The sequence below is a fragment of the Oncorhynchus mykiss genome, chromosome 7, assembly GCF_013265735.2.
Source record: "Oncorhynchus mykiss isolate Arlee chromosome 7, USDA_OmykA_1.1, whole genome shotgun sequence".
Lineage (NCBI taxonomy): Eukaryota > Metazoa > Chordata > Actinopteri > Salmoniformes > Salmonidae > Oncorhynchus > Oncorhynchus mykiss.
Window position 1 is genome coordinate 55,313,242 of NC_048571.1, and position 105,606 is coordinate 55,418,847.

Sequence of the window (105,606 nt, forward strand, 5' to 3'; positions counted from 1 at the left end):
TATCATGATTGCTGTGTGCTTGTTATGGCACTTGTTATGAGGTGCGCCCTCTCATGTTTGCAGGGTTCCATCTACTGGGGGAAAGGAGACCATGTCCATAAAGCACATATATTTTGCATTGTTAATCCAGATGATTAAATCATGTATTTATATTATCAAAGTCAATATTTTATTTCAAGTCAATTATGTAGCAGAAAATGAGCTCGGGAAACGCAACAATTCATTTTTTTTGTAGGCATATTTTGGACCGCTATATTCAACAGACAGAAACACGTGGGGTCCTTTTCCTCCATAGGTCTACACAACGTGAGGACCATGCCGAAGTCAAAGAGAGACAAGAAAGGTATGTTTTTATGTCATTTGTCCAGTAGATTAAGCGTATATATAGTCTAGTGTATTGCTTCATGTAATAGTTCACGAATATAGCATTTCCAGGGTATGTCTTGCATCAAGAGGTGAAAGAGGAGCCAGCTAGCTACGACGCTAACGTTAGCTAACTAGCTAATTATGTTTATTAAGATGGCTAATGCTGAACATACTTTGTTGTCCTGTATGCATCAAACCTGTTTGTTTGTCTTTTTCACCTCTTCAGTTTCACTAACAAAAACAGCCAAGAAGGGTCTGGAAACTAAACAGAACTTAATAGAAGAGGTAACTACGTATACTGATACCCATCAATCCTTCCTAGCTAAGTTGTTTTCTGTCTGACATCGGTACCCAGCTAATAAACGCTTGACTAATGGTCTGTATCTGTATGTCCATGTCTTTATAGTTGCGGAAATGTGTGGACATTTACAAGCATCTGTTCATCTTCTCTGTGGCAAACATGAGGAACAACAAACTGAAAGACATCAGGACAGCCTGGAAACACAGTCGGTAAGAACACACACAACACAGGTCTAAGCAGCCTGGTTCTCATTACTGTGTGTTAATGTGTTATGCGTATAGGTAGGTGCAGCTGGTTTGACAATGAGGTGACGTTTTTCTTCTTCAGATTCTTTTTTGGCAAAAACAAAGTCATGATGATCGCTATAGGTAAAGGATCAACAAGCGAGTACAAAGACAATTTGCACAAGGTATGCTATATTTGTTGTGATGAAGTTATGTAGACTCATGAGTTAAGGTCTTGTACATTTGGTGTGCACAAAGACAATTTTCAAGGAGTTGAATTAATGTTGGTCTCTGCTTATTTTGTAGGTCAGCCGGTTTCTGAGGGGAGAAGTGGGTGTGCTATTCACAAATAAAACCAAGGAAGAGGTACAAGAGTAAGTAAACCTATGTCTTGCATTTCCATTAAAGATGTACCTTCATTAAATGTAGTCTTTTTTTTTTTTGTTCATCTGGTGCTTCGGCTGATTCCTTGCCCTCAATGGTAGTTTCATATAAGTTGTTTTTCTCTTGATAAATGTTTTTCAGGTATTTCAGCCAGTTTAAAGAGATGGATTTTGCACGAGCAGGAAACAAGGCAGGGATGGCCATAACACTTGATGAAGGACCCCTGGAACAGTTCCCTCACTCCATGGAGCCACAGTTGAGACAGTTGGGACTCCCCACAGCACTCAAGAAAGGTGAGACCTGTCTCTGATGTTCAGAGAAACCTTTCATAAGTCTGCAATGAAAGGATGGCTGTAACCTCTCTAGTGACCCACTTTGTTTAGTTTAAATTAACTTTTTCTGCTTCTGCTACAGACTTCTGATCTAACAACCGAAGCTCATCGATAACTAGTCAAGTTTACGTAGGATTACTTCCAAAGGGGAACGATTAAATGTTGCAATTGTTGGCTTATACCCCATTGTTTTGTTGTAGGAGTGGTGACACTACTGAAAGACCATGACGTGTGCAAAGAGGGAGACACACTAACCCCTGAACAGGCCCGTATTCTGGTGAGTTCTAAACCTTTCCCCCAGTCTACACCTGATTGGCCTATGAGACATTCTGCAAGTCCACAGTTGCTAGATGGTTCCATTATTTTTCCCATATAGAAACTCTTTGGGATTGAGATGGCAGAATTCAGAGTGCAGATCAAGTGCATGTGGAACTCTGAAACGAGCGACTTTGAGAAGCTGGCTGAGGAAGAAGAGGAAGAGGCCATGCAGGATAATGACACAGAGGAGGAAGAAGGGGGTGGGAAATGAATCTGGATAGACTAATGGACTTCTCAGACCTTAGGATTTTAATACTGTGTGACCTGTATGTTTTAATGTCTCAACCTTCAAGTGTTTCCTTTTGCCTATGAAATACTAGATTTCTGGTATGTTACCCATTGAATCTTGTGAACATACATTTTGTGCTTTATACATCTTTTGTGGTCCACTCAAATACAACAGTACAAACTAAACCGGTTTGCTTGGTTGTGTCTTATAAAACATCCCACAAAAAAAATGTTTAGTGGGAATTGTTTATGCACAGTATAGCTTTAAAATTGCCAGCTATGTAAAATTGTTAGCCACATTTTGATCCTTACAAACGCACTGGTCATGGCAGATCAGTGAAGATAAAATAATCCCATTGTTCTCCAGTTGATTAGACACAGCCTCCAGAAAATGTTTTTCCCTAATTCATTGAATTTAAATGAATTGCTCACCATTAGAATATACAAAATCAAAATAATCTGTGCCTTTCGTAGTTTGTTTTAATGAATACTTGCATCAATCTGATAACACAAAATCTCACTGTACAATTAGCCAATTGTTTTATGGTTTGTGGATAATGTCGATATAGTCAATCAGATGACCATGGGTTTTTGAAACATCTAGCAGAGGTAATTGGGGCTACCAGGTCCCAGACCTGTTGGAAGGCCTCCACCACCCGCTCATCTAGAGGGCCCTCCGAGGCAAACGGGTTCTGCTGCAGCTGATCGATGCAGGACATTCCAGTGATGACACTGTATCCCAAATACTTCTGGAACAGTGGCGACAAAACCCAGGTGCAAGAGGACCCAACCATTTGCACTACATACGTCACACTAGCTAAACATTTATGGTAATAATTGTAGCTAGTACTGCTGACATTGAGTGGCAATTGTCATGTTCAACCTATTGTTAAATTTATTTAATTTTCTTTCATATAAAGGTGGAATATGTAGAAATCCTTCCGCCATTTCCTGTGTGCTGAAATTCTAATAGTTCACCTAATTTCAGTTTGTGACAAAATAAGCAGTCATTGTGTAGAGAATCATTTTACCATCTAAACGGCTGTGTAATATATTTTCCGTAACCAAACATATTGTATTTTCAGCTGTTTGAAGCTGGTGTACAAAACCGAAAGCAAAACACGCAAAAACTAAACTTAACGGGAAGCATAGAAATGGTGCACATGAAACAGATTTACTGCTTAGACTTCCTTTCAATGGGACTGACAGATCTATAGCTTACATTTCTATGTGAATTTTGTTGGTTTGCCCAAAAAGGTACATATTGTACCTTTAAAATCAAAGTGACTAGCTGATAGTGGGTTGTCCCTGTTGTTGCATGTGGCTTGTTACCTTGAGGTGGGAGTGGTGGTACATCCAGTGTAAAGCAGCATATGTCATAGTCTGCTTGTCTGAGCCATACACTGTCTCCAGGGTCTTCTGAACAAGCTCAATATCCTGGGAGTGACATTCCTTCCAGTACCTGACATAGAACACATGAATCATCCAAAGGTAATGTTTTATTGTATCTAGTGTAAAGGTAATCTTGACAAATAATGTTTTCATTGTGAATAACAATTTTTATCCTATTATTACTGTTTAATTTATTGTAATAGTTTAAAAACATAACATTGCCTTCATTCAAATTACAGAACAATGTGGTGAGTGACAGATGCAGGCTTTCTGTGTGTGTTACCTGATACACAGTGGGAAGTATCCAGTTGTTTGCAGATAGTAGCGATTTCAGCAACTTCTGATGCTATATAGTTTGGTAAGCCAAGCTCCTTGTATTTCCCCTGAAAACCAACATAGAAATAAAGACCATGCCCAAAGAGCATTATCAATCGTTATTTGTTGCATGCGCCGAATACAACAGTTGTAGATCTTAGATTGAAGTGCTTACTTACAAGCCCCTAACCAACAATGTAGTTAAGAAAAATACACAAAAAAAATAGAAATAAAGTCACAAATAATTAAAGCTGTAAAATAACAATAGCGAGGCTATGTACAGGGGGTACCGGTACAGAGTCAGTGTGCTGGGGAACCCGTTAGTCGAGGTAATATACATGTGGGTAGAGTTATTAAAGTGATTTATGCATAGATAGAGTAGCAGCAGTGTAAAAGAGGGGGGTGGCGGCAATGCAAGTAGTCTGGGTAGCCATTTGATTAGATGTTCAGGGGGGGGCTGGGGTTGAACTGGTTCAGAACTTTATTTCGCTGGTCGGAATAATGGTTCTGTTCAGAGCAAAACAATTGGAAAATAATCGAGACGTAGCCTGTGTTGCAACTTTGGAGGTTTTGTGTTGCACTGGCATTTTAGTTAATATGGCTGACCAGGCCTGTTGGTTTGAGATTTTCCTGTAGTTGGTGTTAGGAGGGTAACCCCCAGTGAGATCAGTACATCGTGGAGCTCATGGCAAGCCTGCAGTGTGTCCTGGATGGTGTTCTGATGGTCTGGAGCATGGAGGTAGAAGAGTTCCACAGACTAAGTATGCAGTCTCTTCAGCCAGGTCCAGCTGGGAACTCACACTGTCTGGTTTCAGGGTCTTTCAGGGTCTTTCCGTCTCAGGGATTGGTCTTGGTGGCAATGCTCACTGGAGATACAGGCAAAAAAACAAATGGCTGATAAGGTCCAATAATTTCAGAGAGCGTGTGTAAGAAGCTATAGTGGTAGGCCCTAATGTAGCAGAGGTTTGAAAAATTGTAGCTAGTTTGTGCTTTGTGAACTAGGATTCTATTTCTGGACACATTTTAGGCACTGCATGTGGGTTAACTTTTCTTACACTCATACATGTTTGTTTAACTTGTCTCTTCTTCTCTTATGTTATTAGGCCTACATGCCTATTTTCCAATGCGATCTGGGGATCCCTGCACAACTGAAATGAAACGCCCCACACTCTAGTAGTGGACATATTGCAGAAACATAGCAGTGAAATATGCAATATAGGGTTTTCTTCCATGCGCTGCGCTCTCCTTATGCCAAATAATCAACACTTTATAATATGAATTCAATGGATTGTAGTCAGTAAACCCATGGAATATGGTGTTGATATTATTTATAAAAAATCTATTAGCAAGTACAAATCACAAGTGCATAACTAAACTCAGCAAAAAAATAAATGTCCCTTTTTCCTGTCTATATATTAAGATATTTTGTAAAAATCCAAGTAACTTCACAGATCTTCATTGTAAAGGGTTTAATAAACACTGTTTCCCATGCGTGTTCAATGAACCATTAACAATTAATGAACATGCACCTGTGGAACGGTCATTAAGACACTAACAGCTTACAGGCGTAGGCAATTAAGGTCACAGTTATGAAAACTTAGGACACTAAAGAGGCCTTTCTACTGATTCTGAAAAACACAAAAAGAAAGATGCCCAGGGTCCCTGCTCATCTGCGTGAATGTGCCTTAGGCATGCTGCAAGGAGGCATGAGGACTGCAGATGTGGCCAGGGCAATAAATTGCAATGTCCGTACTGTGAGACGCCTAAGGGAGACAAGACGATCGTCCTCGCAGTAGCAGACCATGTGTATCAACACCTGCTCAGGATCGGTACATCCGAACATCACACCGGCGGGACAGGTACAGAATGGCAATAACAGTTCCTTTTTGCTGAGTTTATATTTACCATTAACAAAAATAGTTGGAAAAAGTGTACTTGTATCATTATTTTGTTACATTGTTTTTATAAACCATGTCCAATATTTGATAGGCAATAAAAACAAGGCTCATGTTGGTCACATCAATGCTAACTAATGTGAGCTAGTCATGCTGGGTGCACTGTGCAGTTCCAAAACAATTCAAATGTGGCATCCTAGACCACAAATTAATGTTTTGCATAAAATAATGTCCCAGTTACATGCAGTATAGCAGGATTGGGATTTTAGGCTGACATTTTTAAAATTATGTTGGAACTGTGTAAACTCACTAGCAGTAGGCTTGTATTATATAACTAACTGTACCTACCAGCATACAATCCTTTCTCCAACTAAATGTTCATCTTTGCGAGTTATATTACACGGTACTAGGATATTAGTCCATCCATAAAGATTAGAAATGAAACAAAATGAAACTGTAGGTGAAAACCTGTCTGACTTCACTCGTTCCCAAGCAGGTTAGTATGTATATCTTAGTATGTATATCATGATGCAGTCTTTCTTGGGTCATTTGGCTCCTAAGCCAGGTATGTAAACATAATGCACTGAAAGATCTCTCACAGCTGCTATAACTGGGATGGTCAGCGTGGCCTGCATGATTGCCTTCAATGATGGAAACCAATTAGGGTCTAACAGTTTATACACACAGGACATGTCAGAAGAGGCGTCTTTCTTTTTTGAGAGGTAATGTTTAGCAATAACTACTTCCTCTGGCTTGAGAGGAATATGACATCTGTCTTGTGTGTGCCTGCCCTCTATGTTCTCCTGTGTTCTCTGTCTGTCTTGTCTGCTCCTCTCTCTCCCTCCCCTCTCTTCCTTGCTGTCTGAAGTCCTGCCTCCCTGGATCTCCTATCTTATTACAGAGATGTCATAGTATCAGTGCCGTAATAATATGAAGTATTCTGAACAGACAAACGGACACAGAAGCAATATGCGCACGAACACATGCAATATGAACAATAGGCCAATAATGTTTACCTGAATTGAGCGAAAAGGTAAAATCTGGGATCATTACTGTTCCTTAATGATATTAGAAGTTCACTCAATCTTAAGCCTGATTTAACGTTCAACTGTCTTACCCTTCCCTAACACAATACCTGTGTTCTCTCTCTCTGTGTTGCTTTAGCAACAAAATCAACATGCGTGCAACCATGGGGCAAAACAGATGAGGTAGGCTTCGAGATAGTTGACAACATGTAAGCTATATTTCATCTCCAATGCTTATTGCAAACAAATACATTTGCACAATGACCACTTGTTGTCTCAAATACATCGTTACAGTTGTTGATTAGCTAGTTAGCGAATTTTAGCCATATTTGCATTGACATGAAATGTCCAAACAACTCAAAACAAGACATGGTATCAATAACATGATGAAACATCCTGAAATGAGCTCATATGATTCCTCACATGACAGTTTGTCATTCTTGCTAGCAATCTGGCCATCCAGAATCACAACAGGCTATCTTCTGCCCCATGGTTAGACAGTAATTGTTTATTTTGAGATACTTGTCGGGTGGTGAATGGAGTTCCAGCAGTTGGATTCAGTGTCTTGATAGCTAATCAATTCATGTCAAATCTCTGTACCAGGTAGCTAATGCTAGCAGCACTAGGTAGTTAGACTAGTAGTCCCGGCCTGACGTTAGTTAGTTAACGTTAAACTAGCTATCTGTCAGTGCAGCTTTTGAGTCAACATGTTGAAATGTAAGTTAGCTAACAAAGTTGACCTCCGTCCTTGTCATCTTTGCACTCTCTCTCTCAGAGAATGAACAGTCGCCCGTGCTTGCCAAAATATCATTTATTTGGACGAATTAAAAATCACTTTGGAAAACTAAAAAGGCAGGGCAGGCCAGGGCTCATGATTGGAGTATTCAATGTAAAGCCCTGTAGCCTAGTTTGTTCTACAACATCCCAGCCGGGCAAAAGACTAGGGTTGAGACCAAATTAATCAAAGCCTGTATTTGGTGACGTCAACGTTCTACTCACACCTACTGTAATGGTCCGGGCCTAAACCACATAAAAACAACACTAGACACTCTGGAACTCAAAGCTTTTACAATCTCATCCTGGAATATACAAGGTCTGAGGTCATCTGCCTTTGGCCTAAAGAGGAAGAACCCAGACTTTATCCCATGTGTAACTCTGTTGTTTTTTTCGCACTGTTTTGTTTTATCTTGGCCAGGTCGCAGTTGTAAATGAGAACTTGTTCTCAACTGGCTTACCTGGTTAAATAAAGGTAAAAGAAATTGGAAATACAGACATTGTCATCCTACAAGAAACATGGTATCAACGAGACGAACCTACTGGTTGCTCTCTAGGTTACAAGGAGCTGGTAGTCCCATCCACCAAACTACCGAGTGTGAGGGTTTGCTGATTTGGTATAGAGCAGACCTGACCCACTCTATTAAATTTGTAAAAACAGGAAAATTTTACATCTGGCTAGAAATTAATAAGGAAATGATCTCAACAGAGAAAAGTGTCCTCGTGTGCTACCTATATCCCCCCCAATATAATCCCCATACTTTAACACTAACAGCTTCTCCATCCTAGAGGGGGAGATCAACAATTTCCAGGCCCAGGAACATGTACTAGTCTGTGGTGACCTAAATGCCAGAACTGGACAAGAACCTGACACCCTCAGCACACAGGGGGACAAACACCTATCTGGAGGTGACAGCATTCCCTCCCCCATATGCCCCCCTAAAGACAACTATGAGAACAAAAACGGGTCACAACTCCTGCAGCTCAGTTGGATGCTGGGTATGTACATAGTCAGTGGTAGGCTTCGAGGGGACTCCTATGGTAGGTACACCTATAGCACATCTCTTAGCAGTAGTACTGTAGACTACTTTATCACTGACCTCAACCCAGAGTCTGTTAGAGCGTTCACAGTCAGCCCACTGACACCCCTATCAGACCACAGCAAAATCACAGCCTACTTGAACAGAGCTATGCTCAATCATGAGGCATCAAAGCCAAAGGAACTGGATAATATTAAGAAATGCTATAGAAAGTATAGGGGGCTCTTCCAGGACAGCAACACAATTAGACCCAACCAAATCATGAGAACTAAAAGATAATTACATGACACATTAGAAAGAATTTACTAAAAAAACTGAGCAAACAAGAATACTATTTGGCCCTAAACAGAGAGTACACAGTGGCAGAATAACTGACCAATGTGACTGACCCAAAATTAAGGAAATATTGTACAGACTCAGTGAGCATAGCCTTGCTATTGATAAAGGCCGCCGAAGGCAGACCTGGCTCTCAAGAGAAGACAGGCTATGTGCACACTGCCCACAAAATGAGGTGGAAACTGAGCTGCACTTCCTAACCTCCTGCCAAGTGTATGACCGTATTAGAGACACATATTTCCCTCAGATTAGACAGACCCACAATGAATTCAAAAACAAATCCAATTTTGATAAACTCCCATATCTATTGGGTGAAGTGCCACAGTGTGCAATCACAGCAGCAAGATGTGACCTGTTGCCACAAGAAAAGGGCAACCAGTGAAGAACAAACACTATTGTAAATACAACCTATATTTGTTTATTTATTTTCCCTTTTGTACTTTAGCTATTTGTACATCATTACAACACTGTATATATACGTAATATGACATCTGAAATGTCTTTTTTTTTAAACTTTTGTAAGTGTAATGTTTACTGTTCATTTGTTATTGTTTATTTCACTTTTGTTTATTATCTATTTCACTTACTTTGTCAATGTAAACACATGTTTCCCATGCCAATAAAGACCCTTAAATTGAAATTGAATTGTAGACTGCAGAGTTCAATTGCTTCTGTCCGACAATGATTTACAGGTTAGGAGTCCGGTCAACAATTTGAATGTCTTCTCTTGTGTAGTTCTAATTTCAACCAGATGATGTCAGCAGACTACAACAGAGTCCGCTGAATCTTCATTCAGAAACTTCATCAATGCCTTGCATTGATCTTAATACCAATAGCCTAAATAACAGTAACACAGGCTACATGCTATGTGTATTCTGTGCAGCTTAAAGACAAGCACCAATTTCAACCAATATGTTACTGTTTAACATGTGCACCTGTGTAGCTCAGTTGGTAGAGCATGGCGCTTGCAACGCTAGGGTTGTGTGTTCCATTTCCACGGGGGACAAGTATGAAAATGTATGCATTCTCTACTGTAAATCGCTCTGCATAAGAGTGTCTGCTAAATGATGTAAATGTAGCATTTACAAACTAATAATCAATGTATATACTATTCATAAATCCTGTATTAAGGAGGTCTATAACTAAGTGTTACAGCTTCCCCTTTATTAAGGAAACACCTCTGGCTCATCAACCTGTCATCTGAATGGACTACACAGTTTAATAAATAAATTACAGTCTTCTAATATTTATGTCAATGTGGAGACTTCAGCATGCTGGCCGAGTCATAGCCTATGTTGGCCTATGTGGAATACTCTGTTCCCTTGGGTCACTTTCTTGTTAACAGAAGCCGGTACTAACCAGACAGTAACTATTAGGAGAGCATTTTCACAGCCAGTCCAAGTAAGACATGCCGTCCCTAGGAGGGGTGCGTCACTTGAGTGGGTTGAGTCACTGATGTGATCTTGTCTGGGTAGGCGTCCCCCCTTGGGTTGTGCCGTGGCGGAGATCTTTGTGGGCTATACTCGGCCTTGTCTCAGGATGGTAAGTTGGTGGTTGAAGATATCCCTATAGTGGTGTGGGGGCTGTGCTTTGGCAAAGTGGGTGGGGTTATATCCTTCCTGTTTGGCTCTGTCCGGGGGTATCATCGTATGGGGCCACAGTGTCTCCTGACCCCTCCTGTCTCAGCCTCCAGTATTTATGCTGCAGTGTCGGGAGGCTAGGGTCAGTTTGTTATATCTGGAGTACTTCTCCTGTCTTATCCGGTGTCATGTGTGAATTTAAGTATGCTCTCTCTAATTCTCTCTTCCTCTCTCTCTCTCTCTCTCTCTCTCTCTCTCTCTCTCTCTCACCTGAGCCCTACGACCATGCCTCAGGACTACCTGGCATGATGACTCCTTGCTGTCCCCAGTCCACCTGGCCGTGCTGCTGCTCCAGTTTCAACTGTTCTGCCTGTGATTATTATTATTTGACCATGCTGGTCATTTATGAACATTTGAACATCTTGGCCATGTTCTGTTATAATCTCCACCCGGCACAGCTAGAAGAGGACTGGCCACCCCTCATAGCCTGGTTCCTCTCTAGGTTTCTTCCTAGGTTTTGGCCTTTCTCAGGAGTTTTTCTTAGCCAGCGTGCTTCTACACCTGCATTGCTTGCTGTTTGGGGTTTTAGGCTGGGTTTCTGTACAGCACTTTGAGATATCAGCTGATGTACGAAGGGCTATATAAATAAATACATTTGAATAGATTTTTGATTTGACACATTGAAGGTAGTCGGCTGTACCTCCAGTCATGGTAAAGTGAATCAGATTAATGGTAAATGCAACTGTATCAAGACGAGGGATAATCCCACACATTTCTGCTATCCCATGTTGTCATTTCAAAATAAAACCACGTTCCTAATTACCACTAATATTGTGGTGTGCAGACTTTATTTAACCATGAATGTAGGAAATTGCATTATTTATTCCATTACAGAGTATGATGCCAAGTGTCATATAACACTTTTCGGTCAATCATATATCTTTTTTTTTTGTGGAAAGGGCTCAAAGAGCTTGTTTTGCCATTTTTATGAAGTTGACATGGTAGAAAAGTAACGTGCAGAACAGTTGGTTGGCGGTATAGGCACATATACCATTGCTTCACCATTGCTTCACCATTGCTTCATTTGCATATTTTTTTTTAACAATATTTCATAAAATGTGTAATGCAAATATTATCATATTTGTGTCTACATTCAACTAGTAATGGTCATTTTGGTACGACGGGAGGGCTGCGAACTACCAGGGATTATTGTTGCAATTAGACCTCTATCTGGCCACCGTCCACCCGGCCCCATCGGACCGTGAGAGGGTGTCCGCCCGAGGGTAGAGCGGGGGGTGAGCGCCTCTACCATCTGAGGCAGGAGACGAGGAGCGCCCAGGAGTTCGCCCTGGAGTTTAGGACCCTGGCTGTTACCGCTGCAGTTTGCGTGAGGATGTCCGTCGGCAGCTGGCCTGCAGAGACACCACCCTCACGTTTGACCAGTAGGTGGACCTGTCCATCAGACCGGAGGGGGTTCCCGCTCTTGCACCATCTGTGGCCGCAGAGGTCACACTGCCGGTCAGTGCCGGGTTGGTTCATCTGGGAATTGGGGCAGCAGGCAGGGCTCTCTGGCGTTACCCCAGGTGAGCCTGCACCATTCTCACCCAGAGCCCTCTGTTGCTCATATGTTTGTGTCTGTTACGTTCCCTGATTTTCCCTCGCATTCCCATCATTGATTCAGGCGCAGCTGGGAATTTTATTGATAGAGCTTTAGCCTATAGTTTAGGGATCCCCATCGTTCCCGTGGATGTGCCCTTCCCCGTTCACGCCTTAGATAGTCGACCATTAGGGTCAGGGTTGATTAGGGAGGTCACCGTGCCACTAGGCATGGTGACGCAGCGGGGTCATACGGAGAGAATTATTCTCTTCCTTATTGACTCTCCTGCGTTTCCCATGGTGCTGGGCCTACCCTGGTTAGCGTGTCATAACCCCACTGTTTCTTGGCCACAGAGGGCTCTCACGGGGTGGTTGCGAGAGTGCTCAGGTAGGTGTTTCGGAGTTTCCGTTGGTGCTACTACGGTGGAAAGTCCAGACCAGGTCTCCACCGTGTGCATTCCCCCTGAATATGCCGATTTGGCTTTCGCCTTCTCCAAAAAGAAGGCGACTCAATTACCACCTCATCGACGGGGAGATTGTGCGATAGATCTCCTGGTAGACACTGCACTTCCCAGGAGTCACGTGTATCCCCTCTCACAGGCGGAGACGGAGGCTATGGAAACATATGTCTCTGAATCCCTGCGTCAGGGGAACATTCGGTCCTCCACTTCACCCGCCTCAAGTTTATTTTTGTGAAGAACGAGGGAGGTCTACGCCCGTGTATTGACTATCGGGGTCTGAATCAGATCACTGTGAGGTATAGTTACCCGCTACCACTCATAGCCACAGCGATAGAGTCAATGCACGGGGGTGCGCTTCTTCACTAAACTAGATCTCAGGAGCGCTTACAACCTGGTGCATATTCGAGAGGGAGACGAGTGGAAGACGGCTTTCAGTACCACCTCTGGGCACTATGAGTACCTTGTCATGCCGTACAGGTTGATGAATGTGCCATCAGTCTTCCAAGCCTTTGTAGACAACATTTTCAGGGACCTGCATGGGCAGGGTGTAGTGGTGTATATTGATGACATTTTGATATACTCTGCTACACGCGCTGAGCATGTGTCCCTGGTGCGCAGAGTGCTTGGTCGCCTGTTGAAGCATGACCTGTACGTCAAGGCTGAGAAATTCCTGTTCTTCCAACAGTCCATCTCCTTTCTAGGGTATTGCATTTCCACTTCAGGGGTGGAGAGTGACCGCATTGCACGGTAAAGGGGGTGCAGCGATTTTTAGGGTTTGCCAACTACTACCAGAGGTTTATCTGGGGTTTATCTGGGTCAGGTAGCGGCACCCATTACCTCACTGCTGAAGGGGGGCCCGGTGCGCTTGCAGTGGTCAGCTTAGGTGGACAGGGCTTTTAGTCACCTGAGGGCTCTGTTTACCTTGGCTCCCGTGTTGGCCCGGTACTCTCTCAGCGCTCGGGTACGCCACAGAAGCTCCGTCCCTGTGCCTTCTTCTCGAAGAAGCTCAGCCCGGCGGAGCGAAACTATAATGTGAGGGACAGGGAGCTGTTGGCTGTCGTCAAAGCCTTGAATGCGTGGAGACATTGGCTTGAGGGGGCTAAACACCCTTTTCTCATCTGAACTGACCACCGCAATCTGGAGTGCATCCAGGAGGCAAGGAGACTGAACCCTCGCCAGGCTAGGTGGGCCATGTTTTTCACCCATTTTGTGTTTACCCTTTCCTACAGACCAGGCTCTCAGATTGTTAAGGCAGACACATTGTCCTGGCTGCATGACACAGAGGAGCGGCCCATGGATCCCACTCCCATACTCCCAGCCTATTGCCTGGTGGTGCCGGTAGCGTGGGAGCTGGATGCAGACATTGAGCAGGCGTTACGTGCAGAGCCCGCTCCCCTCCAGTGTCCAGCTGGACGTTTGTACGTTCTGTCTGCTGTCCGCGACCGGCTGATCTATTGGGCCCACACGTCACCCCCCTCTGGTCATCCTGGGATCGGTCGGACGGTGCGCTGTCTTAGTGGGATGTACTGGTGGCCCACTTTGGCTAAGGATGTGAGGGTTTATGTTTCCTCCTGCTCGGTGTGCGCTCAGTGTAAGGCTCCTAGGCACCTGCCCAGAGGTAAGTTACAACCCTTACCCTTACCTTACCTTACTGGGGTATCAGCCGGTTCTGGCTCCTTGGCATCAGAGTCAGACCGAGGCTCCTGCGGTGGACGACTGGTTCCGGCACGCAGAGGAAACATGGGATGTTGCCCATGTCCACCTTCAGCGCGTCGTTCTGTGCCAAAAAGTTGGCGCAGACCGTGCCCGCAGAGAGGCACCGGGGGACCGGGTCTGGCTCTCGACCCGAAACCTGCCCCTCCGCCTGCCCTGTCAGAAGCTGGGTCCACAGTTTGTGGGGCCATTTAAAGTCCTGAGGAGGGTGAGTGAGGTTTGTTACAGGTTACAGCTTCCCCCCCCTAAAAACGCATTAACCCCTCTTTCCATGTGTCTCTCTTCAGGCCAGTGGGGGCTGGCCTGCTCCAGGAGTCTGGGGCGTCGACAAGCCGAAGTCGGTCCCTCTCCTTGTTAGGGCATTGTTTGGCGGTCGACGTCATCCACCTTCTAGCCATCACTGATCCATTTTTCATTTTCCATTGGTTTTGTCTGGTCTTGCTTCACACCTGGTTCCAATCCCATCAATTACATGTTGTGTATTTAACCCTCTTTTTCCCCTCATGTCCTTGTCGGAGATTGTTTGATTGTATGTATGTGCGAGTTATGTTCTGGTGTGCGACGGGTTTTGTACCCACTTTAATTATTTTGTATATTTTGGTTTTCTGAGTTTTGTGAGCACTTAATAAACGACTCTGTTTATACCAAATTTGTTCTCCTGCGCCTGACTTCCCTGCCACACACCTGTTACAGTTTAGCTGGTTAAACAAAGGTTAGCCATGTGTTGGCAAAAACGTATGTCCAAGTCAAGAAAGCCTACCATCAGCCAGCAACAGTTCACACTGGCACCCTATTCCCGGGTTTTTTTCCAATGCATATGCCAGGTACTTCAGTGAGTGTAATTGGCTCCAACGAGTGTAATTTGCTCAATATTAGGAGTTGACAAATAAAGTTGGCATCATTAGTAAGAAGATATTTTCCTTTTTTCTACTGTAGGTATTTAATCCACTTTTATTTTTTATATTTCTGCGGAACCCCTGCAGTACCTCAGCGGACCCCTTGGGGACCACGGACCCCCAGTTGAATACCCCTGATGTAGTTATATATGGCTTCTGTTGACATTTTAAGAACGTTCCAAATGATAAAAAGGTGTCATTATACAATTTGATCAAACAATTATTCTGTTTCAGAATCTGTAACATCATTAACCCCTGATCTTGATCAAATTCCATAATGACACTTTTTTTATGATTTGGAACGTTTTTTAAATGTCAACAGAAGCCGACAATATCATTGATGCAGTTATGGCTTCTGTTGACATTTAAAAAATGTTCCAAATTATAAAAAGTGTCATTATAGAATTTGATCACCTGTTAAATTAACTTCAATCAGTATAGAATGGCTGAAGGGGAGAAGGTTTAAATAAGGATTTTTAAGCCTTAAGACAATTTAGACATTGATTGTGTATGTGTGCCATTTAGAGGGTGAATGGGCAAGACTAACGCCTTTGAACGGGGTATGGTAGTATAGGTGCCAGGCGCACCAGTTTGAGTGTGTCAAGAACTGCAGCACTGCTGGGTTTTTAATGCTCAAAAGTGTCCTGTGTGTATCAAGAATGGTCCACCACCCAAAGGACATCCAGCCAACTTGACACAACTGTGGGAAGCTTTGGAGTCAATATGCTTTCTACACCTTGTAGAGTCCATTTCACAACAAATTGAGGTTATTCTGGGAGCAAAAGGGGGTGCAACTCAATAGGAAGGTGTTCCTAATGTAATTTGGTAGGCTATTTAAAAAATGTTAATTGTATCAGGACAATATCTTCAAATGATGTGTAACTATTGTAGAAGAACAATCCATAGCCCCATGTAGGCTATGCTACCCATTATATCCATTGCAGTGGTAATTACAGTCACCTCCAAAATGACTGGCACCCTTGATAAATGTTTGCAAAAGTATATACAAATACTGACCTATATTGAAACAAGTATAAGATTGTATACTAATACAATTGTTCAGGTAAAGAATGTTTAACAAGTAAATACAAAATCTCAAAAAGATTGGGGTCAAAATTATTGGCACCCCTGAAGATTCTTATAAACAAAATCAAACAAAATAAAATATGCATTAACATTATACTTGATTAAGTTAATCAAAGTTAAAGGAAATGTATTGTGGTCTTCTATGGCTTCCTGTTTTACTGATATATTAAAATGTACAAATGTAAAATCAATAGATAGATGCCTGGAGTCTGCTAAACCATGTTGGCACTTGGATTGGAACCGGGTGCTATGGTCAGATTAGACGAAAATAGAAGTATTTGGCCACGCACACCAGTTGTGGGTTTGGATGCATATGCAGCAAAGAACCTCTCATACCTACTGTAAAATATTGGTGGTGGATCATTGATGTTATGGGGTGTTTTCCTTCCACTGGTCCTGGGGACCTTAATAAGGTCAATGACATCATTAACTCTACCAAGTACAGGGGCCTCATTTATAACCTTTACGTTAATTGTACACTAAATATCTTCATGCTACATTTGTGAAAAGACTTCACACTCACAAAAAAATTGAGTTTTATTAACTTGGCGCATGCCATACACATGCATGTTTCCCGTTATAAATCAGACCTGTTGTAAAATTGTGCGCGCTTGAACGAGCATTATAGCTCCTCCTGAAAAATGCCTATCATTCACCTTCTATGGTGACAATGAGCCCTTATTTGCTATATAGTTTGGAAGTATTGGAATTATGCCAAGACTGCATCTAAATATAATGGGAAACTTGATTCGCTTCTTTGGAGGTGTTTGCAGACTGTTTCATTTTGCAGTAACACTTGCTGTATCTGACCGTTTCTGAAAGACAAACACAATTGCAAATTGTTGTGGACCTGTAAACAGACTGTTTAAACTTTTTCCCAAACCTAAATATGCTGCATTCTGAAACATTATATACTCAGATTATTTATTATTTATTATTATAGAAAACTTCATTAGGCCTACTTACAGTTGTAGCCTACACTCTTCAATGCAAAATATCAACTGACTGTTCACCTGTTAAATTCGACTGTATGCTATAAACCGCACTCCGTTTCGGATGCATAGACCAAAAACGTGACATTTTAATAGCCTTTCTAATAAGCCCAAGGAAATTAGAGATGCACGTGGTAATTTGTTTTATGGCTACTTCGGGAATATGAACTCATCATGGCCAGAAAATGTGAGCAATTTATTATGCAATGGACATGATAGGTAAGCTGTATATATTATGTTTATTAATTCAATATTGTCTACGAGAATTTGACATCAGATGTAGGCTAACAAACGGCAATGGGAAAGGTGAACCAACTGTTGTACTGTTAAAATGTGGATGGATCGCATAGAGCAAAATACTTGAATTAGTTTATCTATTTACTACTATGAAATGGGTCAAATTAAATTAGCGATGGGACGAATGGTAGCCTATCCTAATTTGTTGTAGGCCTATAGGCTTTTTCGAGTATGAAACCATCACAGTCAGAAAAGGTGAGGAATGTATTATGCAATGATCATGGAAGTGAAATGAATAATAAGAAATAGAATAATAAGAAATAGAATAACTAGAAATATTTATAGTTATTTTAGAATGCAAAGATAAAATAAATCTATTTTCGCTCTTCTCACTAATGGCAAATAATTGCATCTTGTTATTACATTTAGCTTCCAGTTTTTTAAAAATATTCATGAATAAGAAATTAATTATGTATTCCCCATTTGCACAAGGCTACCAGGCAACTTGGGCCTTCTTTCAATGCAATATTTCAACCACTAGAAACTGTGCGTAGGCATGGTCTAAAGTTTGCGGGAGGAAAAGAAGATTTTATAAATGCCAACATTTGCGTGAAAACTGGCGCAGGCATGTTTTGTGGCCTATTTTGTGCGTGGGCTACACAACGTTTATAAATGAGGCCCCTGGACATTTTAGTCAAAATCCAGGTTGCCTGTTCCAGGAGGCTGAAACTTGGCCACAAATGGATCTTCCATCAATACAATGACCCCAAGCACACATACAAATCCACCAAGATATGGTTAATTGACCATAAAATCAACATTTTGCAATGGCCATCTCTGTCTGCTAACATGAACCCCATTGAAAACCTGTGGTTTGAATTGAAGAGAGCAGTCTATAATCGCAGACTGAAGGATATCAAGGATCTGATCAGATTCTGTATGGAGGAATGGTCTAAGATTCCTCCCAATCGCACGGAACAATCATAGAATGTGCCCTTATCCTCGGAAGGGGAGGGTGCTCAAAGTAGAGCTGGGTGATGTGGACAAAAATCCATGTTGCGATAAATTGCCTGAATTGATGCGATAACGATTAGAACGATAGAACATCAATGTGCACGATTTTTTAAAATGACTCTTTAAACTATGACTACTAGCTTTGTTGTTGTAGATATAAATTGTCTTAACAATCACCCATATTAGAAAACTAATATTTTGCTAATAAGTATTGAAAACAGGGGGTGGCAATACTTTTGACATATCTTTCTGTGATTTTGTTTAAATTAATAGTTAAACCAAATATTTTTCTCTGAGCAAATTATAAATGTAGATAGTTTAGACCATGTATGGCATTGACCTTCGGGACCTTGGGTCATTAAACTAGATGCATGCATAGCGGGCTTTACTTGGAGAGCAGCAGTAACTTTGCTCTGCCTCTGGCCCTATGACCACGGGCAGCATCAGCTGTGCCTGCACTGACCTGTGCAGCTTGACCAGCCTCAGTCCTCCTTCATAACGCACTGTGGCATATCTCCTCCTTTCTCTCTCTGTTCTATTACAACTATAGGTTCCTCTTTGGGTAGGTGCTACCTAATATGAAACTGGTCTGCTGAATTGAAAACTGCTCTGTTCCCACATGTAATTAAGGAAACATGTCATTAAAATAAACACTTGAGTGAATGAGAGATACAAAGTATATTGAAAGCAGGTGCTTCCACACAGGTGTGGTTCCTGAGTTAATTAAGCAATTGAAACATCCCATCATGCTTAGGGTCATGTATAAAAATTCCCAGTTGCCCATTATTTTGCCTAGCATGGCTAGAAGAAGAGATCCCTGAAGTTGAAAGAGGGGTCTTACAGGAGCATAAGGGGTTTAAAGTGTGTGGGTGTCAGTCATCAGATCTCAACCCAGTTGAACACTTATGGGAGATTCTGGATCAGCGCCTGAGACAGCGTTTTCCACCACCATCAACTAAACACCAAATGATGGAATTTCTCCTGGAAGAATGTCACATCCCCCCAATAGAGTTCAAGAAACTTGTGGAATATATGCCAAGGCACACAATGCTGCATTAAGACACTTTATGTTGGTGTTTCCTTTATTTTGTCAGTAACCTCTACCTGCTGCCATTGTCTAGAAAGTAATGGCCTAGAACTAATTGTTTTATTGTAGCCGAAGGGGCCCTCATATCCAATCACATGAGCAGGCTATATCTGAAGAAAATAACACAGTTGTAACTTGCAACCTGTTACAAAACATTTGTGGAAAAAGCTACCATTTCAGTCCAATTTTAGACATCCATTTCATTGAAACGATCCATTGGCTCTTCAAAGGAGCAATACCCCCACTCACTCGGTGGCGGTAAGCCATTGCGCACGCATGTGCGTTCAACATCTGCGTGTGGTAGGCTAAACCAGTAAGGCTCGACATCCAAGCGCCACTTTCTACGGGATGTATGGCTGCATCTCTTTTGGAAGGTGTGGGATTGACTCTGCTCCTCACTCTGTTTGAAGTGTAACGGTGATGCGTGTGTTCATTTTTTTCTCCAGTAAATTGGCTACGGGTTTTGCTTTCGCTAAAACATGCGTCAATGTCGCTACATTTCTACGGATTAATGCATACGCAAAATATTGATACGTTCAACACAACGTGAATATGGATTTTATCTTTGTTTCAATACTTTTTATATTTATCGACGCGATTTACGCAGTGTCCCGCTATGGAAATCTCCAACCATACATGTACGTTTTTATAAGCTGTCGTTGTTTTGACTTACATTGTTTTTGCATGATAATACATTTTACAGTCACAGTAACCTACATTATAAAACGTCTGGTAAAATGTCACTTGTTACTACTGCTGCTATTTATTTGAGCTTGACATAACCAAAATCCAATATCTTTTGACATATTAAACAATTTATGATTATTTTATAACTTTCCTTAGTTGAAATATTAGATTTTAATATTAATTTATCAATTCATATATATTTAAATATTTCATGTTTTACTCTAGAGGTGTTTGCAATGAAAGGAGAAACATTGTGTCTTATACCTGGGTGTGCATAGTTAAACGATACAGACAACAACCAGTCAACTCTAAGGCTGTATTTTGTACATTTCTCATAAAGGAATGTACCTTGAACTATGGCAGTGTTGTCATAAGAATACTCTAGTTTCTCTCTCAACATGCACTGTAATGGTATACCTTTACATAATTACACATGATCTCAGGGCGGATTAATGATGCAGCATTCGTGAGACGCCTCTACGTTTCCCTATAATGGAGAGCATGCCAGAGTAGCAGGTGAAATAAGTCAGAGATGAGGGGCTTCTGATAAATCTGACTTCATGAAAAGGATTATATAAATCTAAGATATTTTTAATTGTTCAGCTGTAATGACCCTGTCATTATTGCCTTATAGTGAGAAATAATGAGTATTCTTAGAGGGCCTGTAAGACCATTACTATAAGACCATTACCGTAAGACCATTACCGTAAGACCATTACTGTAAGACCATTACCATGAGACCATTACCGTAAGACCATTACTGTAAGACCATTACCATGAGACCATTACCGTAAGACCATTACTGTAAGACCATTACCGTAAGACCATTACTGTAAGACCATTACCGTAAGACCATTACTGTAAGACCATTACCGTAAGACCATTACTGTAAGACCATTACCATGAGACCATTACTGTAAGACCATTATCATGAGACCATTACCATGAGACCATTACCATGAGACCATTACCATGAGACCACTACCGTAAGACCATTACCGTAAGACCATTACCGTAAGACCATTACCATGAGACCACTACCGTAAGACCATTATCATGAGACCATTACCGTAAGCCCATTACTGTGAGACCATTACCATGAGACCACTACTGTAAGACCATTACCGTGAGACCATTACCATGAGACCATTACCATGAGACCACTACCGTAAGACCATTACCATGAGACCACTACCATAAGACCATTACCGTGAGACCATTACCATGAGACTATTACCGTAAGACCATTGCCAGTCTAGGGCTAGTAGATCCAGTATTAGCATCACCAACTGAAGGTTTTTACAGACATATCAGACATACATATTCCAGAGACGAGACACGTCTGGAAATGGAATTACAGAGCTGCTCCTAAATGATTAGACATACTGCACTTTCTGCTGCTAGAGAGGTACTGAAACACTTCTTAATGTTAGAGGGATGGTATGGCACATTGAGACGGTTTTAGATGCTTTACAATGCAGGGAATATGTTGCGGTGGGATCTATGGCACTGATGGCACCTGGTTTATAAATTAAAAAAAAATAGAAAGCCAAATCAGTTTGTATGACCATGTATTCTTCTCTTCTTTGGTCAATATTTTGACATATTGTAGTATCAGGTACTGTCTTAGTGAATGTTGAATGATTGAATTCTTGCTGCAGGCAGTGTCTTGTGCTGCCATGTTTAGCGATATAAACAGTAATGCGTGAGGAATTCCCCGTACGTATTAGCAGACAGCGTGGGCACTCTGTCATTTTTTACTTTAAGTAATCCCCACAGGGGTGTTGCACTACACGGTACAGTAGGCCCGGGACAATACCAATATTGCGATAGAGGTTTGTATCGTGGCAAGGAAACAAACATGAAGCGGGTGTAATTTCTTTAGGAAAACAGCCCTAATATTAAACACCAACATCATTATTATTTTCATCCAGAGTCACATTTGATTTATTTCCCCATGCTATAGGACACAATATTTAAAAAATAGCTTGATTTGTTCAATGTTTTTTGCCGCTGCCCTCTTTCAGGCCCAACGTGTGTGCAGAGCGGGAAGTGATGCTCGTTGCCCAAAGGCAGCCCTGTGTGCAGGCCTTCACACGCATGGTCAAGGTCTGGAAGCAAGGCTGCCTAGGACAGAACTGGTGCATGGGATACGAGAGAAGGTGAGTCCTGCTCTTAATTCAGGCATCCATCCATTCCTCTATCCATCCATTCCTCTATCCTTCCATTCCTCTATCCATCCATCCATTCCTCTATCCATCCATTCCTCTATCCATCCATCCATTCCTCTATCCATCCATCCATTCCTCTATCCATCCATCCATTCCTCTATCCATCCATTCCTCTATTAAATCAAATAGCACTTTATTCATCACATGCTTTGTAAACAACAGGTGAGGCGTAACAGTGAAATGTTACTTACGGCCATTCCCAACAATGCAGAAAGTAATAGAAAAGTAAAACACGTTATAATAACAGATAACAACCCACAATGAGTAACGATAACTTGGTTATATACAGGAGGTACCAGTACCAAGCTGATGTGCAGGGGTACGAGATAATAGAGGTAGATATGTACGTGACAGATAGTAAACTATCAGCAGCATATGTGATGAGTCAAAAAATGTTTTTGCAAAAAGTGTCAATGCAGGTAGTCTGGGTGGCTATTTGGTTAACTATTTAACTTGGTGCATTGGTACCTCTTGCCATGCGGTAGCAGAGAAAACAGTCTATGACTTGGGTGGCTGGAGTCTGTGAAAATGTTTAGGGCCTTCCTCTGACACTGCCTGGTATAGAGGTCCTGGTGTACTCGGGTGTCCACACTACCCTCTGTTGCGCCTTGTGGTCCGATGCCAAGCAGTTGGCATACCAAGCAGTGATACAGCCAGTCAAGATGCTCTCAATGGTGCAGCTGTAGAATTCTATTGAGGATCTTAGGACCCATGCAAAAACATGTCAGCCTCCTGAGGGGAATAAGCCTTGTCGTGCACTCCTCATGACTGTGTTGGTTTGTTTTAATAAAAAATGATATCAAATAGCTTAACAATGAGAAAAATGTGGTCGCCTTGAGGATAAATTCAGCCACTATTTATTGTTGAACTCAGTGAGTTTTGTCTGGCTAATGGCTTACAGAAATGGGCTGCAACATTCAAGGTACATTAAATCCATCTTGAGAGACTCCTCTGGTCTCCTGAAGAGCTCCTTGCTGCTTCTTTCTCTCTCTGTGTCTTTTTTTTGTCCCACACAATGATATCGGGGAGGGGAGTCACACATGGTATCTCAGACAGCACTGCCCTGATTTTGACCAAACTTGGGTGAATGATGCGTCTTGCCATGAAGATCCGGCATTTACAATATTACGCTGATTGGCCCAAGACGGAAGCTGTAGTAATTAACAGAAATGTGTTAGTCACACGCGATATCTCAATTGGCCCAAGAGTGTTGCGCTGCATCATTCGTGGGGGACAACATGTTTACTGTTGCCTTGTTCCCTTTATTTATTTTGTATATATTTTATTGATATTTTAACATTTTTATTAGATTTTTTATATAAAAATAAAATAAAATAAATTATCCCTTTTTAGTGATTTCCAATTGGTAGTTACAGTCTTGTCCCATCGCTGCAGCTCCCCTATGGACTCGGGAGAGGCGAAGGTTGAGAGCCATTGAGAGCTTGCTTAACCCGAAAGCCAGCTGCACCAATGTGTTGGAGAAACAACTGGTAACCAAAGTCAACTTGCAGGCGCCCGGTCCGCCACAAGGAGTCACTAGCACATGATGGGACAAGGAAATCCTGGCCGGCCAAACACTCCCCTAACCCGGACAACACTGGGCCAAACCCTCCCCTAACCCGGACAACGCTGGGCCAAACCCTCCCCTAACCCGGACAACGCTGGGCCAATTGTGCGCTGCCTCATGGGTCTCCCGGTCAAGGCCGGCTGTGACACAGCCTGGAATCGAACCCAGGGCTGTAGTGACGCCTCATGCACTGTGAGGCAGTGCCTAGGAACGCTGTACCACTCGAGAGGCCCTCAGACAGTCTTTCTTGAGACATTGTGCATTATATGTCCATTGCGCTGCAAACAATTTAAACTTAGTCTTGAATGATGCATGCCAAGTTGTACCAGAGATAAGAGACTGTTGATATTGCAACCACACAACACAAATGCTGTTTCACTAGTATGAACGAAATCACAAACGGCTTTTTTTGTTAAAGCCCTCAAGAGCTGTTGTCAACTAAATATGATCATCTGTTTGCATCTGCCAATTTATTGGCTGTCCAGGATCCAGACAACTTGTCCCTGTCGCTCCCTATACAGTTAATCTCTTTCTGTAACATGTTGAGGCTGGCAATTAAGGAGGATGAGATGCTCAATTAAAGATGTTGCTGAACTGCTGTATTTGAAGCACCACTGCCTTCTGCCCAGTTTCCCTGATGTTGCCAAGGCAATCAAGCTGTTTTTACCATCCCTGTAACTGTCGCTCCTGCAAAGAGATTGTTTTCTAAACTAAAACTCAGAAAGTACTACCTATTAAGCATTAGGCTCTCAGTCTGAAATGCGTTTTTGAACACCTGAGTAAGTTCCACTCATTGCACTGGCACCATTGTAGCCTTGACCACGGCATTTGTTCACCAATATCCCCTTACTTTCAATCAGATTTTTTATTTTTCAATGCCTGAGGCACTTTTTCAGTCACATTCCTGAAGCTCAAGAGGAAAAACACTTAACTTCCTAATTCATATGGAAATTAAAAAGGTTTATGAATGACTTAGTGGTGGGTTACTGTCAAAATAATTTATTCAATTAAAATAATTGACATCTATGACAGGTTCAAGAGCCATCAGAACTCGCATTGCGGGGGTGTCCGGTACGCCAGTGGATCTTCTTTGTAGAAAAGAACATTGATGCTGTTCTTTTTCCCCTAGTCTATTTAGTGCCGGGTCTTATCCACTCTGTTTTAAGGAGTCCTGATCAGCTTGTGGGCATTGTAGAGGGAAACAGAAGACACATTCGTGTCCTGGGAGTCTTATCTTTCAGTGATGGGGTTATAATATTTTTAGGTTTAAATCGGTTCAAAAGATAAAGCCACATTTGTAGGAAGAAAACAGAGTCGTGACCCCTAGTTTGGGAAACACTGGTCTATTGCATGTATTACCTATGGATAATTCTGTGTTGTGCAGTTTTTTTTTGTCTTAACAGTAATCATGTCTAAGCTGTTTAAACAGAGTGCTTCATCCTCATCCCCCTAAATATCTGGCAAAATCTCTCTCCTCTGGTTCCTCTCCTCTTCTCTCTTTTTTGTTCTGTAATACAGTAGCCCTCTCATATAGTGCTAAGTGGAAGATGTAGCCCAGCTCTCCAGGAGGGCTAGCTAAGCTAAGAATAGAATATGTTTCTAAACACTTGTGGATGTGGATGTGGATATGGATAGTTCTGAATGAATCAGAAAAAATAATGATGATTGAGAAAGTTACAGATGCAAAAATATCATACCCCCAAGACATGCTAACCTCTCAACTTTATAATAATAGTGGAAGTTAGTTTTTTTTGGAAGGTATGATATTTGTGTGTCTGTAACTTTCTCCCTTGTCATTATTCACAGTTAATTCAGGACTATCTGTAATCATGGTAACACATTACTGTAGACGTGTTTAGAAACATATGCTATTCTTATTTACAATAAAAGTGACTCCAAAGTGACAATACATTGTATACCATTAATTTCTATTGGACACAAAATAATCTGAAACACAACCAAAACAAACAGCAAATGCATCCAACAAGTTTGTAGATACACAAGCTTGATGTTATCATTGTGTGCTAGGAATATGGAACCAAATACTAAACCTTTGACTACTTTAATACACATATAATACACATGGAGGGGGGACTATGTACAAAAAGTACTGTAATTTCTAAACGGTTCACCCGATATGGATGTAAATACCCTCAAATTAAAGCTGACTGTCTCCACTTTATCCTCGTAGTCATTGTATCATTTAACATCCAAAGTGCTGGAGTACAGAGCCAAAACAACAACAAATGTGTCAATGTCCCAGTACTTTTGGAGCTCACTGTACCTACTGTATTTAGCAGAGACCAGGTACATACCTGTGAGGGAGAGTCCTGCGGCTAACCCCTGACTCTGTCTCTGTGACTCACGCCTCACTCTCTGGGGAGTTTTTTCAAAGTGCCGTTTAGGCTTTCTTCATATATTTACCGCGTTACAAAGACGCAGGCAGCTTTGAAGGCAGCCAAAGCTTCAATTACACACCATAAACAAAACGTTTTTCCACAACGCTTAATGACCGTGGAGCCATGAGAGGGCTTCTAAACTACAGGGTTAGACACCCTACTCTGAAGTTCAGTCTGCCAGTCTCACACTTTGAAAGGGGTTACTTAAAAGACTGGGGAAATGTTTACTGATTATTATACTCTGTGACTTTGTGACCACAAACACACACCTTGACATTGTGCCATAAATCAGAACCTCAAATGATTTTATAGGGTCAACAGACCTTGATCTAGTGTACTAGCTTTGTATTATCTGATTTGTATTAATTGATAATGTCATGTCTCCCTTGATAACAGGACAGCGTATTACACAGCATACAGACACGTCTACAGACAAGACTACCGGACGGTTTACAAGTGCTGTCCTGGATGGTCTCAACTCAACGGAGAGGCTGGCTGCTTGTATCGTATGTCTTTCCCTTTTCTTCTATTGCTTCATATTACTGAGGTTTCTAGTGTTAAAGTATCACAAATACCTAATGTTTCAAATCAGGTTATTGTTATCAGCGTACAGAATATGTTTATTAGTACAGTACAAATGTAATCTTTCTGGGGAGAATGCTCACTTACACAGGAGTCGAGGTTATACTCGATAGGCACGTTGAGAGGATAGAAGGGTGCCTCAAACTCATCTCTCACCCTGGGTCAGGAGCAGCGGTAGTTGGGAAAGCATTCAGGGAGAGGTTGTAAGGTCAAGAGGTAATTAGGCCATCTACTGACTGCACTGTGCAGCTGTTATGAGTCAATGTCAGGCCTTTCTCAGTACGACAGTGTGACATTCACAACCAACACTGGGCGAAAGCTCCAATGTGTTGAATCATGTTGAAAGCTTATAACCAACTGTTGACATTTTTGTTAAACCAGGTTTGCATTGCAATGTCTTGTTTTACATTCTACCAAAGACGACAATGAACTTACAGACATGCAAATTATTAAATCCTTCCAACAGAATTTTTTAGCAATTAAGTTACGAATTTAACTGTAATTAAATGAGTTGACTCTTCACATGGGATGATTTCACTGAACAACAAAGGAAAGGGAATATTGAATGATCCCCAATGATCCATTACATCTCCCAAAAATTGTTCAACATACATCTGTAAAATGGTAGTTTAGACACTAAAGCTTTGGTTGTCTTCCTCTCAGGCTTCCATGTCTTTTCCCTGGACCTCCTCAATGTCCACCCCTTGAACATCAGACTCTGAGGCCTCATCTTCACTGTCACTTTCCAAACTTGTTGAGGATGGCTCGTTGTCAGGCTCAAAAAGCCTCAAATTTGCCCAGAAGGCCACCAATTTTCAACCCTTGTGTTGGTCAGCTTGTTGCGTGCTTTGGTATGTGTGTTACCAAACAAGGACCAGTTGCTCTCTGAGGTGGCTGGTGTTGGTGGGATTTGGTGGATGATGGAGGCAACAGGGGAAAGAGCCTAAGATCCCCAAAGTCCCTTCCACCAGGTGGCTGATGAAATATGTTGGCATGACTGCCATATTGGTATCTCCATCCCAAAGCTCTTGCTTGGAAGTGTACTTCGCCAGACTGCCAAGAACCTTGCCCTCATCCAGGCCAAGGGGTCGAGACACGGTAGTGATGACACCATAGCCCTTGTTGATCTCTGCACCCGACAGGATGCTGTTGTACCCCAGCATACTTGGGGTCCAACATGTACACTGCGGCATGTATGGGCTTCAGGCAGAAGTTTTCACGCTTTCTGGTGTATTTCAGAACTGCAGTTTACTCTGCTTGGAGCAACAGTTAAGTGGGCAGGGCAGTACGGATTTATTCTCTTACATCTGCAAGAGTCTAAACATCAGACAGGATGGCATTTTCTCCCTCAATCCGTGCAATGGCTACTGCTATAGGTTTCAGGAGTTTCAGGCTGCTTACCACTCTCTCCCAAAATACATCATCTTGGAGGATTCTCTTGATGGGGCTGTCCATATCGGCAGACAGTGATATGGCCATTTATTGGTGAGACTCTTTCCCCTCTAGGAGACTGTCAAACATGATGACAACATGATGGGGGTGATGTGAGGGTAGGACTCCCTACTTTAGACCAAGCAGCCTTCATGTTCGCAGCATTGTCTGTCACCAGTGTAAATATCTTCTGTGGTCCATCACTGATGACTGCCTTGAGCTCATCTACAATGTAGAGACCAGTGTGTCTGTTGTCCCTGGTGTCTGTGCTCTTGTAGAATACTGGTTGAGGGGTGGAGATGATCTAGTTAATTATTCCTTGCCACGAACATTCGACCACCCATCAGACATGATTGCAATACAGTCTGCTTTCTCTATGATCTGCTTGACCTTCATTTGAACGCTGTTGAACTCTGCATCCAGCAAATAAGTAGATAAAGCATGTCTGGTTGGAGGGGTGTATGCTGGGCGAAGAACATTCAGAAATCTCTTCCAATACACATTGCCTGTGAGCATCAGAGGTGAACCAGTTGCATACACAGCTCGAGCAAGACATTCATCAGCATTTCTCTGACTACGTTCCTCCATTGAGTCAAGAAAACTTCTGATTCCAGAATGACCATGAGCTGTTGCTATCGATAAAGTTTCTGAGTCATAATTTTCACCTCGAATAGAAGTAGAGGGGCTTTTGTCAGAGGTTGCTTGTTGTGAGCGCTGAGGGAACTTTATGCCCTTGGCCAGATGATTCTGCATCTTTGTTGCATTCTTCATATATGATTTGACACAGTATTTGCAAATATACACAGTGTCATGCCCTGATCTGTTTCACCTGTCTTTGTGCTTGTCTCCACCCGCTCCAGTTGTCGCCCATCTTCCACATTATCCCCTGTGTACCTTATACCTGTGTTTTCTGTTTGTCTGTTGCCAGTTAATCTTGTTTGTCAATCTTACCAGCGTTCGTCCTGTCAGCTCTTGTCTTTTTCCCTGCCTCTCCTGCCTGTCCTGACCTTGTACCCGCCCGCCTGACCACTCTGTCTGTCCCGGACCTTGAGCCTGCCAGCCGTCCTGTACATTTGTCCCACCTATGGATTATTGACCTCTGCCTACCCTGACCCTGAGCCTACCTGCCGTCCGGTCTGCACTTGGATCTTACCTTGACTCCTGATACACAGCTTTTCTTTCTACATTAGCTGCAGTGAAATGTCTCCACACATCAGATAGTGCCCGTGGCATTCCCTGTAAAGATTGGATTTTATTTTTATTGTTAACAAATACAATTCCTTGTACAGATAAATAGTTAAGCAGTTAAATTGAACAACTCCTTTGTAAGATAAATGTTTTAAAATGAAACATGTATGGAAACAGGTGAATTAACACTCCTCAGTTAGCAGGCTCAAGTAAGCTAAAACCCACATGGTAGCAAAAACTAACTAGCATACATTTTTAACAAGTTAGAAATTATTTAAACACACTTTGCTGTAGGCTACTATTTATTAGTTAACCAAAAATCATGTATGTCATATAAAATATATTCACACTGCCCAGTATTGTAATCAAAACTTACCAGAAAACATGAAGTCCTTTGCTCAGACAGTGTAGTAGTGGGGCCTCAATAGCATCTCATTAGTGTGCAAGATCTTGAGAATCAGATGTACATGTGATTGAAGACTGCACTGTACATGTGATGGAAGAATGCAGAGGGTTGCAATTCCATTGAATGGTGGATAGTTTAACCAAAATATGCCACCAGATCTAGAATTGCCTTATGTGTATCCCACCAAAAAATGTTCACTGTTATAAGCTAACTTTTTTGATGCATTTAAGTAAAATACCCCAAATTCCCGGGCTTAACTTCCCATGGAAAATTTCCGGGAAAATTCCAGAAATGTATTAGAAAGTTTCTGACCCTTTTCAACCCTAGTCACAACCAACCAACCAACTAGTGGTGACCTGTCATTCAGTGCAGGTGAGGCAGAACCCCACCTATTTTGAACTCCAACTGTTTAGCTAATATATAGTACCAGACACAGCTACTCATTCAAGGGTTTTTCTTTAGTTGTACTATTTTCTACATTCTAGAATACTAGTGAAGACATCAAAACAACGAAATAACACATATGGAATCATGTAGTAACCAAAAAAGTGTAAAACAAATCAAAATATATTTCATATTTTAGATTCTTCAAAGTAGCCACCCTTTGCCTTGATGACAGCTTTGCACAATCTTGGCATTCCCTCAGATTCACCTGGAATGCTTTACCAACAGTCTTGAATGAGTTCCCACATATGCTGAGCATTTGTTGGCTGCTTTTCCTTCACTCTGCGGTCCGACTCATCCCACACCATCTCAATTGGGTTGAGGTCGGGTGATAGTGGAGGCCAGGTCATCTGATGCAGCGCTCATTAACTCTCCTTCTTGGTCAACTAGCCCTTACACAGCCTGGAGGTGTGTTGGGTCATTGTCCTGTTGAAAAACAAATGATAGTCCCAAACCGGATGGGTGCTGCCATTAAGTTACATTAGAAGTACTCATCCAAGATTTGCATGCTTAAATTGCTACTGCAACCAACCCTCGTCTGGGGGCAAGAAACAATGACTATCAACCCAGAGTAGAGAGCCTAACTGCAAATGAACAGAAAATAGTCAAAAAGAAAACATTACAATGAGTCTAAAGAGAATCTCCCCAAATCTAATCCTTTGATGATGGATGGGAGGGTTATGGGGATCTGCTGGGCTAGGTGCCACGGAAACAAGAGAGCACAGTTTCTCTAGGGCAGTGGCTGAGGCTGCATGAGGCGGGCAAGGGGCATAAGACTGGGACTGGGGGTGAGTCTGCTGCTGGGCCTTGTGCTGAACATCTCTGTGTGGACAGGCTTATCCCCAAGTCAGTGAGACCTGGCAGGGCCCTTTGATGGGATTTTACAGCCTATGATCGGCATTGCGTAACCTGCATACTTCAGAGAGCATCCCAGGCAAAGCCCCCGTAAACAGCGTAGGCATCACTATCCCTACCAGTCTTCATCCCCTGTGTCCAGGCCCCGGGACCACCCTGTATGCTGTATCTAACCTCCTCTCACGCCCGTGGAGCATGCTAATGTCTGGGACAGGCGCTGGTGGGAAGAGGCTGGGATGGGCCGAGGGGGCAAGAGATGATCCCCTGGATGTGCCTTTCAGCAGGGTCTCATTATGGGGTCCATGCTTTCCTCAAAGACCTCTTTGTCTCTGGTTAGAATGTTACAGTATTACATTATACAGGGAAGCATTAGGCTGTCTGCTCAACCCCTGAGATTTGGTTTGTTTTAAAACACCACACAAAGAAACATCTTAACAGGCATTCCCCAGCGCTGCCCGGTGTCTCCCTCACTAAGTCGCAGGGTTTTGTTTTTCTTCTGCGTGACAATGTCGGCTCTCTTCGACGCACGGCTGGGCTTTTATCTCCGTAACTTAAGACATGGCAGTACTTTGAGACGGGAAAAACTAATCACCCTTTTCTCTGAGCCATTGAACCAGGATAAAAGGAAGCTCACACCACAATCCACCCTCTCTCGCTCTCACACACTTAGGCCTGTGCTATCTCCAGTGTTCTTCATTCAACACAATTCAATCTATAGGACAGTGCATTTGACATCCAAGGAGACAGATCAGCTTTTTAGCAGAAACCGTAAAACATACAGCTTTTGTAAAGCCTCTGAAAACCCCAGAGATTGAAATGAGAATGTTGTGCATTAAGATAGTGATTTAGTGTCTGGCATCTGTGAGATGTGTGCGTGCACGCATGTGTGTGTGTGTGTGTGTGGTGCGGGTTCCTCTACTCTAATAAAAAGTGAATGTAAGCTAATTAGACTAATGACCAGTGGTTATTGTGAGACAATTGAGCGGAATGAAGTCACATCATGGAGAAAAACAGCCCGGCACAGTGATGAGCAGTCATGCTAACAGCCCCCTTTCCAACCCTCTGTCTATCCCCCTCTCTCTTCTCCTTTTGGCTTACTTCTATCGTCCTCCTTCTCTCCCCATCTCTCGCCCATATACAGTCCAGCTGTTCACTTTCGCTGTGGGCATTTTCCGACTTGCTGGCTCCACTTGTTGAGTTCTCCCTCGTCCTCTGCTAAGAGATACTCTTATTTTGTCATATTTAAGGATTGAGAATTGTAAAACATTAGAAATATTTTGGTTTATTGTCACGGCTCCTGCTCTGTCCCTCCCCTTCCTCCCTTTTCCTAGTCGTTCTATTCCCTGCCTTCTACTCCTGATTTCAGATAGTGTGGGACAAGCATCCTATTGACATGACATAGTTGGGATTCTTAGACTGAAGTATCAGATGGCAGATGGTAGCCATTGCATGTAATCAAAGTTAAAGTGCAGACCTAATGGATTTAGAAGACATCCTCTTTGTCCAGTACATGCGTTAAAACCCAACATTTCGGTTGCATAGGCCTGTTTTGACTGAGAATCCTGTAGTGGTGCAATCAATAGGAACCTTTCCCACAAGGAGTGGGATCTGTGCACACTGACATGTGTTCTAACTGGCTTGAATTCCACCTGCCACTGTTTTTCCAAGTCAAGTGCACATGGAAGTGCATGCAAATGCTTCATTTGGTTCATCCATTGAAATAGGTTTCTTTTTGTGGGGGAGTGGCACACAAATGGAGCAACTAGTAGTAGGGAGAGCTAAATTCAGGCCTATGGAATGGGACATCAATGCATCACTCAGCCAACGGATACCAATCAATTAATTGACGACAAACCTTGTTTTTCACAATGCCTGTACTGGTGGCGGTACTTGCTAATGGTGCTTCTTGAGACTTCCGTCCACATCTACATTCTAAGGTCCATTCAAAAAGCTAAGTGTTTATCCCCAGCGAGTGGCCGCTGGCTGGAGAGTGGACTGGGACGGTCAAGAGTGGAAGCGGGCAGTTATGTTGATTGACGGCAACAATTTGTTTTGTGACAGGGGATGAAGAGCAGGGACAATGGCGCCACCAGTTTGGGCCCTCGTTTAACTGCTGAATGGGAACTGGCCCCCTTTTGTGGCGGGAAAGACCAGGCTGGCGGATGTACACTTGAAGCAGGCCCAGTAACGGGACGAGGAGATTGGCTGTCCTTGGGTGGTCTTTGTGTCTGTGTGGAGAAACACTGCATCCTGGGAACAGCTATGTCACTGGTCAAAGACATAAACAAACGTGCATAAACAGGCCGGCTGTCCAACTAAGGCATGGCATGGTGTCTCAGTGTCACAGAGACCAAGCTCATTGTCTTGGGATGTTTTCATCTGGGTTTTACATGTCCATGGTAAACACGGTGTATGAAAAGCAGGAGTGTCAAATGTACCACAAATATTCTCCTCCACCCATGTGACACAGTTCTGTGATGTGACCGACACTCCTAGACAGTGAGACATTCTGATTCATTCAGTTTAGCCACCAGGTTTTTCCACTTCACATGCAGTCTGCATATCCTACCTTAAGAGATTTCCCTATTCAGAGAAATCCATCAAATACATACTAAGATAAGTGATTTAGGATACAGGCTTGAAATATTTTTATGGTAAATGACAAGAGATTTTATGCAAAGCATGGATAATTACACATTTTTGGAATGCCCTGGAACCATTTCTGAGTGACATTTAAAGTTGTTCTGATGACGAGGACCATCTGACAGTGCTGCCCCTGGCCTGGCTCCTGTGAGAACCCTTTGCTTTGGCACATGTATCTGCAAAGCAGAACATGTCTTGCTGCCTCAAACTACAGTGCTGCGCTACGTGCGTACCGATTACTAACCCAAACAGTTGGCGGCTGGGGCTTTTGTGCCTAACAATTACAGTAAGTCTGCTCCCCCTCTTTCTCACTCTGGGCGTTAAACAGATCGACACAGCCGAAACAAGCAGAGCCTTATCGTAGACTATAGAGAGAAACTGCCAATGATGTGATGTGTAGGCCCTGTCAGAGGCTGAGCTGGTGACACCTGCTCCTTGGACTCCAGCGTCCATCCGGTAGCGGTGCAAGTTATATATTTACAGTCTTTTATGTATTGCGTTGTCATCAACTCTGATTCTAATGTTAGACCATTGTAGCCTAGTTCGTTAAATAGCCTGCCGCATCTTTGCTAAATGTGTTGAACATGTTTGCAGTCCACATTGTTGTAATTGCTTTTCTTCAATATGGAAATACTTTGTTAAACATAGGCTATAGAAATCACACTGATATACGGCCTAGGCCTACTGTAAATTATAGTCTGGACATGGACATGCCAAATGTAGTCAATAAGCACAATTAAATTCAGTAGGCTATTGATAAGGCCTAGAAAAACTGTATAATTCAAATCAAAACTAAACAACACCTTATTTTAAACAGGATTAATACAGTTACATGCACCATCATTGCTCCCCGTGGGCAGGCAGGGTAGGCTTGGTTTTTATGCAAATTAAACAAAATGGGGGGAAACCAATAGTTGTTTGTTTGTTTCAAAATACGAGATTCACCAACACAAAATGCGCATTTCTGTACTATTGGCACTGTACGTCCTCGCTTCCGCTCTCAAAATCCATGCTACTATTAACTGTGTTACTGTTAAGACCTGCTTTCTGTGGGTCTTAAAACTTCCAATTAGCACTGCACGAAATTGTCACTTTTGCGCTTGTTTTTAGGGTCACACCTCAACTATTGGCACTGGGAGTTGGAACCCAAATTATTTTCCAACCGTTCCTTTCCGAACAGAACCCCTTCTTTTTTTGTTCCGTCCCACTGTTCTGACAAGCATAATAAAGTTCTGAACCGTGGGATCTGTTCATATTGTTCCTTTTCATACATGTTTTATGACTTGTAAAATCAAATCAAATTCAAATCAAATCAAATTTATTTATATAGCCCTTCGTACATCAGCTGATATCTCAAAGTGCTGTACATAAACCCAGCCTAAAACCCCAAACAGCAAGCAATGCAGGTGTAGAAGCACGGTGGCTAGGAAAAACTCCCTAGAAAGGCCAAAACCTAGGAAGAAACCTAGAGAGGAACCAGGCTATGTGGGGTGGCCAGTCCTCTTCTGGCTGTGCCGGTTGGAGATTATAACAGAACATGGCCAAGATGTTCAAATGTTCATAAATGACCAGCATGGTCGAATAATAATAAGGCAGAACAGTTGAAACTGGAGCAGCAGCACAGCCAGGTGGACTGGGGACAGCAAGGAGTCATCATGTCAGGTAGTCCTGGGGCATGGTCCTAGGGCTCAGGTCCTCCGAGAGAGAGAAAGAGAGAAGGAGAGAATTAGAGAACGCACACTTAGATTCACACAGGACACCGAATAGGACAGGAGAAGTACTCCAGATATAACAAACTGACCCCAGCCCCCCGACACATAAACTACTGCAGCATAAATACTGGAGGCTGAGACAGGAGGGGTCAGGAGACACTGTGGCCCCATCCGAGGACACCCCCGGACAGGGCCAAACAGGAAGGATATAATCAACATTGTTTTTACATTTAGCTCATTATTTTTTCCTAATTTACCCCAATAATTAGCACAGATAGAGCAGCTTGCTATGGAACAGGAAAACTGGTTGTTAATTGGTCAGATATGTGCAGGGTCTCAAGATTTGAAAATAACAGTTCTGTTCTGGAACAGTAGAGATCACTTTATTTCTGTTCTGGTTCTGTTCCTCTAAATGTTTTGTTATTTTCTGGTTTTCTGGTTATTTTCTGTTCCCTCAACCGGTTCCAACCCCTGATTGCCACCCCTCCCACCCCTGATTGCCACCCCTCCCACCTCAGCGCAAGCGAGCTGATGTTAGTCAGGTAAATTGCTGAACTTGGCATTAGGGCTGGAATATACCAGTGCGCCAGTTTTTACATGACGAAATTGCAAACTGACGTGAGTTTTACACTTGCGCCTCCTTAACGAAAATAGAGCCCTCTGACTCTGTGGAAGCAGATAATCCCCTCAGACAAGGTGTCTTTGTTACAGAGTGAAGGCAATCACAGAGACAGATGAGAGTGAGTCTTACGCCGTTCGCCACACTGCACGGCAAGTTAAGGAATTATTTCAAGGGAGATTAAGCAGTGTAAGGGGCAAGGAGTGGGCAACAAGGGCGGGTCAAAAATGCCCTCCCTAGTTAGCTGCCAAAAAGTCTATGTCTACCATTTATGGAGGGGGAAAAAGACAATCCCCTTGTTTGCCTTGTGGCATTTTGAAAACTTCAGGTTTGTTTGACCCCTTGTTTGCCTTGTGGCATTTTGAAAACTTCAGGTTTGTTTGACCCCTTGTTTGCCTTGTGGCATTTTGAAAACTTCAGGTTTGTTTGACCCCTTGTTTCCTTGCCAGTGGTTTTCTCAGGTCATTAAAGAAGTGTCTACTTGTTAAACATAAAATAATGTTGCTTCCTATAGTCATGTAATTTTGCTCTCAGCACCTCATAGCCTGGTCAGAACAGCAGTAATCCTACAGTACGCTGTACTATAGATACAGCAGAACAGTGTGTGGGGACATGAAAGTCACTTTACGATTAGATTACAGGGATATACAGTCATTGATTTCACAGCAGGTCTGCTGGGCCAGCCTCTTACTAACTTGCATTGCTAGTGGTTACAGTACTTCCAATGGAGATCGGTGACAGAACCATCTGTTTTCTTTAGATGAATTGTCCCATCTCTGTCTCCTCTCCTGCCGATGTCACGCACCTGTGGGATGTGAGTGAGATGAATGGCTGTTCATTATGAAGCTGTCCGGAATTGAGAGGAGCTGCTGTTTCTATGACACACGGCAGCTATAGCTAGAGAAACCACCTGTCGAGATGACGACATAAAATTACATATTGGACATCATTTGGTTTTAATCGTTTTTCCGAGGAAGGTATTTATAGACTGCCAAACCCTTTTCTCCTTTTGTTGTCGCTTAAAAAAAACTTGAATATCTTGTCAATCATTTTTATTGCTAATGTTGAACTGTGCACCACCTCGGATCTTTGGTTGGTATGTCGTTACAACTAATAACGGGCTCATATATGGCTTCAAAAAGGAGAGGGATTGTAAATTGGTCTTCCAGTTGCCAATTGGATTAGATGAGCAATGAAATGCATTTTGGTAGACACTGCATCTCTACACCTGAGGAGGGATGGGATGAGAGCGGGCATTCCTGACATGATTAGGTGACTTTACATCTCTGTCTGAGCCTAATTCCTGCCACTGCCAAAATGGGTGTGAGAAAACACAAGCGCCAATCATTCTAAGACTACACCCTGCTTAACACATGCATGCATGCACACACACACACACATACACACATACACACACACACACGCACACACACGCTTGGAGGTGAAGGAGAGATAGAATGTGAGTTATGTGACTGTATGGAATGCGATGCCTACACCTCTGTGCTGGATTCACGTGGCTTGGCTACCCATTGGTTTGAGGTGTTTTCTTATTCCCCCCTAGATTCCACAAATTTCCCACGTCTTAATGAGAGAAGGAATTTGACTCTGGGGATTTAACTAGATTTAACCATTCTCTGTCCTAGATTGATTCACCCTGTGGTTCTCTGCCTCATCTTACACTAATACTACTGGATGCATGATCTTTGTCTGTGTGGAGTTCAGTTTAAGGGCAGATCGCTATGTGACCGTACTATACCAGTTTTGATAGATGGTCATATGGTATTACATGAGAACTATCTTGCGTAAGATCCTCACACATGCCAGTGAGAGAGAGATGGGGGTGGGGGGTTGACTACTGTATGTCCTTTAGCAGAGATGTAGCCTGTTTATCTCACTCAGGGATAAATCTTCTCAGCTGATTCACTCCCCCCCCCCCCCCCCCCAGAAAAACATTCAGATTAAGGGTTTTTCACCGGGCAATGTGCCTGACATCCACCCTCCTTCTTAAAGGGAGCTAAATGGTGGAGGGAGCCCTTTTAGTGTAGTTTGTTTAACATCAGGAGCATCAAATTCCCTTTGCAATCTGGTGTTAACAGGGCGCTGACGAGGCCCTGATAGAATGAGGTCAAACTGTCCTGAACTGCAAATGTTGACATCCTGTGACAGCACCCAGGTGTTTCTGCTCCTCTCATCTCTTCTCTTTCTTTCTCTCCATCTCTCACCCTGTCCATCCCATCTCGGTGCTGTTCTCCAGCGGTGTGCAGCTACGGCGTGTGCTTCAACGGGGGCCAGTGTCGACAGGGATCCCGCTCCAGCTCCCAGCTCTGTGATTGTCCTGCTGGCTTCAATGGGCCCAGTTGCCAGTATGGTGAGTACAACACTCTCTGTTTAATGTAGTTCATACAGTATGTCCTGCTTTTCCTGTCTGTGTCTGTATGTACAGTATCTCTGGCCCCCCTCCATCTACTTCCATTATACAAGCCCTGTTGAACTGCTTCTACCTTATCACTAGCAGACAGCATTTACAGTATCACACTGTGCTATAATAACCGTGCTTCACACACAGTGGATTAATAGGCAGTAGTAAGTAGAGCAGGCATCTTATGAGCAGGGAAACTGAAAATCGATTGAAAAAGAGAGCAGTTTGTCAATTGATTAAAAACACATTTCTGTTTATTTTACCTCAGATAAGTGTTATTATATCAACCCAATCTCTTCGCATTCTCACTGAACTCAACTTGAGTGATCACATTTCCCTACGAATGAATGGGAATCTCCTTACATCAACAGTTGCCATGTTGCCATTATGTTATCAGCAGCAGTTGTGGAAGTCAAGCCGTCAAAGCAGTGCGTTTAGAGTGGAGGATGTTGTTGTTTTTCTGACCACTACGCACGACAGGAAATTCCTTCAAGAGCTTGGCTTTCACCAGTCTCCTGTCTCTCATACAGTCTAGGGCTTCTCAGACACCCTAGATTGGTAGCCAACATCGGCACTCCCCCAAGTTCAAAGGTACAGCAAGTGGAGAACAATAGGAGTCCCCTTTATGAAGTGCCCGAACAAGACCCAGCCCAGTCTGTCTGGGATCTCACAGCTCTCTCACAAGATGTTAAACACGCCAACAACAGATGACAATCACACAGGGCTTTCCTCTGATGGGGCAGGTCCAGTACTGATATACTTACTGCAAGCTGTCTACGATGGCTGATCTGATAGCTTCCATCTGTCTGTCTGCTTAAGCTGGAGACTCTGGGAACACACATTCTCAATGAGGTGTGAGCACAGCTGGAGACCATTTGGTGGGTGCTGTCACAGGGCTTAAAGGGACTGAGGTGGTCTGTGGAATATACAGGGCACGCACACACGCACACGCTGTATTCAAAGCCCATTGAGATATGCTGCCTGGTAGGAGGAGTAGCCTAGTGGTTAGAGCGTTGGACTAGTAACCGGAAGGTTGCAAGTTCAAACCCCCGAGCTGACAAGGTGACTGTCGTTCTGCCCCTGAACAGGCAGTTAACCCACTGTTCCTAGGCCGTCATTGAAAATAAGAATTTGTTCTTAACTGACTTGCCTAGTTAAATAAAGGTGAAATATGTATTTTTTAAATGAGGGCCCCTCACAGTCTACAACCTTGTTCTCAACTAGCCTACCTGGTTAAATAAAGGTGAAATATGTATTTTTTAAATGAGGGCCCCTCACAGTCTACAACCTTGTTCTCAACTAGCCTACCTGGTTAAATAAAGGTGAAATATGTATTTTTTAAATGAGGGCCCCTCACAGTCTACAACCTTGTTCTCAGAGCTGAAGAGTAAAAAAAAAACGTTTGGCCATCACATAGACAGGAGAGACACTAAGCAGTGAGTGTATTTCAGTGAGACCACAGAACATGGCTGAGTTCAGAATAGCTTGATCAAACAAAGAGACAGAGCAGGTTGAAAGATGGGATTTGGATTGTCTGCCTTTTCCAGGATAATTTTCACAAAGGGGTCAGGTCTTCAACAGCAGGCTCTCCTTTCTCTGTCAGGTAGCTGTGGAGTGAGAGCCCTGGGATAAAGGGAGCAGGGTTGGAGGAGGGCTGGGTCCTCGCCTCCACACTTCATCCCATAATACATCATGTCTGTCAGCGAGGTATGCGTTCTCACCACAGCCCTCTGGGATGCAGAGTCCAGGTCTGGCTAACGGATGAGCAGCTACAGGGAGGATCACAGGAGGCCTGTATCTCCTCTCACACTGAACAACCACATCAAAGCACATAGATGTCTATGCTGTACTGGTACTTTTCACTGTTCTTTAGATGCAATCTAGCTGTGACCACTATGTAGGATGTTAACCCTTAAAGACCTTTGAGGCATCATCTTTATTTGTATTTATTTTACCTTTATTTAACCAGGTAGGCTAGTTGAGAACAAGTTCTCATTTACAATTGCGACCTGGCCAAGATAAAGCAAAGCAGATACAAAGACACATACAACAACACAGAGTTACACATGGAGTAAAAACAAACATACAGTCAATAATACAGTGTGTGCAAATGAGGTAGGATAAGGGAGGTAAGGCAATAAATAGGCCATGGTGGCAAAGTAATGACAAAATAGCGATTAAACACGGGAATGGAACGGTAGATAAGACTGGAGAGTGTGTACTTTGTGTGTTGGATGTATGAGTAAATGGTTAGCCTGGTGTGAAGCAGCGTGTCGCTTGCCTTGCCCATGCTGATCCGTCTTTTGAAGGACAGAGGGAGTGTTAAACATCAGGAAATAATCAACTCAGGCCATTCACAGAGACTCACTGGGGATCCCCTGCTGCTCTCTCTCTGTCTGTCAGCCTCTCTGTTTAACGTCAGAGGAGACACCAGCAGCTAGCTAGCTATCCCCCCTCCAGCTCCCCTTCCCTTCCTCACACACACGTAAAGACTTGCCGCCATTGTTCAGGGTGGTGAGTGATAGCTGTCGCCAATGGGCACCCAGGGTCCTACTGTAGCTGGCGGACAGTTATGCAGAAGACCCCCTTCCTTCTATTAGGCTATTACCCCATGAATGGAGTGGCAGTTATATTGCCATGTGATTGGCACCGAATAGACCACTGGCCCGGGTGCGTGCACCACAATTGGTTCTGGCTGACCAAAAGCAACCCCTACAGTGGCAGGAGTCTACATGAAGAGTTTCTTTCCAAAATGCTATATATCCATTTTCTGAAATGTTGCTAAATTAGCTTTTATTTCTTAAAGAACTTAATCATGGCATGGGGTTGTTCAATGACATGCATATATTTTTGTAAATCTATCACTTAATTGTTTAATTTCAGAGAGAAAAATAAACATATTTTGTTGCAAACCGCTATATACAGTTGAAGTCGGAAGTTTAAATAACCTTAGGTTGGAGTCATTAAAACTAGTTTTTCAACCACTCCACAAATTTCCTGTTAGCAAACTATAGTTTTGGCAAGTCGGTTAGGACATCTACTCTGTGCACGACACAAGTACATTTTCCAACAATTGTTTACAGACAGTTTATTTCACTTATAATTCACTGTATCACAATTCCAGTGGGTCAGAAGTTTACATACACTAAGTTGACAGTACATTTAAACAGCTTAGAAAATTCTAGAAAATAATGTCATGGCTTTGGAGGCTTCTGATAGGCTAATTGACATAATTTGAGTCAATTGGAGGTGTAACTGTGGATGTATTTCAAGGCCTACCTTCAAACTCAGTGCCTCTTTGCTTGACATCATGGGAAAATCAGAAGAAATCAGCCAAGACCTCAGAAAAATAATTGTAGACCTCCACAAGTCTGGTTCATCCTTGGGAGCAATTTCCAAACACCTGAAGGTACCACGTTCATCTGTACAAACAATAGTACGAAAATATAAACACCATGGGACCATACAGCCGTCATACCGCTCAGGAAGGAGTTCTGTCGCTTTCTGTCTCCTAGAGATGAACATACTTTGGTGTAAAAAGTGTAAATCAAGGACCTTGTGAAGATGCTGGAGGAAACAAGTACAAAAGTATCTATATCCACAGTAAAATGAGTCCTATATCGACATAACCTGAAAGGCCGCTCAGCAAGGAAGAAGCCACTGCTCCTAAACCGCCATAACAAAGCCAGACTACGTTTTGCAACTGCACGTGGGGACAAAGATTGTACTTTTTAGAGAAATGTCCTCTGGTCTGATGAAACAAAAGTAGAACTGTTTGGCCATAATGACCATCATTATGTTTGGAGGAAAAAGGGGGAGGCTTGCAAGTCGAAGAACACCATCCCAACCGTGAAGCACTGGGGTGGCAGCATCATGTTGTGGGGGTGCTTTGCTGCAGGAGGGATTGGTGCACTTCACCAAATATATGGCATCATGAGGTAGGAAAATGATGTGGATATATTGAAGCAACATCTCAAGACATCAGTCAGGAAGTTAAAGCTTGGTCGCAAATGGGTCTTCCAAATGGAAAATGACCCCAAGCATACTTCCAAAGTTATGGCAAAATGGCTTAAGGACAACAAAGTCAATGTTTTGGAGTGGACATCACAAAGCCCTGACCTAAACCCTATAGAACGTTTTTGGGCAGAACTGAAAAAGCATGTGCGAGCAAGGAGGCCAACAAACCTGACTCAGTTACACCAGCTCTGTCAGGAGGAATGGGCCAAAATTCACCCAACTTATTGTGGGAAGCTTGTGGAAGGCTACCTGACACATTTGACACAAGTTAAACAATTTAAAGGCAATGCTACCAAATACTAATTGAGTGTATGTAAACTTCTGACCCACTGGGAATGTGATGAAAGAAATAACATCTGTAATAAATCATTCTCTCTATGATTATTCTGACATTTCACATTCTTAAAATAAAGTGATGACTCTAAGTGACCTAATACAGGGACTTTTTACACGGATTAAATGTCAGGAATTGTGAAAATCTGAGTTTAAATGTATTTTGCTAAGTTGTATGTACATTTCCGACTTCAACTGTATCCACCTCACTCTCAGAGAAATAAGTAGTACTGCTAGGTTATAAACAGTCAAATGTGACAAATAACTATTTTTTAAAAAAAGAACAGTACATATTATACATTTGTGACATCAATATTTAAGAAACATGTGTATTAAATTAATAAATACAGCAATATTAGATCTGTATCTGTATATTTACATTTGACATTTGTCATTTAGCAGATGCTCTTATCCAGAGCAACTTAGTGTTAGTGCATTCATCTAGGTGAGACAACCAACATTCCATTCCAGTTAAACAATTGATTTATAGTGTTTTGCATCAAAAATCTAAATCTAAAATCTATTATAAAACAACATGAGAAGAGTACTATTTTAGACACACATGAAGGTGTGTCATCATTTCTGATGAAAAAAACACAAATGTGAAAATAGATGAAACTCTTGACATGGGCACTGATAACCTCCAAGCTGGCATTTGTAGTTCACCACTGGACTTTTACAGGTCCTAATGACAGCTACAGGCCTAGCAGGCAAAGCCAGTACAGGCTGAGGTTACACAATATGGCCCATTTGAGAAGGGACCATAACATGAAGCTTCCAATAGATGTCTCTGTTCAATAATGGCTGTCTGTTTCTGTAATTCACTTACGTAGAGACCAATGGGAGTCCTCCTACAGCACCATGTCTTGTTTGCAATTCGGACACTATCCAGAATAGGCATCCACTACAAGAGAATAAATAAGAGCCATGGTGCGTGTGTGGATACCAGGGGTGCAACTTTCACTGGGGATGGGGGCATATCCCCCCCATATTCTGAAATTGCATTTTTGTCCCACCCAGTTTTATCACTGGAATGTGATACAAAATGAGGCAATGGTGTGCTTTAGGACCATGCGGACGCCTCCAAGCGGTCGGGTAAGATGTTTGGAGTGTTTATCCGACTGGATGTCCCCCCTTCTAAAAACCAAAGTTGCGCCCCTGGTGGATACTATCCTGTGTCCTGTTTGCAGGCTGTTATTATGATTCAAGTTTCTGTTGTGGTGATCATGCTTTCTCAGAACTGTCAGACTGGTGCACTTTGTGTCATCACATGTTCACACATAAGATGAGAAACGTTGTTGCGGGATACAAGTGTTGTGTTGCCTGATGCATACCAACACTGTACTGAGATTCACTCATGGTGTAATTACTGTTGTCTCTTCCTCTCAGCCTTTTGTCTGTGAATTCCTTCCTTTGGCATGCGATGGCATGCGGTGGGATGTGATTCTCTGTTTCCTGTTGCGTTGATGTGGTTCCTCTGTGTTTGTCAGTGTGGTGTGTTTCTGTATTTAGGGGACTAATTAGTGGTGTTCCACTCTCAATACAAGTCTGCCGTGGCAGATGTGTGTGTTTTGCAGTTCCAGTTCCATTGTACTACAGTTTCTATATTTAGCATTGCTTAATGTACATGTTTAGTGTTAACATTACTATGATGCCCTGTGGCAGTGGGTGATGACAGTCATCATAGTAATTTTTACACTAAACATGTGCATCAAGCACATAACTTTATTTTTACACCATTGGTGCCACATAAATGCTAACATAAACGTTACCTGTCAGAGCCATTTCTGATTGTTTACATCAGGGGTTGGAAACGGGTCAGGGAACAGAACTGACGAAAACTGAAAAATAACATACTTTTTTGAGGAAGGAAAACAGAACCGGGAACGAAAGGGATCTCTAGTGTTCCAGAATAGAACTGTTATTCTGAAATCTTGAGAACCGTTTGTTCTTTTTGTTCCAAAAATATTCCTAATGAAGTTATGATGATGGTAATACACTTTTTAAAATTTGTTTTATTTATTTCACCATTGTTTAACCAGGTAGGCTAGGTAACTAGCAAGTTAAACTTAGGTGTCAAGTTAATTAACACAAAATGTAAAAAAAATGTGTATGCAGGAAAAGATGTAAAACACATAGGAAATATCTAAAATGCTTCTGTTGCACTTCTCCACTCAGATGAGAATTCACAAACTGGCATTCTATCAGCAGACAGCGCTCTGACTGATTTGTAGCTACTTTTCTCTGGTACTTTTCTCAGTGTAGCCAACCTACTTTTCTCTGGTACTTTTCTCAGTGTAGCCAACCTACTTTTCTCTGGTACTTTTCTCAGTGTAGCCAACCTACTTTTCTCTGGTACTTTTCTCAGTGTAGCCAACCTACTTTTCCCTGGTACTTTTCTCAGTGTAGCCAACCTACTTTTCTCTGGTACTTTTCTCAGTGTAGCCAACCTACTTTTCTCTGGTACTTTTCTCAGTGTAGCCAACCTACTTTTCTCTGGTACTTTTCTCAGTGTAGCCAACCTACTTTTCTCTGGTACTTTTCTCAGTGTAGCCAACCTACTTTTCTCTGGTACTTTTCTCAGTGTAGCCAACCTACTTTTCTCTGGTACTTTTCTCAGTGTAGCCAACCTACTTTTCTCTGGTACTTTTCTCAGTGTAGCCAACCTACTTTTCTCTGGTAAAATTCAAGATGAACTTTTAGCAAAACATTAAGAAATGTAGCTGGCTACATTATTTAAATGATGAATATTATAAAAATATACCTTGCTTTTTCATTGTTAACTCATTTACTTGTCTGGCTGCCAGCCAAATAGCGTTGCTATGAAAATTAAGCTATTTTCGTCTGAATGTGTTGCACTAATGTATTTTCTGTGAAGGGAAACTATAGTTGCACGCCCCTGATCACTCTATTGAAGCAAAAAAAACACAGTTGACTTTCAATATAAAACAAGACGCTGTCAATACGCAGCTGGACTCACCTGCCTGCTCCCATTGTACTATTTATAAACAAACACATGACTGGCTCATCTGTTCTGGGGAACTATGGTAAACTTTATCATTTAAAATGAGGTTTATTTTGTGGGTAAAAAAAAAAGACAAAAAGGAACTAAATGATCCATTACTTTTGGGGTTCTAACCAGTTCAGTTTATTATGCTGGTTGTAATGGAACAACAATAAATAGGGGTTCTGCTTGGAACGGAACGTTCCAACATAATGGTTCATCACTTTTTGATTGGCCAGCTGGATTAATTAAATGAATGCATGTGAAACCACCATTTGCCAAAATAATCAGGTATTTACCTAGTTTTGTCATACAAAAACCGTTGGCCATTAACAGACATAAAAAAAATGTCAGCTGAAAATATTTTAACTAACTAATATATTAACAAACTATTCAGTCAGACCAGTTATGCTCCACCCGAAGCCCTATATCCCCTGTGGGACAGTGTCAGTTGGTGTGTGTGTGTGTGTGTGTGTGTGTGTGTGTGTGTGTGTGTGTGTGTGTGTGTGTGTGTGTGTGTGTGTGTGTGTGTGTGTATACATATACTTCACCTGTATGTATATACTATATATATATATATACAGTGGGGAGAACAAGTATTTGATACACTGCCGATTTTGTAGGTTTTCCTACTTACAAAGCATGTAGAGGTCTGTAATTTTTATCATAGGTACACTTCAACTGTGAGAGACGGAATCTAAAACAAAAATCTAGAAAATTACATTGTATGATTTTTAAGTAATATGCAAAGAGAAACGACAGTCCTTCATTACTTTAAGATATGTAGATCGAAGAACTTTGAAAGTGCAGCCGCAAAACCATCAAGCACAATGATGAAACTGGCTTTCATGAGGACCACCACTGGAAAGGAAGACCCAGAGTTACCTCTGCTGCAGAGGATAAGTTCATTCAAGTTACTATTCTCAGAAAATGCACCCCAAATAAATGCTTCACAGAGTTCAAGTAACATCAACTGTTCAGAGGAGACTGCGTGAATCAGGACTTCATGGAGACATTGCTGCAAAGAAACCACTACTAAAGGACACTAATAAGAAGACGAGACTTGCTTGGGCCAAGAAACATGAGCAATGGACATTAGACCGGTGGAAATCTGTCAAATTTGAGATTTTTGGTTTCAACCGCTGTGTCTTTGTGAGACATAGGTGAATAGGTGAATGAATGATCTCCGCTTGTGTGGTTCCTACCGTGAAGCATGGAGGAGGAGGTGTTATGGTGTGGGGGTGCTTTTCTGGTGTCACAGTCTGTAATTTATTTAGATTTCAAGGCACACTTAACCAGCATGGTTGCCATAGCATTCTGCAGCGATCCGCCATCCCATCTTGTTTTGTGCTTAGTGGGACTATCATTTGTTTTTCAAAAGGACAATGACCTTAAACACACCTCCAGTCTGTGTAAGGGCTATTTGACCAAGGAGTGTGATGGAGTGCTGCATCAGATGAACTGGCCTCCACAATCACCCAAACTCAAACCAATTGAGATGGTTTGGGATGAGAGTGGGTTGGACCACAGAGTGAAGGAAAAGCAGCCAACAAGTACTCAGCATGTGTGGGAACAGCTTCAAAACTGTTGAAAAAGCATTGCTCATGAAGCTGGTTGAGAGAATGCCAGAGTGTGCAAAGCTGTTATCAAGGCAAAGGGTGACTACTTTAAAGAATCTAAAATCTAAAATATGTTTTGATCAGTTTAACAATTATTTGGTTACTAAATTATTCCATATGTGTTATTTCATAGTTGTGATATATTCACTACTATTCTACAATGTAGAAAATAGAAGAAATAAAGAAAAACCCTTGAATGAGTAGGCATGTCCAAACTTTTGACTGGTACTGTATATACTCTGCCAAGCCTGTCAACGCCAGGCAAGTGGTGCCCTCTGAGATACATACAGAGCTTCCAGGGCTTTCAGACTCCTGGCAGACATTTTCATCAGAGCCAGCATCTGGCCTCTGAACACACAATAATGCTCTGTGTCCTATAAAAACACTATCAGACTTTAACTGCCTTTTAAGTGCTACTTAAGCTGCCATTCACTGATGTTAATGGTAACATTCAAGTCATCTAGAAAACTCAAAAGACACTGAGTATACAAAACATTAGGAACAATTTCGTAATATATATTCAGAACAGCCTCAATTCGTCAGGGCATGGACAATACAAGGTGTTGAAAGCATTCCACAGGGATGTTAACAATCCTTCTCACGGTTGTGTCAAGTTGGCCGGATGTCCTTTGGGTGGTGGACCATTCTTGATACACAAGAGAAACTGTTGAGTGTAAAAGAAAAACAGCAACATTGCAGTTCTTGACACACTCAAACCGGTGCGCCTGGCACCTACTACCATACCCCGTTCAAAGGTACGTAAATATTTTGTCTTGCCCATTCACCCTCTGAATGGCACAAGCCAAACACAATCCACAAATTCCTTCTTTAACCTGTCTCCTCTCCTTCATCTACACTGATTGAAGTGGATTTAACAGGTGACATCACTAAGGGTTCATTTCTTCACCTGGATTCACCTGGTCAGTTTTATGTCTTGGAAAGAGTTCCTAATGTTTTCTACACTCTGTTTATGTCAGTGGTTTTAATAGGAAAAGTGTATACTGTGATGATGACATGGAAAGGATACAAAGAGGGTAGACACATAGTGGTGAACAGGAGAATTGGCTCGAAGAAACAGCCAATAGGAGCCAACATACTATCTAGAGATCCAGTGAAATGTTTGTTATGTCTCTAGATCATTTCATGGCCCCTAACTGTGAAATGCCCCAGTGAAACCCTTGTTTCATGGAGCAATAATTGTGTTTTTTGCCTTTGTGTGTAAATGATTTCAGGACCAGGAGCTCATGTTTTGGCTGGGCTTGGGGTCATTGCAATGCCAAGCGGGCCAACCAGCTCCAGATACTGTTTGTGGTGGTGGTGATAATCATTATCATCATTCTGTAATGTTTTTTTTTTTAGGGCAAGTCAGGTAAGAATAAATAATTATTTGCAATGATGGCCTAGGAACAGTGGGTTAACTGCCTTGTTCAGGGGCAGAACGACAAATTTTAACCATGTCAGTTTCGGGGATTCAATCTTGCAACCTTTCTCGGTTACTAGTCCAATGCTCTAACCACTAGGCTAACTGCCACCTCGTACAGTAGCTTCGCTTCTGAGCATGCCAGGCATGCAGGGCACCCGTGGTATTGACTGGTCATAGAATTAAGGATACAGGACTGACATGAGAGGCACTTCTAAGGGCCACACCATTACACTTATAACAGGATGAACAGGACTGATTGGAGTTGCCATAACGAGAATTTTTAGAGAATGTTCAGTTTGAGAGAGTAGATACTGTAGGGTACGTCAACTCAAGACCACACGAATCAAGAATTAAGGAGTGTTCATGTTGTTCACTGTTACGCAACATTGTGCAGGTCTGTGGTGCACAAAACACTACAATGTGTGTAATTGCAGAACAAATGGTTCCGCTCAGAGCCTGAGTGCACAGAGTGTGAGGCTGAGACCTGTCCTCCACACTCCAGTGGCAGCTCACTGAGACGTTGCACACAGACAGGACACCACACTCCAGTGGCAGCTCACTGAGACGTGGCACACAGACAGGACACCACACTCCAGTGGCAGCTCACTGAGACGTGGCACACAGACAGGACACCACACTCCAGTGGCAGCTCACTGAGACGTGGCACACAGACAGGACACCACACTCCAGTGGCAGCTCACTGAGACGTGGCACACAGACAGGACACCACACTCCAGTGGCAGCTCACTGAGACGTGGCACACAGACAGGACACCACACTCCATCAGCAGCACAGAGTGGCGAGATTCAGACTCAGTGTCTGGCTGGGTTACACTGTCAGAGGAGAGAGGACACTGGGTTTCTATGTTGAGGAATAGGCCTAAAGCATGGCATTGTGGTAGTGGTGGTGGTCGAGGTGGGGGAGCTGTAGAGATAGTAGGGACCGGAAAACCATGCTGTCCTCGGCCCTGTGGTTGGTTCAGTTTTACTGCAGGTTATCTGGTTCATCACCTAGAGCATCTCAACAGGAATACTGTTACACATACCTCAGATATCAGCCAGAGACTACACACACACACACACCACACACTACTCACTCACTCACTCACTCTGAACCCCTCCCTGTGCAACTGGGTCCTAGACTTCCTAACAGGCCAACCCCAGGTTGTGAAGGTAAGCAACAACACCTCCGCCACACTGATCCTCAACACGGGGAGCTCAGTCCCCTCCTGTACTCCTTGTTCACCCATGACCGCTTAGCTACGCACGTCTCCAGCTCAATCATCAAGTTTGCTGATGACACAACAGTTTTAGGCCTGATGACCAACAACAATGAGAAAGCCTACAACAAGGAGATGAGGGCACTGTTGGAGTGGTGCCAGGAAAATGACCTCTCCCTCAACATCAACAAAATGAAGGAGCTGATCGAGGACTACAGGAGATGGCAGAGAGAGCATGCCCCATCGACATCGACAGGGTCACAGTGGGTGTAGAGGGTCAAAAGCTTCAAGTTCCTCGGCGTGCACATTGTTGAGGAACTGAAATGGTTCCTCCACACTGACGCCGTGGTGAAGGCACCACAGCACCTCTTCAACCTCAGGAGGCTGTCTCTGCCTGCTAGATGGTAACATCTATGTCTTGGCCCCTAAGACCCTCATGAACTTCTGCAGATGCACTATCGAGAGCATTCTGTCAGGCTGTATCATCGCCTGGTACAGCAACTGGACCGCCCGCAATCGCAGGGCTCTCCAGTCAGTGGTGTGGTCAGCCCAACGCATCACCGGGTGCACGGTGCCTGCCTTCCAGGACAGCACCGGTGTCACAGAAAGGCCAAGAAGATCATGAAGGACCTCAGCCACCAGAGCCACAGCCTTTTCACCCTGTTACCATCTAGCAGGCAGAGACAGTACAGGTGCATCAAAGCTGGGATAGAGAGAATGAAAAACATCTCCAGGCCATCAGACTGTTGAACAGTCATCACTAGCCGGCCTCCGCCCGGTAAACTGCCCTGAACCTTAGACACTGTCACTAGCCGGCTACCACCCGATACGCCACCCTGCACCGTAGACACTGTCACTAGCCGGCTACCACCCGATACTCTACCCTGCACCTTAGACACTGTCACTAGCCGGCTACCACCCGATACTCTACCCTGCACCTTAGACACTGTCACTGGCCGGCTACCACCTGATACGCTACCCTGCACCTTAGACACTGTCACTAGCCGGCTACCACCCGGTACTCTACCCTGCACCTTAGACACTGTCACTGGCCGGCTACCACCCGATACTCTACCCTGCACCTTAGACACTGTCACTGGCCGGCTACCACCCGGTACTCTACCCTGCACCTTAGACACTGTCACTAGCCGGCTACCACCCGATACTCTACCCTGCACCTTAGACACTGTCACTAGCCGGCTACCACCCGATACTCTACCCTGCACCTTAGACACTGTCACTAGCCGGCTACCACCCGATACTCTACCCTGCACCTTAGACACTGTCACTAGCCGGCTACCACCCGATACTCTACCCTGCACCTTAGACACTGTCACTAGCCGGCTACCACCCTATACTCTACCCTGCACCTTAGACACTGTCACTAGCCGGCTACCACCCGATACTCTACCCTGCACCTTAGACACTGTCACTAGCCGGCTACCACCCGACACTCTACCCTGCACCTTAGAAATTGCTGCCCTATGTGCATACATTCATTGGACCCCGGTCACTTTAATAATGTTTACATTATGTTTATTGTTCTGTAAATTGTTTCTGTAGTTAGAAAAGGATTAGATTACGATTCCTGCAACATTATTCTGTTGAAATTAAATTTGATCTCTAAAAAATGAAGCTAATTGATTACTCACGTTATATGCACATACTGTATTCTGGACGTAGCTCATCCTATATAACTACTGCTGTGCATACCTTTTCCTACTTACAGTATATATTGTCCATTCTGTCGATACACACCACGTATTTATATTCCGGACTCTGATATTGCTCGTTCTGATATTTGTTCATCTCTTATGTCTTCCTTTTTACTTGGGATTATTTGTGTATTAGTATTGTGCTGTTAAATATTTACTGCACTTCTGGAGCTAGAAACATAAGCATTTTCACTGCACCTGCTTTCACATCTGCTGATCTGTGCATGTGACAAATAAACTTGGATTTGATTTGACTCACATACACACACACTCTGACCAACGTCTCTCAGATGTGGACCTCACACAGAGAAAACAGCTTCACAGGTGCCAGCCATACAGACGATTGCTTCAAGTGCATCTGCTTAGTATTCAACAGAGATCAATAGTGCTACAGTATTCATTTTTTATGATCTCGGTGCGTCTCTTTGTAAAATAGAAATGTTCCTTTTCCCATCCACATTATACTGTCATCGCGACCTTTAGGGGAAGTTCACTCTGGTGTCTTTGATGTGATGATCTCAAATAGATGTGATAGAAGGGAGAAAATATCAAGATCAGACATCAGAGAGAGATTGGCTCTTGGTTACTTGTAGGAGAGGGATGAGTAGAAGGACTGTTAACACCAGTTTTTATTCAGAGAATAGAGCCCTAGTTCTCTTTGTTGATCTAAACAGCTTGGTTATTAATGAAGAGCACTTGGCCTTTGACTATTAAAGAGTGCTGAACACAGCACAACTGTGTCTGGCATTTTAAAGAGGTGACACGTCAGATAATGTGTTTGGATTTCTTTTTGGATTCTGGAATCATTCAGATATCTGTCGCTCTGCAGCTGGGATAATGGCCTTTTCAATTAAATGTTTTGTCTGTTCGGAGAAGCTCTCTTCAAGAAGAAGAAGCCTTACCTTGGATTGATAGTATTCTGGATTGATAGTATTATGGATTGGTAGTATTCTTGCAGTGTGTTGCAGGAGTGGCTGCCTGAATAGAAGAACCGTAGTCAAGCGGAGTTGTTAATAATGTTAATGTCTGCACCATCTTTGTTTGCTCTCATTAGTTGATGAATAGAGGTCTCTTTTCAAAGTTGATGTTCAATAACTTGTCAAAACGTGCCTCTCAACTGTCCATGTAGCTGTTCTTTTCTAGAAAAAATATTACTTTTTAATGTATTTATTTTATTTGATACAATCTGCACAGATTGAAAGCAAGCAGTCAAAGTTGTGTTTTGTTTAACATACCGTATAAATAGATTTGGGTCTTTGAGGCGGTTCTGGGAAAGTGTGTCGGGAGTCTCACTGCAGTGGGTTTACAGTGTTTAATGAGCATTATTATAGGAGCCTGCTCTCTCTGGGAAATAACTTCTGACCATAATGTTAATGTTAACATGAACTGTCCAGATGTTAGCAGTGTTTAACCCTTAGTCAGGATGACTGTGTACCACATCCAGATCACACGTGTGTGTCACAGGAAAGGCCCCCTTGTCTGATGCAAGAGCACGGTCTCTGGTTCATGCCCCATACATGTGTTCATCAGAAATATGGTTTATAGTTTTGGCATCTGTACCAGTTCTGACTTGTTGTAAAAACTGAGTGACCTCTATCCTACCTCTCAGAGGAATGATAAGACCTTGCCTAGAGGATACTGGTAGTACGCATACAGTATGTACAAGTGCCTTCAGAAAGCATTCACACCCCTTGACCTTTTCCACGTTCTTTTGTCACAGCCTGAATTTAAAATGGGTTACATTTGGATTATGTTTTTAGAAATGTTTACAAAATAATTTTAAAAGAAAATATCTTCAGTCAGTAAGTATTCAACCCCTTTGTTATGGCTAGCCTAAATAAGTTCAGCAGTAAACATTTGCTTAAGTCAGGTACATAAGGCCTCACTATGTGTCCGATAAAGGTGTTTAACATGATTTTTGAGTGACTACCTCATCTCTGTACCCCACACATAAAATGATCTGTAAGGTCCCTCAGTCAAGCAGACAATTTCAAGTATAGAATCAACCACAAAGACCAGGGAGGTTTTCCAATGCTTCGCAAAGAAGGGCATCTACTGGTAGACGAAAAACAAAAAAGAAGACAATGAATATCCCTTTGAGCATGGTGAAGTTATTAATTACACTTTGGATGGTGTAGCAATACATGCAGGCACTACAAAGATACAGGCGTCCTTCCTAACTGTTGACTGAGAGGAAGGAAACCACTCAGGGTTTTCACCATGAGGAAAATGATGATTTTAAACCAGTTGCATAGTTAAATGGCTGTGATAGGAGAAAACTGAGGATGGATCAACAACATTGTAGTTACTCCACAATACTCACTTAATTGACAGAATGAAAAGAAGGAAGCCTGTACAGAATAAAAATGTACAAAAACATGCATCCTGTTTGCAAAGAAGCACTAAAGTAAAACTGATAGAAATATGGAAAAGAGGAAAAGAGTATGGAAAAGAGTACAAAGCATTATCTTTGGGTCAAATCCAACACAACACATCACTGAGTAACATGCTTCATATTTTTAAGCATGGTGGTGGCTTCATCATGTTATGGGTATGCTTGTCATCGGCATGGACTAGCAAGATTATTTTTAGGATAATAACTAAAGGAATAGAGCTAAGCACTGGCAAAGTCCTGGTTCAGTCTGCTTTACAACAGACACTGGGACACAAAACCAACTTTCAGCAGGGCAATAACCTAAAACGCAAGGCCAATTATATACTGGAGTTACTTACAAAGACGACATTGAAATATAAACAACCAACTTGACAGAGTTTGAAGAATTTTAATAAGAATAATGGTACAATCCAGGTTTGCAAAGCTTTTATATACTTAGTATTTTATGTAGATAGTTGACAAAAAATGACAATTAAATACATTTTAATCCCACTTCGTAACACAACCAAATGTGGAAAAATTCAAGGTGTGAATTCTTTCTGAAGGCACTGTGGCTTACTCCTGTTATTTGAAAGACCACAAAGAAAGACCATGGGGGCTGTTCAGTCCATTCAGTCTTGTGCTCGGTTAAGACTGATGAGAACAGACAGCAGTCATATCCGCAGCATCGTTGAGTGAGTGTGTGCTGTGTGTGTAAAATCTGACCGCATCTATGCAGCAGCGCTGACTTGTGTGGCCCCCTGCTGTCTCTGAAGATGCCAGGGGAGCAGAGAGGTCAGAGGTGAACCCGACATGTGGACCCAGCCTATAGGTCTGAGGGTGAGCTGCAGTTTACCATGGCTGACCTCACAGGTAATAAAGTCAGGAATGTTACATGCTGTTTGTGGAGACAGGGTAACTCTCATCGCCACATTCATCAGGCCATTTACAGGTGATGTAAGTAAACAGCAGTGACCCACATGTTTCTGTCAAGTCAAGGTCTGTACTAACTGCCTACTAGAATAAACCATTCCACGCTCTAGCCCTGACAGGTAGGACTTTGACTGACAGTTGATTGACAGGAAAATCCTATGATGCTTTTTCCTCCCGCTGCTAATTATGTCTCCCCTCTCTGTGTCTCGCTGCACTGTGGAATGTAAAATAAGGAATGGTGTTCTGGCCTCAGTACCTTTGGCACTGTAAAAATAAATCCTATTGAAAGGCTTTAACTTGGAGAGAAGAAAAACATTAGAGAAGGAGAAGAATTCAGCACTTAAAGCTTTCCTACTTCATGGAAGATTTGTGCCCCATTTAATGATTTATTTCCCAATGTGGATGGCTGTCAAACATGTCAATGCTTGTCATTCTGTTTGTTAATGGCTAGACTGGCTCTGTATTTAATATTAGTACTGTAGGCTCCAGTATTAATATGTGAAGCAACAGTGCTGCTCCAGTCAGGAAATGTGGTGGTGGTGTTTCTCTTCTCTCCAATGTGAGAGCCAGCCGGGGCTGCAGGTGTGAGGCCTCTCAGTCCCTAGCCACTCGGCTGGGCTCATGAGAACCACATGAGAATGAGAAATTCCACGCTACAAACAAAGATTGATATACTGCCGGGGTGTTGACTATCCCACACTTTATTACGACAATTTGATTAAGCATTAACCTTGACCATTAATCTAATCCACTGTTCAAATCAGAAATAACTGAATCTCACACCATGGCATATGGTATGGAATGGATGTCACAGACTATACATTTATTTTCGCTCCTTCTATAAAAATCATAATAGGCCTCATGTGCATGGCCTTAGTATATGGTCTTGTCCACATGTCTGTCTCTCTGTGAGAATAGAAGCATTGGCTGGGTAGTCTTCTCCAGTGCCTTAACATGCATTCATAAATCATGGTGTCTCTGTTTTATATCTGGTAGCCGACCAGAGATAATCAGGGTTTGTGTAAGACTGATGCCTCGGGATCTACAGCTGCAGTACTATGTCCCTCCCGATTGGTGTGTCCATCCACTTGTTGCAAGGACTAAGTGCGTGGGGGGATTGGATCCTGACACAGCAGTTACACAGCAGGAACTTCTCAACCCCAATGATATCTGTGGTTAGAGGGACTGCCGGTTACGTTCTGATGTTGAGACTACAAAGGTGGTTTGCCATGGTAAGAGCAGAAAAAGGGTAAGTTAGCAATAGGAGCATCACTTAGGTTTTGTCGAATCAGGACTGCCATCTCTAATGAGAGGGGTACTACCCCCTGTTCCCCCTGCCCCCTTCACTGCCCCCTAATCTCTCCTAATTGTGGAAAAGTCTCGGCTGGGTATGGGCTCACACACAGCCTTGCTCATTAGACTCTTTACAGCTGCCCTGATGAAAGGTCGCTCCTGGTCATGCTGAGGGTGAAAACATCAAGTGCATGGGAATCTGAGTCGACAAGCATTTACAACATACAATTAGAGAATAATCTGCATGTTCAATCTCCCTCTCCTCTCTCTGTCTACCTCAGTGTACCTCACGTAAACCACAGCTTATGTCCTTTAGTTTCCCTTAGATTCTTCTTATCTGTCTCTGTTCTTCCTTATCTTCTGTTTGTCCTCCTCTGTTCTCATAAAGCAATGCCTCCCTCACTGATTCCTCTAGCCCAATCTATTCACCTGCAGTATATCTTGCCTGTCTTCATGTAAAATCCATCTTGTCCCTGAGGGGGTTCACTTAACTCAGCTTCTGTTTTTTTTCTCAGCCCACAGCCCTGAGCCCATGTTTTGCTGATGTGTGCTGAGGTGTGAAGGAGTGAAGTAAATCGGATTTAAATGTAATTTAACGGGGTCACTCACCTTGCCAGTGTTTGTTGGGAGACATTGTGTCCCCACACTTAAGTTGCTGTAGATGTAAATCATTGTCATAATTACTATGGGAAATTCACAGAGGGGTAACTTTTTTTCCCTGACATGCCATTCTATGCCTTCAGTGCATAACTGATATGTTGTGATGACATCACTGCAGTAGATTGAACAAAATGTTCAGGCATCCCACCTGCTTCCCGCCTACCTGCAGCTATAGGACATGACAATCAGTCATGGAGCTGTGTCTTTCCCTCTGTAGAGCAATAGCTTCAGGGCTTTTTCCATCCTCTGTGGACTTGGACACATGCCACTGCACATTGTGCACATACTAACAGGGAGTCAAGTTGAAAACCATAACAATCATTTCAGGAATCCTTGTGTCCTCTCCATGTCGTCCCAGAGCTCCTGGCAGAACCCTCCCCTAGTCAGAGGTCAAACAGTCAGGCCAAAACAAGTAGTGTACAGAAAAAATACACGCTAAAGGACACAGGACATTCCCCCCAAAGGTCTGCAAGGCATATTTCTTCTCTATTTACTCCATGTAGACCATAAAACACATGCAAATTAGAGAGCCAAGCATCAGCAGTCGTAAAGGTGGCCTACCTTTTTCTAGATGTAGCCTCAGCCCTGAGACTGAGAGAGGGGCTAGAGAGTGAGATACATACAGAGACCTTGGGCAGCCAGGAGGTTAAGTCTGGTGACTCCCAGCACAGTCAGACATCCTCCATTATGTCACCACTGTGGAGTCAGACCACCCTTCACCAAGCTTCAGTGCCCTTGAGGAATCTCAGCATTGTCTCAGCTGAAACACAGGGCTTGGTGCTGTGGATCCAACCTGGTCTCGGAGCATTTCATATTATTCTGTACTTAAATCTGAGACACTCCATTTAGTATGATATGTTACATTTGGCATAGTTACATTAGACAGATGGTTACTTAGGGTGGTTGGTCGGGGTGTAACGTCTAGCAACCCAAAGGTTGCGTGTTTGAATCTCATCATGGTCTACTTCAGCATTTTAGCTTTTCAACTACTTACAAATTTTTAGCTACATTGCAACTACTTAGCATGTTAGCTAACCCCGAATTCCTATCCCTAACCTTAACTCTTTAACCTAACTCCTCAGCGTAACCTTAACCCTAACCCTTAGCCACCTAGCTACCTAGATAGAATTCATAACATATCTTACATTTTGCAAATTCTCAACATATCATATGTTTTGCAATTTCGTAACATATCATACCAAATGGGTGATGGACATCCACAAATGAATACATACCATATAAACCGTAACATATCATACCAAATGGGTGATGGACATCCACAAATGAATACATACCATATAAAACGTAACATATCATACCAAATGGGTGATGGACATCCACAAATGAATACATACCATATAAACCGTAACATATCATACCAAATGGGTGATGGACATCCACAAATGAATACATACCATATAAAACGTAACATAACAGACTAAATGGAGTGTCTCGGATTTATGTACAGAATAATACGAAACGCTCTGTGACCAAAGTTGGTGGATCTCCTGGAGGTCTCCCCCTCTGGTTCCCAGTGGCTCAGCCCAGTGACAGGGAGCCTAGTGCTGCTTAGTCCAGCCTTGTCTCAGGGGAGGAAGGGGTGAGGGGAGCACCCTTATGTGACTGGGACGGAGGCACTGGGTTTTGGAGCTGCTGGGGGTAAGACAGAGCTATGGCTCTAACGCAAACTCACATGCACATATAATATGGGGCATTAAAATGGATTATCATAACACATGATTCAGATACCAGATTGTTCAGAAATCTAACTACAATATTTGCATGTCATGTCTTATATCATGTCATCCATAAACCCAAAGTACTGTAATTAGTTACTGGTTACAAATACACAAGTAGCTCAATGGCCCATGTACTAGGATAGAGAGGATAGAGACAACTGCTGGCTTCCAAGGCTGTTGATTGATATGCTCTGAAAGAAGAACCGTCTGTTTCTCATTTTCCCTCTTTGCAGCAGCAGTCAGAACTGCTGGGAGTCCTTCTCAGCCCCCTCGACGAGGCTCACTTATTTGTCTGTGGTGTCTTGTCAACACATGCCTTGGGAAGAAGAATTGTATAAAAACAAACAGCTGTTTTGCAAAGGCAGATATGTGGAGTATTTGGGTGTATTCTGTGTATCTGATCTTTCACATGAGAAAAGGGTTGAGCTTTATGCAATCCATCAGAGCTAATATGACTATATCCACAATATTATTTAACCATCAGAAATGGATAATATTTGCATGCTTGTTACATTTTTTGTCAAGGAAATCAATGTGAGCTATAGCAGAGATATGGTACTCTGCTTATATCTCCATTTTATTGATCACACGATCACAAAAGCATACAGTATGTCAACCAGCATTTAATCACATCCGTTTAATCACGTTGCCAAGAGCTTTGATGGAAGACTGAGTGGTCGTTGAGTGTAGTGTTAAATGTGTAGGCTATCACATAGAACTGTTTGCTGTGTGTGGTGAGCTCTACTGTAAATGCACCATTTTTAAACTTCTCTGGTGGGGGGAAAAGACAATGGAACAGAGGCTTGGTGCACCACATCCCAATTGCTGTGCTACACAGCTGCTGAACCAACCACAATTAGAAGGTCCTTAGTGGGAACACATTGCCAGAAGTTCCATTCGGAAGTCATCACACACCATTAGAGAATCTTTCTGACTGCCCTGCATGATCATATGCTAGTCATGTCAGTAGAGGCCATGTGGTTAACTTTAGTGAATATATACTGAACAAAAATATAAATGCATCATGTAAAGTGTTGGTCCCATGTTTCGTCACCTGAAATAAAAGATCACAGAAATGTTCCGTATGCACAAGAAGCATATTTCTCTCAAATGTTGTGCAAAAATGTGTTTATATCGCTGTTAGTGAGCATTTCTCTTCGCTGTTGTGGCATATCAAGAAGCTGATTAAACAGCATGATCATTACACAGGTGCACTTTGTGCTGGGAACAATAAAAGGCCACTCTAAAATGTGCAGTTTTGTCACACAACACAATGCCACAGATGTTTCAAGTTTTGAGGGAGCGTGCAGTTGGCATGCTGACAGCAGGAATGTCCAGCAGAGCTGTTGCTAGAGAATTGAATATTAATTTTGCTACCAGAAGCCACCTCCAACGTCGTTTCAGAGAATTTGATAGTACGTCCAACTTTACCACTTTACCTGTGGGATTGTCTTAGACCAGCCACCCTGACAGCTGATGAAACTGAGGAGTATTTCTGTCTGTATTCAAGCCCTTTTGTGGGGAAAACTCAATCTGATTGGCTGGGCCTGGCTCTCCAGTGGGTGGGCCTGGTTTCCAAGTGGGTGGGCCTATGCCCTCCCAGGCCCATTTATGGCTGCGCCCCTGCCAAGTCATGTGAAATCCATAGATTTTTGCCTAATGAATTTATTTCAATTGACTGATTTCCATATATGAACTATAACTCAGTAAAATCGTAGAAATTATTTAATGTTGCGTTTATATTTTTGTTCAGTATATTTGCTTCACTTACTGCTTTGAATAAGGAGTGTGGTCCACTTTGAAGGTAAATTGTGTTGTGGTAGCAGTGTTGCAATTATATTAAATTAAACCTCCTGTTGTGTTCTGGTCGAATTGGACCGATTTACACGTTTTTGAAAAAGTTTATTTAATTTTTTATAAATTTTACCCCCTTTTTCGTGGTATCCAATTGTTAGTAATTACTATCTTGTCTCATCGCTACAATTCCCTTACTGACTCGGGAGAGACGAAGGTCGAAAGCCATGCGTCCTCCCAAACACAACCCAACCAAGCCACACTGCTTCTTAACACAGCACGCATCCAACCCGGAAGCAAGCCGCACCAATGTGTCAGAGGAAACACTGTGCAGCTGGCCACCTTGGTTAGTGTGCACTGCGCCCGGCTCGCCACAGGAGTCGCTGGTGCGCGATGAGACAAGGATATTCCTACCGGCCAAACACTCCCTGACCCGGACGACGCTAGGCCAATTGTGCGTCGCCCCACGGACCTCCCAGTCGCCTGCGACAGAGCTTGGGCGCGAACCCAGAGTCCCTGGTGGCACAGCTAGTGCTGCGATGCAGTGCCCTAGACCACTGGGCCACCCAGGAGTTTTCTCTCTGAAAAATGTAGTTCATTTCATCTGATTGTCATAAGGTTCCATGACTTTGTCCACACAGGGCATCTGAACACACAAATACATTTAGATGATTTTCATTGCATTTTGGATGTTTTATTTAACTTTGTACACCTGTGGTGTCATTAGAAATGAATGGGTGAGACTACAATTAGTGTATAACATTTAGTTCAGGCACATGCCCATTCATCAGATGGACACACTTCCTCTCCCTGACCCCCACATGCATGTGTGTTTGAGCACACACGCACACACACCTCACTCCCCTTCTTGGTTTCCATGGCAACCCCCACGGGAACCTTTCCCCAACAGAATCTTTCCCCCACGAGAACCACACCTGTTGGCATTCTCACAAACAATTGCATAATTGTTTCAATAATATAAGCTTTTTTGAGGCCTTGCTCACAATTAATTCTGTGGCAGCACAATGACCAAACGATATACTGTATGTGGGGTTCTTGATCATATCTTTGATCATGACACTGGTGAGGAGGAGAGAGGCCAGGAAACTGACAGTGAAGATGCATTAGAGGAGGAAGTGTCAGAAGTTGAAGACAACACAGAATATGATCCAGACCAAGAGACAACCGATGTGGAACAATCCAGTGATGAGGAAGAGGGCCCTGCTGAGGTTGTTGTTACATTCCAGTGATGAGGAAGAGGGCCCTGCTGAGGTTGTTGTTACATTACAGTGATGAGGAAGAGGGCCCTGCTGAGGTTGTTGTTACAATCCAGTGATGAGGAAGAGGGCCCTGCTGAGGTTGTTGTTACATTACAGTGATGAGGAAGAGGGCCCTGCTGAGGTTGTTGTTACATTCCAGTGATGAGGAAGAGGGCCCTGCTGAGGTTGTTGTTACATTCCAGTGAGGAGGAAGAGGGCCCTGCTGAGGTTGTTGTTACATTCCAGTGATGAGGAAGAGGGCCCTGCTGAGGTTGTTGTTACATTCCAGTGATGAGGAAGAGGGCCCTGCTGAGGTTGTTGTTACATTCCAGTGATGAGGAAGAGGGCCCTGCTGAGGTTGTTGTTACATTCCAGTGATGAGGAAGAGGGCCCTGCTGAGGTTGTTGTTACATTCCAGTGAGGAGGAAGAGGGCCCTGCTGAGGTTGTTGTTACATTCCAGTGATGAGGAAGAGGGCCCTGCTGAGGTTGTTGTTACATTCCAGTGATGAGGAAGAGGGCCCTGCTGAGGTTGTTGTTACATTCCAGTGATGAGGAAGAGGGCCCTGCTGAGGTTGTTGTTACATTCCAGTCAAAGAATGGGAATTTGTCCTGGTCTTCATCCCTACCTGAGAGGAGAGGTCAGCTGTCGGCTGGAAATGTTATCAGGATGAGCCCAGGGCCAACGAGATACGCCATATCCCGGGTTGATGACATAAAATCCTGCTTCGAACTGTTCCTGACAGTCAATCGAAACTATAGTGATAAACATGACCAACTTGGAGGGGAGACGTGTTTACCAACGCGTCTTGTAAACACATTGGTGAAATGCTCATTGAATTTGTGAACAATATGGATTCTATTCATTTTAATATGTAAGTATGTTTTAGCTGTGATAAATTAAAACAATGCTTTGATAGCAATTTTTCACTTTACTATGCAACACATGAAGTATTACTTGTATGTACTCATTATTTTATTTACTGATTGTTGCACTTTTGCAGGTCACTGGCATATACTCTTGTAAGAGGATGACGGCACATTGGCCCATAGTGTTCTTCAACATCCTAGATGTGTCGGCCTACAACGCCTTTGTGTTGTGGATGGAGGTGAATCCAGGCTGGAAGCAGAGGAAATTCTTCAAAAGGAGACCATTCTGAGAAGAGTTGGGGAAAGCCATGGTGGCACCCCTCATTCATAGGCGCCAACACCTTCCTCCGACACCATCCTCTGCTGGATTGGTGAGATATACAAGGGCCAGAAGAAAGACCTGCGGACGCCAGAGACAGAAGAGACAAAAGGAAGAGGTGCAATCTGTGTGCACCAAGAGATGTCAAAACAAGCATTATGTGCCATAAATGCAGTGCATATATTTGTAAGGCACACGCAACAACCACCAGGGATTGTCCAACATGTGCATGAGAACACACAAAATGTAACCACCATTGATTGACAGATTGTGAAGATTTGAATGTTTTTGTTATTGTTAGTAATACGGTTATTGTTACTTTTGTTCTTTTTTGTGTTCAGACATTAATTTTGTAATATGGTAAAGTTTTCATGTGTAGTTTTGGGCCTATGTGTCACACCCTGACCATAGTTTACTTTGTATATTTCTATGTTGTGGTTGGTCAGGGTGTGATCTGAGTGGGCATTCTATGTTTCATGTCTAGTTTGTCTAGTTCTATGTTCGGCCTGATATGGTTCTCAATCAGAGGCAGGTGTTCGTCATTGTCTCTGATTGGGAACCATATTTAGGTAGCCTGGGTTTCACTGTGTGTTTGTGGGTGATTGTTCCTGTCTTTGTGTTTGCACCAGATAGGGCTGTTTTGAGTTCTCACGTTTCTTGTTTTTGTTAGTTTGTTCATGTATAGTGTCTTCATTAAATTACAATGAACAACCACCACGCTGCGTTTTGGTCCGCCTCAACTTCACAACAAGAGAATCGTTACAGAATCACCCACCACAACAGGACCAAGCGGTGTGGTAATGGGCAACGGAGAAAGCAGCAGCAGGAGCAGCGCGAGGAGGTATGGACATGGGAGGACGTTATGGACAGCAATGGCATGGGTTATACTACTTGGGAGGAGATCGACAGGTGGGCGGCCGACCCAGGGAGAGTGCCGGAGCCCGCCTGGGATTCGATGGAGCAGTGCGCGGAAGGCTATCAGAGAATGGAGTTGGCGAAGCAGGCACGGCGGCGCGGAAGGAAGCCCGAGAGGCAGCCCCAAAAATTTCTTGGGGGGGGGCTAACAGGGAGTATGGCTACGCCAGGTAGGAGACCTGGGCAGACTCCCTGTGCTTACCGGGGGGCTAGAGAGACCGGGCAGGCACCGTGTTATGCTGTGGAGCGCACGGTGTCCCCAGTGCGGGTGCACAGCCCGGTGCGGTACATTCCAGCTCCGCGTATCGGCCGGGCTAGAGTGGGCATCGAGCCAAGTGCCATGAAGCCGGCTCTACGCATCTGGTCTCCAGTGCGTCTCCTTGGGCCGGCTTACATGGCACCAGCCTTGCGCACGGTGTCCCCGGTTCGCCTGCATAGCCCAGTGCGGGCTATTCCACCTCGCCGCACTGGCAGGGCGACCGGGACCATTCAACCGGGTAAGGTTGGGCAGGCTCGGTGCTCAAGAGCTCCAGTGCGCCTGCACGGCCCGGTCTATCCGTCACCACCTCCACACCCCAGCCCTCCGGTGGCAGCTCCCCGTACCAGGCTGTCTCTCCGGCCCATCCGTCCAGAGCCTTCCTCCTCTCCAGCGCTGCCGGAGTCTCCCGCCTCTCCGGCGCTACCAGAGCCTTCCTCCTCTCCAGCGCTGCCGGAGTCTCCCGTCTGTCCGGCGCCTCTGCCGGAGTCTCCCGTCTGTCCGGCGCCTCTGCCGGAGCCTCCCGCCTGTCCGGCGCCTCTGCCGGAGCCTCCCGCCTGTCCGGCGCCTCTGCCGGAGCCTCCCGCCTGTCCGGCGCCTCTGCCGGAGCCTCCCGCCTGTCCGGCGCCTCTGCCGGAGCCTCCCGCCTGTCCGGCGCCTCTGCCGGAGCCTCCCGCCTGTCCGGCGCCTCTGCCGGAGCCTTCCTCTTGTCCGGCGCCTCTGCCGGAGCCTCCCGCCTGTCCGGCGCCTCTGCCGGAGCCTCCCGCCTGTCCGGCGCCGCCAGTGCCGCCCGCCTGTCCGGCGCCGCCAGTGCCGCCCGTCTGCCCGGCGCCGCCAGTGCCGCCCGTCTGCCCAGCGCCGCCAGTGCCGCCCGTCTGCCCAGTGCCGCCCGTCTGCCCAGCGCCGCCAGTGCCGCCCGTCTGCCAGGAGCCGCCAGTGCCGCCCGTCTGCCAGGAGCCGCCAGTGCCGCCCGTCTGCCAGGGGCCGCCAGTGCCGCCCGTCTGCCAGGGGCCGCCAGTGCCGCCCGTCAGCCAGGGGCCGCCAGTGCCGCCCGTCAGCCAGGGGCCGCCAGTGCCGCCCGTCAGCCAGGGGCCGCCAGTGCCGCCCGTCAGCCAGGGGCCGCCAGTGCCGCCCGTCAGCCAGGGGCCGCCAGTGCCGCCAGTCAACCAGGGGCCGCCAGTGCCGCCAGTCAGCCAGGGGCCGCCAGTGCCGCCAGTCAGCCAGGGGCCGCTAGAGCCCCTCCGCCCGGAGCAGCTGTCCCTCTGTCCCGAGCAGCTGTCCCTCTGTCCCGAGCAGCTGTCCCTCTGTCCCGAGCAGCTGTCCCTCTGTCCCGAGCTGTCTCTTAGGAGGGTCACCTATCTAGGGACGCTAAGGAGGTGGACAAAGACTATTATGGAGTGGGGTCCACGTCCAGCGCCAGAGCCGCCTCCGCGGACAGATGCCCACCCAGACCCTCCCCTATAGGTTCAGGTTTTGCGGCCGGAGTCCGCACCTTGGGGGGGGGGTACTGTCACACCCTGACCATAGTTTACTTTGTATATTTCTATGTTGTGGTTGGTCAGGGTGTGATCTGAGTGGGCATTCTATGTTTCATGTCTAGTTTGTCTAGTTCTATGTTCGGCCTGATATGGTTCTCAATCAGAGGCAGGTGTTCGTCATTGTCTCTGATTGGGAACCATATTTAGGTAGCCTGGGTTTCACTGTGTGTTTGTGGGTGATTGTTCCTGTCTTTGTGTTTGCACCAGATAGGGCTGTTTTGAGTTCTCACGTTTCTTGTTTTTGTTAGTTTGTTCATGTATAGTGTCTTCATTAAATTACAATGAACAACCACCACGCTGCGTTTTGGTCCGCCTCAACTTCACAACAAGAGAATCGTTACACTATGTCCTTTCTTTACTAATAAAATCATACCGGTCAGTTTTGACCGGGAACACAACAGATGTTATTTTGTGCCACTATTTAAAAAATTGAAATGGTTTCAAAACATATGTCCTTGTTAAACTTTGACAAAAAGTGGTCTGTGATAAATAGCACAGTCTGTTTCATCTGAGTATTTGTTATAGTCAAAATAATCCATTCAAAACCAAGCTGTATGAGCTCAGGTCAATGAGGCCTACAGGCCATAAATAGAAGTTCAAAACTTGTAATGTTCACAAGAACTTAAGTTGATAAAAAGATCTAACAGAACATTAGGTGATAATATATATTATAACCAGCTATAATGGGGAGGTCATTTTGGCCCGGGAACACAGAATTAATTAACATGAAACGAACACAGCAGGAGGGTTGAGTGAACCGTAATTCTGTCCTCTGAAAGTGCTGAAAACATACATGTACTGTATATAATCAATTATAGAAACATTAAGTGATAGGTTCAACTGTGTTTGGTTCTCTGAGAGGTATGGGACCTATGACAGGATTCTATGTGTTTAGGGTCAAGATAAATATATGCAGCTAGATAGTCAATAGCTGTACTGTGTGTAGAGGAATGAGGAGTTAACAAAAACTCGAAGCTATAGTATACTTGTCAGGCTTATCTAGTTCATTAATCATTTTCCCATCCTGAATGAGTTATGGATTAGGTCACCCACACAAACAGTAGTGTCTCTGGACTGGGTTCCTTATCAAACAGAATAACACAGATGATTATGAAGATTAAGACCAGGATATGTCCCCACCAAATGACTATGCTGACTATAGATGTTCTGTTTCAAAACCACCGCAGGAAGCCATCTCACACAGACCTGTGGCTACACCAGGGGACAGTGTTTTAGGAGAGGTAAAACAACTTGTACTATGTATAGCTCCTGAGTGGCACAGCAATCTAAAGGCATCACTACAGACCCCGGTTCGGTTCCAGGCTGTATCACAACCGGCAGTGATTGCGAGTCCCATAGGGCGGCGCACAATTGGCCCAGCGTCGTCCGGGTTAGGGTTTGGCCGGGGTAGGCCGTCATTGTAAATAAGAATGTGTTCTCATCTGACTTGCCCAGTTAAATAAATAGCTTATTCTATCAACCTCTTAAATAGAATTTATATCCAACCATCTATAATTTGATTGGTTTCTCCACGTTTCTGCCTGTCTATCATTGACTCCATCCAACTCTCTTTAACCTTCTCTCAGCAAAACATGCTGGTCAGAAATGCAGAGCAGACTCTTTTCAAAAGAATAATTATGTATCTTGCCATACTTACTTTAATGCCTGATATTTATTTCAGACATTAATGAGTCATCTCTTGTCTACACCGGCTAGTAACAGAGTGACAGGTTGGTTTAGCTGGTGGATGTGATGATCAGTATCAAAACACTGTCATCCATCCTTGGTCAAAGTGTCAGTTCTGGCCTCACCTGTATATGCGTGTCCATGGAAACGGAAGGCACCCTTAAGGTCTTCTGCTTTGGCTGAGCTCTCACTCTCTCTCAATATTTAGATAGCAGTGAGACAGCAGTCTGGCAGGGAGGCATTACAAGGAAACAGAACAAAATGGATTGTCATAATTCGTCCAACAAAGACACTATCGAAACATGGAATAGTACTGATGTGCTGTACTGGGACACTAAAGGACTAGGATAATGTATGTTTTGAATTGGTTCAGGGGGAAATTCTATTGTAGGCAACTTCAATCTATTGAGATCTGTTGCGTTTGTAAAGGTTATGATCAGGTCAAGATTGTTTGGTGAGTGTGGAGCTCAACATTTTCTCCTGAATTTCTCTCATGCGACCTTTTGACACTCTCAGGAAACGTGTCCTCTACAATAAACAGTTCAAGAGTCACTTACACTTATACTAGAGGTCAAAGGTCACAAACCATTTTGAGTAGTTGTCCTGTTCCTGTAGAATTCGTGGAATGGCATACAAGTCCACGGTCATACCTAACATTGTCTAACAACATGTTCTCATAAACCGTCATGTTCAAATACTTGGCCTAGTCAAGAGATCACCCTCCAATCTCTTCAGTCATCATCAGTTTTAATATCCTGCCTCTCAGACCTTTCCTTTTTGAGGCCTATGAGCTGGTGTCCCAGGCTTCATCTTAGATTATGCAGCTCTGAGTAGCTCTGCTGGACGAGGAGTCAAGCAGATGAAAGCAGAAGGTTTTTAGATCTGGAACCTAAGAGGAAACAGGCCAGGGCTATCGATGGCTTCCCCTTGATGAATGCTCAAATGTTCCGGCCTCTGACCCTGGAGATAGGATCAGGGCCTGGTGGTTGTCTTTGGCCCTGGTCCCAGCTGCAGTACGGTGCTGTGTTAGTGTTAGTCCCCTATGGTCCGACTCAGACATGAACCCAGGCCCCATGGGAACATTGGCTGTAGTCCTTATCACAGGAAGTCGCAAAATACAGCCCACGAATGAATCCCAGCTCTCACATGCGGGTTAATCACAAAACACTTTTGAATGTAGCGATTAGTTAAAGAGTGTTTGTTTTCTGTTCTTTTTTTCCCAGATTTGTTTCGGAACAGAATATCCACTCCTGGGAAATACACAATTTAGATTTGTCATATTTGTGTTGTTTTTGTTTAGTTTTTCACTTAAGCAGTAATAGACAAGGCAGCATAGATTACGTTGAGCCCTGACTTGTGGCTGTACAGTATAATGTATAGATATCCTGCTGAGTTGAACACAGTGAAGGGGCAGACAGACGTTCAGTGATATGATATATTACTGGGGGCTGCTGTGTGTGTCCGAGTGATTGCCAGCAGCCACAGGCTGGCAGTAAAAATAAATGAGTCGTGAGTATATGGAGGACAGATTCACTGGGGGTCCACCTGGTGGCCTGTTAAAATGTATTATGGTATGGAGCATAGGACGGACAATTCACTGAGGCCTTCCCACTGTGTAGGGACAGCCCTGATGAGATCCAGCTGAACACACAGCTAGAGCAGAGAACACAGACCGTTTTTTTTGTTGTGTGTGTGTGTGTGTGTGTGTGTGTGTGTGTGTGTGTGTGTGTGTGTGTGTGTGTGTGTGTGTGTGTGTGTGTGTGTGTGTGTGTGTGTACATGCTGGCTCGTACGTGTGTGGACGTACACATGTTTATATGCTCCTGTGCATCAGAACCAGAGGTTTATTCATACCCTTCTGAAAAATGGGCTGTTCTTCTGAGCATTCAGAACCCTCTGTCTAGACAGGCTGATTGTTTTGGGACAGGGGGTTAACTTAACTATGGCGTATTGGTGTCCAAATTCCATGTCACGCTATACCATTAGTCCTAGGAGACTGTGTTGCCTCATATTTCATTCCGGGTCACCAATACACAGACATCAATCATGTGTAATTATAGCTGTGTATTCTGAGTTCCAGCCTCTAAACATGACCTGGAGCATGGTACATGGAGCATGGGCCAGGCCTCTGGGCCCTCAGACAGCCCGCCTTGTCTAGGGATCATAATCTCATAGGAAATGCACCTGCCCTCTAGGGCTCATGATCTCTGGGCTTTGGGCCAGGGAAGAGGCCACTGTCTAATGAACAAAGCATGTGGGGATGGCATTGATCATGTTCAAAAGGGTCTTCTCTTCCACAGGAAGTGTGCTTAAGTCAGCCTTCATTCATTTGATGCCAATGCTTTCCATTGTTTTTGCAACTTGGGTGCTGTAGAAGTAGCTGTTGTTCAGTAGTTTATTATTTTAAGAACAAATTCTTATTTTCAATGAGGGCCTAGGAACAGTGGGTTAACTGCCTGTTCAGGAGGCAGAATGACAGATTTTTACCTTGTCAGCTCAGGGATTCGATCTTGCAACCTTTGGGTTACTAGTCCAACGCTCTAACCTAACCACTAGGCTACCTGCTGCCCTGCTGCCCCAGTAGTAATAATAAGTGGGTGCTGTAGAAGTTGTTCAGTAGTTTATTATTTTAAGAACAAATTCTTATTTTCAATGAGGGCCTAGGAACAGTGGGTTGACTGCCTGTTCAGGAGGCAGAATGACAGATTTTTACCTTGTCAGCTCAGGGATTTGATCTTGCAACCTTTCGGTTACTAGTCCAACGCTCTAACCACTACGCTACCTGCTGCCCTGCTGCCCCAGTAGTAATAATAAGTGTATGAATAGTGGTTCTAGGAGCAGATTCAGGGTACAGTTATGTTGGATCAGTGTGCATGATATGCACAATGAACTGTTCCAATGACCACCTGAGAGAAAATACTTTCCTTTACATTGAAAAGCAGCCCTTTCCTTTACATTGGAAAGCAGCCCTTTCCTTTACATTGGAAAGCAGCCCTTTCCTTTACATTGAAAAGCAGCCCTTTCCTTTACATTGGAAAGCAGCCCTTTCCTTTACATTGGAAAGCAGCCCTTTCCTTTACATTGGAAAGCAGCCCTTTCCTTTACATTGGAAAGCAGCCCTTTCCTTTACATTGGAAAGCAGCCCTTTCCTTTACATTGAAAAGCAGCCCTTTCCTTTACATTGGAAAGCAGCCCTTTCCTTTACATTGGAAAGCAGCCCTTTCCTTTACATTGGAAAGCAGCCCTTTCCTTTACATTGGAAAGCAGCCCTTTCCTTTACATTGGAAAGCAGCCCTTTCCTTTACATTGGAAAGCAGCCCTTTCCTTTACATTGGAAAGCAGCCCTTTCCTTTACATTGGCAGCTTGTCCTACAGTACTATAATACAGTGAGGCTATGTGTGGCTGGTAGCTCTGACTCTATGGAGCTCCACACAGTGCCAGTGACTAGATTACATTTTTACCAGACATTTTACCAGAGAAACAGGAATACTCCAACATCATAGTAACTAATCTGGATAAATGATCATATATCCCTGTCTGTCCCCATTACAGATGTCAGGGGTAGAGAAAAAGTAGCTAAAACATCCTTCATACAAGACTGAATCTTCAGTTTAACTCCACGTGTAGGACAGTAGCTTATTGCTATCGTGTTTCTCTTATGTTGGGTCAAAGCACTGAGATAATGTAAATGTAATGTGGGTCCATTGTGGATGGAGGTTACCTGTACCAGGACTGGAGACAAGAGCATCCCACTGCTGACCCCTGGAGTCAGGTGTGGGTGTAGCCTGTGCACCAATCACAAGGCGACCCGCTCATGATTTCAGAGGTCACTGGGTTCATCGTCGTGGGACCTGTTTTGACAGTGAGGGAGTCTTTCTCATTGTTCTTGGTGATGAATAGTAAACACATGTCTGGCGTAGGGTTACACATCTTGGCTTCTCCCTACTTAAATGTTGTTATACTTTGACAATCAGGATATACACTACACTGAGTGTACAAAACATTAAGAACACCGGATTTTTCCATGACATAGACTGACCAGGTGAATCCAGGTGAAACCTATGATCTGTTATTGATGTCACTTATTAAATCCACTCCAACCAGTGTAGATGAAGGGGAGGAGACAGGTTAAAGAAGGATTTTTACACCTTGAGACAATTGAGACATGGATTGTGTATGTTTGCCATTCAGAAGGTGAATGGACAAGACAAATGGACAAGACAAACTATTTGAGTGCCTTTGAACAGGGTATGGTAGTGGGTTTTTTACGCTCAACAGTTTCCTGTGTGTATCAAGAATGCTCCACCACCAAAAGGACATCCAGCCAACTTGACACAACTGTGGAAAACATTGGAGTCAACAGGGGCCAGTATCCCTATGGAAAGCTTTTGACACCTTGTAGAGTCCATGTCCTGACGAATTGAAGCTGTTCTGGGAGCAGAATGGGGTGCAACTCAATATAAGGAAGGTGTTCCTAATGTTTTGTACACTTAGTGTGTCTCTCACATGCGCTAGTGAGTATCTATACTGGACCAAAAATATAAACGCAACATGCAACAATTTCTAAGATTTTACTGAGTTACAGTTCATATAAGGTCATCAGTGAATTGAAATAAATTAATTAGGCCCTAATCTATGGATTTGACATGACTGGGCAGGGGTGCAGCTATGGGTGGGCCTTGGAAAGCATAGGCCCACCCACTAGGGAGCCAGGCCCAGCCAATCAGAATGAGTTTTTCCCCACAAAAGGGGTTTATTACAGACATAAATACTCCTCAGCACCACTCCATCCCCCACCCCACCCCCCTCCCTGGGCTGGCGTGGTTGTGGATGTGAGGCCGATTTGACGTACTGCCAAATTCTCTAAAACGATGTTGGAGGTAGTTTGTGGTAGAGAAATTAACATTCAATTATTTGGCAACAGCTCCAGTGGACATTCCTGCAGTCATCATGCCAATTGCATGCTCCCTCAAAACTTGAAACATCTGTTGCATTTTATTGTCGCCAGTACAAGGTGTAATGATCATGCTGTTTTACCAGCCTCTTGATATACCACATTTGTCAGGTGGATGGATTATCTTGGCGAAGGAGAAATGCTCACTAACAGGAATGTAAACAAATGTGTCTACAAAATTTGAACTTAATAAGGTTTTTTGTGCATTTGGAACATTTCTGTGATTTTTTTATTTCAGCTCATGAAACATGGGAGCAACAGTTTACAGGACCTTGACCCATAGTAGTTCAGCATTCCTGGTTTCCAGTGAGCAGAAATACACATGACCGTGACCCTGACCCAGCATGAACCCTGGGAGCCACACACCTGTGGCCTCAGGGGGAGGGGGATACAGGCCCCCAGTCCCACTCTTCCTGACCCCGTACAAACTGACATGAAAACAACAAGGGCTCCTCCGGGGCCCCGGAGTCATGTCCTTAACCTGCAGGTCACATTCTGTTCACAGCCAAGAGACAGGAATGTGTTATTCCCCTGAGCTACCACTAGGGTCTGCCCTGCCTGCATTCCTGCTCAATGATGATCAATGGGATCCCTCCCTGGCCTTTCATCCTGTTCTGTGCAGACCTGTAATTTGCTGTATAATATTATAAAATAATTCCCCCAAATGTGTTGCTACTGTATACAACACTTCCTCAGAAAAACACATCTCCAGCACCAGGGCAACACAAATGGCTCCCTAATACGTGGGTTTGATTCCCGGGAGCATCCAAGTGTAAAATGTATGCACGCATGACTGTAAGTGGCTTTTGATAAAAGCGTCTGCTAAATAGCATACATTATTTTATTATATTATTGAGATGAGAGAAACACCTTGAGTGGACAATTGTCCTTACCTTAAGTGGACAATTGTCCTTACCAATTGTCCTTACCTTACCTTGTCTTCTTTGTATTTTTTTTTACATTTTTTTATTTCACCTTTATTTAACCAGGTAGGCCAGTTGAGAACAAGTTCTCATTTACAACTGCGACCTGGTCAAGATAAAGCAAAGCAGTGCGACACAAACAACAACACAGAGTTACACATGGAGTAAACAAACATACAGTCAATAACACAATAGAAAAAATGTACATACAGTGTGTGCAAATAAGGTAAGATTAAGGAGGTAAGGCAATAAATAGGCCATAGTGGTGAAGTAATTACAATTTAGCAATTAAACACTGGAGTGATAGATGTGCAGAAGATGAATATGCAAGTAGAGGGGATGTGGTAGTTGGATGGGCTATTTACAGATGGGTTATGCACAGGTGCAATGATCTATGAGCTGCTCTGACAGATGCTTAAAGTTTGTAAGGGGGATATAAGTCTCCAGCTCATATCTCATTCATTTATGAGTCTCCAGCTCATATCTCATTAATTTAACTACAAATGAGGTATTTGTTTTAATGTTTGGTGAATGGGGAAAATAAACCCCAGTGTTTCGGCCATTACACATTCCAGATGTCATAAACTAGGAGAGAAATACGAGGTCTGTAATCGGCTGGTTTGTGCTGGCCGTGGCTGAATGCACAAAAAATACACTGAAACAAAACCTATTCCCCCTCACAAGACTGAAACGATTTGTCATGGGTCCTCAGATCCTCAAAAAGTTCTACAGCTGCACCATCGAGAGCATCCTGACTGGTTGCATCACTGCCTGGTATGGTAACTGCTCAGCCTCTGACCGCAAGGCACTACCGAGGGTAGTACGTACAGCCCAGTACATCACTGGGGCCAAGCTTCCTGCTATCCAGGACCTCTATACCAGGCAGTGTCAGAGGAAGGCCCTAAAAATGGTCAAAGACTCCAGCCACCCCAGTCATAGGCTGTTCTCTCTGCTCCCGCATGGCAAGCGGTACCGGAGCGCCAAGTCTAGGTCCAAAAGGCTTCTCAACAGCTTCTATCCCCAAGCCATGAGACTCCTGAACAGCTAGTCAAATGGCTACCGAGACTATTTGCATTGCCCCCCCCCCCCCCCCCCCCCCCTCCTTTTTGACTCTGTACCGGTACCCCCTGTATATAGCCTCGCTATTGTTATTTTACTGCTGCTCTTGAATTATTTTTTACTTTAATTTCTTATTTTTTTACTTATCTATTTTTTACTTAACATGTATTTTTTTCTTAAAACTGCATTGTTGGTTAAGGGCTGTTGTATTCGGCGCATGTGACAAATACCATTTGATTTGATTTGATTTGAAACAGGAAAACATCTAGCCTCCATTCCCCCTGTCAGTCCCAGGATTGCTCCGTAACTCTCCTCTGTTTATGGACATAGAGGGGGCTATGAAATGATTAGGAGTGCAACCCAAATACCCTCCTCCTCCTCCCTTTCTCTCTCTCTCTCCCCTAACTCATCCATTCCCTCACAGCACTGTAGCATTCCTTCACAGTTATATTATTTTACGGTTATCAAGACCCTGCTTGTACTGTATTTGAATGACCTTTGGATGTTCTCTTTTCCAACTAAAGATACATCGTGTTTCTGTCAGCACCTGATCAGGATCTGAGTCAGTGTGTGAAGACTGTGAAGTAGAGAGAGAATGTATGGTCAGTTGAATGACAGCGCTGACAGGCTGTGTATGGGATATAGATGAGAAAGAAAGATTGTGGCTTTTCAGAGCCATGATGTGATTGGCAAACTCTCTGGTTCTCTGGTTTCTATTGGCTGAATTTCTGAGTTTCTCTCGTCTGACTCACACAAGACCTGTGTGTGCTGTGTTAATGTGCTGATGCAGACGCTGGCAGGGGTTCTGTTCATGGTTACCAAGATATCTGATCTGGTGTCTTGGAAGCTTGTGGTTATGTTCAATCAATGATGCATATTTGAGACTGTTAGTTGCATGAATACTCACAATAAGGTTTGTATGTCAAAACTGCTCACATTAGGGTATGATCATAAATATTTTCCATTATAAGGTTTTAATACAAATCTGATGCCCCAAATTGGATTACAGAGAGAGTCATTATTCTTACATTGGAAAGTGAAGATGTTGTTGTACAACACAGCTGAACCTCATGCTGTTGGACATTTAGAGAGAGAAAAGGCATAAAGATGGAAACTGTATATTATGGTCTGATAATTGCTGTCATGACTTTCCGTAAGCATTGAAGCAGCTGTTCCAAACCTCACAAATCAGACCCAAACTCATCCCTGTAAGACACTGGAGTTCAACTCTATCTGACATGAAATCAAAGAGAAAGCTTGTTTCTACTTAATGTGGTTTAGAGGGAAGTTATTCAGCTTACTGGCTCTACCAAGAGACGAGCTGGGGTTCTTCATGTCCCATTATTTTTGATAAAAAATGTGGTCTTCCATCCAAATACTAACCAGGCCCAACCCTGCTTAGGTACCAAGATCAGGTGTGTTCAGGGTGGTATGGCCACAAATGTATTTTATTTACCCCCATTTTCCCTCCGAATTACAACCTTGGCTCATTCTTGCAACTCTCTTAAATGGGCTCTGGAGAGACGAAAGTCGAGTCATACGAAACATGACCCGCCTGGCCGCTCTACTTCTTATCACACTGCTCGCTTAACCCGGAAGTCTGCCACACCAATGAAAAGTATGTTGCTGGGTGACTGACCGGTCTCTGTTTGTGTGTCCCTGTCAGATGTAAATGAGTGTGAGGAGACTAACGGCGGTTGTGAGGCTCTGTGCTGCAACACCATCGGCAGCTTCTACTGCAAGTGTCCTTCTGGTGAGCAGGTGAAGGACGACGGCAGGACCTGCCAAGGTGAGTCCATTCACTTGTGGGTACTATTTAATGAAGCTGCCAGTTGAGGACTTGTGAGGCGTCTGTTTCTCAAACTAGACACTCTAATGTACTTGTCCTCTTGCTCAGTTGTGCACCGGGGCCTCCCGCTCCTCCTTCTATTCTGGTTAGAGCCAGTTTGCGCTGTTCTGTGAAGTGAGTAGTACACAGCGTTGTACGAGATATTCAGTGTCTCGCCAGTTTCATGGAATAGTTTCTTGGCAGTTTCATGGAATAACCTTTATTTCTCAAAACAAGAATAGACTGGCAAGTTTCAGAAGAAAGTTATTTGTTTCTGGCCATTTTGAGCCTGTAATAAAACCCACAAATGCTGATGCTCCAGATACTCAACTAGTCTAAAGACGGACAGTTTGATTGCTTCTTTAATCAGGACAACAGTTTTCAGCTGTGCTAACATAATTGCAAAATGGTTTTCTAATGATCAATTAGCCTTTTAAAATGATAAACTTGGATTAGCTAACACAACGTGCCATTGGAACACAGGAGTGATGATTGCTGATAATGGGCCTCTGCCTATGTAGATTCCATAAAAAAATCTGCCATTTCCAGCTACAATAGTCATTTACAACATTAACCATGTCTACACTGTATTTCTGATCAATTTGATGTTATTTTAAATAGACAACAAATGTGCTTTTCTTTCAAAAACAAGGACACTTCTAAGTGACCTCAAACTTTTGAATGGTAGTGTGTGTGAATAGCTAACCCCATAGGGATGGTGAGTGCATTCCTACTGTATGGCTGCCCATCTCTATAGACAGTGCTGAGCTCTGAGATGTGGCATGTCTACAGGCCTGTCCCTGTCCCTGTCTCAGTGAAAGAAGAAAGTAAACAAACTTGGAAGACAACACACTCATCGCTGCATTGGCAAAGGCTTTTTATAATGAATATTTATTATTCAAAGCCATTCAGCTATTGGATGTTATTGGATTTCCCTGTAATGATGAAAATCTTATTTTAACTTCATTGTCTTGAAGAAAAACAAAAAGCTGAAATGAAAATAGAAATGTAGAACATAGAGTTGTTGCCCTTTTAAAGCTCCTGATCTTATTATTGGCTGGTGCTTTGTTTTGAATGAGCAGTGCTGATGTGAATGGTTCAGATGAGAGAGGGGTATGCCAACACTAACCAGTCGCATGCTGAGCTGGGTATAGCCGTGTCAACACTCTCCCGGTCATGACCACTGCATGTCGGAGGGCAGAGGGGCACTGCAGGGTTGGGAGGGTGTGGGGATTGTAAGCCCACTCTTGGCACAGCCTGGACACTGAGTGTGTGTGTGTGTGTGTGTGTGTGTGCGGTGCGTGAATGCGTGAATGACTAGAAACGTTTTATAGGCAGATTGAGGCACACCTCTCTCTCTCCAAAACCAACACATAATAAATGTCTCGGCATTTAAAGTAACGGTCTCTCACAGGGAGGGGTGTTGATAGAATGTGTTATTCAGACACAATTTATTGCATTTGGTCTTTATTTTACTGATAGGGCTCAAAGGACCTATCCTCTTTCATGCTTATCTTATTGCTGCCTGCTCCCACTGTCTACCTGGCATTGCCCACTTATGTTTGAAATCTCTGCCAGTCCTTTCCAGATATTACAAAGATGTCCTTCTTATATTTGTCCTTCTTCACACATGCAAGTATGTTTTGTACACATGTGTGAATTGGAAATGGGTTTTCCTGCATATCCCAACTCCCCCTTAGAGTTGTGTCATGGTCAGGGTCAACCATTATCAACAGAGTCCCTGGATCAATTAGAGTTAAGTGCCTTGCTCAAGGGCACATCAACAATCTTTTTTTCCTTTGTCTGCTTGGGGATTCAAACTAGAGGCCTGTCAGTTACTGGCCCAATGCTCTAACCGCTAGGCTACCTGCCTCCCCGTGTGTGTTTGTGTGTGTGAGATAAAGAGAGTCTGTGTGTCAATGTGTGATTGTGACTGTGTGTGTGTGTGTGTTCTTCCCACTTTATCAGTTTCCGGTTTTCTGTCTGGGCTTGACGATTCTCCTGAGATGCTTGTATGTGATGCGGTTACTGCAGTACAGTTAGTGTTTTTTGTAAAGCAGTGCATGAAATTACTCTCATATATAGTGGCAGAGCATCTTCAGAGTTTTTCACAGTTCTTTATATAAAGACCTGTCTTGGTCCAGCCTCCACTGCTTAGATGTATATGTTGGCAAGGGATAAGAGCCTCTGCCCTGAGCTCCTGAGTAGATGGGATCACTGCAAGATTAATTTGTCTCTCTGATGTTAGGTTTCTAAATATCAAATTGTACCCTTGTACTTTGGCGATTATTCCTTACATACATTTCAATATCAAAAGAAAAGTTTTCACATTCCTTATAGTACCTGCATGCCATGTCCTATAAATCTATCACATTCTTTCACATACATGAGGCTTTGAAGTGGAAGGAAAAGTATCGGCAACTGTACTCATAAATCACTCTCATTTTTTATATTGGCTTTTTAACACTCAGGATAATGTATTTTCTGTCAAAATACAATTACATGTGTGATCATGGGCCTGGACATGTGGGCTACCTTGAGGGGAGGAGGGGGAGAAGAAGGGGGAGAGAGGAGGTGGAGAAGGAGTAGGGGGAAGAGGAGGGCCTTTAATGTGCTGGACATTGGAGACAGACATGATGGAGGAGTCAGGGAAGAAGGGATACACTAAAAAGAGAGAGGGATACAGGGGGAGGGAGGACAAATCAAGAGAGGCAGAGGGAGCAAGAAGTTGTTCTGCCTCAATATGTGACTGGAAAGAAAAATCTTAACAGAGTTTGTTATTATTTTATAAGTTCATGTCTCGTTTTACAGTATCTCAAGCTCAGTATTTTAGTTGTAATTTTCTATATTGCATGTGGGCTTATCTTAGTATTTTTGGGGCATAAAGACCTTTTTGGAATCTATGAGGCTAAGTATATATTAGTAGTTCTTAGTTATGGCGTTGTCAGGATGGTTGATGCTCCTTGTGGTGTGTTTTGGGGCACATATTGAACCAGTCTTGGGCTCTAACAATTTGTACCACCGCTATCATAGAAGGATTTGCTATATGCCTAACTGCTTCCATGCATACAATGGGTACAACATTGGGTATCATGTACCAGGTGAGTGCTACAGTACATTCCACATTTATGTGGTTATGTCTACCCTTGCATGGACAATACTGCCTGTAAATGATATCTCAGTGGGTTTATGTCATGTGGTGGTACAGACTGTTACACTGTTGTTGGCTTGGAGTCATTCTAACTGAACGAAAAGATACCTTATGATTAAGAGCTGATCTGGGTAAAACTTTCATCTAAAGAAGCTTTTGATCCAGACCACTAGACCTAGGCCTGAACATTACTTTCAGTTGGATCACAGGTGTATTATTGTACATCATGTCTATTGTCATGTCTTGCACGGCAAAGCAGACAGATTCTCAGTGTTATCAGTCCACTCCTACTGTAGCGATGTCGGGGCTGGTGTCCTTGTGTGTAACCTGGCACTGCCCACATGACTTCAGTAGAAGATCGGAACACGGGAGGCTTCCACTTATCAGTGGAGAGATAACCAATGTTTGGTAATAATTACACAAATATGACAGATCTTGTCAGTAAAAGTAATGACTGCAGCTCTGGAAGATGGACAGTCATATCCAGGTTTAGGTGGCTAGGTCCAATGATCTACATGTACATGCACACAGTATCTGGCGCCATAAATGAGATGCACCATGAATCTATTTAGGTGGGATTTGCGAAGCAAAAAATAAAATCTTCATCCTACTTCTTCTTCTTCTGCACGCTACTCCTCTTACACCAGTGTTTACCCAAACTCGGCCCTCGGGACCACAAGGGGTGCACATTTTTGTTTTTTGCCCTAGCACTACACAGCTTATTCAAATAATGAACTAATCATCCAGGTTCAATTATTTGTATCAGCTGTGTAGTGTTAGGGCAAAAAACAAAAATGTGCACCCCTTGGGGTCCCGAGGACTGAGTTTGGTTAAACACTGTCTTACATCGTTTAAGTTAGAAATGCCATTCAAAATGTCAAATGTCTGGAATAGTGCTTGCATTTGATATTATTTAAAACTATAATGTTTTTGTCTTTCTTTTTGTCCTCTTCATTCACTTTAGTGTGTCTTTTTTCAACATTCTAAAGCTCCCCGTTGTGACGTCATCACTTCCAACTTCCATTCGCTGTAAATGCAACATCAGCTACTTTTGACCACTTTGCCAAACACTTACACCAAATGTTAGTGAATGGCATCTTCCTCTACTTCTCTGCTATTCAAATCTGAAATAATAACATGATTATCTGGTACCGATCAAACGTTACAGCTGTTTAAGTGACCGCATCAACAACATTTTCTGTAACTTTTTATAAACCGCTGACATTTTGACCTCTTTTCCAACAAGTTAGACAAAAACGTAGGGGGTATGACATCTTGGTCTACTTCTCTGCTATTCAAATCTGGAATCGGAACCGAAATATCTTCTACATATCTAGTGACACAGCTCTTTTAGTAAACGCATCAACAACTTTTTGTCTTAATTTTTTCAAACAACTGCCGTTGTGACCGTTTTCCCAGGACTTTAGACAAGGAATTAGAGGGTATGATGTCTTGGTCTACTTCTCTGCTACCGATCAAGAGGTACAGCTGTTTTAGTAACTACAGTGCCTTGCGAAAGTATTCGGCCCCCTTGAACTTTGCGACCTTTTGCCACATTTCAGGCTTCAAACATAAAGATATAAAACTGTATTTTTTTGTGAAGAATCAACAACAAGTGGGACACAATCATGAAGTGGAACGACATTTATTGGATATTTCAAACTTTTTTTGTATCCAAATCCGGCTTTAAACTTCTTCACAACAGTATCTCGGACCTGCCTGGTGTGTTCCTTGTTCTTCATGATGCTCTCTGCGCTTTTGACGGACCTCTGAGACTATCACAGTGCAGGTGCATTTATATGGAGACTTGATTACACACAGGTGGATTGTATTTATCATCATTAGTCATTTAGGTCAACATTGGATCATTCAGAGATCCTCACTGAACTTCTGGAGAGAGTTTGCTGCACTGAAAGTAAAGGGGCTGAATAATTTTGCACGCCCAATTTTTCAGTTTTTGATTTGCCACCTGGGAGACACACCAAACATGTGGAAGAAGGTGCTCTGGTCAGATGAAACCAAAATTGAACTTTTTGGCAACAATGCAAAACGTTATGTTTGGCGTAAAAGCAACACAGCTGAACACACCATCCCCACTGTCAAACATGGTGGTGGCAGCATCATGGTTTGGGCCTGCTTTTCTTCAGCAGGGACAGGGAAGATGGTTAAAATTGATGGGAAGATGGATGGAGCCAAATACAGGACCATTCTGGAAGAAAACCTGATGGAGTCTGCAAAAGACCTGAGACTGGGACGGAGATTTGTCTTCCAACAAGACAATGATCCAAAACATAAAGCAAAATCTACAATGGAATGGTTCAAAAATAAACATATCCAGGCGTTAGAATGGCCAAGTCAAAGTCCAGACCTGAATCCAATCGAGAATCTGTGGAAAGAACTGAAAACTGCTGTTCACAAATGCTCTCCATCCAACCTCACTGAGCTCGAGCTGTTTTGCAAGGAGGAATGGGAAAAAATTTCAGTCTCTCGATGTGCAAAACTGATAGAGACATACCCCAAGCGACTTACAGCTGTAATCGCAGCAAAAGGTGGCGCTACAAAGTATTAACTTAAGGGGGCTGAATAATTTTGCACGCCCAATTTTTCAGTTTTTGATTTGTTAAAAAAGTTTGAAATATCCAATAAATGTCGTTCCACTTCATGATTGTGTCCCACTTGTTGTTGATTCTTCACAAAAAAAATACAGTTTTATATCTTTATGTTTGAAGCCTGAAATGTGGCAAAAGGTCGCAAAGTTCAAGGGGGCCGAATACTTTCTCAAGGCACTGTACATCAACTAATTTTGCTAACTTCCCACTGTTGAATGAACTGTCATGGAACTTATTAGAACTTTGAAATTACAATAATCGGGGAGCGCATTTTAATCATTAAACAAAACGTAACAATTGTGACATTTGACACTAATCAGGTACTTTGATCACTTTTCTCAACAACATGTCATAGACAAAAACGTAAAGGGAATGGCACCTTGGTCTAATCTGATCTTAAAATCAGAATAGCAATAACTACGAACAATCACACACACAATCACCCCCCCCCCCCACCCACACACACACACACACACACACACACACACACACACACACACACACACACACACACACACACACACACACACACACACACACACACACACACACACACACACACACAGAAACAAAATGTAAAACATTTAAAACTTCTTCCACTACCACAAAACTACTTGTAAAGAGTTAAAACAAGTCCCACCAATTTTTCTTAATGGATAATCACCATCTAGTTTATTGCTTTTGATTAATATCACAGAACTGAGAATCAGCTAGAAATCCATGTCGATTTCATGCTTGATTGCAGAAATGATGGAAATATCCCAAACTGTTTTTTTTTCCATGAAGAGGGAAGACAACAGTGTGATCAAGGCTGTGGTGGGTACTGGCCTATTGGCTGCTGTAAGCCAGTGGCAGCTGAGGCTTTGGCTCCATTCTCATTGGGTCCTGTTTTAGACATGGAAACGAGCCTGGAAGGCTTTTATAGTGCGTTATAGTCCATCGGGAAAGAGCTCCACATCTTTGGAGTGATTTCATTAAAAACCAAAACCAAACAAAAGCAGGCTGCTTGGACGGAAAAGAGAGCACTCCTACAGTATGCCTGCCAGCTTTCCTGAATGGAACCGAGCTGAAGTTTGGCAGCAGTTTGGAGCTGAATTGGTGTAATGTGTAGGGCATGTCTCCCAAAACACCATCGTAAAAGATGTGGGAACTCCATGTCCTGAGGTGCCTCCAATGGGAGTGGATGGGTTCACCTATAGACAAAGCTAGAGATGAGGAATACTGCTGGTGTTGGATGTACAGTACAGTAAGGACTGATATAGTTGCATGCTTCTCTAACCCACTGCACAGTGCACACTATGGCTTGGCTAAAATGTGGTTCTGAATATACAGTATTTACATGTGTTCTGTTACAAGCAGCCAGGCCAAGAAGAAATCTACATAATATCTCCCCCTCCATTGTGTGGGTACTGTATCCCCAGGGGAGGGCTGCTGTTCCCTCCCGGAATCCCAGGCCCACTGTGATCATTGCTGTTCTGGAGGTGGTCACAGGTTGTTTGTGTGTCCTTCTGGCTGCTTTCATGTAAGACAGACAGACAGCTCTAGGTTAGCGTGTAATGATGGCGATGGAGCACAGCTGTACCAGTCCAGATCCCTCATAGCGTGCCACCAGCCAGGGCTTTGGAAGGGGAGGGGGTTCTCTGGGCTCTCTCCTTCTGGTACTGTCTCTCTGGATCTCATCTCCTCCTCCATGGCTCCAAGTGCATGAAAAGAGAACGCTTGATCATGTTAGGCACAGTTAAGTTACCATTGTAAAAGAGGATGTGCCAGCATGACAGTGTATTGACATTAGCCACAATGGGTACATTATTGTTCTGATTGAGGAGTGTGTTGTTGTTATGGGGGATTTTATGTGTGATGAATCTTCATTATTGCTGAATATTACACCTCGAATTGCCTTCAGTGCATAACACATGATTTCACAATTGCGTAATGTTCACAATGCAAGGCACAACACAATGACATAATAAGAAGCGAACAATGGGAGGGGGTAACGTTACAGAAACCGTCTTCCTTTCTTCCCTTGTGTTTATTCACAGAGGTACAGCTGAATTCTTGAAATAGTTTCTTTTTGAAAATAAATGCTTTGTGAGTGGACTTACTGAACTCATCTGAGCAGCTCATAACTCACTCTGCCGCGGTTATTTAAGCTGGCACCAACCATCAGTCATTTTATGGTGTGTTATTTATTTTACAGACAGTCAGCGTGGCCAAAAACTGTTCACACTCACCTTTTAACGTTTCAATATGCTGACAACCCAAAATACATCATAGTGATTCACATCCCTAATATAATTACTGTACTAAACTTGTGCATGTGTGCATGCTTGCGTGTTAGGGAGAGAGAGAGAGAGAGAGAGAGAGAGAGAGAGTGAGAGAGAGAGAGAGAGAGAGAGAGAGAGAGAGGGGTAGAGAGAGAAAGAGAGGGAGGGGTAAAGAGAGAGAGGTAGAGAGAGAGAGAGTTAGAGAGAGAGGGGGGTAGAGAGAGAAAGAGAGAGAGAGAGAAAGGTAGAGAGAGAGAGAGAGAGAGAGGGGTAGAGAGAGAAAGAGAGGGAGGGGTAAAGAGAGAGAGGTAGAGAGAGAGAGAGAGGTAGAGAGAGGGAGGGGGTAGAGAGAGAGAGAGAGAGAGAAAGAGGTAGAGAGAGAGAAAGGGGGTAGAGAGAGAGAGAGAGCGAGAGAGAGAGGTAGAGAGAGAGAGGGGGGTAGAGAGAGAAAGAAAGAGAGAGAGAGAGAGAGAGAGAGAGAGAGAGGTAGAGAGAGAGAGGGGGGTAGAGAGAGAGGGGGGGTAGAGAGAGAAAGAGAGAGAGAGAGAGGTAGAGAGAGAGGGGGGTAGAGAGAGAGAGAGAGAGAGAGAGAGAGAGAGAGAGAGAGAGAGGTAGAGAGAGAGAGAGGTGGGTAGAGAGAGAGGGGGGTAGAGAGAGAAAGAGAGAGAGAGAGGTAGAGAGAGAGAGAGAGAGAGATAAGTAACGTGTGAACAGGGAATGTTTTCAACAGTTTGATGTACTGTATTTTCTTGTCGAGTGTCTCATGGGGATTAATGTCTTAATTGCCTTGTTGGTGGTGACAGAGAGAATGTTACCAGTAAAAAACAGAAGGGGCCACCTCTGATCTCACTGTGGGTCTGGCCTACATTTTTTGGTTTACCTTTGACCCTTACATGAGCCATGCCCCTGAGACTGAGAGAGTGAATAAAGGAATTTTGTGGGGGATTTAAAAGTTCAGTAGTTGTTACACCTGGAGGATTTGTTTGGGCACTGATGCCCTGGTGGAGGATCTGTACCCTCATCCATCTTCCTTCTCCTTAGAGGAGCGTATCTTTCTCCTAAAGCTGTGTTTAAATTCACGTTTCAGGTCATGGAATCTTTCTGGAGTTTACTCTCCAGGAGTACTTTGCTGATAACGAGACAGCATTTAGGACAATTGCTCTAATTTGTGTGGGTGTGTGCGTGTGCGCGTGTGGTGCATGGCCATGCAGATATTGATGAGTGCCAGGTCCACAACGGGGGCTGCCAGCACGGTTGTGTGAACTCCAGGGGCTCCTATCACTGTGAATGTAACCCAGGCTCTCGACTCCATGTGGATGGACGCACCTGCATCGGTGAGTAACATTAGCAACCAGCGGCCCATGAACCTGATAACCCTATGTCATGCATCATCATCATGATGATATATAAACCACAAACACATTGTGTCATTTAAGTCAGTGGAAGCTTTTGGAAAACCCAGGGTCTAGGTATGAGTAAGTATAGTCCTCATGAAAGGGAAATGGGATACATAGTCAGTTGTACAACTGAGTGCATTCAACTGAAATGTGTCTTCTGCATTTAGCCCAACCCCTCTGAATCAGACCACAGTATAGAAAGGTCTCAGTTCAGTTGAAAATATCGTCTTTCTCAGTCTCAACTTGCACAGCAAGGAATGTATACAGAGCGACATCTCTGACGTTTAGAATGGAAATGTATGCTGCTTTTCTTGGCTTTAAGACAATGTATATGATATGAGAGAGGATAGAGAGGAGGACCCTGTCACTGACTGCCTGTTGTGTGACGGCTGCGGTGTGGTGATAATGACTGATTTCACTATTAATCACAGTGCTCAAGTGGACTGTCTCAGGGTTGATGCTTATTTGTGAGGTTGCATATCATTCTCTTGACGGCGGTCTGGGAACTGTGCTGTACCACTGGATGAGAGAGAAAGAGCGAGAGAGAGAGAGAGAGAGAGAGAGAGAGAGAGAGAGAGAGAGAGAGCGAGAGAGAGAGAGAGAGAGAACGAGAGAACGAGAGAGAGAGAGCGAGAGAGAGAGAGAGAGAGAGAGAGAGAGAGATGCATACCAATAGCCACAGAGGCAGTAGAGGAAAGGAACACCAGATGTCTTCCCATATCAATTCAACATATCAGTTCTTTTTTTATACCCCGCATATGGTTTGACTGGAGAGGTCAGTCTTAACAAGCAGAGCATGTGGATGCATAACGTGTCCAGTCAGTTTATCAAAACACCATTAGAGGAGGAGGTCAATCAGAGGCTGGGCCTGGTGTTTTCATCCAGAGATGCTGTAGCTAACTGAGAGAGAAAGAGACATGTAAAAAGCAGAGATCAGGTGGCTCTCTGGCTTCACCTCATCAGCTCAGGAGGAGTGTCCTCCGCCATTGAGGACCTTCCATCTGCTGGCTATGTGATTATTGGCCTTACAGGCATGATGATGGATCTTTAATTGGTCAGAGCAGAATAATTCACTGAGGTATTTAGCACAGTGTTTGTGTTGGTAGCACTTCTGAGCTCGCAGCCTTTCAGAAACAGCAGAGGACACAGAGGGAAGGGTCGAAGCCTCGCTCCATTCAGATTTATATCTGAAAGAATACATTTCAAAACTCAAAAGGAACTTAAGAACAGTGTTTACAGTGCCCTCTCTCAACATGTATTCTATAAATGTATTGTCTGTATGTCTGTGTCCAGCTGTCCAGTCATGTGGAATCAGTAATGGAGGATGTGAGCATTTCTGTGTACAGCAGTCCCCTGCTTCCTTCCGCTGCCGCTGTAGAGACCAATATGTGCTGGCTGAAGATGGCAAGCACTGCAAATGTGAGTATCCTGATCCACTGGCCTCTGCAAACTACTGTGCACCTGACAGCACATGCACCCTCACTCACAGGTGATTAAATATATCCAAGTACCTGCCAAATTCTGAAGTACCCTCAAGGTGAAGTCATTTGTGAGAAAACAACAGTTCGACCGATGACAAACAAATAAGAAATAAGCTCCCATGTCACATTGCATGTAGTTTCCTTTCCTTCTCCCAGTGTACCGTTGGGCTTCAGGTTTGACATGGGAAACTGCAGATGAAGTACGTTTAGTAGAAAGACTGCAGAGTGGGCAAGTTGACAGGCTGTAAAGTCACAAAGCATGTGGTTTTCTCTTTTTCACCACAAATATGGGCTACATTACTGATCATAGTCTGAGGTAATCATGAGTGCAGACACAGAGAGCAGCTTTCAGTGCATGTTGAATGACAGGCAGCTAAGAGAGACAGTAGCCTGATACAGACATTAAACTAATCATGACGTGTAACCCAGAGAGGCAGCTAGATAATAAAGATGGATAACCATGGAGGAGCTTCAAGCTGTAACTCTGCCAGTCCCAAATAGCAATGTGATGGATGGATGGAGAGGGGAGAGGCAAGATACAAGCCATTATTTATAGTGTTAAGGGAAGGGTATTTGAGAATCCAAGGTGTCCTTTAGGTCCAAGGGTTTGTCATAACACTGTACATTCATAGCTGCCAATAATTCATGTTCAACAGGATGTCTAAGTTGGACTTCCTTCCATTCAGGAGATGAGACCTGAAATTGTTGTGAATCAGACCCCAATTTGAAGTGGTCACTCATCTGTCATGTTTTCCCTCAACATTAGTTCACATTATACTCTGGCAAAACAAAGCTCAGCCATGGAATGTCTGGGCAGCAGAGTCCTCCTTTCTCTCTCTCTCTCTCTCTCTCTCTCTCTCTCTCGCTCTCTCTCTCTCTCTTTCTCTCTCTCTCTCTCTCTCTCTCTCGCTCTCTCTCTCTCTATCTCTCTCTCTCTCTCTCTCTCTCTCTCTCTCTCTCTCTCTCTCTCTCTCTCTCTCTCTCTCTCTCAGGGAGGTGGGATTTTTATTTTACAATAAGAACTGTCTTTTAGACGTTTTTACGTTGTAATGGTTGGCCAGGACCAGCTTTCTCTAATTTCTGCAGGCACAACTATGCAGAAAAGTACTCAGCCTAGTGTAGAGTTTGGGCCTTTGTCTTGAGTGGTTATGTCAGTATGTATTTGTTCAGTATACTGTATGAGATGTACTTCTGCATTTCAGATAAATGTCCTTGAAAAAATTCAACACGGATTGTGTTTGTAAGAAATTGATGTTCGTCAAGATAAAGCGCTCTCAACATGAATCGTTGTCTCCTGTGTTACAGTGGAGAATCCATGTCTAGATAAGAATGGTGGCTGCCAGCATGACTGTCTTGTTGATCGTGGCAAGGCCCACTGTGAATGTAGAAATGGGTACAAGCTGGCAGAGGACAGGAAGACTTGTGAGGGTAAAAACGATCTGTTGATTACTGCACTACTCTTCATACAGGGCCAATCATGTCTCTGTATTTAAGTTCTAGCATAGATCTGTATAGACACTTAGTTTATCTGTCCCAGATATTGATGAGTGTGAGTCGGAGCAGACGGGCTGTGCTCATGGCTGCCACAACATCCCGGGCTCCTTCGCCTGTGTGTGTGACACTGCCTACGAGCTGGGAGCAGACGGACGCCAGTGCTACCGTGAGTTTGGCTCCTATAATCATCTCCATGGCTTTCATTATTTGACCTGATCTGAAATATCTCAACCAGAAGTAATCAGAGTGTCATCTCATGTGTTTCTGTGTGACAGGAATTGAGATGGAGATCGTCAACAGCTGTGAGAGCAACAACGGAGGCTGCTCCCATCACTGCCAGCACTCCACCGGTGGCCCTGTCTGTAGCTGTAACCAGGGTTACCGACTGGAGGAGGACCTCAAGACCTGTGTTGGTCAGTCTAGAGACTAACCTTCACCATTCAGTCTAGAGACAAAATTTTACCATTCAACCTAGTGACTCAACCTAGTGACCTAGCTCAGATCAGTCCAGAGACTAACTTTTACCATTCAGTCTAGAGACTAACCTTTACCATTCAGTCTAGAGACTTAGCTTTAACATTCAGCTCAGATCAGTCCAGAGACTAACTTTTACCATTCAGTCTAGAGACCGACCTTTACCATTCGGTCTAGAGACTTAGCTTTAACATTCAGTCTAGAGACTAACTTTTACCATTCAGTCTAGAGACTGACCTTTACCATTCGGTCTAGAGACTTAGCTTTAACATTCAGTCTAGAGACTAACGTTTACCATTCAGTCTAGAGACTGACCTTTACCAGTCAGTCTAGAGACTAACGTTTACCATTCAGTCTAGATACTGACCTTTACCATTCAGTCTAGAGACTAACCTTTACCATTCAGTCTAGAGACTAACCTTTACCATTCAGTCTAGAGATTAACCTTTACCAGTCTTGAGACTAACCGCAACCTTTCAGATCAGTTTTAGACAAAACATATCCTAATATCACGATTCTCCCAGTGATGCTTTTTATTGTGTGTTTTGTTTGGCAGACCTGGACGAGTGTGGAGAGGGAAGCTCCTGCTGCGAGCAGGACTGTACCAACTACCCTGGGGGCTATGAGTGCTACTGCACAGCGGGGTACCGCCTCAACTCAGACGGATGTAGCTGTGATGGTATGTTCTCCCCTTTAAAACCTCAGGATAGTGATTTAGTGGGGCACTCATTATACAATAATTGTTGAACCTGGATTGCTTCCAGTTGAACTAATATGTGTATATATGAGGCTGTAATATTAGAATCATGTTTGTATTTTTTGGTTTGCTGTACATTGTTTATTACATAAGAACATTGATTCAGTGCTAAATGTCAGTGATTTTGGCTATTTATATCAATTTACCTGACTGAGGAGCAGTGTTTTTGTAAAGTGACTGGACTGTGTGTGTGTTGTGTAGATGTGGATGAATGTCTGGCGGCTAACAGTGGCTGTGATCACATGTGCCAGAACACCGCCGGCTCCTTCCAGTGTTTCTGCCGCCGAGGCTTTCGTCTGGACGAGGACCGACACTCCTGTGAACGTGAGTTTCACCAATCAAATGAGATGTTTTTGCTTAGAGACACACCACCATCATCATGTCCCACTTGGACCTTTTACCCTTATACAATCTCCTCTCTCTCTGGCTCTCTTAATCTCTCTCTCTCTCTCACTCTCTCTCTCTCTCTCTCTCTCTCTCTCTCTCTCTCTCTCTCTCTCTCTTTCTGGCTCTCTCTCTGGCTCTCTGGCTCTCCCTCTTGCTCTCTTAATCTCTCTCTCTCTCTCTTTCTGGCTCTCTCTCTGGCTCTCCCTCTTGCTCTCTTAATCTCTCTCTCTCTCTCTCTCTCTCTCTCTTTCTCTTTCTGCAGCGCTGGAGAATACAGTTGAGGCCCTGTATAGTGGGGGCCAGGATGCCGTGGGGCCCCTGCCTCAGCTCACCCTGCTGCAGGACTACAACCAGCCCCTGGAGCGCTATGATGACTATGAGGATGACGACACTGGAGAGCTGCTGGCTGAGAGCATGTTGGCAGAGAAATTTGGTGAGCCTCTGTACACAAACACACACACTATGGTCCTGTATCTGATTAGCTATGTGTCTGAGCAACAGGAGGTAAACCGTAAGACCTCCTTATTTAATTACTAGTTACTGGGCAATGAAATACCCCACAGCAGGTGGCAAATTGGTTAGCAGATGTTTTGTTTTACATACCTGGGTAGTAATGGGGAAGCTTATAGACTGTGGCAGAGAGCCTTGGGATCTGTTTTGTGTTGTTCCTTGATGTATTAATGTGAAAACAGTAATCAGTATTGTAGTATTTAAGGTCATCTCACTGGGGTTGCTGTGCTAGGAAGAATGTAGTTGATGATGGCAAATCCCTAACCACAAACAGATTTTGTTCTGAAATGTGATAATCAATAACGTCTTTGTCTTGTATGCAGTGTGTCTGAACAACACGTTTGGCCATGACTGCAGTCTGACCTGTGATGACTGCTCTAATGGAGGGCTGTGTGGCCCAGGGAGAGATGGATGTCACTGTCCCGATGGATGGACAGGCCTCATTTGCAACCAGAGTCAGTATCTGCTCACAACAAACACATACAGACTGTAAACAAACTGCACTCACAACACTGTACATTATCAATCTTATGTCTGTGTGTTTTTCTGTGGAACAACACATCTCTGTATGATGGATAAATATAGACATTTTTATTCTATCCTAACAGCTTGTCCTGAAGGATCCTTTGGCAAGAACTGCTCATTTCCCTGTAAGTGTATGAACGGAGCCACCTGTGATCCTGTTAATGGGAACTGTCGCTGCCCACCTGGCGTCAGTGGAGACATGTGCCAGGATGGTGAGTAACTACTGGTTAACATATACTGTACAAAAACACTCTCTCAGTCATTCACTCTATAGAAAAGTTCAGTTGCCTGATAACAATGCTTTATTGTCTGTAGGCTGTCCTAAGGGCTTCTATGGAAAACAGTGCAATAAGAAGTGTAACTGTGCCTGTAACGGGCGCTGCCACCGCACCTACGGAGCCTGTCTGTGTGACCCTGGACTCTACGGGAGGTTCTGCCATCTACGTGAGTCACTCACTGTTGACCCCTCACATCTCACCTTTCACCACTACTCATATTCATTACTCACATTCATTCAGTTCTTATTCAATATTCTACATGTTATCTCCCTCCTTCCCTATCCAGCATGTCCCAAGTGGGCCTTTGGACCGGGCTGTTCAGAGGAGTGTCATTGTGTCCAACAGAACACTCTAGAGTGTCACCGTCGCCATGGCACCTGCATCTGCAAGCCCGGTTGGCAAGGCAATGCATGCAGGGAAGGTCAGTGCTGGCTGCTGGGACCCAAAGTTCTTATCTACAGTATCTCCAGCAGTGTTGTAGTGCTCTATGTGTTTAACTCTGATCACGTCCCCCCCACCCACCTCAGAGTGTGACCCAGGCACGTTTGGCCCAGGCTGTGAGAACAAGTGTGAGTGCCCGCTTGGACTGTCTTGTGATCATGTGACTGGGAAGTGCCAACGTCTGTGCCCGGCTGGTCTCCGTGGAGACACCTGTGATCAAGGTAGGTTGTCCTGTTGGTCCCATGGGATAGGCATCCCATGGGATAGGCATCATGTTGGTCAGTTTACAGTACTGAATGTGGCTTCTTTTAGGAAGACTAGCACTGTCTCTGTCCTCTCCTCTAGCCTGTCCAGAGGGGAGGTTTGGGCCAGGCTGCCCTCAGGCCTGTGACTGCTCAGGGGCTCCATGTGACAGAGTGAGCGGCCAGTGTCAGTGTCCTGCTGGAACATCAGGAAAACGCTGTGAGAATTGTAAGGAAAAAACCTGGTGATACTATAGTATTCATAACATTGTGATGATGATGATGACACTAACACATACTCTTGCTGTGTGCTGCAGTGTGTGTGGAGGGATCCTGGGGCGCGGGTTGCCACGAGGCCTGTCCAGTCTGTGAGAATGGAGGAGTGTGTGACAAACACAACGGAAGCTGTTCCTGTCCTCCTGGGTACATGGGCAGGCTCTGTCAGAACTGTGAGTTTGAGCGAATCAATGGTAGAACCGTGATTGAAGATTTGTGGTAGTTTGTGATATTTTGTGATAGTTTGTGGTAGTTTTGGTCTAATTTTAGAAAGAGATGTTAAATGCATGATGAGCAGGCCTTTCTAGTGGGTCATGAAAACACCAACCACACCACATTCTCCTCTGTCTGAGGCTCAGACATGTCATAAACTATGTTCTCATCAGCTGTGTTTTTACACAGAAGGATAAATATTATTCCGGTATAACCAACGGATTTCAGTGTCATGGAAACTGTATGGTATTGCAATATGTGTGTTTACAGTATGTACGGAGGGTGACTCTCTGGCTCACCGTGCTTTATCATGTGTCTGTGTGTGCTGTAGCATGTCCTTCAGGGCGGTTTGGTGTTGGATGCCAGCTGCGCTGCGTGTGTGAAAACAGTGGGCGCTGCCACCCTGTCACGGGCCGTTGTACTTGTAACCCTGGCTGGGCAGGACATAACTGCAGGAAAGGTAGAGTGGGTGTGGCATTGAGTCTTAAATGACTCCAACTAAATAAAAAATAGCTTACAGAATCTAAACAATTTCATTAAAGGGTCCCCTGTTTGTTTGTTTCCTTTTCAGCCTGTGACTCTGGGCGCTGGGGAGTGGACTGTGCTGAGAAATGTGACTGTAAGAATGGGGATGGGAGCTGTGACGCAGTGACGGGCCAGTGTAACTGTGAGGCCGGCTACACAGGGACACAATGCCATGAAGGTATGACTCCTCAAGCAAAATATATGTTTGAAGGTTGTTTCTTTTCAGTCTGCATTCTTAAATTGCTATTGTGCAGTTGCAGTATTGTCTCAGAGCATGTCGCTGTCAAGCCCTGCTGTAGTTGTGTCTTCTCTGTGTCTCAGAGTGTCCAGTGGGGTCTTTCGGTCTGGGCTGTCGGCATCACTGCCAGTGTGACAACAAGGGGTCATGTGACCATGTCAGTGGAGCATGCACCTGCCTGGTGGGCTGGACTGGAACCTTCTGTGAGAAATGTAAGAGAACCTCCCAAACTCCCTAAAACCTACAACCCAAATTACAGTGCCTTGCGAAAGTATTCGGTCCCCTTGAACTTTGCGACCTTTTGCCACATTTCAGGCTTCAAACATAAAGATATAAAACTGTATTTTTTTGTGAAGAATCAACAACAAGTGGGACACAATCATGAAGTGGAACGACATTTATTGGATATTTCAAACTTTTTTAACAAATCAAAAACTGAAAAATTGGGCGTGCAAAATTATTCAGCCCCCTTAAGTTAATACTTTGTAGCGCCACCTTTTGCTGCGATCACAGCGGTAAGTCGCTTGGGGTATGTCTCTATCAGTTTTGCACATCGAGAGACTGAAATTTTTCCCCATTCCTCCTTGCAAAACAGCTCGAGCTCAGTGAGGTTGGATGGAGAGCATTTGTGAACAGCAGTTTTCAGTTCTTTCCACAGATTCTCAATTGGATTCAGGTCTGGACTTTGACTTGGCCATTCTAACACCTGGATATGTTTATTTTTGAACCATTCCATTGTAGATTTTGCTTTATGTTTTGGATCATTGTCTTGTTGGAAGACAAATCTTGGTCCCAGTCTCAGGTCTTTTGCAGACTCCATCAGGTTTTCTTCCAGAATGGTCCTGTATTTGGCTCCATCCATCTTCCCATCAATTTTAACCATCTTCCCTGTCCCTGCTGAAGAAAAGCAGGCCCAAACCATGATGCTGCCACCACCATGTTTGACAGTGGGGATGGTGTGTTCAGCTGTGTTGCTTTTACGCCAAACATAACATTTTGCATTGTTGCCAAAAAGTTAAATTTTGGTTTCATCTGACCAGAGCACCTTCTTCCACATGTTTGGTGTGTCTCCCAGGTGGCTTGTGGCAAACTTTAAACAACACTTTTTATGGATATCTTTAAGAAATGGCTTTCTTCTTGCCACTCTTCCATAAAGGCCAGATTTGTGCAATATACGACTGATTGTTGTCCTATGGACAGAGTCTCCCACCTCAGCTGTAGATCTCTGCAGTTCATCCAGAGTGATCATGGGCCTCTTGGCTGCATCTCTGATCAGTCTTCTCCTTGTATGAGCTGAAAGTTTAGAGGGACGGCCAGGTCTTGGTAGATTTGCAGTGGTCTGATACTCCTTCCATTTCAATATTATCGCTTGGGAAATCTTTTTGTATCCAAATCCGGCTTTAAACTTCTTCACAACAGTATCTCGGACCTGCCTGGTGTGTTCCTTGTTCTTCATGATGCTCTCTGCGCTTTTGACGGACCTCTGAGACTATCACAGTGCAGGTGCATTTATACGGAGACTTGATTACACACAGGTGGATTGTATTTATCATCATTAGTCATTTAGGTCAACATTGGATCATTCAGAGATCCTCACTGAACTTCTGGAGAGAGTTTGCTGCACTGAAAGTAAAGGGGCTGAATAATTTTGCACGCCCAATTTTTCAGTTTTTAATTTGTTAAAAAAGTTTGAAATATCCAATAAATGTCGTTCCACTTCATGATTGTGTCCCACTTGTTGTTGATTCTTCACAAAAAAAATACAGTTTTATATCTTTATGTTTGAAGCCTGAAATGTGGCAAAAGGTCGCAAAGTTCAAGGGGACCGAATACTTTCTCAAGGCACTGTATATAACCAACCGTACCATAGCCTGAACTTTATCTATAATCCAGTACAATTAGCCTATTGGAATCATTGGGTTATTATGCTGTATTGTTTGCTGAGATGTAACGGCTCTGTGTGTTTGTTTAGCCTGTCCCCAGGGCTTCTATGGGGCAGACTGCCAGGAGAAGTGTGTCTGTCTGAATGGAGGTCACTGCAACCATGTCACTGGGACGTGTGTGTGTCCAGCTGGTTGGATCGGTCCCACCTGCAAACTGAGTGAGTATTGGACATCCCACGCTTCAAAGAGCCTGTCCAGTACGCACCCTGTGCAAAAGAAACCATTTCAAATCCCAGACATATTACATATATGTGTTTTGCATTGGTGTGATTGATGATTGATTCTTTGTAAGTTAACAGTTTCTTATCTTTGCCTTGCAGCATGCCCGGCTGGTTTCTATGGGGAGGGCTGTAACCAAACCTGCGGTTGCCATAATAATGGCAACTGCCACCCGGCGAACGGGCAGTGTGTCTGTACACCTGGCTGGACAGGGCCCAGCTGCTCACAGGGTGAGTGTGGAACTAGAGTAGTACTCCTAACTAGCTATGCACAATAATATTGTTTGAGTCCAACCGCTTTGAACAGAGGTTAATGAATGAGTTCTGTATAGAGAAACCATAATGTAGTGATAATGGGTCTACCATTTTTCCCCCAGAATGCCCAGTGGGCTTCTATGGGGCGGACTGCAGTCAGCACTGCCTGTGTCAGAATGGAGCCAGATGTGACCGAATCAGTGGGCAATGTACCTGTGCCAACGGGTGGATGGGCGCAGCCTGCGGGCTAGGTGAGTGGTACTGAAAGAGCCATACAGACGCTTAGAGTCACCATGAACCTAGCTAACCCTACTTACTCATGGCTTATTCAGACCTGGGATTGTTTACCTAAAGCGTTATCCAATCAGGATGATCCTCATTCAGCACCAGCTCTACTAGAAATGCAGGCAATGGAAAACCATTAAGGCTCTGACTGGAGCGGTCGGGACAGCGTGCTTAAGGATAACATTACCTTAAATGCTAGAAACTATTTAGAACAGTGGCCTGTGCTTTGTTTTACTGTATTCAGGAATCAAATTAGTCTCAGTCCTAATTTGTCCTGGTTTAACTCATTTGTTTTTGACTGGTGGTGTTCCCTGGCTGTCTGTGAGACAGAGCTGCACCTCAGACCGCAGACAGTCTGCTAGACCCCACAGTCTCCCGTCTGCCCTGTAACAGACACCACACAGACGCTGCAGTTCACCACCCCAATGTACTCTACATCACACACTATCCTCCCACAGCGCCCATATAAACTTCTCAACAGGTCCTCAACAGGTCCTCCATGCCAAACTCACCATCCTACTCTAGGCACAGGAAACCTCTAATTGTGCTGCCGGTGCGGTGTTACCTAGCCACTCAGTGGTTAATTACCACCTAGTGCCAACTTTCTGCTAGGTCAAACCACAGGGGTTGGAGAAGGTATTGCTGTCCTCAGCAGAAATACCATAGGTTTCTATGTTAGCCTGTGGTTGGTTTGCCTGCTCTGACATGCGATGTCCCTTGTTCTTTCCTGCCATATCTCTGTGGGTTGGTGTGTTGGCGCCACAGAGTGTGTATCAGGGCGGTTCGGGGCCGACTGCCAGCAGCAGTGTCAGTGTGAGAATGGGGGCCACTGCGACAGACAGACGGGCCAGTGCAACTGTGGTCCTGGCTGGGTCGGAGAGCGCTGTGAAAAAGGTGAGAAAGAGTGACAGAGAAGTGGACATATACAGTCTTTGTCATCATCAATGTTGTGAGGTGAATTAATTCACAGGTTTCCGCTGTACCTTCAAAACAGCGCCCTTTTGTGAGTGAAGGTTGTTGTCACATCCAGTCTCTGAGTTCCTACTCTGTCCTTTTCCTCCGCTGCAGCCTGTGGGTCAGGTCTGTTTGGAGCTGGCTGTGAGGAGAGTTGTCAGTGTGAGCATATAGCCCCCTGTCACCACGTTACCGGGCACTGCCTCTGTCCACCAGGTTGGAGGGGACCCCACTGTGATAAAGGTGGCCTATCTTTAATAATAACAACTTTTTCTATTATCCCTGAAAGTATTTTTAGCCATACCTGTTTAGGATTTTGACTCTCCCTCCTTTTTACCACCAGCCTGTTTATCTGGAACCTATGGCAAGGGCTGTGTGCAACGCTGCACCTGTCCCCAGGGTACTTCCTGTCACCATGTCTCTGGGGAGTGTGGCTGTCCCCCTGGACTCACTGGCAATGGCTGTGAACAGAGTGAGTCCTGTACAAACCTCTCAGCCCATGTCTTCTGCTTCCGATTGGCTCATTCATCCCCCTGTAACTATTGCTATAAAATTTGAATATGTTCTCAGTCAAGTTACCTGTTAAAAAAAGGGTCAAATTAAAAAATGTAAAACTCTGTCAGTCTGGACTTTCAGCTGTAATGTCTCGCTTTTCATGTTGCTTACATCGTCTGTCTGTCTGTCTGTCTGCCTGCCTGCCTACCTGCCTGCCTGTCTGTCTGTCTGTCTGTCTGTCTGTCTGCCTGTCTGCACCACCAGCCTGTCTGTCAGGGACACATGGACTCAACTGTAACCAGGTGTGCCAGTGTTCTGAGACCAACCAGCTCTGCCACCCAGTGACTGGGCTGTGTTACTGCGCACCAGGCTTCCAAGGTCCTAAATGTAACCAGGGTATGTATTGTACACTACCCCCCTCTGCTGGTAATGACACATTCATAACCTTCCATAGGGGATGCCATTACTCTATCTTAAAACCGTTTGGTATGTGTTTTGGGTACCCAGAGTGTCAGAAAGGATGGTATGGTCCCGACTGTGAGCGAGAGTGCCAGTGTCAGAACAGTGGGAAGTGCAGGTCCACCTCTGGCACCTGTGAATGCACAGCAGGGTTCATCGGAGCACACTGCAACATCAGTGAGTTCATACTCAGCTCTTTATAGCACTGAATAAATGTAACACCTCCACAACAATCATAGCTTCTGAAGTAATATTAGAAAAACCATGGTCCTTAATCTCCTGTACCCTGTTGAAAGCGTGCCCAGCTGGTCGTTATGGGCAGGACTGTGCCGGCGTGACACTGTGTGGAGAGGGGGCACAGAATGATCCTGTCAATGGTAGATGTCACTGCAGCCCTGGGCGAAGAGGAGAGGACTGTGGACAAGGTAGGTTTTCTCTAATGAATCGAGTTGAACAGATCACTACGTGTGGAAGTATTTTTACAACACAAATAGGACTCTTTGCGTCTCTGTCTGTCTATAAGTTAAAGGTTTGTAATATATGTGTGTGTTTGAACTATGTTTGTAATATGTGTGTGTGTTTGTTATGTGTAATATCTGTGTATTGGCAGGCTGTGCTCCTGGTTGGTTTGGAGAGGACTGTGCTATCCTCTGTAACTGCAGTAACGGAGGACTGTGTGACTCTGTCTCTGGAAGATGTACCTGTGGTCTGGGCTGGACTGGGGCTCACTGTGACACAGGTGAGAGATACTGGACAGTGCACCTTTACAAAATCATAGGAAATAGCTTTGAATGTAATAACTCAACTCTCAGTGCTGGTTTTCATTCAGAAAATGGGACACTAGTTATGCTGCCTCTCTGTGTCTGTCTGTCTGTCTGTGTGATAGAATGTCCTCCGGGGACATTTGGAGGTAACTGCCAGCTGAAGTGTGACTGCTGGAACAATGGCACCTGTGACAGGGTGACTGGAACCTGCCAGTGTGGTCCAGGTTACTACGGACATCAGTGTGAACATGGTGAGTGACACACACAAACACACGCAAACACACACACGCAAACACGCACGCAAACACACACACGCAAACACACACACACACGCAAACACACACACACACACACACGCAAACACACACACACACACGCAAACACACACACACACACACACACACACACACACACACACACGCACACACACACACACACACACACACACACACACACACACACACACACACACACACACACACACACACACACACACACACACACACACACACGTCAGCACAGCATTGAAAAACACTGGCCTGCAAGGTAATTATATTGTCTCACCAGCTCACACAGCGCTCCTCCGAACTGGACATTGACATAATTGCGCTTAGCAAATCTCAAAATTAAAGCACAAAAAAGGAAGCTTGCAAGTAGTAGAAGTGTCTTTCATACTGTTTCTAAAGTGTCCTGGCCCTGTCCTCAGCGTGCCCCCCTGGCCTCCATGGCCCTCTGTGCCAACTCCAGTGTACCTGTCTGAACAAGGCGTCCTGCAACCCCTCCACTGGGTTCTGTGTCTGTCCTCCAGGGTACCATGGCTCCCGTTGTCACAGAGGTGAGATCTCTGCCTTATGCAGTTACTGAGCTGATGCTATCTAGTAGATGATGATGACTTTGAGTTTGAAATGTAGGCTTTCAGACAGGATTTATTCATTCTAAATAGGGTGTTGCTCTTACCCCACGTCTGTTTTCAGAGTGTCAACAGGGCACGTTTGGTGTGAACTGTGCCAAGTCATGTGACTGTGAGGAGGGCACGCCCTGTGACCCTGTGAGTGGAAGGTGTCTGTGCACCTCAGGCAAGACTGGACCCAGGTGTGACACTGGTAAGACTGAGGAGCATTCAGAATGTTCTATGTGATGGTACCTCAGGTAGCGATCTGTTTAAGAGGCCTTTTCTACTTATGTTCTGGTGTCTAATGAGGTATCGTCTTACCTATGTGTGTGTGTGTGTGTGTGTGTGTGTTTGTTGTCAGCCTGCAAAGCAAACCGCTATGGGCCAGACTGCACAGAGAGCTGTGTGTGTTACAACGCGGCTCACTGTGACCATCGGAACGGCCGCTGCACATGTCTCAACAGCTGGATCGGACTCACCTGTCAGGAAGGTAGTGATGAGTGACTAACACACACCACACTGCCCTCACCGCAGCAGGCAGACTGTATCTGGTGACAGGGCTGTAATGAAGCTGGACTGGAAATGAACGTTTCCCCCGAGTTAGAAAATAATCAACTGGTTTTAGTGCTGACACTTGGTTTTGGCTGCAGGGAGGTTGAACACATTGAGGTTACACATTTCTTCCGTTGGTGGTTCTGGTTGTGTTGTTGTTTGTCTGTAATGAGTGTGTCCTGTGTGCTGAGATACAGGGTGGACTGACAGCTCCTCCCCCTCTGTGTGTGTGTGTCCTCAGGTGGGCCTCCACGCCTCCCCTACAGAAGCAGGAGGGAGGACAACGCACATCTAGACAATGCGTTATAGTGCCCCCTTTTGGCCGGAGGCTCCAATCACCAATGAGCCTCCGACGGTAAGAGGCTGGGGAAGCAGCACAAGCTTCGCTGAAGCCGAACTGAATTAAAAGGTTGGATATTATTATTTCAGACATACACACCCCAACGGGACAGGATACTGCTGCACCCACAGGAGCTGGATGAGACATGGAGAAATGGACTCTAAGGAGAAATGTTCTCAGTGTTTGCTCTAGGGTGGATAATGCTTTGGTGTGTGTGTGTATGCTGTAAACTGTGCAGGGCTTTCATTGTTTGTGTTCATGTGCATACTGTATACATGTGCATCTCCCACTCAGGCATGGCCTAACTCATCAGTGATGAGGTACGGTATGTTGTGACCCCCTTTCTGGTAGTTAGAGGGCAGCCAGTGTTTACCAGGACTAGGAGCTCTATTCATTGCGTGTCGCTGAAGCGTTCAATTTAAAGGTAATGACCTATTGGCTGACATCTGCAGCGTTTACCTAGCATGCAGTGTCTGCTAAAGCAGGAACATTGCCTTTAAATTCAAATCAAGCTGTAATGCTGAATTTCCGCGATACGGATTGAATGGAGCCCGAGATCTCCCCACTACAGCCTCCTCTGCACACTCCCCCCTGGACAAACCACGCGGGATATAGATGTGTTTGGCGACAGTTGCTGAACGTCCAACACTAACACTCATTTTTTATTGCAGAGATTCACCGACTCACTATTGTACTTGATATTTGTTTTGTATACTATGCAATGCTATACTATTGTATGTATTTGTTTTGTATACTTGGCAATTCTGTAGTGTTTTATGCTTTGGTTTTTGTCATTTACCCCAGAAATGTTCATGGAATATGTGGATAAACAGTATACATGTGGCATTATTATACAAATCCCATCACTTCTACATCACATACTGTAAATTATTCATTATTTGAATCTGTCCTTATGAATGAGCCATCAGAGCCAACATAACCCAGGTATCTATGCTTTTGGAAAGTAGTGTGAGGTGAATCCTATCAGACAATGCAAAGTGATTTGAGCACCTGAAAAAACGCTTTCAATGATATTTCCAATCCAGTATAATATTGTGATGTCTAATTGCAGTGAATACCATACAGTTCTGTTTGATATTCTGTACTTTATATGAAGCGACTTGTTATAAAAATGTTGGTGCTATGGCGCTTTAAATCCACTATATGTTAACCAGAAGACAGTATATTATCTACATATTGGTCAGTACATTTTTGTTTACCAAAGTATGTTTGCGTGGGCGATTCTGATTCATATCCTCAAAGTTTAGAGTTCACCCCATTGGATTGCACAATGATTCAGGAGACACAATATAACTTGAGCAGACAGTGGGCTCAGCCCAGTCATGGTAAACAGTACCTTTTTGTTTTTTGTGTATAAAGTGCTCTTTACATATATTTATATTTTATACAGTATATTGTATACAGTTCAAGATAATGCAATAGGTAAGTGTATTCTGTCTATGACTGGAGTCAAGAGGATGTTCTAATCGGGACACCTAGTAAATAACCCAGAAAATATCAAAAACAATCAATGAATGAAAAAGTCAAACACAGGGAACTGTTTTTACATTCTTATTTTTTCATTGTCATTTCATTAAAGACGAAGCTGTACATCTGGTCTAAATGCAGACTGAAGCACAGTGCAGTTAGCAATGCCTGCAAATGAAAAGAAAGAAAAGGCAGAGGTGACCACAACCATAGATATAAAGGTCAAACTATGTACATACAGGAGATGACTAGCTAGGGCATCATCACTGAGAGAAGGTAGTCTGCCATTGCATTCATTTGAGAGCATTCTGCACAATATACACAATACAAATAAATTGCTTATTTTGTCTATTTTTACACTGATACAATATTAAGAGGAAAATGCAGCATGTTGAAAATGAAAATAAAAAGACACTTTTATTCTCCCTCTTCTGCTTCTTCTACGTTAAAGGCCCGAACATACAAAAATAATCTCTAACATACGGCATTCTGTGAGATGAGCATCATTCATCTACAGGGCTGGTTTCAAAAGTTTCTGAGCTGACAGTAACATCAATACTATGATATGTATGGAACAGTGGCTGTGCAAAGGGAGGCTGTCAGAGGGAAACACTGGACAGGGAGACAAGAGACCCTGCAACGATGAGTCTACTCACTAAACAGCCTGACTCACACACCTCAAATTCTTATAAAATCATCCACACTGCTTGTCTAGCATTATCCACTATGTCAGTAAGAAGCAAGCTCTTCCAAGAGTGCACTTCACACGCTGTTGTGTTGCCATGGTGTGGTGCCAGAGTGGTTGTGTAAATAGAGGAGCTCTGTGGTGCTCATCTCTCTCTACAGGGCAGCCTCTCTCTCTACAGGGCAGCCTCTCTCTCTACAGGGCAGCCTCTCTCTCTACAGCTCAGCCTCTCTCTCTCTACAGCTCAGCCTCTCTCTCTCTACAGCTCAGCCTCTCTCTCTACAGCTCAGCCTCTGTCTCTACAGCACAGCCTCTCTCTCTACAGGGCAGCCTCTCTCTCTACAGCACAGCCTCTCTCTACAGCACAGCCTCTCTCTCTACAGAGCAGCCTCTCTCTCTACAGCGCAGACTCTCTCTCTACAGCGCAGCCTCTCTCTACAGCGCAGCCTCTCTCTACAGCGCAGCCTCTCTCTCTACAGCACAGTCTCTCTCTCTACAGCACAGTCTCTCTCTACAGCACAGCCTCTCTCTCTAAAGCACAGTCTCTCCCCACTGCACAGCCCTGGGGGCGAGATGGAGCTACATTCAACACCATCACAGTTATCACCAGACAAATCAGTGCACAGCTCTGTGCATGTACGTGTGACATTGAATTGATAGTGTGACAAAGACCACCAAATATGTCTAGGGAAAACTCATTGTGACAGTGCCTTTGAGCTTTTTATTTTATGAAACATTTCTGCTGCACAATTTCTGGTCATTTCGCACATTACCTGACAGACAGTAAGACAGAAAATAATGATACATTATGAAACTGTTTTTTCTTTTTCTGGGAAAACCACATTGGCTTTTGCCACTAATTCCCTCAAGACATAGTACCAGACAAATCAAAATGTACAGTTTACATTTAACACAGACGCTAGAAAGATTTGTTTCCCCTCCACACACACACTTTGACTCTGTATCTATGCCAATTATTCCTCCACACACACACTTTGACTCTGTATCTATGCCAATTATTCCTCCACACACACACTTTGACTCTGTATCTATGCCAATTATTCCTCCACACACACACTTTGACTCTGTATCTATGCCAATTATTCCTCCACACACACACTTTGACTCTGTATCTATGCCAATTATTCCTCCACACACACACTTTGACTCTGTATCTATGCCAATTATTCCTCCACACACACACTTTGACTCTGTATCTATGCCAATTATTCCTCCACACACACACTTTGACTCTGTATCTATGCCAATTATTCCTCCACACACACACTTTGACTCTGTATCTATGCCAATTATTTGTTGTCTGGTCAGACGCGTTAGCCACACATACACACCTCACTCATTCTGATTCTCCAAATCTCCTCTTCACTTTGCCTGAGCAGCATCTACACTTCACTCATCATGTCTGTTTCGCCCTACTCACTGACACTACAGGGCCAGGTCACACCATGGTTAGCATCTACACTTCACTCATCATGTCTGTTTAGCCCTACTCACTGACACTACAGGGCCAGGTCACACCATGGTTAGCATCTACACTTCACTCATCATGTCTGTTTAGCCCTACTCACTGACACTACAGGGCCAGGTCACACCATGGTTAGCATCTACACTTCACTCATCATGTCTGTTTAGCCCTACTCACTGACACTACAGGGCCAGGTCACACCATGGTTAGCATCTACACTTCACTCATCATGTCTGTTTAGCCCTACTCACTGACACTACAGGGCCAGGTCACACCATGGTTAGCATCTACACTTCACTCATCATGTCTGTTTAGCCCTACTCACTGACACTACAGGGCCAGGTCACACCATGGTTAGCATCTACACTTCACTCATCATGTCTGTTTAGCCCTACTCACTGACACTACAGGGCCAGGTCACACCATGGTTAGCATCTACACTTCACTCATCATGTCTGTTTAGCCCTACTCACTGACACTACAGGGCCAGGTCACACCATGGTTAGCATCTACACTTCACTCATCATGTCTGTTTAGCCCTACTCACTGACACTACAGGGCCAGGTCACACCATGGTTAGCATCTACACTTCACTCATCATGTCTGTTTAGCCCTACTCACTGACACTACAGGGCCAGGTCACACCATGGTTAGCATCTACACTTCACTCATCATGTCTGTTTAGCCCTACTCACTGACACTACAGGGCCAGGTCACACCATGGTTAGCATCTACATTAAAAAATACAAGTTACTTGATGCCATATATACAATGATAAAGGGCTTTGTGTAGTTTCTAGAGTACACTTCATTATGTATGTAACTGTCTAATGTTATGATGGTTTAAACATGAGTGTTACTTTGTACAAAATCAAGCATGACTGTATTCCCCTTTTTTTCTACAGCAAATGACATCGCCAATATGTACATTACAACATTATTATCCTTTTTAGTTCATCATTGGACATTATTTTCAAAGGTTAAATGTGTAAAAATGATTTCATGGATTTCATTTATTTTTATTTT

General features: G+C 43.8%; 2 protein-coding genes across 2 annotated transcripts; both read left to right on the plus strand.

The window, feature by feature from the left end:
• The first annotated feature begins 206 nt into the window (after positions 1–206).
• Positions 207–2,662, plus strand: LOC110528019 (mRNA turnover protein 4 homolog). Its single transcript, XM_021609796.2, has 8 exons — positions 207–343; positions 593–651; positions 773–876; positions 995–1,076; positions 1,198–1,265; positions 1,417–1,568; positions 1,808–1,884; positions 1,984–2,662. Exons 1-8 carry the CDS (start codon positions 316–318, stop codon positions 2,134–2,136), a joined length of 723 nt encoding a protein of 240 aa, XP_021465471.1. The 5' UTR covers positions 207–315; the 3' UTR covers positions 2,137–2,662.
• Positions 2,663–19,855: 17,193 nt separating this feature from the next.
• Positions 19,856–102,838, plus strand: LOC110528970 (multiple epidermal growth factor-like domains protein 6). Its single transcript, XM_036983552.1, has 38 exons — positions 19,856–20,230; positions 22,307–22,441; positions 26,873–26,982; positions 38,611–38,724; positions 76,342–76,464; positions 85,739–85,861; positions 87,218–87,343; positions 88,711–88,833; positions 88,943–89,065; positions 89,175–89,312; positions 89,930–90,052; positions 90,332–90,454; positions 90,780–90,950; positions 91,351–91,482; positions 91,636–91,764; positions 91,868–91,996; positions 92,117–92,251; positions 92,358–92,492; positions 92,617–92,742; positions 92,831–92,962; positions 93,334–93,462; positions 93,574–93,705; positions 93,849–93,977; positions 95,738–95,866; positions 96,029–96,157; positions 96,304–96,432; positions 97,232–97,360; positions 97,535–97,663; positions 97,764–97,892; positions 98,180–98,311; positions 98,423–98,551; positions 98,671–98,799; positions 98,985–99,113; positions 99,261–99,389; positions 99,845–99,973; positions 100,113–100,241; positions 100,392–100,520; positions 100,824–102,838. Exons 1-38 carry the CDS (start codon positions 20,145–20,147, stop codon positions 100,889–100,891), a joined length of 4,803 nt encoding a protein of 1,600 aa, XP_036839447.1. The 5' UTR covers positions 19,856–20,144; the 3' UTR covers positions 100,892–102,838.
• The last annotated feature ends 2,768 nt before the right edge of the window (positions 102,839–105,606 follow it).

Coding starts and splice junctions, on each gene's coding strand:
- LOC110528970 (XM_036983552.1), top strand. CDS start 20,145: ATGGATTTTATCTTTGTTTCAATACTTTTTATATTTATCGACGCGATT. Junction 91,765..91,867: donor TGGAGACATGTGCCAGGATG/GTGAGTAACTAC, acceptor TATTGTCTGTAG/GCTGTCCTAAGGGCTTCTAT. Junction 92,963..93,333: donor GGGCAGGCTCTGTCAGAACT/GTGAGTTTGAGC, acceptor TGTGTGCTGTAG/CATGTCCTTCAGGGCGGTTT.
- LOC110528019 (XM_021609796.2), top strand. CDS start 316: ATGCCGAAGTCAAAGAGAGACAAGAAAG. Junction 344..592: donor GTCAAAGAGAGACAAGAAAG/GTATGTTTTTAT, acceptor TCACCTCTTCAG/TTTCACTAACAAAAACAGCC. Junction 1,885..1,983: donor CTGAACAGGCCCGTATTCTG/GTGAGTTCTAAA, acceptor TTTCCCATATAG/AAACTCTTTGGGATTGAGAT.